The following is a 144179-nucleotide window of genomic DNA, read 5'->3' as shown; positions in this document are numbered from 1 at the left end:
AAGCCTAGTCTGTTAAGTAGTGTCTGTGCTTGCACACCAGGGTACTGATTTAGTTGCAACTGTAGGAGAAAAGTGCTGCAGGGGCTGAAAAGTTCAATCTTCTGTGGATTTACTGAATGAAAAGCCCTCAGATCATTTATCTCTGAAGATAAGCTACCTTGCATTCACTGTACACAAGGGAATGACAGGAATATTCATGTATTATTATGGTCCTAACCCATTTAATGTCTGTTTAAGAAAAATCGAAAAAAGAAAGCTTTTGGAAATTTGAGGGTATTAGATGAAACCTTCAGTCTACTTTTTTTCATTTACTCACTTCAAGCTTCAGGCATAAGGAGTTTGGGATGTTTTTATGGGATGATCACAGAGTTATTGAGGTTGATAGAGGCCAACCTCCTGATCAAAGCAAGGTTAGCTAGAGAAGGTTGCCAGGCCAAATTTTGAAGATCTCCAAGGATGGAGACTCCATATCCTTTCTGGGCAACCTTTGGTAAGTTTTTGACCAATGACAAAAAACTGACTTCATCTTCTTTATGTGCTATTTACCTCACTCACTGCACTGTGATTGTGATTAGATAGTTATGAGCTGCAACCACTGGATTCTGACCCCAATTGCTTGAAGACAAGCCTAAAAGCCCCTCAGAAGGAAAGACTGGATAGAAAAGAAACAGAATGCAGCTTCAGCCTTCAGGTCTTCCTCCTCTACAACTTCACTGTTGGGAAACTGTAAATACAACACATGGTCTTCCAAGATATGCATACTTGAAAAGAAAAGGCACCTTAGATTACTTGTGGAGGCTGTAGGCAACATGGGAAAGATGAGACTGGAGAAATAAGGCAGGCATTTTCCTGAGTATCTCCATGTAAAGAGGGACAATGCCAATAGGGTTCAGGAGAGGACCAGATCTGAACGCTCTAATGAAGTACTGCTGGTGGTCAATATGACAATAAGATAAATTACAAAGTGTGTAAAATAACATGACTTATGCATGAAGGACTTTCTCCATGAATAAGGACAGCAGGCATGAGCTTGCTATCACGTAATAGCTTTATTGCACCAAAGCTTGTTTTCCTTTTGTTACAAAACCAGACATGCTTTTACGTCTTCACTTGACTGTCTTTCCTCTAACACTGAGAAAAAAACAATCCACAGTCAATAAAGATCTGGCATCTCCTCAGGAAAGCATGGAGATAAATCTGTAGTGCAGTGGAATCTTACGCTGTTTAAATATATGTTCTGTCTCCAGGATTGTCAGATTAGATGCTTTCATAGCATTCAGTTGGCTGAATGCTTCCTTTTTTTTTTTTTTTTCACTTTATTTCTTTTTTTAATAAATACCCATATTTTCTCCAGGCTGCCAGATTATCTTCAGGCAGGTGCACATCATTGGTCTAAGCATTTTTTTCTCATTAGTAGCTCAACCTTTAGACTGATGTCTGGGGTCTCTGCCAAGTTTCCTTCTCTTCCACTTGTGATAAAAAGTCTGTCATTTAGATGTGGAGGATTCATTCTTCTTTTCGGCACTTCTGTGGTTCTTAATTTTTCCACAAGTTGAACATTTCAAAAAAAAAAAAATCAAAATAATTTGAAGTATTCTAAGAGTAAGGTAGGAAGGACATAATGTCTGTTGCTGGGACTGTAAGCTGAAGACATTGCGCCAAAAGGGTTTTTGCCCACAGTCCGTTTCTGCCAAGAACTCCTGGTTTGGGTGACTGTACTTGCTGTGGATTTGGGAAAAGCTCTGTGTTTTATGTAGCTCAAAACAGACAACGTGAGGAAATGTGATTCTCCAGGCATCAGTGCCTGGGTCATCATGAAAATGCATTTTGAAGCTCTCTGTGATAACTTATGGAGTTATTACTTCAGAAAAATAATGGAATAAAATTTTGGTTTTGTATACATTTGTCCATTCCCTGTAGAAAACAAAGAAAAACTAGAGGAAGATTGTGAACATCTCTTTGCTGGCCAGTATGTGTTGATTTTCATAATCATCAGCCATTCATACAGCCATCATCTGGTCTTTAATAATCACAAATAACTTTGAAAAGGCAACCTGATAGAAAAGCATTCTGGTCATCTGGCCCATGGTCTTAATTAAGAGACAGAGCTGAGATATCCTTAGATCATTCACGTCTGTTTTTTAGTTAAATGAAAACATTGAGTAGCTTAACCATATTTGTCTTCTTTTGGATCCCTGTTTCAAAATGATAGCTAAATACATCAAAACAAAATGTGAGAGTATGAGATATTCTTTACTGCAATTACACGTGGCAGCTATGTTGATTAATCATCTCAGTCTGGATGGTGGAGAGGTGAGATTATAAATTTAAACTGCCAGGGTCACATCTGTAACAAAGCCAGAATATAAGCCAAAAAGACTGGTGGGAAAGGGATAATATTTTAGCTGTCTCTATTTTGGAAAAGTTCATCAATGGTGAAATGCCGTAGGAGTTAAGAAAACATTTTATCTACTAAAACTGATTGAATGCTGTTTCTCTGCAGAGAGGAAATTCTTGCCTGTTGCTATTTTTCGTTTCTTCAGAAAATTTTTTTCTCCAGAGACTATACCAGAATTCAAGTCCTCCTGAACTATTGCTACCAGCCATAAGCTTGAATATTTTGTTTTATTTGTTAGGGAATAAACTTTGTATTTTGTCCCAGCTAGTTAAATTAGCTTTGCTTTTTGCACTGATTCCCCAAGCCCAACAGAAAACAAAATATCACCATTCATTTGTTAAAGAAAAAAAACATCAGAACTGGAAACTGGATTTCGGTGGATTTTTTAGCAAGAATGTCTAGCAAAAATAAAATAAAGGCAATTTCTTTTCATTCTCCCTATCCCTGGGCTGCTTTGCAGAAACTTTAGTTTAATGATTGTTTCAAGAACATCTGTTTTCATCATTGGTCCAGGATGAGCACCGTTACAAACCATACCTTGATTCCTCTTTTCTGTAACTATCCGTTACCCTTTGACAATTTGAAAGTTTCCATTTTCTTAAATTATGTTTTTGGAACATGGAATGATGGGTTTTCATTCTCTGAGTATACAGCAAAACCATGGCTTTTTAGGTCTTAAAATCAATGAAAAGAGGAGTGACAAGAATTGTGGCAGCTTCATCTCCCACTGCCTCCCAAGCCTTTGTTTTTCTCCTCCAACTCTTCTCCTTCACCAAAATAAGGAGTGTATGTCCTTGTTAGTCCCCACTCACTGTCTGGGACATTGCTTCTCTTTTCCCTTAGTGGAAGAAGCTCAGCTCCATCCCTCTGGTTCCGCCTCCTGCTAAGAAGCCTTGAGTCATCTTTGGTTTATCTCTAAACAGAACAAGAACTACATAAAGAATAATTTTTGCCCAGCTCTAAACTCAGTGAGCTTCTCCTAGTCTCTGTCCCTAAACATGTCATCTGTTTGTCTAAGGGCAGCAGAAATTTCAAACCCTTGTCATTGTTTTGTAATCATATGTTGGGGCCAATTGCACAAAAGTTTTTCTGGACTTCATAATTCTAGGGTAAAAAAGAGTAGATGCTGAGCAATGGCTCTGCTGCATCATCAATTCCTCTTTTACTATTTCCTTTTACTATTTCCTAAATTAAGAGGAGGCATTGACTTCTGTGATTTCACCCTAGAGATAACTAGAGGGAATTGCACACCAGGTGCCTCCATGGTAACTCCGTGTTGATTCTAAGATGATTCCACATTGATTCTAAGGTGGTTCCACACTTATTCTACAGCACAGTGATTCCGCATAGTGATTCTAAGGTGATTCTACATGACTCCAAAATGATTCTAAGCTGATTCTACTAAGGTGATTCCACGGAAGTCCTACGATGATTCCAAGGTATTTCTAAGGTCATTTCAAATTTATTCTAATCTCGTCCCTTGATCATTCAGAAGTTATTCTCACACCATTTCAAAGTGACTCCACAGTGATTCCACAGTGATTCTAAGGTGATTCCATGGATATTTGAAATTGATTCCATGTAAATCATAAGGTAATGGTTACCTGATTTTATGATGATTCAAAGGTAATTCAGTGGTGATTCTAATTTGATTGCAATTTGATACTAGTGTGATTTTAATTTAATTTCACAGTGATTCCACAGAGATTTTAAGGTGATTCCAGGGTGACTCTGAACTGATATTAACATGATTCCACAGTATTTCTAAGGTGATTCCTTGTGATTCTAATGGTGTCTCAAGACTTAACCAGCTCATCATGAATGACATGTCCCAGTGAGCAGCTTGTTTTCTAGATGCTTGTATTGGTGAGGGTTGGTGTGGGAGGGTTGACATTATCCTAAAGTAATAGTCTCAAAACACTCTATAAAACACTGAACTTTCCCAGATTACTAATCCCCCAGAAGAGACCAGATTGCATTGTCTTTTAGGGCCAGTTTATTCATAACCATGCCTAACCTAAAATTTTCTCCTCCTGTATATTGAAAGTAATAAAATTTTCTCACATTGTCCCTTGGTTCATCTTGTTGGTATAGATAAGGGCTACTTTGCAAAATTCTCTATGCCTAGGGCTTAGCATAATGAGCCACTAATCTTGTTTCTGGCCTCCAAGCAGTATTGAAATATAGACTGTTATTAATAACGATAGCACTTATATATTACTGTTGCTGAAATGGCAGCCCTTCCCACCTTGCTTGCAAATGCTGCAGGAGAGTATGTTGGCTGAATAGAGAATGAGTATGTCAGAAAAACAACGTTAACCACTCCAGCTATACCCAGGCTTTATTAAACACCTCTTCTTCGAACAATGGCAGTGCAGATTGCTGCATTAAATAATAAGTAAAAAAAGTAGTGATATTACATGTTGGAATCTTCATACCAAGGATGCAGCTCACAGAGCTGATATGAGTCAGGCAAGGCACTGTTCCGTCAAGTCTGATGAATCAGGGAATTAAATATGATGGCACTTCTGGTGTCTCATCATATTCTCTGCTTAGTAATTGAAAATGGTCCAAAGATCATCGATCCCAGGAACTGGGATGCACGTTATGGGCTGCTCAGCTGGGAATGCTGCCATGGCTTTGGCCGTATCACAGAACTGTAGAATCATGGAATCACAGAACCACAGAATCATAGGATTATAGAATGGTTTGTATTAGAAGGAACCTTTAAGATCCAACTCCATTGGTCACAAAAATGGCACTCTTCAGTGTTTCACCTTTACAGCAAGTTGAGAACTTTTGTCTCACAATAATTTTTCACATTATTTCACAAAATGACATTTAATCCAGAGATGCTGTGTTGAAACCTGTTGTTTTCAGTGGCATGGTAAAAGTGGAGAAATAGGGATTGTTTTGATTTCCTCATTCCATTTTGATGCTAAAATATAAGATTTTGCTTCAGTAAATGTAAAAGGGATCTGTTTTTACTTTCTCACTCTTTGATTTCACCTTAATTTTATGTTATAATCCCTTAAATTCTATATTTAAGTATTTGGCTATTATAGCAACAGTTCCTTGGACTATCTGAAAATTTGAAAGAAATCAAGTATAATTCATATCTTCTGCTAATAATACTGATTCCTTCACATCATACTGTTTCTGCAATCACTGATGTTTTTGATGTGGAGCTTTATTTTAAAGAAGCCATATAAGTTTTATTTTATTTTGTTTGGGTTTGCACTGTTTTTGTGGGTTTTTTTGCTACAAAAGCAATTTTCAAAACGGTAGTTTTTCCCATAGTGTCCAATTCCATCCAGCTTCCAGGGCAATAAGTTTGCCCACCGTGTAGCAACGGTTGCCTCTTTTTCAGCTGATTATAAGATCATAGAATCATCCAGGTTGGAAAGCATCTCTGAGATCATCAAGTTCAACCACCAGCTAATCACCACCAAACTACTAACCATGTCCCTCACTGCCACATCTCCACCTTGCTTGAACACCTCCAGGAACGATGACTTCACCAGCTCCCTGGACAGCATATCCCTGTGCCCAACCATAGTTTACTACAATAAATTTTTCCTAATATCCCACCTGAATCTCCCCTTGTGCTACTTAAAGCCATGACCTCCTAACCTGCTACTAGTAACGAGGGAGAAGAGACTGACTTCCACCTCACCACAACCTCCTTTCAGGGAGTTGTAGAGAGCTATAAAGTCTCCCCTGAGCCTCCTCCAGACTAAACAATCCCAGCTCCAGACTCCTCACAGCTTTGTTGCCCTTCTCTGGACATGCTTCAGGACCTCAATGTCTTTCTTCTTGTGACAGGTCCAAAACTGAACACAGTACTCAAAGTACTGCAACCTTCCCCTTGCATTGGAGTAAGTCCTCTGGCCTCCTTGCTGGAAAAATTAGACACTGCTTCTCACAATATCCAGAGAAGGCAGTTTTTGACTCCTTGTTTGATGTGATGGCAAACAGTGGCAGCAATCTGGATAATATTCATGTGAGCATGTGCAGGTGATCCAGAAATATCTTCAGAGAGGTGAACAACTTGGTTCTGCACAGCGTCTTCAAGAAGTTAGAGGATGATGGCAGTGTATCTACCTCAGTCTTATTCTCTCAGTGTTCATCTCATGCTATCTTTAGGTCCATAACAGTCCTAGTAATCAGAGAATCACAGAATCAAAGAATTGTTTGAGTTAAGAGGCCTTTAAAGGCCATCTAGTCCAACTCCCCTGCAGTGAACAGGAACACCTACATCTAGATCAGGTTGCTCAGATCCCATCCAGCCTGACCTTGAATGTGTCCAGGGACAGGGCATCCATCATCTCTCTGAGCAACCTGTTCCAATTCCTCACTACCCTTATTATAAAATTATTTTTTCTTATATTCAGTCTAAATCTTCTCTCTTTTAATTTGAAACTATTTCTCTTTTTCCTGTCGCAACAGACCCTTCTCATATCTATCTATCTATCTATATATATGAACATGTTTATATATTTATGTGTCTTCATTTAACTCTTAATATTCCTCATACACAGCACGCACAAAAACTCTGCAGTTTCATTCAAGAGCAGTGGTCTCTGGCCATCCTTCTGCCAAACAAAGCACTGCCAACATAATGCTGTTGTGACATGGCTTCAGCTTGAATGCTCTGACAAGTTTTTTGTTACTCCAGTTTTTGACTAACATATTTGTGTTTCTAAACACTTTCCTTGTTCTCACTTCTATTTCCACCTCTGTACTGCTGTTATCTATTATTACCAGGTTGCCACAGTAACCACATTCCTCAACACTCCTTATTTGTTCCATACCAATTGTTATATGGGCACTGTTTGTTCCCACTGTTGCCAAGATCTTGGTTGTTTTACTTGAAACTTCCAGCCCTATCTCCCCCCGTTCATCAGCAGTTTGGAAGCTCTTGGCTACATGTCATAGGTGAGAAAGGGGCACCTACTTCTGTAAGGCATTCACATTTCTCATTGGCAATGTTGTTATTTTCTGAGGCAGCTGATCCTTTGGCATCAGTGCCTGTGGAGTGCTCAGTTTCTCCATCTTTTAAGTATTAACACCCCGTAAGAAACAAGAAGACTCTCTTTAGCCATCAGTGCCTCACCTCTTTCCCTGGAATTGCATTGATTTGGATTTTTAGCAAAATTCTCACCCTATTGGCTTTGACCAGGCTGCAGGAGCATCTCCATATGCAGCACTGGGCAACCCCCAGATCCCATTAACCCATCTTTAAAACCTTTAAAAACGTTCTTGCAAGCTTTGCAAGGGGATCTCCTTTCTCTCTCTCTATGTTTTGCTGCCCTCTTCTGCACAGCTAGGAAATCTCTCACTGCTTTCAAATCAGAAAGCCCCTCTAAAAGAATCCCCCTGGATATTACAGTCACCCGCATGCATATGATGGGTCTTCCCTGATCGGAACATAGCAGCAGAGGCAGCAGCCAGGTACAAGGTGTTAGTGGAGACCAGGATTAACACTTCTGACAATGATGTGGGGGGAAAAAAAAACATCCAGTGAATGCTCTGCAGAAGAATCATCGAATCATAGGAGTTGGAAAGGACCACTGGAGATCATCAAGTCCAACAACATGCAGTAATGACCAGCTCCTGCAGCTTCACTGCAGTGAAAGGGACATTTTCCAATGCTCTATGTGTGCCCTGGGGGTACTGAAGATGTTTTCCTTCTTTTTCCTCCCATCTTGCTGTTTTCCCTGAATATTCCATAGCTCAAGTTGTGGCAGCGGGGAAGATGGGGACATTGCAGAGGATTTGAACTAAATGACCTTTGAAAATCCCTTCCAACTTAGACAATTCTATGATTCTATGTTGCAGGCATGGCAGCCACAGAGCTGCAATAAAAGCCAAGTACCTCTTCACCTGCATACCTATCCCATATTTGTGAGACACATAATGAGGCTTAGCCCCCATTTCAGATGTGACTGGAGAGATTTTATAGTGCTTTTACTGATGTGTTGAATGGCTTTTCTGCAGAGCAGAACAGAAACTTACTTTGGGTTGATAGAAACCGAGAACCGAGGGCCTGTACAGCTGCAACTGTGCCAAAGCATCAGGAATGGAGCAATTTCCTCCCATTAAAAGCCATCATAGGAAAAAGGAGACTGTGGCTGGTTTGAGTTGATTTTGTCCTTGAAAGGAAGGCAAATGGTTTCCGTTAACTCACTCCCTACAATCCAGCACTAGAACGTCACACAGTAATGCAGGAAACTGAGTAATCATGTCCCTTTCTTGATAGCTCTTGATTGGCACTGCTGTTGTACACGTTACTGAGCTGTCCGCTTGTTCTAGACACCGTGTGGCTTTCCCCACCTGAAGACAAACCAACAAAAACTTATATATTGCAATATGTGATTTATGTTCATCATTTTCTAGTGTCACTCTTTACTATTTTCTCCATGGAGCCAGGGTATAAAAACTCAGCATGATAACGCTTCATAGCAAAATAACAAATTAAATTCTTATATTAAATAGCATCCTCCTTCAGCAATATATCATATTAGTTTAAATTTTTTTGAAAGGCTGGCTTGACTAGAGAGCCAACAAAAATCTGTACATCTTCACACTCTGAAGGAGCGCCAACTAAACTAATAGCTGCTAACCTTAAGGTGTTCATCCAACCTCCATTAAGAAGATCAGACAAGCAGAGGTTGCTGTGCTACATGGGATATACTTCCACACACACAGAAAATGTTGGCAGAAAGCTCTGTCTAAAGCACAAGTGGAAGAATATCTAACAAACAAGAGATACATCCAAGACACAGATGATGGACAAGTTACCCACATGCTCAGTGCTCAGGGATGTGCTGCCCACAGGCTGGAGCAGTCAATGCCATGGAGAGGACATTACAGAGTCTGTGACCAGTTTGCAATCAGGAAAAGTCTGACTTCACTGAATATCCAAATTATTGAAAATCTTTTCCAAGAACATAGTCCTTTATGACAATGTTAATATCTGGAGTTCCTCGTGCTAAGCATTAAACTGGAAGGAACACATAAGCTGGCATCAGACAGCAGACAGAAAATAGACAAATGGCTGGGAAAAATACTGACTGTTTTGTTTTAAGTTCAGATACTAACACATTGAAATGTTGAGCAACAGCAGAATGGAATCAGCTCAGCCTGTAAAAGCAAAATAGGCCACATTATTTGAAAGCACTCTTAAAATAAGTTTTGATATTCACTTAATTATATCCCCATGGTTCAGTCAGGAAAACAAAACCTTGCCTTATTAATATCATTTCACATTTTTATGAAGATCTTTGATTGGGTTTAGTAGATGGTCTTAATGGGATCTGTCAAACAATAGGATAATCCTAATTTAAATGAAAAAGCTATCTTTCCCAGAAGCACATTTGTTTGATTAATGGCTCTTTCATTAAGGCACAAGCCTAGCAAGGCATTGAGTCGTGTGTTCAAAATATAATGGTTCACATGATTAACACAAAGTTAACATAGAAAGGTATAAGGTACTTAAGAAAAATCTCTTTATTCCCAAGAAGAAAAAGAAAGCTGTGATAGCAGTATTAATATTTACTGATGGTTCTGCAGCAGCTACCTCTGCACTCACTATGAATTATCATTTAAATTCTACAGCCCTCCAGTAACATGGAGGTCCAGGGAACTTAGGATAATAGATCATTTAGAGTAGGCTAAAAAATTCCACTGGAAGAAAATTCCTTAATATGTTTATCAAAATCATTCCTAGAATGAATAATTTCTACCAACACACTTAGAACTGGAGAATAATATCAATCAAATCAGTGAAAGCAGAAAGGCACATTTGTCAAAGCAATATTACCAGCAAAGAGGCGTATCATAGCAAAAATGCAGAAAACTGCACTTTTTCTTCTCAGAAAAGCCATAATTTGGCAAAGAACTTCAGTATGTGCCTGAACTATAATGTACATTATATTCAATGGAAGTGAAGCAGTGAGGTTATCATTCCCCGTAATGGTGTAACTTAATTTCCCCCATTTAGCAATTAACCTAGCATGGGAAAAATACCTTAGAAACTCAAAAATAAATATACCTTGGGAAGTGCTAATAAAGGTCTGATGTATAAGACGGTTGGCTATGATGTCCAAACTTCACAAATCTTGTACAACCACATACATTACTGATTCACTTGCAAACGAGCATGCTACAGATCTGCCAATATACCAGAGTGCCTCGGGCCTTTTGGAAACCCATTCTACATGAGAAACAAGAAAGTCCAGACTTCCTTTATTTATGATTTAAAGCAGAGTCTCTGGGGTTTTGTCAAGGTTGAGAAATGTTCATGCTACAAGGCATGTTGCAACCATCAACTAGCAGAGGTCAGGAGGAATATGTCCTTGCTGGTACATCTCTTGAGAGTAGGACTACCCATAGCATTTCAAGGCACGTGTGCTGGGCTATCTTAAAAAAGAACTCCTTGATCCAGGCTAGCAATTTCTCTGTCCCTGGTCACAAAGGACATCTTTATGAGGATCTCAAAGGATATTAGTTAGTTTGAGCCCTTGCATATTCCCCAGCCAGATGCAACAAGTTCAGAGTGTCTCAGAATTGAAGCTGAAGGATCATAGGCAAAGTAACACTGGAAATTGCAATTTGGTGGAGAAGACACCACAGCAAGGACGATTCTCAATAAAGCTGTGCTTTCATCTAGAAGTAGAGAAGTGAAGATTTGATCTGTATACAGTATTGCCCTTCATCTTATCGAGTCAGCCCTGGAGCAGCCTTATGAATATCAAGGGCATTATGCAGAGACCTCTGGACAGATCTCACTGGATATGTCTCTACCATCATATAACTCAACTTTCCAGTCACCTCCAGGGTCCTACCTCCTGATGATCCATAGATATGTAAACATCAGTTCACTCCCAGGCTATTTTGGAATAAACCAACCACTTCCTTCCACAACAATTGCCAGGTTTCACTTGGGTATTTTTACTCCAAAAATCTTGCTCTGTGGACAACATAGATGGGATTGCATTAGATTCAGCACTCTTAGCCTTACAGTGTGTTCAGATGGGGTCCCAGCTGGCTTTACACCCTCCACAGTACAGTGTGAACACTTCATTCTGCTCTAAAAGAAACAAGTCCTGATTACTGTGGAGAAGCAGTGGCCATAATGATGAGAAGGATGGAGAAAGCAGGAAAGGATGGCAGTAGATGCTTAAAAAATCACAGGAGAGTGGAATGAAATCCCCAGACTTAGCAAGACTTCTATGTTGAATTTATTATTGCCATCAATAGAGTACTGCTGAAGAGCACCATTCCCAGCTGCAGCCCAATTCTGTGGTCTGCCATCTCATCTCTCCTGCAGCAGTGTTGACAAATACAGCAAAAGTGAATTCCACAGGGCCACAATTTCTCTTAGTTACAGCTATGCTATGCTCAAGTGTGCCCCAGTAGACCTGTGTGAAGCTTTGACAGAGGAAATCTGGGCCCAGTCCTCAAGAGTTCATGAACCTTTCAGCAAAACTGGCTCCAGTTCCAAAAAACCCTGGGCTGATGTCCAAGAAAAACTCCAGCTCCGAGAACATCCTGCCTTGCCATAGCTCTTCTGCACCCATCCACCCAGCTCATGCCAGAGAATGCTAAACGTTCTCTCTGCCTTTTATTGCACACACAGAAGCAGTAATGGATCTTACTATCAGGAAAGCAAAAGGAAAGGCCAGGTGGCTGCTAAAGCCAGCCAGAAGGAGCCTCTCTCCTCTCTAATAGCTGGTATAACAAGAGGGTGTTAATTCATGCTAACTTACAGATGCATTCCCATGGAATTGGGCACTATACCCACATCTGTTCTCGCACTGAGTACTGAGGAAGAGGGAAGCAGAGGCTAACATGCTTTTCCTCCTGTTTTGCAAGCATTTGGCTTCTCATATTTGTTAACCTCTTCTGGGAAAGTGACTTTGAAACATACCATCTGAACCCAGGGAACCAAAAGTAGACAAAGGGATCTGATGATGTGTGCCCTTGCAGACAATAGCTTTGTGCAGGCATTGTTAGAATAGGCACAGTCAGCCCACAGCTACCAGGCTTCATCTGCTATCTACACAGATGGCTCATGTGTTATGTCCCTGGCACTGCAGCAGTACCAGGATTTCCTAGGTTTTCTGGCCCCCACATGCAGGAGGAGATAAGCAGAAAGGATAAGCAAGACCAACATCTCCAAGTGGCAGCTGGGATCTATCACGTACCCCATCATGCCACTCTGTGTTGTGTCATGCCCCTGGATTACTCTTGGAGCTGCTCGAGCTCTCCAGATATCATAGAATCATTAGAATCATTACAAGGTTGGAAAAGACCTCTAAGACCATCTAGTCCAGCCATCAACCCATCCTCACCATGTCCACTAAACCATGGCCTTCAATACCACATCTCTGTGTTTCTTGAACACCTCCAGGGACAGTGACTCCACCACTTCCCTGGGCAGCCTGATCCAATATCTCATCATACATTCTGAAAAATTTTCCTAAAATCCAACCTCACCACCCAAGTGTGAAATAGACACATTTTTCAACCTGCAGTGATATGAAGGGGTTGCCAGTCCTGTGTCAGGAGCAAGGCTCTTACCATTGTATGTAGATATTTTCAGGTATAGTCAGAAAGGCTTAGACAGGACTAGGCAAGCTTGCTGCTCTCATTTGCTCTGTATTTCTGTCTATCACATGCTCAATGAACAGAGAAAGCCTGCCCTTGATGTATGTACTAAGTGTGTAGGAGAGCACTAGAGCCACTTAGCACAACATCACTATTTTCTATACTACTGACATTGATTTTCCTTTCAGTCAACAAGTAATGGGGGAAAATCTCTGTTTCAGTCATTGTCAAGTCCAAGAATTTCCAATTCTACATGCAGAGAAGCTTGTTATCATCACTTTGCAAATTATAAAGGAAGCAAAAATCCTTCTGTGGATTTGACATACAATGCCAGCCCTCTGAGAAGCAGGTTCAGGTCTTCAAGTCACCTCTCATTTGCTCTACTGCTCTGAGAAAGTTGTTTAATCTCTCTATGTCCTTCAAGCGAGGATAATGCTGCTGACCCAGAAGCCTGTTGTAAGGAGAAAGGTCTTCGATTATCTTTAGTACCACACAAAACAAACCGAGAGAGAGTTTAAGGAGAGGAGAAAGGGATTACTTTCAGCTCTGCTTCTTAATTGCATAAAACTCTATTTGCAAGTAATTGGAGGAAAACACTCAGGTGTCTGTGAGTGGGGAAAGAGGAGAATTCCACTAATTTACATCTCGTTGTTGCTAACTGAGATAAATATGCTTTTCTCTTTCTTATCAAATTTCTATGAATGGTGGACAAATTGTGCAACATTGATCTTTCCTGAGTATGGATAGATGGTGTATGTGCTCAGCACTGACAGAACAAATGATTAATGAGATCTTCCTTAATGGTGATGCCTTTTTAGTCACAGTTATCACCTAACACTTTAAACTAATGGGTAGTTAAAGCCTGGAGGTTTCACCTATTTGTTTTATGAAAAAAAAACAAACATTACAACCTCCCTTGCAGGAAGTTCTGCTGCAAATTTACCCAGTAATGGAACTGGAAGAGGTTTGAGCCTCTCTACAGTCTTGATACAAAGGTCCAGAGGAGTCCACATAAATTGCAAGATGAAAAGTCCAGATTTGCATCCAAATAGAGTCCTCAGTACAGGAGAGACACAGACCTGTTGGAGCACATCCAGAGGAAAGCCAAAAAAAAAAAAAGATCCAATGTATGGAACATCTTCCCTACAAGAACAGGCTGAAAGCTGAAGCTGTTAAGCCTGGAAAAAAGAAAGCTCCAGGGAGACCTGAGAGTGGCCTCTCAGTATCTAATTAGGGGCTTTAAGAAAGAAGGGGACAGATTCTTTAGCAGGGTCTGTTGTGATAGGACAAAGGAAAATGGTTTCAAACTAAAAGAGGGGAGATTTAGATTGGATATAAGAAAAAAGTTTTCTATGGTAAGAGTGGTGAGACACTGGCACAGGTTGCCCAGACAGGTGGTGGATGCTCCATCCCTGGAGACATTAAAGTGCAGGCTGGATGGGGCTCTGAGAAAAGTGATCTAAATGTCGGTGTCTCTATTTATTGCAGGGGAGTTGAACAAGATGACCTTTAAGGATCCCTTCCAGCTCAAATGATTCTGACTCTAAGATCAGGCAAAGTGTGGTCCATTTGTTCACACTGCATGAGCAGGCACTTGGATTTCACATTCCTCCAGATTCATCCAACCAGACTTCAAAGAAGTGATGGAAGCTATGGTTCAGTTTCGGATTGACTGGTCCCACACTGAATGAGCATTGTAAACTGACCCTTGCTGATATCAGCTGGTTTGGGGTCAGGCTAGAATTTAGTGTGTATATATATATATATGCATACATATATATAACTATTTTTTTAAGAAGAGTCTTTCCAGTCACCTGGCACCATAATCAGCAGTCAAGATTAGGTCATCTGCATGTAGGTGTTGGCATACATTTGTATGCTAATGTGTCAGCTACCATAATAGTCAATGGACATTGTGGGCAGCATGCAATTGCTTCTACACAGGTCTTTAGTGCAATTTTAGTCACCTTATGCAATCCTACTTGGCTGCAATTACGGCTTCACATGGGCACAGCTCTCCTGTATGGCCCCTGCTCTCTCTACCATCCCCACAAAAATTGTTTGGATGCTAAATGGCAGTAGGAGCCTGTGACAACCAAATATTGCCACTCGTAAATAGTGCCAGCTCGGACCAGAAAATAATGCATTCTAAAGCAGAAACTTATGAGCTATTCATCCATAAAGAGGTAGGTCACTCAGAAGACCTCTGTTACTTCTGCCTGCCCCATAGATATTTTTGGCTGCTGTCAGGCATCCCGAATGACATGGAACATTTGTATTTGGCAAATGAACTCTACCTTTGTGCTATCATCTGCACTAGTGAAAAATTAACAGAGAAGAATTCCAAGAAGTAATCATAGCCAAAGTCAATATGAGTGACCTCATGAGGTATAATGTAGTGGGTAAAGAAATCCATCATTCTGAGTCAGTTATTGTTTCTTTTCTCTGAGCAGTATTCCTACTTGACTTCTTAAGCTAGCAAATCTGCATTAACTAGTAGCATGTCACTTAACTCTATTTATATTTATATATATCACCTCTCACATACTTTGCTGCACACAGTCTTAACTGCGCTCCTTGCCAATGAGGCATCCAGAGAAGCAGAACAACATTAAAGATCAGGAGAAAACAAAAGCAAGTCAATAATAACCTCAGTGGTAATTTCATGATGAGAAACACACTCGCGGTCTCATTTGTGCCTGGGAGCTCTCATTGTTCTTATTATGAATCCTCAGGCATGAAAAGTGGATGTGACTTCTAATTTAAATACAATTTGTATCACCCTCCAGAACTGAATCTTCCTGAAATTATTAAGCAGAGTTCCAACACTGCATTTTGAAGAGAGTTGCATGTTCTGAATAGTGTTGTGGCTACATAACTGAATGATGGAGACAAGCACCACTGGTAGAGAAATAGAACCCCTGTTAACCACATTTCATACAGTTCAGGTACCTACGTGTTAACATGAAGTGGGTCTGTGCTTATGGGAAAGAGAAGACAGAGAGTGCTGCCTAAGGTATCCTAGGAAGTCATCATAGTAGTAAGATTCTGACTTACAAAGGATCGAATGGATGCCAATGATATTGACATTTGGTGGGACATATAGCATAGATCATATCTTGTCCTGAATGCCTGAATATTTGGAGAAGAATGTGAAACCCACACAACGAGAAACAATGACACAGCAGCAGCAATGATGATTAGTCTCGGTACTTCAAAGAATAACAAAGTTTGCCTAATTGCTGCAGGTAATCAAAAGATATTTCTTTCTCTGTGAGTCCTTGACATTACATATGAAATCCTGCTACAGAGCTCATGTGGATCTTGGTACCCCTTAGACAAGACAGAACATTGTGGTATCTCTCCTACTTATTACTCACTAGAGAATCAACAAGGCACCAAATAGCCCTGTTCAAAGGATGCCTAGACCCTCAGGCATGGCACAAGATATGAATTGGAACAATCACTTTGTAAAGTTTTGACACTGGGATTGTGTAGTCTACAGAATAGGCTCAGGGGAGATCTTATCACTCTAAAACTGCATGAACGGAAGTTGTGTTGAGGCAGGGGTTGGCTTCTTCTCCTGTATAACAGTGATAAGATAAGAGAGAACCACCTCAAATTGCACCAGCGGAGGTTTAGGTTGGATGTTAGGAAGACTTTCTTCTCAAGAGGAGTGGTAATGCATTGGAACAGGCTGCCCAGGGAGGTGGTAGAGTCACTGTCCTGGGAGATTTTCAAGAAACATGGAGATGTGGCACTGAGGGACATAGTTTGTTGGGTATGATGGGGATGGGCTGATGATTGGACTAGATAATCTCAGTGGTCTTTTCTAATCCTAATGATTCTAAGCACCAGTGAGGGCAACCTAGAGTACTGTGTTCAGTTCTGGGCCTCTCACTACAAGAAAGACATCAATGTTCTGGAGCTTGTCCAGAAAAGGGCAACAAAGCTTGTGAGGGGTCTGGAGCACAAGTCTTATAGGGAGCGGCTGAGGGAACTGGGATTGTTTAGTCTGGACAAGAGGAGGCTCAGGGGACACTTTTTAGTTCTCTACAACTCCCTGAAAGGAGGTAATGGTGAGGTGAGGGTTGATCTTTTCTCCCACATAACTGGCAACGGGATAAAAGCGAATGGCCTCAAGTTGTGCCAGCCAAAATTCAAGTTGGATGTTTGGAAAAAGTTCTCCTCCAAAAGAGTGGTCAGGCACTGGAATGGGCTGCCTGGGGAGTTGGTGGAGTCACCATTCCATCAGATGGTCAAGAAACATTTAGATGTACTAAAGGACATGATTTAGTGGGGAAATATTGGTAGAAGTTGGATGGCTGGACTGAATGATCTTGGAGGTCTTTTCCAGCTTTGGTGATTCTACGATTCTGTGACTCTATGTTTCTATGATTTTAAGGTTAAAGCAGGAAAGAAATGTATTTATTTGAAGATAGACTATGATGTCAGATTGTGTTATTGTACAGGTGAACAAAAACCTTCCCTTATTGTAGCAATATATCAGATGTTTTTTATCACTTCTTCTCCCCCCGGGTGAAGTGAAATTTCCATCCACCACCTAAAGATGGATTCTCTACTGCTTATATTGCCTAAAGCAATTTGAGTGTCAAAGTTTCTGAAGTTTTATCCACATGCTACCTAGCCTCTGTCCCTTGATTAGAACAGCAGAGGTATGGCATGAAAGCTTCTAGGTCAGTTCAAATTAGTGATGCCCAGACTTGCTCACCTCCTCCTCAAGGGCATTTCCTTCCTGTTTCCTATCATTAGTGCTGCATTCATACCTGACTTAGCACATGCCTGACCTCAGGCTCCTTGTCTCTGCTACAGCTACCTGAAAACACATCTGTAAAACTCCTGAATGATACGATGATGTATGAATGCATATTTTTGATACATTTGATTTCTTTTCCAAAATAACTTCTATAGGAAAGTACAGACATGGGGACCAGGCACTATAGCTAAGGAGCTGTGTTCTGGAAAGGAATATGGGATTCTACAAAGGATTTTGAGATCAGAGCAATCTCCTTCAGCTAAATAAATCATTGTATGCATGAAGAATTAAGCAGAATTAAGGAAAGGTTTTAACCTCTGTGTACTGCAATCCCATATAGAGTTTTGGATCAAGTGGCTTGAAAAAAATATTTAAAAGCATGCATTAAACACTTAGTGTTCAAGAACTATGGAAATTGACTTAAGTGAAGATTTTGAGGAGCTGATCATAACAAGGATGGGGCTGATTTGATTCTTGCAGAGAAAAATATAGACATTATTGAGTTATATATATCATATATATATATATATATTTGTACATGAGAGAAAGAAGTAGCAATAAGCTGAGTTGTCAATTGGTTGAACATCTCCATATACTTTTTTCTCCTTTATGCCTACCTCTAGAATTTAGGAAAAATTATCTCTAGAAATATCAGCATGCTTTCACTGACAAATTAAAACAAAGGCTTTACTGTATTTTCACCAGCCAAACAGAACTGCTTAAAACACTACTCCGATCCTGGGGGAATGTTCAGAGATCTGAACTCTGATATGGAAGAAAATCCTGCAGAGCAGAAGAGTGATAGAGGTCTGAGATCCTTATGATGCCCCTGCCTGGGACTGAACACATGGTTTGCATAGTCTGCATCAAATAGCCATCAGTGACCCAAAAACTAGGTCTCTTCCATTCCCACCTGTGTGTTTTGATGGAGGTTAAGGTGACCTTGAGGGAATGCTGTCTGATAGGCATGAAATAAACATCTTGAAATCAGAAGGTTTAGTACTGCTGAATTTCTCTGTTTTAGAAGAAGATAGTTCTGAAGGCAAGAAACCTTACTGCTGAATTAGCCCCTTCCTCTGGAAATCACTTTGTCATATAAAATGAACATGAAATGACGAATTTCATGGCTGAGGTCATGACAAAATCCACTTTAATAAAAGGTAAATAGTGATTAGAATCATTATCTCCATCACATACAGAGGGAAATTGCAGCAAGGAAAGGGACTACCGAGAGCTCAGACAAGGGCATGAGCTGGAGCTCCAGGGGTTCATGGTTGGTGCTTCCTTTGAGTGCCTGTGCAACCCTTGGGGCCCAGAAGTGAATGGTACGTATGACATTTCCAAGAAAAAAACAAAAGTAGTTAAGAGCCTTTCATCAAAATGGCTCAAAAGGAGCAAAGGTCCAGGGTTTTGAGGTTTCAAATTTGCAAAAATTAAGTCTTCACAAATATAAATCCTTTTTATTTCTCACTCCCCTCTGATCCCCATCTCCTCCAGCTAATGACTTACCAAGACCCTATAAAGTTAAGTGAAACGCTATGCAGATTAACATGGGACAGTGCTAGGGGTACAGAGGTCAACCACTGAAGATTGATCTTTTATAAATGACAGTTCATTGCTTCAGTCGTGTACACTTTTGACAGTATAGAAAGGTGCCATAAGCACATTCTACTTCAGTTTCACCTACTACAACACTTGCAATAGGACTTCATATATCCAGAGCTGTGGGCACACACTAGGGTGTGAGGAGAGACAGAATATGTGCACCAGAGACATCTTCTGTCTGACAACAACCACATCCATGATGGTTTGATCACAGAATCATAGAATTCTTTGAGTTGGAAGGGACCTTTAAAGGTCATCTAGTCCAACTCCCCCACAAAGAAAGGGACATCTATCTGCAGTTGATTGAGTTGCTTAGAGCTCTGTCCAACCTGACCTAAAGCATTCCTCCCTATCTCTCCAAGTTATCCTGTTTGTGTTGGGGGCATCCAAGTCACAGCCACAGACCATATTATAGGAGATCAGGCAAATCTTGCTGAGAAAATTTCTTGTCTAGGCAAGAAATCATTAAGTTATTCATGAGAAATTTAGGAAGAAGCAACAAAATCTCTAGACACAGGCCAGTGGATACCTATTTGATATGCTCCTCCAGTTGGAGCACACCAGCATCTCTGAGACAGGACCATCTTTTCTTAACTCCTGCAGTTATGAGGCTCTGCAACGTGCTTTGATCCCTAGATGGACATCAAAAACTCTTACTTTCTTGAGGCTATATGGATATACTCCAAATTCCTCCAGTTTTGGAGGAAGTCCTCTCCTGCTGCAGCTGCATGGTGGCTTGTTGTCCATGGCCAACAGAATGCTCTTGAGGACAAAGTCCTCTCTGTTCCAGGGTAGCACAACAAGGACTTACCCAGTAAATAAATTCCAGTTCCCCTGCCTGCTCCTTCAGGTCCGGAGAGTCACAGCTATGCAATCTGCCACGTTGTACATCAGTCAGATAAAATTGCAGCATAATGTAGGGAACCTGATTTGGCAGGGAGGTTGGACTTGATGATCCCCAGAGGTCCCTTCCAGCCCCTACTATTCTGATTCTGTGAAAACTGCAGGGGAGTTGGACAAGATGACCTTTAAAGGTCCCTTCCAACTCAAATGATTCTATGACTCTATGGAAATAAGTGACCCAGGAGAGGAAGGGGAGATAAAGACATACTTGGTGCCTCTGTCCCCTTGTAGGCTAGGGATTTCTGAAAGTTGAGTGGGTACAATCAGGTGGAGATTTGTTTTTCTATGTTTTCTCCTACATAATATCCCCTGGCCGATGTGCAAACTTGGGCACTGGAATTAGATGGTCTTTGGACTGGAGACATATAGCAGCTTTTATATTCCCATTTACCATGTCCTCGTTTCTTCCATGCTGCAATGGCTGTCATGAAAAATGCTATTTCCATAGATGTAGGAGTGAACTGGGGTAAACCAAAGACAAATCTCGGGTTTCTGTCTCCAGATCTATAAGTCTCTGGTTCTGTCCTTCTCTGTAAGAGAGAAGTACTTGAATATGCAACAGAAGTTTAGATTGCTATTTCCAGTGCCCTCATCTCCATCACTGCTGGGAAATGCCTTATTTTTGCTAGCTGCTATTTTAATCCCTTTCAGAAAATTCTGAAGGAGAAGCCTCTCTACTAAGCCTGAGCAATATGTACCTACTATGTTTTCCTTTCTTATTCCTTACTCCTTCCCAGATGTGGTGGGCTGAACACATGGCCAGCACAAGGTCTCTGAGCAGTGCTAAAGTGCATGAATATTGTCCTCTCCACACTCTTACAGCACAGCTGAGCTTACCTCCCTTGCATGCCATTGTGCAGCTTCAACCACTCCAAAGGTAGAACTGTCATTCTGTATTTTTTATTTTTTTTAATTGCATCATAGATAGACTATTGGGGGTTATTCTGTATCAAAGATAGTTCATGTTTTCAGTGCAAAGTTTTAGCTGGTAATTGAAACTAGTTTTTAAAGGAAGGAAAGAAGAATACATTCCCTTCTACTCTGCAATAAGCCGGGAGTAGCAAGTTAGTAGAAAAATAAAATAGATACCAGGGTGGAAAGAGATGTTTCTTTACAGATTCCTGCAGGGGGGCTGGAACTGGATGATATTTAAAGCCCCTTTCATCTCAACCCTTTCTATGACTCTGTGATTCCCACTTTCCACTAAGAGAAGCGCAGGAACCCACACTGCTGGCTATCAGGAAATTGCCCATGGGTGGTGGATTTCCACACACTTCCATGTCTCACTTCTTGAGCACATCCAGCAAACCTGGCAACAACAGAGCCTTCTCAGCAAGCATTCCGTTTGCTGTTCATTAAACCCATCACCCAGCTGCTGTGTCTTTCTCCATCCCTTAAACACTCAGAGTCATAATCAAAAGTATGCATTAATAAAGCAAAGAAAGGAGCCTGTAGAATCAAAGAATTGTTTCAGTTGGAAAGGACCTTTAATGGCCATCTAGTCCAACTCCCCTGCAATAAACAGGGACACCTACAGCTACATCAGGGTGCTCACAGGTGTACATCAAGGGGTGTACCCTAAGAAATGTCACACCGTTTTCAGTGAGGTAAGCAATTGCATCCTGCATCAAACAGCAGCTCTTGCTGCAGGAGCAGGGAGTAGGAAACACAGATCCCAGGCACTGTGGGGGTGAGGCTTTGCCCTTCACTCCAGGTCCTTGAGTTCAGCCGCAAACAACGGCGAGTGCAAGGGTGGGCAGATCTGAACTGAAGTTTCACACGACCTTCCTCCCTGAACCAAATCTGCTGACGTCCACCCGGCCCCAGTCTGGGCACAAATCCAGAGCCTGCTTGTGAAAGTTTGTCCCCCTTCCAAACCACCCCAGCTGGAACCTCTGAGTTCCTGAACCTGCTGCTCCCGCAGCAAGAACAGCCCTGGGCTCCAGTCCACCTTCATGCAAACAGCCTCCGTCTGCACAGCTCCCCAATAATTACCCAAAAACTGCACCCACTACCTCTAAAGTAGGGGCACAGAGACAAAAAACAGCCTGGAAATTAGTCAGTAGCATTCTCAGTTTTTTTGCTGCCCTGTGTCATTATCACTGTGCTATCTCCATCCTTCTACCTCTTCCTTTACAAGTGTAGAAAACTGGACGTTTTAATGGAGAGACTGGAGAAAAGTGTTGTTAGCTGTATTTTTTTTCTTCTTTCCTTCCTTTTGCTTTTTCTTTTTCCTCTTTTTTTTTTTTTTTTCTTTTCCCTTTTCTTTTTTCCATTTTATTTTCTTTTCCATCTTCTTTGATGAGAGGGAATGGTCTTAAGTTGCACCAGAGGAGATTCAGGTTGGGTATTAGGAAAAATTTCTTCTCAAAAAGAGTGGTAACACATTGGAAAGAGCTGCCCAGAGAGCTGCTGGAGTCATTGTCCCAGGAGGTTTTCAAGAAATGTGGAAATGTGGCACTGAGGGATGTGTTACAGTGGGCAATATTGGTGGTAGGCAGACAGTTGGACTAGATGATCTTTTAGTGGCCTTTTCCAACCTGAATGATGCTATGATTCTTTTCCCTCTTCTTTTCCTTTTGCAAGGCTCATTTTCCAACTGAAATAAATAAGGAAATGATTCCTTTGAGAGGTGCTCTTATCTTTAAAAAGATGCCTGGATTTCCATATGAAGGGGTTGCCACTTGTTTCTTAGAGGTAATAAAACATGCCCCAGGAAATTCTGATCTACACTCAGCCACTGGTGAGAAAGTATTTATAAAAATAGGAAACATTGTAGGAAGAACTGGACAGACTCTGTATGAGGATTATCTCTAAACCAAATATGTTTTACAAATAAATAAAAGCAATAAAGGCCATTGCATCTAAACAGAGGTACAGACAAGCTGCTTTTGCAGTAAGAAAAGCAGTTGTTGTTGTTTTTATTCTTCAAAAAGATGAGAAAGAAAAGCTCAAACTCATAGACTAGCAGTCAACATGATTAAAGTAATATACAAACATGAAGCAGTCAAAATAGAAATGCAATTAGCATAGTGAAGAAAGAAAAAAACCCACTGAATTGCAGAATAACTTCACGAAATAGCATTTCAAATAGCAGTTTGGCCTCTCTCTAGTTAGAGGCTGGAAGGAAATGAGCTTAAAAAGCCCTGATAAGCGGATAACTGTATAATACCAATTCATTCCTCCCTCCAACACAGTTCCTTAATGGGATCCTTGAGCATTGGAGAGGGTTGGAGAAGTGGCTATCATCCCTCGGATAACAATTCAAATCCTCTTCTCAATGAGATGTCTAATCCCAGATCTGTTCTAAGGACAGCAGACCAAGAAAAGGGCTGCAGCAGCTGCCAAGCTGTGTTGTGTCCCTCCCTACACAAGAACATGTTGCCCAAAGAAGGTATGGATGTCGCATCACTGAAGGTGCTCTCAAGATCAGGTTGGATGGGGACCCCGGGCAACACAAACTGGTGGGTGGAAACCAAATAAAGGCAGGGGGTTGGAACTTGGTGGGTTTCAAGGTCCTTTCCAACCCAAGCCATTCTATGATTTCCTATGAGAAATGCAGTTTCTTGGACCACAGCTTTGTCCTTGGGAAGACTGATCCCAAGACTGAAGTCTGGTGGCTTCCTGAGTATCAGTGAGCAGAGGTAAAGAACATCACAGTGCAGAAGGTGACACAAGATAATTCCTATGCAAGTCCTCAAGTGGTTAAATTTCTTACATAGTTGCTCACATAAATAGTGAAAGCCTGGATATTTATAATCCCTATTCACCAAAAAACAGGAACAAGGAAAGTGGAAAAGTAATACTGACTCCATGTAACCCCTGAAGATTAGCCCTGGGAGAAGGAAAGGATTCAGACAACAGCTCTTTCCAGGTGCTCATCCATTGCAGAGCATCACAGCAGTAGTCCTTAAAGGGTGACATGGACATCAGGGATGTGAATGCAGGGCAGGTGGAAGGTGAACATGGCAACAATCACTATATGAACAAGGGGAGATGGAGTAAGAGCTTCAGATGGGTGGGTAGATAACAAGAGAAAAAGGAGAGCTAAAATATCTTACATAGGGAAAGCTCTGCAACTTAACAGCCTTTCCTTGGGATCTTATCAGTGCTAACAGGGGGGGCACTCCTGTCCACCAGGCTCTTAGCACTCTGATCTAGATGTAGGTGTCCCTGTTAATTGCAGGGAGGACCTGTAATGGACCAGCTGACTTTTAATGATTCTTTCCAATTCAAATGATTCTATGATTCATGGGGCCCAAATTCTCAAAGATTCGGAATTCAGATCACCATTTAGGGGTGGCCCATAAAGACATTCAGTTCTGAGGGATTTTCATAGCACATAGAAAAGAGATGGGTCATTTGGAAAGAAAATTAAAAAGTTGGCTCCCTGCTTGGCCTTGATTTTTCTAGTGCAGGCAGATTTTTGATTCAAGGGTTTTGGCTGTTGCTTATGCAGTAGAGGGATGAAAATCACAGAAAGGAGAGGGCAGGTAGGCACAGATCTACCCTGGATCCTAAATGCATCTTCTGAGTGGGTGACACATATACGATTCAGCAAAATGACAAGACATGCTAATTATCTGAAAAACTAATTTTACAGAAAATCCATTACATTTTTTTGGAAATAAGTAGCACCCTTATTTATGTGTTTCAAAAACAATCCGAGGTCAGTTGAAATTTTGCAGATGTCAAAATGAAACCTAGGGTTTAGATAATTCATTAATGATCAGCAATGTCGTATTTATCAGCCCATGGCCCCAGCAAGAAATGAACCAACAGAAGCATGTACTTATTCTATATTGTTGGAGCAGGCAGTGCTGGCACTCAGAGGCACTTCCAGCCAGATCCAGACACTGATAAATGCTGAGTTGGCCCTTAAAACTCAAGTGCCCAGCTTCAAAACCCACAAGAGAATTTGACATTTATAAATAATAATAACAGCAGCAGAAGCAGCAAAAACCTTGGCATCTTACCCTTGGCTTTCCGCTGTATTCCCAGCTTGCATTTCTCAGCCAGCATTCACTTTTTGATCATGTAACCTGAGAATATTGTATGTTAGAGGATCCCAGGAGCTGGATGTTTCACAGAAAACCTCAAATATTGCAAAACTAACCCCCAAAAATTGCATGGCTTGACAGCAGTGTTGTGCTTGACATCTTTATGAAGCAGGCTTATATGTATTTCTTTCACTTACCTAGGAAAATCTACTGAATATCTGTCCTTTCCAGCAACTAAGTGACTTTTAGACACATTCAGTTTTATGCTTTATTCAATTTATTCTTTTTTTTTTTCCCCCTGAAAAGGCAGAGTGAGGGAGAGAGTGGAATGGGAAAGCCAAAAATATCCTTGATTTTCATTTTCCAAAAATGGTGAGGGGGGAAAAAAAAAAATGTTTTGCTTGGTGGGTTAAGGCAAATGCCCCTTTCTGAAATAACAAAAAAAAAAAAACAAAGAAAAAAGCTATTTCCCATCCTAACAACCTTCTGGCACAGGGAAATATGATTTGATTGTGCAAGTTGAACATGTTGCAATGCACTTAGGACAAATGGAGAATCAGTCATATTCAGGACTGCAGATGCAGTTCTGTCCTCCATCCCCATATCCATCCCTTACTAAAATCCCCCTCCTCAGTTTCCCTGTGTGTACAAGACACTAAAAATAGCATCTCTCCTCCCAGAGGAAGCTCTGTGGAATAATTAACTAATGTTTGCAGAGTGTCAGCAAGCACTAATTACTATCATTACACTGGAGAGGAACAGTTGGGGTTTGCTTTGGTCCTAATGGTGCTTATTTTCCCAGGCTCAATGATCCACTGCATCAATGAGCCACTGATGGGGCTGTAAGTGACTCCCCAAGGTGATGCAACACATCCTGACAATACAAACACCAACAACTTAATTTAGCATTCCAGCAGCTTCCAGGACAGCAATGGTTCAGGCCTCCATGCTGAGGAAGAGCAAAATACTGTTATTCTCATTACTTAGGGCTGATAAGGAGCCCAGGTTGAGCTGCCCATCTCCCTTCACCATCTGATTTGTCTGAAGCTTTCTTTCAAACCTATGTAGGTTGCTCCAAAAGTAATGCCTCCTGTTTGTTTCCGTGGAAATACAACAGCTACAAAGAACACAATATTTGATAGAGAAAAGCACCAAATATTATTTTTCAACATAGCTGCCACCACTATCTGTACATTTTCACCAGCAATGAACAAGACTCTGAATGTTCATCTCATAAAATCTGCACCAGCAGAGGTGACCCACTATTTCACAGCTGTTATGACAGTGTAATTGATGAAATGCACCACACCACCTCACTGTACTCAGATCCACTGTTTGGTCTCCATAAACATTCATCAAATGTTGATGAATGTCAGCAAGTGCCATTTTTGCCACATGGAGGAATTCAATTCCACATCTTTGCTTCAGATGCACTTCCATGTCAGATGTCAGTTTACCAGACTGCCCCTCTTCTGCCATCTGTTGCATGGCAACAAAATGTAATATTATACTGGTGGGAAGATTTAACTTCTACTGCCATACCACTAACATCTGCCTCCAGAACTGTGGGCCAACATCATGAAATAGGAGGCATTACTTTTGGAGCAGCCCTCATATTTATCTGACCAGGAAAATATCAGCTACTCTGTCATTCTTTGGTTTTACAATAGGAGAAGCTGTCAGGTGCAAGTTCCACCAAAATTACAGAAGGATCCAAGGGCATGAAGTGATAATTATGTGACGTTATTTACGGCTAACTTCCTCATGTCCTTCGTATCTATCTTCTTATGATTGCATGTAATCCAAGTACTTATGTTGACTGCTAAAGCCAAGTCCTTATTAAGGAAAAGAATCTTAACACTTTCAGTACAACCTTTTGTTCTCTTTCTCTGTAAAGTAATTCTTTTGTTTGTTTGTTTAATGGAAAAACAACATTTTCATCTATTATGATTTTGCCAGTTCCTAATACCCAGTACAGATAACCATACAGATAACTTTGCCTGCTGTAGGGAATCTGCTTTAGTAGGCTGCTGATCTCTAAACTCAATGATCTCTGGAGGTCTCTTCCAACCCCTACAATCCTGTGATTCTGTGTGTGATAAGGAAATAAGGAAAAAGTTTTCTATGTTAAGGGTAGTGAGGCACTGGAAGAAGTTGCCCAGAGAGGTGGTGGATTCTCTGTCCTTGTAGTTATCAAGGTCAGTCTGGATGAGGCTCTGAGCATCCTGATGTAGCTGTAGGCATCCCTGTTCACTGCAGGGGAGTTGGACTACATGGCTTTTAAGGGTCCCTTCAAAATTAAATGATTCTATGATTCTATAATCATGGATGTGTGGTGGTGGTCCAGTGGGCACGAGGGGAGAAGAGGCAACCTGATACTGTGAGGCACCCACCAAGAGGGGGTGATGATCACCTCTCATGCTCTGTCCCCTGTTAGGGGAACAGGGGAAGACCCCAGCAGGATGGCAGCTGTGCAGTGCAATGTCTCAGCTTCACAGTAAAGCTGGAAGTGAATTGTTATGATCCATCTCCTGTTGCTTGTAAGCAAAATATTCTCCTTTCTCCTGTAAAGAATGCGTCTTCAAGAGCTAGACGGACTTGATTCTTCTGCTTACACCAAGGCCCCTACAATTAACAGGACTAAGCTTGAAGAAACGAGCCTGTGTTACCCCAAAGTGACATTAGATGTCACCCATGCACTGCATTCCCTGACTGTCCCACTGTCTTGGTCCCCACATTGGAAAGCTGCATCTAAACCGTTCCCAACTCACATCGGAAGTCTGACTTCAAGTGATTCAGATTGGGGTGGACATCAAGAGGTCATCATGTCCATGCACCCGGAATGGCCCTAACAGAGATTTGCTGACAGCCCAAGATCTGAAAACTCAATCTGGAAGCAGTGGGATGGGAGAGGGGTATCTCATGACCCCATGTCTTGGGATACAGCAGGAGGTAACCACGCAGAGCAAGGAACTGAGCTCACAGGATGATCCACAGCACAGGTATTTAACTCTCCATGCAGCCCATGATCCACGTCATCGAGCACTGCTCATGCTTAAGGAAGGGGAAATGGCTTCAAACTAAAATAGGGGAGATTTAGATTGGATATAAGGAAATGCTTTTTACAATAAGGGTAATAGGGCCACGGAACAGGTTGCCCTAAGAGGTGGATTCCCTGTCCCTGGAGATATTCAAGGGCAGGCTGGATGGGACTCTGAGCAACCTGATCGATCTGTAGGTGTCCCTGTTCATAGCAGGGGGTTGGACTAGGTGACCTTTGAAAGTCCCTTCCTACTCAGATGGTTCTATATATTTATGATACTCTGGAGGGAACTGAAGGGTTTTCAGACTGGTCCCAAGTGGGAGGTACACCTAATTCAGTATGAATCATGTACCTAATGCATATTTATGGTATCAGATGTGCTGTGCTAGGGAATAGGTCATTGGATGGGCCTGTGGCCAGCAATTACAAAGGGATCACCCTTACTTGTAAGGCAAGCGGGCTGCTCTGCAAAACCTGAGGACTGAGCAGCCTTGGGCTGAAAACCTCAGTGCTGTTGGGGTGCTGGGTGGAATGGGATGGGCATCCTCCTGGCACTGCAGAGGAGCAAAGGAGGGCAACCTCATGAAAGCCCATGGAAATCCCCTTCCACATTCCCAGCAGCGGTGTTTCCTCTCTCACAAGGGCATGCGTTGGTGGCAGGAGGAGGGAGGCACTTTGGGGAATGTGTTTACAGAGCTTCTGCCAAACCACAGGAAGTCCCAGCTCCTGGGGATGAAGAGCAGGAAGAGAAGGAAGAGGAAGAGGCCAAGGCTCTGTCAAATCCTCTCCACCACTGCTGGCAAACAAAACCCAGAGCACAGCACTGCTGTTATGCAAAGACATGAGAGGAATGGCTGAATCCTTCTCTCCTTGCTGTTTTATCTCATAGTAGCTCAGAGGATGAAGTCTGCCAGCAAAGAGAGATGAAAGCTTGTGGGAAGTTATTCTTCCATCCATAAGAAGGTGGCTTTGCTTGGACACCAGAGCTCCTGAATCTGGCAGCTGAGGGCAGACCTTTTGCAATAAGACACGACAGCTCACAGTCCAGAAAGCTGATCAGAGGGTGCTGAACACCCCTATGAAGTATTATGGAGTATCAAAGGGCTGTTGGGGCCAGGCACCATGGGGCTCTCCTCTACTGATAGCTCTCAAGCAGAATTTGGGCAGTAGACTCATGGCACAATGAGCTTTTCCTATTCCTCTTCACAGTACAGGGACTTGTGCTTGCAGCCCTGGGTGGCCTTGTTGAATTGCTGGCAAAGACCATGTGCTCATAATATCTAAAGAGAAGCACTTCTCTATGTTCACCAGAGTAGTACTCTGAATGGTTTCTCCCTGTTCTCATATTTGACTTACTCAGTGAGGACAGATACTCCACACCCTGATTTATCTGCTCACATCTGCAGGGGCACAGACAGGCAGAAAAACAACCCACCTACTGAAATATTGCCTCATACTTCTCAAAGCCATTAGGAACTGCAAATTAATCTGTAACAGAATGAATTTAAGAGCTAAAGAAAAATTTAACATCATTTTGCTGGACATGCTATTTCAGAATGAATAATACAGCTCTGTTTTAATAGCCATTAAACAGACAGACTCAATAAAAAAGCAAAGTCCCCAAGAGATTTCAGCTGACAACGAACATCCTACTGAATATAGGCAAGAATAAGAGTTACACTGACACTGCCACTGTGCTGAAGTCTATACAATTAGTAGTTCTCTGCACTTCTTTTTGGCAGTGGCTTTAGCAAATCCCAAATGTCCACAGTGACTTAAAAGTTGCTGGAACACCTCGCAGTCAAAAACTTTATGCAGGCTCTCATCTCCCGTGGTGTTCTTAATCATTAATTATCTGCATGTGATGCTGGTTCCCAGAATGGCCTCTCCTATTAGCTGAGCTATATTTAATCTCATTTCTTTTTGCAGACTTCTGTATCACGATGACCACTGTGATAACCCAGAGAGATTGGGTTTCTCCTGTTTAAGTTAAAAAAACCTATTCTTTAACACTTCTTTGAGGTGAGACTTTCCAGGTCTTGCTATCATTCTTTTCTGGACTTAGAGCATTAAACATTGTCTGCCAGGCTAGGCTACATGCTTGTTTATGCTTCCCAGTATGCTTTTTATTCCCTCCAGAAGAGAGTGGATTTCATGGCTTCCCTGAAAGCCATTTTCCAAACAGGCTGTTCTGTATCTGTGCAGTTGGATGATTTTGCCTCATTCCACCCTGCATGTCTCCTGACTACAGTTCACTCTGCTTTTCCTAGCCTAGTTCTCCACTGATCTGAAGCCACCCTACATCCCAGTTTCACAGGCACAGTCATGATGGGTTGACAGTTGGGCTGAATTGTGGAATCATAGAACATCCAAAGTTGAAAGGGACTCGCAAGGATCAAGTCAAACTCCTAATGATCTTAGAGGTCTTTTTCATCCCTAAAGTTTCTGACTTTATAATCCTCCAGTGCCATCTTCAGTTCTTCCTGACTCTTGTGCAGTTCAAAAAGCCTCCTCTGTAGTCATTCATCCACCCTGTAGAAGCATGCTAAATCTGCACCTTCCTCTCTTGGGGGCCACTTTAACAAGCATGAGTCATGTGCTTTAGATATTTGAGGAGAATATCAGTGATGAAAGCCTTGCTGGAGCCAAGACACGTGGCATCTGCTCCCTCCTTTCCAGAAAGACTCTCACAAAAAGAATTCAATGGCTCGAAAGTTTCTTCTGACAAGACACATTTTTGTGGTGCTTAATATATATTTGCAAAGAGGACATTTTGCTGCCTGTCCCAGCCCTTGCTTCTTCTTTCTAAGACTGTATGTGTCATGACATGTGGTTGCCCAAGGATGTGTTGGAGTCACCATTCCTGGAGGTGTTCAAGAAATGGGGAGATGTGGCACTGAGGGACATGGTTTAGTGGGCATGGTGAGGATGGATCAACAACTGGACTAGAAGATCTTAAAGGTCTTTTCCAACCTTACTGATGTGATGGTTCTATAATCCTACGTCTCCTGTATTTCACCTCTTAGTTCTGTTAATCCCATTTTACTGTGGTTGTATACTTTGTCTTAATGGCATTCGGTATCTTGATCTCTGATCCTCAGCATGAAACAACCCTGCTACTAGGAAACAAAGATCATTCAAAATCCTGTACGAACCTATGCTAAATTTTACCACCGCCTTCATTGAGTACTGGGGTCTCAGTCCATCAGACCCTAAGAAAACCTTAGGCACACAGGTAACACCAACTTCACTACTGGCTACATAGTTTTTGGCTCTGGCCCATAACATTGTCTAATCTAAATGTTTTCACTCATGGGTTAAAAAATTGATGCTTATCTCTTCCAGGGAAGTAGAACTGATAATTCGTTTCACACCTGTGAAATGGATTCACAGATGACAAACATTTTCCAAGTCTCAAAAGAAAAATACATGAGCCAAACAAGGGGGAATGGTTTCAAACTAAAATAGCAGAGATTCAGATTAGATATAAGAAGAAAGTGTTTTACAGTAAGGGTAGTGAAGCACTGGAACACATTGCCCAGAGAGGTGGAGGATGCCCCAACCCTGGAGACATTCAAGGTCAGGCTGGATGGATCTCGAAGCAACCTGATCTAGCTGTAGGTGTTCCTGTTCATTGCAGGGGAGTTGGAGTAGATGCCCTTTAAAGGTCCCTTCCAACTCAAACAATTCTATGAAAGCCTGGCCTCATGCTTCCTAGCCAGGCTCGTACCCCTGTTCTCCTGGGAGACCTGTTCTGAGCTGGCCTCGAGGGGATTTCAAACACGCTTGACTGAAGCACTGACATTTAAAAGCTGGCTCCCTAGGGCCCTTATATAACCAAAGAAGAGACAGAACATCACTCCTGGAGCTTCTTTAGGGATCTGTAAGATAGCAAGCACGAATGCCAGCTCCTCTGGTATTGTTTCTTTTTTTTTTCCTCCACTGCTTTGGGGCAAATTGCTCTCAGTCACGACAAGGAAAAATCAGAGCTTGCGTTCCACCCACTGCTCAACTCTTCTGCAGAGATAAAATTCACCCCAAAGCCAGTCCCTCGGTGCCAGAAAATGGAAGGGATCCAATGCAAACAGCAGGACAAATAAACCAGCCAGCACCAGCCCTCTCTGTCCATCCGCCTTCCCCGCAAAATGAGAAGTAAGCAACTCCCAGAGGTCTCTCCTGCTCTGAGCATGTCTTTGCAATTATAAATTATCCCAAGACTATCTCTGTCCCCAGCGCTGCTGTATTCACCTCCTCTGTGTTTGCTGAGGGGATTAATTGCTGTTGCATTGGCTGCACTGCAGAATAAAAGCTTGGGACACAGCAAATTCCTAATTACTACCATCATTCAGTGGTAGCAAGAGGTGATAAATTTAAAGCCAAATATGTGAAGAAACATTTTTTCTTTTAACAGTCTACAAATCTGCAATTAGCCAGCATGGAGCACTGCTGGGAAGGACATCAAGACAAATAGGACCAGCCACTCAAAAGACCCACAGGAAGAAGGGCTGAGTTGCATTGAATAGGATAGCAATGCCCAGGGCATCATCCAGATACTTCTTGCTTTTACCACATCCTAGCATGATGTCTGACAGTGCCTGGCTGCAGCATCCATCCTAACCCTGATACCTTCCTGTCCCATGCAGTCAGACTGTCTGTAATGTATAGCATATGGGCATCACCAAGATGAGAGAGGCTACAGTGGTGCCAGCTTATGGGATTCTACACTTGAAAGAGGACAATCCCTACATTCAACCTCCTTCTCCAATGTAATGCATGTTTCACATGAAGTGTGAAGGCAGTGATGCCAGAAAGGAGCTCAATAGAATCATCACAGATTCATCATTCTCCCTGATAGGGCAAGGGGAAATAGTTTCAAATTAAAATGGGTGACTTAGATTGGATATGAAAAAAGAATGTTTTATAGTAAGGGTAGTGAGGCACTGAAACATATTACCCAGAGATGTGGTGGATGCCCCAACCCTGGAGAAATTCAAGGTCAGGCTGGATGGGGCTCTGAGCACCCTGATCTAGCTATAGGTGTTCCTGTTCATTGCAGGGGAGCTGAACTAGATGGCCTTTAAAGGTCCCTTCAAATTCAAATGATTCTATGATTCTATAACCACCAACCATCAACAGAAAATCTTCTGGTTTGTAGAATTTACCCTCATCATCCTCATCCATGATGGGAACAAGCAGTAAATACATTTCTCACCATCTCCAGGCTGGAGCACAGTAAAGCTTCATGGGATTGCTGGAAGCTTCTGGACACCAGAATCTCTGTCATTCTGGTGCTATGGGACTGCCATGCACCCAGAAATGTGGACCCGGAGGCTCAGATGAGATACTAGAAGAGCTCCATGGCCCTGAGTGGGCCTGGGCTGGAAATCTGAGAAGCTTTCTCATGAGATTTCCCCTCTCCCTCCTGATTCTGTTTGAGCTGGAAACACCATGAGAATTGCTTTCCTCCTCACATTTCAGCAGTTTTGCTTCCGGGCCTGGGCTAAACAAGGAAGTGCAGAGGCGTGGGAACTGAAGGGAGACACAAACATATGAGTGCATGGGCTGAGCTGCTCCAAATCTCTGTACGCGATTCATTGCTTCCATCAGGGCAGTTCTGCCAAAGTAACTCCTCCATCTGGATGGTACCTTCAGATGGAGATGGCTTGGTCAGACTTCCCTGTAGGCCAAATTGCATTCAGACAACAAAGCAGTCCCAGAAATAGCTTCTCAAATTGTACCAGTGCCAAATGCTTTGTTCATACTCACATCCAGAATGCTGATGCATTTCAAAGACACATCAGCCCCATGGACTACAGAGCACTTGGGCATCAAGACCAAACCTCCAGAGAACCTCAGTCTTCTCATTGTCTACCATGGGACACAGTAAAAGGGCTTGATTTCTTGACTTAATATCTCAGAACCCCAAAACTACGGAGAATTTCATGTGACTGAAGTTAAGCTTCTAGTTGGAGAACCACAAACCATTGGCAGTTCAGGAAGGGGTTGACCTTATCTTCCAGAATCCAGATTATTTCACTATCATTTGTCTTCAGCACCCACAAACCAAACAAGGTGTGCTCACAACAGCACGTATGGTATGTAGGGATGAATAATGCTCCTCTCACCCCATATGTATGTCAGGATAAAGTTCAGCCATCACCACAGGCGAACGCATAATGTAGGTTTAGACCAAACACACAGTAACTCAAAGCTGCAAAGAATGAGGAAATGGCAAGGAGCTGTTCCCAACCCAACTGACTTGCAATTTAAGGCATTGCTCTTTCCCACAAGCTGCCACCAGATTGGCATGAAAATCTCTTTAGGATTAGGAGGATCTGTTCAGTAGCTCAAAGGTTAATTGGAGCAACACCAGAGTTACAAGCAGAAAGACGGGGACAACCTGTTCGTAGGACAAGAGGTAATGGTCTTAAGTTGTGTCAGGGAAGGTTCAGGTTGGATATTTGGAAACATTTCTTCTCAGAAAGAGTGGTAATGCATTGGAACAGGCTGGCCAGGTTAAGTGGTGAAGATACCATTCCTGGAGGTGTTCAAGAAAAGGGTAGATGTGGCACTGAAGGACATGGTTTAGTGGACATGGGAGTGCTGGGTTGGACTAGATGATCTTAGTGTTTTTTTCCAACCTTAATGATTCTGTGATTCTATGAACTTTTAGCATTAAGGTCATGGAGTTCCTGAGAACAACCCTCTGAAGCATTCACCAATATTTACTTACTGCTTTACTAATAGCTAATGTGATTTAAGGTATTTGAGATCTCTTAAGCTTTTCATAAGAAGCAAGTCTCTGCTTTATTTGAGGACTTCTAAATAGGAGATGGGTGTAGCAGCTTTCTAGCCCCACAGGCCCTGTCTCAGCACTGAGCACTCAAGGCCATCGGACTTTATGATTTCTTGGTAGGATCGGGCTCAGACCACGGGCAAAGCAGTTCAAGTGTATCTCAAGGACCTGTTTACTGTTTACAGAGATTCTGGGACAATTTCAATGCTAGCCAGAACAATGGCTTAAGAGTCATTGAGAGCAACTCTGAGAAGAAGGATTTAGAGGTTTTGGTTGATGAAATACTCAACAAGAGCTGGCAATGCATGCTTGCAGCCCGGAAGGCCAACTGTATCCTGGGTTGCATGAAGAAAATGTGACCAGCAGGTTGAAGGAGGTGATTCTGCCCCACTGCTCTGCTCTCATGATACCCCACCTGGAGTACTGTGTCCAGTTCTGGGACCCCCAACACAGGAAGGACACAGAGCTGTTGGGACAGGTCCAGAAGAGGGCCACGAAGATGATCAGAGGGCTGGAGCAGCTAACCTGTGTAGGCGGACTGAGAGAGATGGGCTCTTCAGCCTGGAGGAAAGGCTGGGGGCTGACCTCATAGCGACTTTCCATTATCTGAAGGGGACCTACAGGAAAAAGCTCAAGAGGGAGTTTTTAAAAGGGCAAGTAGGAACAGGACAAATGGAGATGGCTTTAAAGTGTAAGAGGGTGGATTTAGATTAGATATTAGGGAGAAATTCTTTACTGTGAAGGTGGTGAGACACTGAAACAGGATGCCCAATGGGGCTGTGGATGCCCCCTCCCTGGAAGCACTGAAGGGCAGGCTGGATGGGACTTTGAGCAACCTGGTCTAGACAGAGGTGTCCCTGCCTATAGCAGGGAGTTGGAACTAGGTGATCTTAAAGGTCCCATCTTAAATATTCTGTGATTCAATGATTCCATGATTCAAGATGTCACCTTTAATTTCATCTGAAAACCTGGCTGCCCTTATGTGCTGATCAGGACCAAGGGATCTCCACTCATTTGGGAGACAAAGGGAAATGGTGATCCTCTTTTCAGTGGTCTGTGGGGACAGGACAAGGGGAAATGGCCATAAAATGGAGAGTTGGAAGTTCTGTACCAATATGCAAAAGAACTTCATGGTGAGGATGATAGAGCACTGGAACGGGCTGCCCAGAGAGTTTGTGAAGTCTCCTTCTCTGAAGATATTCAAGACCCACCTGGACACCTACCTGTGCAACCTGATGTAGGGAGCCTACTCTGGCACCGCGGGTGGACTCAACGAGCTCTGGACATTCCTTCCAACACTTTCAATTCTGTGATTCTGTGATCCTATCAAATGCTTTTTGTTCAGTTTGTCGCATCTGATTTTGAGCCTGGTATTCAGGATTAGTACTGTTTGCAAAGCTGTATTCTCCTCCTGGACAATTCTGCTTATCACCTAACCAGGTTCTGTAGTCCTTCCTCTACAGCAAGCACTGTTTGCCTGCTTTGTACACTGATATTAGCTGCAAAGCTGGAGCTGCATCCCCAGAGGCATCTGCATGGTTTCTCTGTGTTCTTAACTCACACAAAGTCCAATGGTCCTCTTTGTCTGCCTGTTAGAAGAAGCAAGAGAGGTAGAGACAGAGCCATGAGCCATCCTGTGACTCTGATCTTTGCCAGTTCCCTCCAATCTGCCCTGCCGAAGGCATTTTTCCCCATCGCAGTCTGGCACATCTATTTCATATCTGTAATTCAGAGGATTGTCACATATCTTAGGGAATGAGAAACAGATTCCCACTGGGGAAGGCGGGTCCCAGAGCAGTGTGGTGTCAAAGCCATGTCCTTGAAGTTCAGAGGAGAAGGACCCAGCTGCTTATTAATGCTACTTCTCAGCTGGTGATTTCTAGGGATAACCTAACCAGGGAATTCTAGGGAAAACTTCAGAAAAAAATTTAGCAGTGCACTGTGAGAATTAAATCCCCAGCCTTCCAGCTCACAGGGAGGCAGTGCTGCTCATTGCAAAATAAACCACATATGCCACTGGACACAGATTCAAAACATGAGGAAACACACAGGAAAGTCTCTATGCCTTTCTAGCAAAATCATCTCTCTCTTTCATGGATTGGCATTAGAAACCTGGTCACACTCTCCTGTGCTGGGGTGGATTATATGATGTTTCCATGTCTACTTTTCAGCCTAATTTTTCCACAATTCAAGGGTTTCCTTACATTACTGATACTTTACCCCTCAGTACTTTTGTTAATTCAGAGATGCCTTGTCTTGAAGGACATGAAAGAGCAAGATGGAAGCACAAGGTAAGGCCACAGCTGCTCCTCCAGAAGACAAGTACATGCTCGGTGGCCACCTTGATCATATTTTGCACAGTCCTGCCAGTAATGGATTAGAAATGAATCAACAGGACAGTGCTTCACCTTTGCACTGCAAGGAAAAAGAATCAGGGATGAGGGTAAGTCATGACATCAGAACTGCATCACTCAGTGTGGTCAGTGTGTCATCACATTGTGCGATTGACCACTTGAGTCACACTAGTGGAACTCATCTTACTTAAATTTATACACCTAAAATGCATACTTGTATGCCTGGCCATGCAACTTCATCTTATTTTATAGCCTGTGATTCATCTGACCTCCCTCAGATACTGTTGTAGACTGAATCACGCTCTGATTCTTCTTATTTCTCTGCATCGGAAATAAAGAGAGCCAACAGTGACTAGCTTGTCTGAAGTCAGACAGTTCTCTGTCAGATGCTGAAATAAAAGCAAAGGAATCCCACTCTGGGCATTGTCATTTCTCCCTAATTGAAGGGCTTAAAACTTTCAAAGTAGGAGGACAATGACAGTTGGATTTGCGGTTGGGTTTTTCATGCCAACATTCAGAGATTGTTCCTCCCCTGCCAGCTTGCTCAGCTTAATTCATGGGAATGTCTAGAAACAGGAACCCCTGGAGCACAGCAAAAACGAGCCCAGCTCTGGCATCTGTGTGAGCAACTAGTTCGTTATTATTTGAGCAATCCTAGCATTGTGCAGCAAATACATGCACCAAAGGGGCTACAAAGAAAGATCCACATGCAAACCTCCATATGGAAGGTGGACTAGTGTATCTGCAGCACTCCAGGTGCAAGGGCATAATAGCCAGCAATGAGTTTGGGGCCTGTTCATAGTTTAGATTGTGTAAGAAATCAGCAGTGGTCATGGCACCAAGTTGTCAGAATTCAAGTAGTGTTTGGGCAATGCTCTCAGATACAGAGTTTGAATTTGGGGTGGTCCTGTGTGGAGTCAGGAGTTGGACTCGATGTTCCTTGTGGGTCCCTTCCAATTCAGGATATTCTATGACTTACGATTCTATGATTCTGTGATTCTGTGAGTAACGTGCAAATTCTGGAGGGGATAGAAGTTTGCTGGAAGTGAGAGTGATAGGAAAACCACATGAGTGGGTAAAATTATTCATCAGTCCACAAAGATTGGATTGGAGATGAGAGTTCCCACTTCCTTAGGAGATAGATCAGAGGAGGTTCTGGTTGGGTATTAGGAAAAATTTCTTCTCAGAAAGAGTGGTGAGGGACTGGGACAGGCTGCCCAGGGAAGTGGTGCAGCCGCCATTCCTGGAGGTGTTCAAGAAATTTGGAAATGTGGCACCTAGGGACATGCTTTAGTGGTATGGTAGTCATGTTTGATGGTTGGACTTGATGTTATTAGAGGTCTTTCCCAATTTTAAAGATTCTATAATTCTACAGATCACATATGACTAGATATTAGGGCATTATCCTTTCAGCTTCCTGCACTGAGAAGTGTTGCTTGCAGAGCAAGGAGAAAAGGAGAAGGCTTGGGCTGTGCCCACTGGCTGCACTCAGATCCCATGGGACTACAATAGAGCACTGGAGAAAAGTCTTATGGCAAGGTTGCATAGCAGCTGTCTGCAGAAATGAATCCAGGAGCAGCATCCTCCTGGGATGGGCCAGGAGGATCTTGTGTTGACTGACTGCCCTTCCTGAGTTTGGGAGGAAATTAATCTCCCACCGTTGGCTCCAGTTTATTTTTACATTGCAAGTTAGCCCAAAGGGGAAAAAAAAAAAATTATAAAAAAAATCTATTCCCTAAAAGGAATCACAAATTTCACAGCGAACTAAGGAGATTAGTCAAATCCCTGTGACTGTCAGCAGTTACGCTTAGGTCAAAGCCTGGCATAACTCAATCTCTGTGAGAATAGAGGAGTGGCTCAGGCTGCCCAGCTCTACAAGCCTCTCTGACAGGTCCTTTTTGCAGTATCTGGAGAGAAATATCCTTTTTGCTGCCCTGGAGAGGAGAGGCAGTCAGCCTGGCCCAGAGTGCAGACAGCAAAAGGGAACGTTATCTCTTGCAGATACCAGAGTGAGACCTTCCAAGCTGGGAAGCAGGAGGGGAACCAATTTCCCAGGCTAGGAGACATCAAAGGCTGTGTGAAACCTTCTGAAAATGCTCACCCTGAATTTCTCATGCCTGGTTGGGCATGTGGGATAACTCTCCATAGGGTCAGGGAAATGGAGAAAGTAAGAGCTGTTGGATTCTGATTCACCTCTTGCTCTAGGGGAGAAAAAGAAGAGAATTTAGTTCAATAGCTAAAATTAAATATGCCACCCATAGGTTTGATTTTGCACAGAAGCCAGCTCAGGTTAGGTAACTGAGGGCCCTTTTTGGATGAAAGGGCATTTCCATGCCCTGGCTAACACGTCTGTGCTGTTGGGCTCACAAGACATCAGCCTTTTGAACCATGCATCAGATTTCATCCTGGAGATCAGTAACGCTCAGGAGCTGTCATACCACTGCAATGCACATATCAAAGTGAGAGGTGCTGGAGAAGGTAACCAAGGACAATTTTTTTTTTTGATTGCTCTAAGGAGAAATAGGCCTTTCAGCTCACAAGCAATGATTTAAAAAGAACTGTAAACTTTTAGCTCCGAGGAAGGAGCTTCCTGATAGAAATTGAAGCAACAGTCTCCTCCCCTGTTATACGAACACAGACAGTATTGTTTTAAACTGTTTCATGAAGCCAAAATAGGATAGGAAAGCCCATGGTGCCTGCCTTCTACAGCAGAGAGGCCGGAGGCTTTTTGCAGTTGTTTCCCTTTCCCTGATAGAGTTGCTGGTGTGGTTTTGAGATTAAATCAGCATTTTCTGCAATTCTTAGCTCTCCTCACAGGGCAGCTTGGTCTCTAGACTGCCATTTGAACCATTCCAATCGTAGCAGCTCTGAGGTTTCCAAAATTATGAGTCAAGCACAGGGAAATCCTTACACTGATTTAGAAACAAGATTAAAAACAAAACATCAAAAGAAAAACCAAAGATGGGAACTTTCAAGTTGCTTCTGGTCTTCGAGCCTTTAATGTTGAGAGTGGAACAGTCCCACTGTGGTGTTTCTGGGCACCATCACATCTGCAATTCCAGATGTAGTTTCTATTCTACATTTTCAGACCTTGGTAGTCGCTCCTGACCCAGTGAGAGCTTTCCTGCAGGAAAAAGGAAAGACCAATGAAGATGGTTTCAGTGTTGCTGATGTCAAAGCACAGCGTGCATACAGAAAAAGACATTCAGGTCCTGTTTCTAATAGCAGACGTTGTGGAGGTCCTTGAAAGATCTCCTTGATCAGGTTCCCAGTGTGATTAGCACTACTACAGCAAGTGGGAGGATATTCCACTCCCTGAAAGTTTACATCTGTGAGGCAGAGCGCAAAAGGAAAAACATGGCCCTCACCTCTACAGGTGGAGAAAGCACATCCATAAGGATGGAGTAAGCTGAGGTCCACCAGCACTGGACTGTGGGATGGCCAGAACAACAGAGTTGGAGCATCAGAGCTGCACAACTGACTCAAACATGGGCATGCTCTGTCCACACCCAGAGCACCTCTTACTCCCAAGGGTCAGAGCAATGCAGCACCACATTCAACCAATAAAGCCAGTCAGACCTGTTCTGTCCAGCCCCAGAATATCTCTTCTCTTGGTCCCCTTGCAAGGTCAGGTTGCTCCGAGCTGCAGTTTTCAGCCCTGCACCTATAATTCCTGCAAAGAGGACACGAGCCCTGTTCTGTTTGACCAATTGATTCTACTTGTTTCTAGGAATGCTGTGAAAGTTCCTCACAAAGTGCACGGTTTTGGTTTTGTTTCTGCTGCAGAGACTCTTCCAGTCCAAAATGCCCATGATTCTATGATTAAAGCTTACTTTGATCTTTCTTCAAGGAGTGGGAACTTAGAGAAACGAGTGAGGAAGCTGCAATGGCCTGACCTTAGAGACAGAAATGCAAGAGTGGAAATGCTAGTGAGAAAAGCAAAACCTTCAAAATCTTTGCTGCAGATGGAGGAGCAGGATCAAAATCAAGGTTGTGCCTACTTGGAAGATCAGCCTACATCAAGGCTGACTGGTTCTGGGTCCGCAGAAATAGTCATAAAATGGCTTACAGGGAGGGAACCTGAAAGACCATCCAGTTCCATCCCCCTGTCATGGGCAGGGTTGTCAGCCACTAAATCAGGTTGCCCAGGATCTCATCCAACCTGACCTTGAATGCTTCCAGGGATGATGATGATGATGATAATAATAATAATAATAATAATAATAATAATACAATATTCTTTCTACCTCAAACTGCTACTATTTCCATAATACTGAGATGACCAAAAGCATGAGTTGGACTTTGCACCCCACAGGGTTCAGAGGTAACACGACCTTTTGCTTCTGATGATCTCACCAGTCTGATATTTGTCCTCATGCACTCCCCCACACTCCATTCCATCTCCCCCCTAACTAGAAACACACATTTCCAAGTACCATTTTCCAGACCACGTTGCAAAAGGTAAAGTGGGACAAACTTTTTCAGCACAGCTTTGACAGAACCTCCCTGCTCTTACCTGGCCCCATGTTGTCCCTGCCCCATCAGACTGTTCCAGCAATCTCCAGCTCCTCTGGAGTTCGCCTCTTTGTGGTGTTTGTTTCTTTGCCCTTCTTAAATAAACCACTGGCAGTTACTATGGCAACACGCCTCATTCTTTCTCCCTCCTCCCTAAAAAGTCTACTTCTATTTAACAGGCTTTTAAAAAGACTATTTATACTTTCTTTTGTTATCCTGCCCCTGCTCCCTTGCAGCCAGACAAGGGCAGGCAGGGAGAAGTGCGTGCACGAGCCGATGTTACTAATAGTGGCTATAAACACAAGAGCGAGCCACGGGGATCAAAGCTGTGACCTTCATCAAGAGACGTTCTGCATCTCAGATGAACAAAAAGAAAACCTGAGACGTGGCAAACGGTGAAGAGCAGCTGGATGGGGCCATCCCCACCTTCCACAAAAGGCCGCAAGTCTCCAGAAAAGCATCATGTGAAAAGCAGTCATGCTATCACTGCAGGCAGCTTCCACCTTTCATCCATCCTCGGTGTCAGACGTGCGTCTGCTCTGCTGGTAATTGGATAAAAAGAAGAGCCGTGCTCCTTTCTGTTTCCTGTGAGAAAGAAAGGCTGCCTTCTTCTCTTTGCTTTTTCATCTTAAATCTCAGGGCTATTAGCAAGTGTCAGGGCTTACTTCCTTAAGGCTCATTATATTATTTCAACGCGCAGATTGCAATTTATCTTAACCCTTAGCTAAAGCAGTAGGTGTCTGAATTTTTACCATGGCAGCTTTTCTCCTATTGTTTCTCCGGCATTTCTGCTAATGCAAAACAATGAGTCTGAAACAGTCTCCATTGAGAAGTTTCGCTTGCATCAGGCTGGTGCCAGAAACCACACGTTTTTTGGTCATCTTTAGGGTGTTCCAGGAAACATATTGTCAACGGAGCTCAATTTTTCAGTAGGAAAAGCAAGTAGAAGAAAGACTCCCCAGCCCTTCCCATCTTCCCTCCACATAAAGGTAGCTTTCAAGATCTCTTTATTGATGAAGCATGACCCCAAAGATCATTAATCCATTTCTTTTCTCGCTTGTGATTTCTGGACAGCACTAGACACTCCAGAAAGGGTTAAGATATCTAAAACTTCAGCCTCAATAAGCAGCTAGCAAAAGTGTCCTGTCCCCAGGGTAGGATCAGTGTATGAGAATTTGCTCAGATCATGTAATGTTTGTAACTTGATTTCCTGCCGGAAAGCTTCAGTGGGTGGAGTTTCTGCTGAACCAGACAGAACTAGAATTATTTCCTTCTCCAGATTGCTTCTGCATGTCCAGTCAAGCTCAACTGAATTAATAGCAACCGGCTCATTTCCCCCACACACCCCTTCCCATTCACTTTTTGCAGTGGAGGTGCGGGAAATATGTGATAATCTTTCTGCCTGAGGATGTGGGATGGTCCTGCAAACTTGGCCAAGTCCCCTTCTTTCTCTGCACCTCTTACCCAGGGCTTCTTGAATTCTGGAGAAAGGATGTCCTCATGACCAGCTTGCTGCCCTATTGATTTCCTACATGACCTTGGGAAAGTCATTTAACCTCTGCTCTGTAAAATGGAGAGGAAACCAGTGGGAGGCTTGGCCTCCCTGCTGCCAGCACCAGCATCAAAGTACGGCCCACCAGGACTGAAAGAAGGAATTTCTCCAGTTTAAGCTTTAAAAAGTCACTATCTTTTCCCTGGAACAGTGGTGGATTGCCACAGAGGTGCTTCTGCAAGAGAAATACAGCTCCCATGCTCCCAGCTGCAAACTGATGCATGTATCCCCTGCCTCCATCACTCCAGAAACCATGAGTTTCCTTTGTAACCATCATTGAGAACAAACAGGGCTCCTTTAGAAGGCCAGATGCTCCAGGTGCTCTATTTCTTATCAAAGTTCTGGACTTCACCTAACTTATTGCCAATGTGTTCTAAGCTGAACTACAGTAAAATGCTTTTGTCTGTATAAAGAGCATCCACAGAGGGATGAGCACATGCCTCGCCAAGTGAGATTCTACAGATCCTGTAGGAGAATTAAGAGCCAGGGCCAGCTTTCTATGCCAGGTAGAAACTAGTAGCTCCAGGACTCTGTTGGCTTTGAATGGTGCCAGGTCAAGTTATTTGGCATTCATCTGGTAACCCAGACACTTCACCATGAATGTTAAGAATCACAGAATATCCCAAGCTGGAAGGGATCCATAAGGATCATTGAGCCCAACTCCAGGCTCTACACAGGACCACCCAAAAATCAGACCATAAAATGAAGATGGACAAATTCCTTTCCCCCAGTCAGCATTCAGCAGCACATTTTGCAAACCTTTCCCAGTTACCCCAAACAAAAAAAAAAAAGCACTCTTTTTTTTTGTTGTTGTTTGTTTTTGGCTTTTTTTTTTTTTCACATGAGACCAAGCAAAAAACTCCTTCAAGGCACAGAGACATTTCTGAGCTCCATTTTTTCTCACCCTTTTCCAGTTGCTGTCTCCGTCAGCCTGGGGCACACCCTGCCCCTTCCACATTGATAGTATCGTGCCCTTAGGATGTGTCTGCTCTCCCAGGTAGAGCTTGTTACACAGAATAGTCCTTTCCGTAGGGGTGGCTAAATCTGGATGCTTGGGTGTGAGATAGAAAGTAGGCGCTGCTGCTTATCATACAAGGAAAATTATGCAAGCTTGTCCTTTCATAGGAAAAAGGAAAGGAAAAAGCTATTTTGATAGGCTGATAACTTCGGGCAGTGAGAAAGGCTCTTGCAGCATGTACCAAGTTTTCCAAGTGCCAGATGAAGTGGGTTACAGATGGAGCAACCAGCTGTCCCTCAATAACTTCCTTAAATCAAAGGATTTGATCAAATCAAAATGCTTCATCATCTGGAATTTAAAAAAGGACATAACTTGAAGACTATTGCATGTAGCATCAATAGATGGACTTCCACCAAGCTGTAGAACTCAGATTTTTATCTATTACTAATAATCCTTCCCTACCTCCTTTCTGATTGCTGGCTTGCTGGTGTGGGAATGCATGTGTATGGCTTAGTTTTTTTAATTGCAATCAATTTGCAGACCACCTTCAGACATGTTGGAGACCACCAGTAGAGCAGGGACCACATGGCTAGAAGCCCTGCCCTGGGAGACCCGTCCTGCCTTCCCTCATGTGATTAAAATACCATTCCACATTACAGTGTCTGCAAAGATTTAACCAAGTTCTCAGAACACATGAAAAACCCTGGATTATGCCATGTGCATCAGCAAGCAGGACTGAGCCTCAGCTGCATTGGATGGCAGCAAGGAGGCTATCTAGCCATGAGCAATGATCCCTGCATAGCATCTCCCATCTCTGCCACATGCAAATGCAACTTCTTAGTGCCTGGGCCTAGCTCTTTCTGTCCTGAAGCCTTCATCAGCTATTAATACCCACGGAATCTATGATGTATGCAAACAAGGTTTTGATGAGTGTGGGAAAAAGAAAAGCACTAACACATATGAGTGAACTTCAGTTTCACTCATATGCTGAATGCAATTCAATTAGTCAGTTCCTTCAAGTGAATTCCAAGTGTTGGTCCAGCTATTAAATGACTCTTCATGAACAGGTAAATGCTCAACTTTCAGCATCTCCTGAAGGAAAAGCCCATTTAATTTAAATGAAAACAAACCAGCACAATAACACCTAAATTTTAATCAGAACTTTTGCATATGTACACACACACATATATATTCCAGCTTTCTCAGCTCTCCCAGAAAGAAGTACTCAGCAGACACTGGGTCTGCTGCACAGCAAGCTAGAGAAACCCAGGTTGTATGTAATGCAGGTGAATATGATGTCTGTCTACTAACTGGAAACCTCATCCAGATGTGCAAATCCCAATGGAACACCATGTCTTAACTGTTCCACCAAAGGAGTAGAAAAGGACCTTGTGGACTTGGTGGAGAATTTGTTCACTTCAAACACTTAGTAGACAAGAAGGAGCAATCGGTGTTGAAACATTCAGACTGACATATCAGGAATCCATGTTTCACATCCTACCCTGGAGGAGTTGTTTCTCCTGTAACCTTTCCAAACTGGAATTATCATTTTTCTGCTGCTTTCCTCCAACACAGCAGCTATGAGAAGCATTCTCTGCAAGTGGCAAAAGACAGCAATTTTTTCCATCATTTATGTGTTACAGTGCCCCGATTCAGAGAAAGCTTTTGCATTCAGCTGAAATGGAAATGACTGAAGGGCCATGGAAAAAATGATTACAGAAACTCAAACAAAGCAGGTGCATGGGTGCTGTTACCATCCTTTCGGGAAACATGGTGGTTGCACGGACTCGATATGAGCAGGTGTTCAAGCTGTAATACAAGCACTGCCACAAACACACATTAAAACACAGCCAGGCTTTCCACTAACTCTAAGGCAGATACAGTCCTCTGGGATTAGCATCCACACAGAGGTTACAATCCTCCCACATTGCTTTTCAGTGCATTATGCTGGAAACTGTGCTCAAGGATGCTAACGTTCACAGGAGATTGTCGATATTTCTGCTGCAAATCCATTCAAATTCAGGAAATTACAGCTAACGTGAAGCCTATTTGATCCTCTTAAGGCAGTGACCTGATTGCAGAAACATTTCTCAGATTGTTTTTCTAAAATATGGAGAAGTAAGTTGGCTGAAGATGAATACAGGCTTGCCAAGAGACCTGAAGGTGTTCCTCATATCAATTTTTAATACCTCCATTTCCCCTTCAGCTTAGAGAGGACAAATGCTCACCTGCTAAGGAGCAGAAGCAAAACCCAATCCTTTGCCCAAGAAGTTGTGGATGCCCCATCCCCGGAGGCATTCAAGGCCAGGCTGGATGTGGCTCTGGGCAGCCTTGTCTGATGGCTGGCGACCCTGCACATAGCAGGGGGGTTGATCACTGTGGTCCTTTTCAACCCAGGCCATTCTATGACTCTACGATTGTATGAAAACCGGTATGAATTTTTACCCAGGGCCAAGCAGCTCATTCCCAGCAAGACTTCAGCCTCTTCCATGAAAGAAGGATCAAACTTTGACATTTGAGGGCATTTCTGAGATGTGCGGGAGGCTCGTGCTGCTGCTCCTTCTTCTTTCGCCAGCGCTCTCAAGCTGAGATTGCACTCGAGTGCTCGAATCTGCCATGTGACATTTCAAATGGTAAGGAAAGAACAGCCTGCCAAACAGCGCTCTCAGGTTCTCGACTAAATAAAAACAGATTACTGGCATTTGCTGCATTTGAAAGGAAGGCAAGCAGGCAGATCATATTCACAAACAGTAAAACAAACACATTCCCTTGGAGCCAAATGCAGTTCCCCCATCATGCCTGGGAAACCCCATGGAAGGAAAAAGGGTCACGCTGTTTCAGCAAGAAAGGATTTCACCAAAAATACCCAAGTAAAGCAGCTGCAAAGTTGTTTTTCTTTGTGCTGGATTTTGTTGTTGTTGTTGTTTCAGTTTTCTTTTTTTTTTTTTTTTAAAGAAAGCATTCACAAGTGGGTTTCTCGGTCAGTTCCAGCATCACCAGCACTAGCAGGAGTGCTGTGATCCCAGCATTGCCAAAAGACACGCTCTGAGTATTTTGCTAAAAAAGTTGATGTGAATAACAGATGATTTTCTCGCTTAGAAAATAAAACCCAAGCGTCAATAGCAAAGGAAGTAACAGTTTTGTTTCTGTTTTCAGTGAGGTTGTATTATAAGGTGTGAATTTGCTGGTGTCACATCAAGGTTAAGCTTATGCTATGCCTCTCCCATGCGAGGGGAAGGAAAGAGCTGGGTGTGCTGATGGATATCCCTTTTATCCAGCTGCCTACTTGCCAAAACCCAACATCCTCTGAAATTCATCAACAGGTTCCAAAGTTTTAGCACAGGAACCATTCTATATACTTATCCACATACACTGCAGTCGTGTAAGACTCATTGCAACAAGCAAGCTTGGGAAAACTGACTTTTGTTGCTAATTCTTTTGTGTGTGTTGCATTGAGAAATACTGAACCATTTCTTTCCTCTCATTCCTCTGGAAACATTCAGAATGCCAGATGAGACATTCTCAGGTTTTGCTTGGAGAACTTGTAGGTTGGCCCTGCTGACCCTTTTAACGCAACGTGCTCTTAGAAATGGAAAGCTGCTGGACAGTTCTGCTTTCTGTGTATCTGAGTACAACTTCTGAGAACTAACTGTCTGTCACCCCCCCCCCCCCCCAAAGAGGCCTATCGTACCAGGTGTACGGTCTCCCATGACACCGAGCCTCCTTCCTCGAACCTTCTTCCTCGAACCTTCTTCCCCTTAGCTCTCCCCGCCCCTATACGGCATAACTGTGCCCACTTCATAGCCACGCACCCATACACCATAGCCCCGCCCACTTCTTAGCCCCGCCCACTTCTTAGCCACGCCCCTTTGGTAAAGTCCCTCTATCTCTCCTCCTCCCCTTTCTCCTCATTGGCTCCGCCGCTGCCACGTGACCTCAAGCGGGGGCGAGGCTCTTTGGGGGCGGGGCCTGCGGCGCGCGCGCGCGGCTCAGGACCAGCGAGAGAAGGAGCGGCGGCGAAGCGATACCGGCGGCGGCTGCATGTGCGGGTGCGGAGCGGAGTGCACGGCGCGGGGCCGAGCGGGGAGGCGCGGCCGGAGCTGGAACCGGGCGAGCAGCAGGTCGGTACGCACCGAGAAACGAGGGGAATTGGGGGTGGTGGCCGGGCACGTGGGGCCGCCCGCGCAACAATGCCGGAGGTTGGGGGGGGGGGAGGACGGACCGCGTGTTGCCGTCGCTCCACGCGGAGCGGGGCCGTACGCGGCACGATCGTGGCAGGGGAAGCGCTGAGCGAGGCGATGTCGCCCGCACGGCGCAGTCGTGGCAGGGGGAGGCCGCCCGCGGGGCGATCGCGACGAGCGGGGGCGGCCACGCAGGGACGCAGCGCTCCGCTGTCACGGCGGGGAGTGGGCGCTGCGTTCTGCGGTGCGTCCGGAAACGGTGCCGGGGGATTTGCGTGGTGCTTTGCAGCGTGGGGGGGTCCGGCACGGAGTGGCACGGTGCGGTTACCTCGGGAAGGGGGGGCAAACGGGGGTCAGGGACGGCGTTGCGTTGTGGAGTAACCGTGGAGGGTGTAAGGGGAGTCCTGCGTGGTGTTTCACGGGAGGTTAAAGGGGAGTCTTGCGTTGTGCGGTAGGGGGTCATGCACGGTTTGTGGCCGTGGGGGGAGGTAGCGTAACGCTGCACGGTGCTGTAACCGTGGGTGTGGTTTTGGGGGGGGTCGTGCGTCTGTTGCACGGTGCAATAATCCTAAGGGAGGAATAACACAGCATTGCACAGTGCAGTAATAACGGGAGGGGTGCAAGGGGGTCCAGCACTGCGTTTCAGGGTGCAGTAACCCTGGGGGCGGGGGGTAAAGTGGGTGATGTGCTGCATTGCACGGTGTAGCAACGATGAGGAGGTACAAGGGGGTCATGTGTGGCTTTGTGGTAGCCGTGGGGGTCGGGTATGATATTGTAACACTGCTGGGGGATAGAGAGGATCACGCACTGATCGTGAAAGCAGCTGGAGTTTCATGCACGATGCTGTCTCAGTGCAGCAGCCCCAAGGAGGCCACGTGCAGGGTTGCAGACTACAGCCACTCATCCTAATGGGGCTGTGCGTGGTGCTGTGCACCAGCAAGGCAGCTCCACACAGAACTCGATGTCGCAAGGGACAAGTATAATCTCCCTTGTAAGTCCTGATTTTGGCTCTTTGCATAAAACAGCATCCATTGGATTGGATGTGTGGGGTTGCAGTGTCTTTCTCCACCCTACATAAGGTGGATAAGTGACTGGGATTGCTAATAGCAGCAATGAGCTGGAATCTGGCACGTTGGCGCTGCTGCCAGTTTCTAGTTAATTCGGTTACAGCTTCGTCTTCCTGCTCACGGGAGCTGAAACATAAATGGGGCATCTGGAGCTGTCAGGTTGGCTCTTTGTGCAAGCCCAGCATCCTTCGTGCTGAAGGAGGATCAGCAACCAAGCAGCGCCTTAAAGAAGTCCTGTTATTTATTGATAGCAATGGGGAAGGAGTGTTTTGGGCAAAGGTGTAGGGGATGGTAGATACGGATCTCCCTACCCAGTGTTTGTATTCTGCAGTTATAATCTTTCCTAATGCTGGGGGTCAGATCATTGCTAACAGTGCACGATGAAAAGCTGCGGGTGGATTTAAAGCTGGGGGAGCTGTACACTGTACACCCATACACCCACCAGCATTGAGCACTGATACCTGTATACAGCCAGGAGGTTAATCTCGTGTTATCACTAGGCTTCAGAGTTAACCATCCAGGTGCACGCAAAGGGTGTTGCAACATCAGCAAAGCTGCATTTCGGGGATGTCAGGTGCCAGCAGCCGCCATCAGATTTGGCACTTGGGCAGGTGAAGGAAGTGACTTTTACCCTTTGGTGAATGCTTTGCACTGGAATCTGCTCCCTCTGGAAGGCGATACTCGTGTTTGCACGGGGCTGAAAATAGTTGTGTCACCAGAGCCCTGTTGGCTCTGCTTGCAAAAGCTGAAACCTTCTGTAGGACCACAGAGTGGCTGGGGTTGGAAGGGACCTCAGGAGGTTTTCTGGTGGGTTGCACCCTTCTTTCATTATTGCTCTTTTAGTTTCATTTTTATGTGTATCTCGATAACTGGAAATCACACGCTGGTTTCCAGGCAGTTCCTGATCATAGAACCAGTAAGATTGGACAGGACCGTTAAGGTCATATCCAGCTCTCTGCCCATCACCACTGTGCTCACTCATAGAATCATTGAGGAGGAAAAGACCACTGAGATCATATAATCCAACTCAATCTATCACCACTGTGCCCACTAACCCAGGTTCCTCAGTGCCACATCTGTCTGATGAGCAGCATCCTTCAGGATCAGTCTGCAAAGTGCATTTCTTTGATTTGAAAGTACAAGTGCCTATAAAAACATTGAGGGGAAAAAAAACACCACACATTTAGCCCCATTTCCAGCTTAATCATCCCCTGCAGATGATGGAAATCAGTACCTTGAGGTCTAGCAACACTTGATATCAAAATAGCCAGCAGTAAACATTGGCTCCTATCAATAACTTTAATTACAGTTTGGGTTTTGTCTTAAATAGCTGCACGCTGTCACACTATAGGGAAATCCAAGGTTAGCATCTGGATGGATGTGTTTTTATAGCCTAAGTGAAAAAAAATAGGATTTCTGCTCCTATTTTTTCCTATACTGTGCTGTTGTGGAAGAAAGCAACCAACTCTGGGGCTGGAAGCATCGGGTTTCTGTGCACTGCATGAGGCCGTCCCACCTTTGGGACATCCTCATCTGCATCCTGAATGGAAACAATAAGTTCACTGCTTAAATGCTTATTTTTTTTTTCTAATTTTATCCCCAATGGATGGAGGCGAGCAGCACCCGTCGCTCCATTGCAGTCCCATTTTTATGTGGTTACACCACTTTGCGAACATGAGAAGGGCCTGGATTCCTATGGCAAAGAGCCCTTAAAATTTCAACAGCCCTACCTATAAATCTATAAATATATTCAGCGTGAAAGGCAATCTGCCTTAAAAAAAAAAAAAGCACAACTCATGCTCTTTTTTTAGTCCAACTGCATCTGCCTGACTTGAGTGCAATGCAATGCAATGCGTCTCCAGAGCGGAGCGCTGATTTATATGGACAAAAAATCATCATTGCGGAGTGAAAGACTGGGATTTGTCAGCGGGGGTGGGAGGCGGGGGGCAGCTTTTGCAGAGGGACTTTTACTGATGGTTTGGTGCTGGTGGAAGTGCGGCACTGGTGGGTGATGCACTCGGAGCCCTTTGGGTGCGGAATGATGCATTGGGTGAAAATTAAAGCGAAAAAAAAATGGTAACGCAGGGAGATCCATCTCTCCAAGCAGGAGCTGGGTGTTGTCCCTGTGTCTCCAGTGCAAAGCACACGGGGTCACCTTGCAGAGTAAAAGCCGGGGACCGCCGGCCGGGTGGGGAAGTGCTGCGTGTGCACTTCTCGGGGCTGCGCGGGAGCTGCAGACAGCTCCTCACGTGACCGTCTGCATTTCAGATGATCACTGGACCACTTTGCCAGCAGCCTCCTGCAGCTCGTCGGCTGCAAGAGAGCTTCTTTCTTCCTTCCCCTCCCCTTTCCCCACCATGCCCCCCCCACCCCAAATGCCTGATTTCCAAACAGGAGGGACGGACGGCTTTGACGGAGGCTGGCTGCAGCTGCACACAGCTTTGCATCCAAATGGTTTCCTGGAAGGGGAGTTGTTTTATCTTAAAAAATAATTTTTCCTCTCTTGTCTCCACGCTGTTTGAATGTCAGGTTTCATTTCCCATGACATGGGTGGGGGGAAGGAAGGGTCAAATGCCTTTCATGCATGGGTCTCCCCGCTGTGCTATCACGCCCAGTCAATGGCAAATGTGTCCCCTCTCATCTCTGTGATAGTTCCTGGCGATTTCCTCTTTACGTCACTGCTGTTAATAAGATGTTTAACTTGGGAGCTGGCAGCACTGCCGCGTTATCGTGTTGCAGAGGGGAGGGGATCAAGTGCCCAGGCAGCCTGGTGTTGGGGAAGAACAGATCGAGGCAGCCTTTGGGGTGGGGGAGAGCTGGGTGTGGAGCTCTTCACCTTTTCTACATCTCATATTTTTAATTATTGTTATTTTTCCTTTAAGTACTCAGGGAAGCAACTCAATCCCTGCACCTGCTGCATTGCTGGAGTCAAGAACTTGACTGCGTTCATCTCCCTCGTGAGGGATGTGGTTCATTTGGCATAGAATCATAGACCCATTACGGCTGAGAAGACCATCATCTAGTCCAGCCATCAACCCATCCGCACTAAACTATGCCCCTCGGTGCCACATCCATCCTTTTCTTGAGCACCACCAGGGACAGTGTGTCCACCACTTCCCCAGGCAGCCTATTCCATGATGCACGGTGATGCTGGGTTGACCACTGGACTAAATGATCGTAGTGGTCTTTTCCAACCTTGATGTTTCTACAGTTTTTAAGTGGTTTCTATCTACTTGCCCAAATATAGGCTCTTCTTTCCTCTGCCCCTCTCCCCCCCTTTTTGCCTTGCAATGCATTGCATGAGTATATTTGATGACTTTTTTTAGCATTATCACCTGCAGAGCCAGAGCCACCCCAAGCTCCCAGCTTGGATGTCCCTTGCATGTTGCTGTTTAATGATAGAGTTAAAGAGTCTCTGTAGATGTGTCTGGACAGAAATAAAATCCCTCCTGGCTGTGGTTTGCAAGGCCGGCTTGTTGGGAGCGGGTGAGTTGGTCAATAAGTGCTTCCAGTGACACCCTTGGGACTTCTGCACCAAAATGGAAACAGTGGCGTCCTTCAGCCTTTCTCTCCTCACCACGCCGTTTCCTTCCCTGCTCTGACCTGCTGCTCAAACCCTCTCCTTTCTGCTGTGTTTTTCCATAACTCTTTAGAGCATGGCAGCAATGAGAAGAAAGCCAGCACAGGGCCGCAGTGCTGATGCTATCAGCCTCCATTGCTTTTGGCTTTTTGGGATGTGGCAGCTGCAAAGCTCAGCATTGCTTGCACATAGCTCAACCCTTCCAATTTGGGGCTTGAGGGTCTGAAGACCCACCTCAAATGCCTGCACCTCGTATCACAGACTGGCTTAGGTTGGAAGGACCCCATCCAACATGGCCTTGAGTGCATTCAGGGATGGGGCATCCACAACTTCTAGCTCTAGTTAGGGGTTCTGACAAATAGAAGCTTAATTCCTCCACTGGATTGCTCTCTGAGTTCTCCCAGTCTGTACACATATCTGGGATTCCACAACCAAAGTACTGCACCTTGCACTTGGCTTTGTTAAATCTCATTATGTTCACGTGTGCCCATATTCAGACCTATCCAGATCCCTCTGAATGGGCATCCTTTCCTTCTGTGGTGTCAACTGCACTGCTCAGCTTTGTGTTATCAGCAGATTTGCTGAGGGTGCACTTGTTGCCATCATCTGTGCCATTGATAAAGATGGTAAAGAGTACTGATCCCAAGACAGATCCCTGTGGGATGCTGCTCATCGCCAGCCTCTGCCTGGACACAGAGTCTCTGACCTCTTCCAGAGTTCCTTCTGGTCACCCTAGTGGGTTAACTGAGATACCCCAATGCAGGTAGTGAGTTGAGAAGGTCCCCATAACTCGAAATGAGCAATGGGGTGAGTGATGAGGCAATAGGATTTGGCAAGAACAACCTCTGCTCCAGTGATGGCATCTTCTAGGGCTTCCAGTGTTCAAGCAGAACCTACCACTAGCTCAGGCTTCATACTAGTGATTTCGCACAGAAATCTATTTTATTATTATTTCTTAGGAAGAACAAAATGTTTGCTAGCAAATAGCTGGAGGAGGGCCATGTGATGAGTTGAGTGTGCATGCAGAACAGGTCTCACCTTGCTGGTGGGTTTTTGGTGGGTTGCAGTCAAAGCTCTGTTTTCAATCCAGGAAAGCAACATGGATGCAGTTTTCAGCTCTCTTGGACTTAAAGAAAGTTTTGCATCCAAGCTATGCAAGCTCACATTTAATTGCTGGGTACAGGAGTTAATTTTTCTTGCTTCTGCTGTGCAAAGCAGCCCTTCCCATGCAGGAACAAGGGAAAATTCAGATGAGAGTCAGGGTGATCCCGACTCAGCACATGTCCCCGATCTGGGCAGCCACCAGGGGCCCCTTTATGTGAACGGGGTCAGCAGCTGGGAAATTGCAGAACAAAGTGCCTCCATGGTAATTCCCAGCTGCCATTAAAGCGGCTTTAAAATAAATTCCCTCTGAGAGCAATTCCAAGTATTTGAGGTTTTGAACTTTTCCGGAGAGGACTTTGGGAGCTGCTGTGCTGCACCCTGGCACTACAGGGAAGGGACTCAGGGGAATTGGTTTGATCATCTCAGCTTCTAGAAAATGCTTTTTAATGTATATGCCATTACTTATAATGTATATACCTGTTATTTATATGTATACATAGTGATTTTTGCTTAGCAGTTGCTTGTGCAATGCAAGAAAGCGCTGCTGGAAGCACAGTTTGCATTAAACTTGGGTACTCAATAAGCATTGCAGGTGTTGCCCTTGGGGCTTGATGGCCCTCACCATGCCACCTTACCTGTCCCCACTTGTCCCCGTGGGCTGGGTGCCCCTCTGCTGTACGTTCCTGAGCCAGCACTGCTTGGTAACGTGGGCACAACAGAAAAATAAACTCTGCAGTGAGCTTTGCTCTCCCAGAGCCCCTGAAGCTTGCTTAACAAAAAAAAAAAAAAGCTTTGGAGCAATGCAGTCTTTTTTTTTTTCTTTTTTTTTTTTTTTTTCTCATGCTCATGAAAATTCTCATACCAAAGCTGTAACCTCTGCTGCCCCGATTTCATTTTTTTTTTTAAGGTGGAGTTTGGGGGCATTTGAGGGGAGGTTTATCCAGCCTTTGCATCCCCCCTTTCACATCCCATCAGTGCTGGTAGCAGGGTTCTGTCCACGCTCACACCTCTGTGTCCCCATAGTCTTTGCCTTGTGTGTGTGTGCTCAGAGCTGGCTGGGGATGCACTGAGCCTGTATGGGTTCAAACCATGCTGGAAACCCAATTGCAGTGGTATTTTTTACCCTTCACCCAGCTCAAACCAATTTTATTCAATTCTTTGTGGACTCCTTTTTCATTCTTTCACTTAACTGTTCTTCACTTTGGCAGCTTTTAAATTAATGATTGTGTTTATAGTTTATTATTATTGTGCATCGGGGGGGGGAGAAATGCATCTCCTTAAAGACAGAACGGGGAAATGGGAGAAAACTTCAGATTGCATGGGATAAGAGCTCAGTGGGTGCAGTCCTTGCTCTTGGCCAGGTCCAGACTCCCATCCCCAATTCATATCCATCAGACCACACACTGAGCTCTCTCCTTTCTCCCTCCCAAACTAATCCCTCCAGCCCCTTAGGCTTTGTTGTTGTTGTTGTTGCTCCTCTCTGAATTCCTTCTCATTTACAGGCTCGCTGCCAGCATACAACACGCTATAAAAAGGGGACTTGTTCTTCAGGCTCCCCTCTGGTACAGAACATTCACACGAATAGCAACCCAAGTCGGCCCCACTCCCCCCTGCTAGTACTGAAATGTTGGTAGGGTGCTTGGAGGAGCAGGGCTGCTGTCTTAAGAGAAGCCAAGTCGAATTTCATGGAGTCCAAATCCAGTCAGCAGTTAAGCTCCCCTCCTCCTCTTGTCAGCTGGAAAAACAGAGCCATGCCTTTATTTTATTTTTTTTTTTTATCCCTTCTCAATCCCTATGCAGTTTCCCCAAGAGGATGCATAGGCAGGCGCATTGCAGTGGATTTATAGAATCATAGGATTAAAAAGTTTGAGGTGGAAGGGACCCTGAAAGATTATTTAGTCCAACTCCCCTGCAGTGATCAGGGGCATGTACAGCTAGAATTTGCTTTGGGCAGGTATGACCATTGGGCACAGCTCCCCTGACAGCTTCCTTCTTCAAACTATGAACCTGTTTGCCTACAGCAAATCCTCTGGACACTTGCTGCTTGTGAAGTGTTCTTGCTTTTAACTTGAAGAATTCAGTTGTGGATGACTTGGACCCATTTGTTCTTGTGCCTGCATTGGCTTTTAGAATCACAGAATGGCTTGGCTTGAATCGACCTCAAGGACCATCTAGTTCCAACCACCATGCTCCAGTATTTACTGTTTCCTGAGTCTGCCAGCCTAAATAATGCCAGTGTTCATGGTCTGAGTGTGGCTGAGAAAGGTTTTGCTATTTTGGGAGCTCTGTGCTCATTTGTAGGGGCATTGAGATGCTCATCCCTGTATGAACCATGCAGAGCTCTTGCTGAGCTGCTCTTTTCTCAAAGCTTTCCCAGTACTGCACCATCTAGACCTGCAGAAGAACACTTTGCCATCAGCTGATATCATTACCACCCTATTTTGCAGTGCAAAAAGCCTTTTTGGCAGAAGAGGTTTTTCTTAATGCAGCCTTACTAACACCCTTCCCTTTCCCTCCAGCTTGCAACCTTGGGTAGCAACACCACAGCTTGCTGCTGGCCATGCTAATCTCGTGCTAATCTGCCCTGATTGTGTGAAGCAGAAGTTTCCTGTATGTGGCTGAGCCAGGTGCTTTGCTCAAAGTTGATGTTTATTTATGACATTTAAGTTCATCAAAACAAAGTGCACGTGTGTCTGTCGTACTGGTCCCTTCCAGGTGCATGGGGCTATCTATGATTTGAAATGATTTGGTCGAAACCCCACTGAGTGGGCTTGAGGCTCTGTGCATAAAACCTTGCAAAACTCAGGTGATGGTTGGGTACTTGCTCAAATGTAGGAATCTGCTTTCACCTTGGGGGTGATAAATTGTCACTTTGGTGTCTCATTTCCCCCACTCTTTCTTTTGAATAGCTTTGTCATGGATTTTGTCAAGGAAAGTCATGCTTGACCAATCTGGTGGCCTTTTATGATGGAGTGATGGTGTCGGTGGACAAGGGAAAGGCGACCGATGTCATTTACCTGGACTTGAGCAAGGCCTTTGACATGGTCCCCCATCACATCCTTATCTCCAAATTGGAGGGGTGTGGATTTGATGGGTGGACCATTCGATGGATAAGAAACTGGTTGAAAGGCCGCAGACAGAGGGTGGTCATCAATGGCTCCATGTCCAGGTGGAGGCTGGTAACGAGCGGCGTCCCCCAGGGGTCTGTCTTGGGACCAGTGCTCTTTAACATCTTTATCAATGACACTGATGGCGGAATTGAGTGCACCCTCAGCAAGTTTGCTGATGACACCAAGCTGAGTGGTGTGGTTGACACGGTTGAAGGACGGGATGCCATTCAGAGGTACCTCGAGAGGCTGGAAAGGTGGGCCCGGGTGAACCTGATGAGGTTCAACACGGCAAAGTGCAGAGTTTTGCACTTGGGCTGGTGGAATCCCAGGCATCCCTACAGACTGGAAGGAGCGGTCCTTGAGAGCAGCCCTGTGGAGAAGGACCTGGGGGTCTTGATAGATGAAAAGCTTAACATGAGCCAGCAGTGTGCCCTTGCAGCTCAGAAAGCAAATGGTATCCTGGGCTCCATCAAAAGAGGGGTGGCCAGCAGGGACAGGGAGGTGATTGTTCCCCTCTACTCTGCTCTTGTGAGGCCCCATCTGGAGTACTGCGTCCAGGTCTGGAGCCCCCAGTACAAGAAAGACGGGGGGCTGTTGGAGAGGGTCCAGAGGAGGGCCACAAAGATGATCCAGGGACTGGAGCACCTCCCCTATGAGGACGGGCTGAGGGAGCTGGGCTTGTTCAGCCTGGAGAAAAGAAGGCTGCGGGGTGACCTCATTGCAGCCTTTCAGTACCTAAAGGGACCCTACAGAGGGGAGGGAAATCAACTCTTTGAAAGGGTGAGTGACAGCAGGACAAGGGGAAATGGTTTTAAGTTGAGGGAAGGGAGATTTAGGTTGGACGTCAGGGGGAAATTCTTTACGGAGAGAGTGGTGAGGTGCTGGTACAGGCTGCCCAGAGAGGTTGTGGATGCCCCAAGCCTGGAAGTGTTCAAGGCCAGATTGGATGGGGCCCTGTGCAGCCTGATCTAGCATTAGGTGGGGAGGTTGGTGGCCCTGCCTGTGGCAGGGGGGTTGGAGATTCATGATCCTTGAAGTCCCTTCCAACCCTGGCCATTCTGTGATTCTTGGTGCCTTTTTGCTCTTTCCTAGGAGACTGTGCTCCTTCCTGGAGATGCTGAGATCTCGTCATGGTCTGGATGCTCTCGTTGGCAGGTGGAACTTAGTTGGTACCTTTGATGCAGAGAAAGATGCTCTAGGTGTCCAACTGACCTGGTCTGTTGGACATCACCAGCCAGATCTTACGCTTTCTCCAAGTTTTCATGGAATAGAATCATAGAATGGCTTAGGTTAGAAGGAACCATTAGAGATCATCATGTTTTCCTTTACTTAGAAGCTGATTTCTGTGGGAATTTCATCCTTAAGCTGAACTACATCAGCATGTGCCCGTTTGCAATAGTTTTATATTCCACTGCAGCGTTCTTAATGCTGTGTTGTCGTTAAACCACGTGTAAATTGGCATCATTGAGGAGGAGCTGGGCTCTGCGGTTATTAGCAGGATTATTCTTGGCTCTCCATTTACCAGCCAAGCTGCTCTGCTGTAATAACACAATTCCCAGCTCCTCACCGCTGTCGGGTGCCAACCTGACGCTGAGGATCAGCAACACATTCCTGGGAGCAAACCAGCAAAACCCATTGCTTCGCTCCACATCAAGTGGTTTTCCACCCTGAGCTTCTCTTCTCCATGCCATGTGGTTTTGTATGTTACATCGGGCATTAAATCTCCAACCCAAATCCTTAATAAGCAGCCCGCAGGCTCCTTCGCAGCCCAGGTCTCCCATTGTGCATTGTGTCCTCCTCACTGGTTTTCCTTTATTTTGTGGCATTGTGTTTTCTGGCCACCTAAATCACCCTCCACTGCTTCCAGCACTTGTTGTGGGTGCAGGTGAGCATTTTCTGCCTGCAGTTGCTCTTCCTCTTCTCTCCCCATTTCCTTGATTTGAAGACAGGGGTGCATGTTTTGCAACCTTCCGCTCCTGTTGTTCATTTCTGAGAAACAAAGGGGAAGGAACCACAAGCAGCAAAGAGCCCGAGGTTTGGGGACTGGTTGTTTGTTTGTCAAGACTAGAAATGTAGGAGATGAGAGGAGATTCTCAGCAAAAGAGAACCTCAGTTACATTCAGGCTTGGGCACATCAGAACTAAGGGCAGTATAAAGGACTAATGAAGTGGCAAAGGATGGATGGAGCATGGCCACAGTAGCTGGAATGGGAGGATTTCATTGAATCATAGACTCTTTGAGGTGGTAACTCCACCACATCCCTGGGCAGCCTGTTCCAATTCTTCACCGCTCTTTCTGAGAAGAAATTTTTCCTAATATCCAATCTGAACCTCCCCTGAAACAACTTGAGGCTATCCCCTCTCATCCTGTCACTGTTAACTGGGAGAAGAGGCTGACCCCCACCTTGCCACAACCTCCTTTCAGGGAGCTATAGAGAGCATTGAGGTCTCCCCTAAGCCTCCTCCAGACTAAACAATCCCTATTCCGTCAGCCAGTCCCCGTAAGACTTGTGCTCCAGACCCATCACCAGCTTTGTTGCCCATCTTTGGACATGTTTCCTCATGATATGGTTTTCATGGAGGTGTTACCATTGCATCTCAAGTTGTTTTGCACCATATTTTTGCAACCCCCTGATTGGCCTCGTTTGCACAGTGTTGCCCATCTTGGTGGCATTGTGGCATCACCTGCAGTGGGTTTGGTTGTGGTTGGCCATAAAGCAGTCCCAGGGGTGCCAGTGCTGGCAAGGAAACTCAGGCCAGCTGCAAGATGCTTGGGAGAGGAAATAAGATGTTGAAGCACAAGATATTCTGAGGTCCAGAAAGGATAGAAATAGGTTTTATTAGAGCATCTTGAGGGCTGCTTAAGATCTTTTTCCTTGGACGTAGCAATTTACCAGATGAAAGAAAATGTCTTCAAGCAGGCATCTAGACAACTTGGACAATCTGTTTTGGAGTTTGCAGTCACGTTTGGGGCAGCAGGGAGTGTTGCTCGCCATGTTTATAGCTGGGCAAAGCAGAGCGGCGTCCTTCAGGGAATACAACAGTGCTTATGAAATGGCTTCCACAGGAGTGATTTCCACATCTTGTCTCTGTTTCAATGTGCATCGCTGATAATTTTCTCAGGTGCTGATACAGAGCAGAAGCTGTATTTCTGCTCACAGGAATTGTCTTTGCGCAAAGCAATGAGCATGCAGTTTTCTCTTTTCTTTTTTCCCCTCCTTCCTACTGGGGAGGCATGGGCATGTAATTACCACCAGCTGTAATCCAGCATGACCAACTGTCTTTCTGGCAAATGCAAACACAGTAGGAGCCAAAGGCTATTGCATGCCCCAAATAAAGTGATTACGGCCCCCAAGCAGTTTGCAAAGTATCCAGGATCAACTTAATGCCGTTTTCTCAAACCCAGAAGTCTTGTTTTGATGGCGTTGGCTGATACATTTGTGGGTTTTTTTCTTGGTTTCTTTGCTAAGCCACCTGCCCATTGGCACTGGCTGCATCTCGATGTACACCTGCAGCTGCCAACAGCAAAACATGTGGCTGCTGTTAGTGAGCCTCCTGCAGATTGTGCTCTGTTCAGGGCTTTCTTGCTAAAATTATTCCTGGCTTTAATTGAAACCAGGGGTGGGCAAAGGAATGTAGCACTGGCTGGCACATGGCTTTGTCCAATGCTTTGACCATCTGATGGAAGGATGGAGACACCAGCATCATGCAAGGAGCCTGGATGAGCCATCCTGGAGGACCAGTAAGATGATGAAGGGCCTGGAGCATTTCTTTTACTAGGAAAAGCTGAGACACCTAGGACTGTTCACCTGGAGTAGACAGAGAATGGATCTTACCAATGCTTATCAGTATATAATGGGTAAGAGTCAATCGGAGTGGGCCAGATTCATGTGAGGGATATGACAGGACAAGTGGCAGCAGGCACAAAGTGGAACACAGGAAGTGCCATATGAACAAGGGGAACGTGCAGCCTACTCTATGGAACCTGCTTTAGCAAGGGGATTGGATTAGATGTGGTCCCAGAGGTCCCTTCCAACCCCTATGACTGATTTCGTGACCCCACTGTGCTTCTCCTCCAGCTCTCAGCTTAGATTTACAATGAAACCCAAAGGATTTAACTTTCTAGCCCTGAGCAAACACAGCTTGAAGTGATGCAAATGCATGACCTGACCCAAATCTCAGGAACAGGTAAGTATTGCTTCATGCAGAGCTGGCTGCCTCCTTTGCCCCACTGTGAAAAACTTTGCTTTTTTGTCATTCTCCCCAGTGCTTTTGACAGAGGAGAGTGTGCTATAGAATCATCAAGGTTGGAAAAGACCACTAAGATCATCTAGTCCAACTGTCAGTAGCCCAACCAGCAGTTGAGCTCAGCTTTACTGACTGTTCATTTGAAATGCTGTTGGTTGTCACCCAGCTGGAGAGGCACTGCTGCTCTTACTTTGCACTGATGCAAATGATCGCTGCTTTGCACCAATCTGAAATGCTGCAGCTCAAACCCAGCTCTGTTCCAAGCAGAAGGTTTGGGGAAGGTGGGGAGGAGATATATGGTGAGAAAAGCTTTGCCAGTGTCATGCAGTTTAATGATAGAATCATAGAACTATTAGGGTTGGAAAGACCAATAAGATGCAACCATCAACCCATGCCTGTGACCACTCTAGACCTTTTCTTAATGCCTTCAAGGATGGGTGTCAGCATTTGTAATGTGACAGGCATCCATCCTGCCCCCCCTCCCCTGTTCTGGCTGCCAGCATCCCCATACTGCTGCCAGCAAGGAGTAATTGGGTTTCACAACCTTTCCAGGCTCCCACAAGATTACTGGAGGGAGAGGAATGTGCCAGAGAAAATACCCCCAACTGCTGTTAAAAGGCATGACTTTCTCTACTCCTTCCCTCCCTTTGTCACCCTGGGGTGCCTTTGCCCTCCTGGCCTCCCCTTCATGTGCAAATAATTGCAGATGTGATAAGCAGGAGCTGTATGGCTTTCCTATGAAAGAGCTTGTTGCTTTTCCTCACCGTGCTCCTGGGACAGAGCTCAGCCACTTGATATCAGAACAAAAAATCTCATGGCTGTCCAGGACACACCCTTTGCACAAGGCAGTAATGCCTCTTAAATAATGAGCCTGCTATATTCTTATTCTGTCTGGGTGAAGAGTGTGTCAGCCAGTTGCAGCATCTGTAACATGTTTTCCAGGAGGGTCCAGGTAGCACTGGAGTCTCAATCAAATCTATTTCACCCAATCCTTTGAGTCCCTGAATTTATTTCTCAGTGCTTGGAGATGAAACATCAGATGAAGGAAGCACCCCTACACATCTTGGGAAATAAAGTCATTGAATCATTAAGGTTGGAAAAGACCACTAAGATCATCTAGTCCAACCGTCAACCCATCCCCATGTCCACTAACCATGTCTCTTGGTTGGTTGCTGGGCAGGAAGGTTGGGAAATCTCCCTCCTTGATCCTCCTGCTCCTAGAAAGTATGAAATCCTTAGCAGGCAAGGTTAATTTAAGCCATTTGGATCCGTTCTTTGTTTCCAGTGATGCCTTGAAGTGAGAGCATTGCTTGGAGAGATGTGGTCCTGGGTGGTGGGGATAGTGGTTGGTTTGCTGTTGAATTATCGCTTCCTGATTGATGTGACACTAGGAATGCTGAAAGTGGGAATAACTGATGTTCTCTGCTGCTCTTTTTTTGGGGCACCACGACCCCAGTCATTTTTTGCCTCCAGCAAGAAGAGCTCCTACAAATTCTCTGCAGAAAATCTCACTGCATTTGGTATGCCAGGGATGGTGTCTTTGCAGTGCACTTGCCTTGGTTTCTCTCCCAGGCTAATTACAAGCCACTTGGACTCTCTCAGGCGGCTTTGGCAGGTGCTCTGCTTTTCTAGCTCCAGCACCGGGGAGCCCCAGCCACAGCCGTCAAGTCTTTCCCCAGCTATTAGAAAACGTCTTCCGTTGCTGGAATCTGGGAAGTGAAAGGGACCTACACAAATAAACTTCTCAAGGGCAGGGAGTCAAAATATCCCTGGGCACGTTTGGTGGAAAAAAGTTAACCAGCTTGAAGCCTTGGACTTGCTGCTGACCCAAACTTGTTGACAAAATATGGTGTTATTAATTAGAGTTGCAGGCAAATAGCCTGAGGATATTTAGCAGAAGGTTGCCCATCACAGTGGCTGAGACCTCCCTGGGCAGCATCGTGAGAGCAGATCTGACCCTGCTCTGTGGAGAGCTCTGCAGAAAGCTGAATGAAATCTCTTCAGGATGTATTTGCTTGCCAAGCTGCCCTGAAAGCCAAGGCTACTGTGCAGTGCTCACATGGAGAGGATGATGCAGCAGACCATGCTTTCTTGTTCTCTCTCTGGTCTTCTTCCAGCCACAAACTTCGTCTTTCAAGAACATAATGCCTTTGGACATGTACCTAGGGACTTGGCCAATGCTATGGGTTTGAGTTTTATTGCTAAGGATAACGTGTGGAGGGGTCTCAGCTTCCCACAATGGCTGTGGGAGCATGGAGGTTCATGGATAGTGGAGCTACAGCAGGAGGAAACCTAAAGTCAGATTTCTTTTCTCAAATTTAGTCCTACCCATAGCATCATCACCTGGGCAGAAGCAATAGCTTCACTGTGAAGTGAAGCGCATGGTCCTAAACCTCACCCCAATTAGAACTGCATGGTTTTGGAGATGCTCACCATCCTGTTCCACCAGCTAGATGATTAATTTTGTATCACAGCAAAGCGACTGTGGCTCTTTTGGGTGCATTCACAGCATTTCATCTGTAGAGCAGGAGCCGTCTGTTCCTATAGTGGCTGGCAAGTTGATTCACAGGATGTCACTGCAGCGAACAGCCCATCTGCTTGCTTCCCTCAGCTTGAAAAGCAAGCAGAAAGCAGTGCTGGCGCTGGCCCAGAACAGAAGCTATGGGATTCCTCCTCAACAGCGTGACAGCAAATGCTTGTCTCACACAGGGCTGGTGCTGGGAGGCTCTCGCCTGCCGAGCCAGCAGCAAAGCCCATCCTGTTTCAGGAAGAACTTGCCTTGGGCTGCCAGAATTCCTGCGCCTAAGTGAGTAAGTGTGCTGGAAAACACCTTTGGTACATGCCGGGGTGGTGGAAATAGGGCTGCCAGTGGACAAATGTGCTCATGCACATGGCACCATGCTTTGAAGAGATGGGTTGCACCTGAAAGAGGGGCTGTGTAGTTCCCTCAGTCTCATTGAAAGGCTGAGATCATCTCCAAGGTAATGCCAGGCACATTTAGATTGTGCCCCATGTGGGTGAAGTGTGCTCCTTGAGGTCCCTGGAGCCTCCCAACTGAAATCCCGTTGCTTGGAATATGTAGTTTTTTTGTTTTTCTTCCTTAATTCAAGTTATGCTGTGCTAACCAGCAAGTGGGAGCAAGATGCCTGATCGTTCCTCTTGTGCAGCCTCTTGGCATGGTCTTGCCCACAGTGAGACCACTGCAGGAATGTGGAGCAGCCCAACAGTTCTTTGCGGAGCAGTGATGGCAAGCAGCCCACGTTGCACAAGTGGGGTTTTCCCATCAGACTCTCCAGCTGCTATAAATAACAGGAAACACTTTGTCATCTCTGCTCTGGAGAAGGTCAGGAGCTGGATTCTGTGGTCTTTGGAGTTGTAATGAGGATGGAGATGTCTGCAGAAGTATCATGGGACAGCCTGCTTGAGGCCATTTGATTCCTTGGACAAAGAAGTCTTGAGCACCGGGCTTTGATAAAATTGCTTTAGCCACCCTAGTGAAATTAACTTATCCTTCTCCTCATTCCAAGAATCACAGAATGGATTGGGTTGGAAGGAACCCTAAAGATCATCCAGTTTCAACTCCCCTGCTGTAGACAGGGTTGCCAGCAGCTAGATCAGACTGTCCATCAAGGAAGCTGGTTCCTCCTGAATCATCCCTGAGTCTAATGGACAAATCCTTTGACTCCTGGGTACCTGTATCCTCAAAATGGCATTTGTCTTAGGCATGTCTTGCTGGAGAGCACTGTCTATAAATGCATTGATGCCACAGTAAGGCTCTTATCAAAGCTCTGCTTCTTTCCAGTTGCCATTCTCTCTATGCTCATGGATGGTACTTTGTAGGGATGTGTCCTACACTCCTTCTGAAGTTAGAGAGACAAAGAGAGACTTCCAGAATTTGTTTTTTCCTTTCTCTGTATATTACTTAGAGAAAGAATAAAATGCAAAAATAGTGTTTGTCCATGTCTAGCTCCTGTGGAATCAAGTCACACACACATTTTCTGGCTAGTGGTAGTGATGGATCTCTTTTTGGACTGCATTATTTCCCACTGGGCATCACCAGCGTCTTTCCTCATGCTTCTCCCTGCACACTCAAAGAGTTTGCTGAGACATCTCAGCAGCTTTCTCTGCTTGTGGATTGCTGGGTGGAGAGCTGTGCAGGGAGGAGGCAGACGTCTGCTGCCTCTCCCTTTTCCCCAGCAGCTGCAGGAATGCTTTGATGTTTTCTCTTCCAGCCCCAAGCACCCAGGACCAGGATTAACCACCAGTCAGACCCCTCCACCACCTCCAAATAAATCTCCAGAACACAGACAAGGCCTGCTTAGAGGGGTCCTGGCATTCCCTGCTTGCAGGATAAGAGTTAAAAATAATTTCTTCCCTTGCACCTGCTCCTCCAAAGCCAAATCTGAGTTTTATTTTTACAGCTCAGATTTCCTGGTGATTGTTTCCACTGACGGATGAGGCATAGGAACAGGGAAGAATAAAAAAATCACACGTCTCAGTGGCACAAAGAGGATAGGCAGCATGGAAAGTCCTCATGCTACGTGTGGGTTGGAGGGAGCCTTTCCTCTCCTTACAACTACGTTTCAAATCTGAGGCAGAAATGATGGTCCTTAGTAAAAATGCATGATTTTGCCCCATTTTGCACTTTTCTTTCAAGGGGTGAACAATTGCAGATGGAACTGGGTGTTTTTGGGAGTGTTATTTCTGCTTGTAAGTAGTTTCCTGGGTCTGAGTTATCATGTGCAGATCCATGAAGCTTGACTCCAGTTAACTGGTTTCAATGAGGCTGATTTTTATTTTTTTAAGTATCTATCTGTTTATGTTTCATAAGCTTATTTTAAAACGCATATATACAAGAGCAGGCTTATTTGTAAGGCAAAATAGCTTGCTATGTCCTTACCTGACTGGAGTGTCAGGGAAGCAGCTTTTTTTATTTTTTACAAGCATAGTTTAAAATAAAATGCTGTTTTGTTGCACCCCAGTGAATCTGCCCAAGAGGAGGTCAGGGCAAGGTCTTGTTTTCTGACTGTAAAAAACTCTTGCTTGTTTACAGAGCATCTTCTTGCCAGCCATCATTTTAGGTCAATCTGTTAATGACAGCTATAGGTAAAAAAACTCATTTCCATCCTCTAGAGTGTTGGCATGCCTGCACTGCTCAAATCCCAAACCAACACAGCTTCCCAGAATAAAGCACTTGGGTATTTTCCATCTGCAGAGCTGGATCCGCTGCATGACCCATTCAGTTGAGGTCTTGGCAGACTTTCTAGCTCCAAATCCCCAAGGTAAATTCATCAGAAAGCCTTTTCGGGGTGATGGATGTTATTTCCCTGTTAGTCCTTCTGGGTAAACCCTCACTGTCTGCATCCAAGGAGCTTTTCTACTAAGAACAGGGTGAGGAGGAGATAGAAGAGGAAGAGGATGCCCATGACCAAGGGAGGATTTTCTTCTTTGTTGTCTTAACCATTTGTATGGACAGGAAGGTGGGAAGCACCTTATGTGGTGCAGAAAAGTTTCAGGTGCATGTAAGTATGGTGAGGTATTAAGTATGAACCTTAACAACTGGACAGAACAGGCAAAGAGAGCCCCAAGGAGTAAAATCAACCACTAATTCACACGAAAGCAAAGTGAAGCATGTAAAATTCATCTCATACAAGGGAGGAAAAGCCTGTAAATGTTCATATGCCTACGCTGAGATTTTTTTTGCCTCTAGCAAGCTTCCATGAAGCATATGATCATATTGGGTATGAAGATGAAAACCTAGGAGGTAGGAACACGAGCAGCCACCATTTATTTATACCCAAGGAAATAGCTGAAGCAGACATAGAATGAAGGACTTTTTTTTTGATCCAGCAAAGCTGTAAAACCAAAGCCCTGACCACTGGTGGTTATTTAAAGACTTCCTGCGATGGGAAGGTGCTTGGCCTATGTTCAGGCTGGGTGACTGCTCTCTGCAAAGCCAAATAAACAGAGACCACTTGAACTTTCCACCTTGTGGGCTCAGCCTCATCCCTTGCTACAAACAAGGCTCCTGTGCATTTCACATGGGCTTTGCTGATGGGATCTGAGGTGACCACCATGCTGTGGGGTGCTTTTCCCTTCTCCCAGAGGAGGAGTTTGGTGCTGCCATCCGAGTGCTTCTGGAAGGGAGAAGCTAGGCAGGAAGGTCTGTGTCTCCAGGATGGGCTGGGATGCCCTGCATGTGGTCTGCGTCCTCAAATGACTGTGGGCACGGCAACGAGACAGGAAATTATATCCTTTAATGCTAGACGTGTAGTTTAGATGCTAATTTCCCAAGAGGAGCACAGTTGAGATGTTTCCGAGTAGCTGGGACCAGGAATCTTATCCACCCATCATGGACCTACTGGAGCGAGTCCAACAAGTGGCCATGAAAATGGTGGGACTGGAACACATCAGCTACCAAGAAAGAGAGAGCTGGGGTTGTTAAGCCTAGAGAAGAGGCTCAGGGGGATCTTAACAATGCCCAAAATGGGAGATACAAAGAAGACAGAGATACAAAGTGCCCAGTGTTAGGTGCCCAAGAGACACAAACTGGAGCCCAGGAGATTTCCCCTGAATATCAGGGAGCTCTCCTGTGCTGTGCACGTAACAGAGCAGTGGCACAGGTTGCCCAGAGAGGTTACTGTACCCAGAGAGGCTGTTGGCTCTCCTCTTTGAAGATCTCCAAAAGCCATCTGGATATCCTCTGCTGTATATGTCTCTGCTTGAGCAAGAATTGGACCAGAGTGACCCAGAGGTCCCTGCCAACCTCAACTGTACTGTGACATGAATTGTGAAACATCAGGCACTCACCTATATGTATTTCCATACTATTAGGATTTATTTAACATGCTGCATGCCTCTCCCTGCTTCTGGAGCCTTGGAGACCCAAGACATTTTGACAACCCACATAAACCTGTATGGGGTGCACCTCCACGATGGTTCCCCGCTGCCAGCAGCAGCCCTGTGGCCTGGGAATTTTTGCAAGACTTGGCAGTGGGGCTGTTGTGGAATTATTTCACACAGGACCCAAAAATACTGTCGTCAGGGTAGCGTTGGTCGGTTCAAACACAGGGTCAGGTCCCCAAGAAGTCGAGACTGTTGATGGACAAACTTAAGCGTATTCAAATGTTTCGTCTGATTTTCTTGGATTGCAAAGTTTCCAAGGGAGCCAAAAAGCTTGCTTCTCTTCTTGTTTGCTTTGCAGACCAGCGAGACAGCTGGGTTCAGTGAAATTAGGAAGCTCAAGTTCTTGTAGCAGAGGGGGCAACTGGAAAAGCTCAGATGTCTGTTTCAAAGTCCATACAATCAGTCCAAGATGTCATGCCTCAGTCTGCTGCCCTGTCTCTGCTCCCTGCCTGCATTCAACATCAGTGCTGATGTTTCAGGCGTGAGGCAGCCCCGACATTGAAATCCTGGCTGGAAATCTCTCTGAATGTGTAGCAAAGCAAGGAATCTGGAGGGGTTTCTCTCAATAAAGGTCGAGTTGGGAACACGCAGGCGTTTCTGAGCTCCTGTGTGCCAGAGCTGAGTTTGGATGAAAGCACGGGAGATACTGGGTGCGACCAGAGCATGGTTTTAAACTGTGAATGAACTCTGAAATAATAGCAAACTTGAAACAAGCCTGTGTTTTGGGCCAGGCTGGCCATGAATCAGTTTTGGAAAAATGAAAGATGAAACTTTCTGACTTCAGCTGAAGTTACGAACTTATAAACTCCCAATTATCCAATTAACTGGAGGCAAGCCAGAGAAAAACATTTTTCGAGGCGAGCATATGGGGTGGCTTCCTGAAAGTGAACTCAGTCAAAAAGGCATGATTTGGAGACAAGAAGTTGCACCTTAAAATCTGGTGTTTTAAAAAATGGGTTAATCCTCCGTGCAGTTAGCTTGCTATGGGTTCCTGAGCTCCTCTGTCCCGTTGCTCTTTGCTAAAAGGTATGGGAACAATAAAACACACAGAAAAGTTGAGAAGATATCTCTTTTTAAGCCCGTCTGACTGGTGGCTTAAATGAGGGCCAGTAGGGCAGCCTACAGCTTGATCTTGTTTTTTTTTTCGTTGCACACTTACGGAGTGCAAAATATTAATTTCTATTTTATAAATTTCTGTGTAGTCCCCAAAACTGTTTTCTGACATATACTCTGATTTTATTCATAGTTCCTGACTATGGGAGGTTTCCAAGAAAAGAGTAGATGTGGCACTGAAGGACATAGTTTGGTGGGCATGATGGGATGGGTTGACAGTTGGACTGGATGATCTTAGTGGTCTTTTCCAATCTCACTTATTCTCCACGAATGAGATTGGTGGGATGGAACTGGAATTGGTACAAGGACAAACTTGGTGATGGTCTCCTTCTGTGCTTCTTTGACCATCTTAGTTTTCAAAGAGGGGCATTGTGCACACAGCTTGGCAGCAGATCTTCCCATGAGCTGTTGGAAGTGCTGTCAGAAAATTTTTTGAGTTCTGTTTGCTTTAGTCAACTGGACAGGTCAAGGATGGGTTTTATTGGTTCCTGGGTATCAAAGGGCTGCACCTCTCATAACCGTCTGCTGGGAATTGCCCTCATTCTTGCAAGCTGGGAGGATTGCCAGGGTGTGCTGTAGGTGAGGAGATGGTGTCACCGTGCCACTGCTGGTGGCCCTGGTGTCTGTCCCCTCTCTGTGTTTCCAGTGCTGAAGGGTATGCTTTGCAACAGGGTGGTCATTTGAAATAGCATTTGGGGACCTTAGAAAAATCAATTTGCAAAAACCTTGACTCGCTTTGGGTTGAGTCCAGGTGCAAAGCACAGCCTGCATTGACAAGAGCTGGAGATCCAAAGTCCCCAAAGTCTTTTTGGTGTCATTGCTGGGCAGAGCTAATGCAGCCCATGGGTAATGCTTGGGAGAACTCATTCTACTGTGTTTCTAGTAAATGTTTGCTCAGACCTCGCTAATGTCTGTAGAGAGGATGTGTTCCATCTCATTGAGAGTGCCATTTGCAGTAGATTTGGAAATTGAATGAGGAGGGTTCTTTTCAAGCAGCTGATAAGATTGCTGGGGAGCAAGCAGTTGAGTTTCATGTCATGCTGGTGTCTTCAATTAGCACTCATTTAGCATCCCTTGGCTGCTTGTCCCTACCTCATGCTGCCCACTGTGCTGTGCCAGAGTGATTGCAGATGGGCTGGGATTGGCTTCAGCTGAAAATAATGCTTTTTCATATTCTGCTCCCCAAGGTAAGATCAAGCTCCTGGGTGCAGTTGCTCAGAAGGGAGCAACCAGCAAGAGCTCAATAAGAAGTTCTAGGTTCTGCAGGGGTGGAGGAAACCCCCGGTTTTGCTGTCAGCTTTTCATTGTTCTCATGCTGATGGGCTGAACCAAGCTAGGATTTCAGCTGACTTTTTGCTGAAGCAGATGAGCCCCGTGTGCTGTAGCTAATAGGACATCTTTGGTAGCCCTCATCTCCCCCCACCCAGGCTGGACTGCAGGGACAACCCATCTCTGGGCTGGTTTTATTCTTAGCTCTCATGTGCCAAGTCTGCAGGATACTTTTGCCAAGTAGCAAGACGTCCTTTCTGCTGGCTGCTCTAAGTATTCTGTGCATAACTCCTGTAGGGCAAAGTAATGTGCTTTTTTTGCTGAGATAGTTAAAATTGTATGGATTTCAACATAGAGCCAGGTATATTAATAGGCATGCCCTCATTTAGTTGCACTGAGTTTGTAAGGGAGGAACTGAACAGCATTAAGCACTGGGTATTTCTGCATGGTCCCCGGAGATTTCCCAGTGTTATATATTTTCTGTTTGCTGTAGCTGAGCTCTTTAGGAAGCAGAAGGAAACAGAGGTGGAGAGAAATGCAGGTGCAATAGGGAGAATTGGGAACAGCTGTGTGTCCACCAGCCCGAAACCATGTCGTGTGTCCTTCTAACCCCAAAGCAGAGAAACCACTCCCAATGACTTCTGCTTTCCTAAGGAGGAAGGGGTGATGGGGATGCCCAGCCCAGCCTACCACAGGGTGTGTGCCAAAATGCATTGAAGCGAACCTGAAAATAAATATTTGCTATTTTCATCATCATGACTGACGAATTTACACTCACAGCTTAATTGATGCAAGCCGGGGAAGCTCATTCTCTTTCAGCCTGGTTAGAGCCTGCTCCAGCACAGCAAGAGTGGCCGGGAAGTGCCACCCACGCCGAGGTGTCAAGATGTCACTGAAACGATGGGGAGCGGAGCAGCTTGCGTGTCTCCAGTCCATCAAAACCTCCCCCGCGGGGCTGGGAAGGATGCAGAGCACACATGAAACACGGAGTCCTGCCTGGCCTGTCCCTGACAGATCCGGCTGTAGGAGCTGAGGAAGGTTTCCTGCTGAGCAGGGTGGGGAGGTTTTGCATCTCAGCCTTGATTTAATTTTCAGGTGATAGAAGTGTTTGCTTCCCTGCCCGGCACGTCTGAGCAGCCAGCACGTCCAAACACTTCCCTTTCTTTAGGGAATTTGCATTTCCCTGTAAACAGCACCAGGTTTATGCAAATATCCTAACGAAAGAAAGCCAAAGCATGCTCGTGATTGTTGGGCAATTCTGGAGAAATCAGATGCTCTCTCATAAACCACATACTGCCATCCATGGGCTCCTGTAGCCTTAAAATCTCTGTGTGATGATCACTTCACCTCCGTGTAGTCCTAAAAGTCTGGAAAAGTGCAGTGTCCTGCTGCTGGGTTTGCTTTCCTTTGGTGCACCATTCCTATGGGCTGTGTGTTGTGGTTTAACCCAACAGATGCCTGAGCACCACACAGTTGTTCTCTCCCTTTCCCTCTTCCCAGTGAGATGGGGGAGAGAATCAGAGAAAAGAGAAGTAGAACTCATGGGTCGAGTTAATTCTAAGATAGAGAAAAGGAAAAGGATAATGGTAACAATTATGTATATATATAAATGTATGTAATAAGTGATGCACAAGCAATTGCTCACCACCTCCCAACCAATGCTCAGCTAGCTCCCCCAGCAGCAGAAGAGAGGGTGATAACCTTCAAAACTCCTTCCACATGATGTCATATGGTATGGAATACCCCTTTGGCCTTCATAATAAAGGATTTGGCTCAGTGCAACACTGCTTAGCAGCAACCATAAACATCAGTGTGTTATCAGCACTGTTTTTCCCCTAGAATCAAAACACAGCATCATCCCAGGCAGTCTGAAGAAAATTCCATCCCAAGTGAAACTAAGACAGTGTGGCATCCCCACTTGTTGCGGTGTTCACATGATGCTCTGTAGCATCCGCTTTGTTGCTGTAGGCAAAGAGTTTCTCAGCTGTAAATCTTTAATCTCTTCTTTCCTCCTCTTCCTGCCGTTCCCTTGAAGACGTCATACTTCTTCAGTGCTCTCCAAAATCACCTGGACACAGTCCATTGCAGCCAGCTGTGCAGTGCTACACAACATCCTCCTTGCTTTCTCTGCCTGGACGGGAAGTTGGTGGACAGCAGCATCCTGTAGAGTTTCTGGTGTCTCCTATTCAGAGCAGGCTTTTTTTGTTTATGTGAATAATTCGCTGGCTTTTATGAAGGCCAGGCTGGATGAGGCCCTGGGCAGCCTGATCTAGTGCTTGATCTAGCAGTTGGCAACTCTGCCCACAGCAGGAGGGTTAGATCTGGATGATGTTTGTGGTCCCTTCCAACCCAAGCCCTTCTGTGATTCAGTGATGAGGGCACTGCTCATGCTGGGTGCTGGTCTTGGAGGCTTTCAACATCATGCAGTCCCAATGAACGTGGCTGGTTGATGATCTGAGAGGTTGGTTGCCCTGTCCATGAGTGCTTACGTCTCCATGTGTTTGGTGATGATTACACGTAGCTCAGCAGAACATCATCTTTCTGGAGCACCATCTCCTTTTTTGCTCAGGCTATTTCTTCCAAAGCAATCCTTGATCCTGCCACCTCCTTCCAGTTTCATTCCCCATCTCCCTGGTGGATAGGACGTCAAGGACAGCTGTGACTTTCATCATTTTGTTCACTTTGATCTTTTATTTAAAAGAAAACCACCTTTATTTGCACTGCAAGCTCTGATGGGTAGGGGAGGCTGGCACAGCATCTCTCAATGCTGGGCTTTTGCGCAAGAGTAGCTGCGGGTCAGAACAAAGCCCTGCTGGGTTTTGTCCCTGCTCATCAGAAACCAGCAGGTCAGAGGCACTCACAAGCCCCACTTTTATCCCCAGAGCTTTGTCTTCATGCTGTGTTTGCAGAGCAATGTCCCAGAATGACCGAGGAGCTCTTGCTGTGGCTTTTTGCTAGAGCTAAGGCTTCTGGATGGGCTTTTCAGAGGAAAACTCTGTTATTTGTTCTCCACATGATGTGGGCTTAAGATCCCAAAGCATAAACCACACATCAGCAGTGGAAGGGCTGCTAAGAGGAGCAGTTTCTGCTGAGTGGTGGCAACAGTCAAGGCTGGTGAGGATGAGGAGGAGCTATCCCAGGGTTTTACACGCAGCATCATCCTCATGGGCTGGTGGTTGTTTTGAAGATTGCTTTGGTGCACAGCAGGAGGGAGAGGACTCGTATTGCCAGCAGCCAGAAGCCTGTCTCAGTGCATGTCAGCCTGCCTGGCAGCCTTTCAGTATCTAAAGGGGTGCTATAAGAAAGAAGGGGAGAGATTCTTCAGGAGGGTCTGTTGAAATAAAACAAGGGGAAATGGGCTGAAACTAAAAGAGAGAAGATTTAAATTGTAAATAAAGTTTTTTAATATAAGGGTGGGGAGGCACTGGAACAGGTTGCCCAGAGAGGTGGTGGATGCCCTGTCCTTTAAGACATTCATAGTCAGGTTGTACAGGAGTCTGAACAACCTAGTGGAGCTGTAGATGTCCCTGTTCATTGCAGAGGAGTTGGACAAGACGACCTTTAATGGTCCCTTCCAATACAAACGGTTTTGTGTTCATGGGGAGAAACATGTAGACCCAACCCTGGAGAACATCCTGGATTGCAAACATTTGGGAGGACAACCACCAAGAGCACATGCTCTGGATGATGGAAGTAACTTAAAGATGAGGTAGGAACTATGAACTCTCTCTCAACCTGGTGCCAGTAGGGGCTGCTTTTCTTTAGTGTCTGACTTCTCTGAGCAGTCTGGCTTGGTGCCACCGGAGAATATCTCTCCATAGAACTTATCACAAAACACTCCGGCAGAGCATGTTTTCCCGTGTTTTCCATATTGCCATCCTCAACATATCACAGGACAGCGTGTACTTTGAACACTGCCCGCAGATCGAAATCCACCTGTTGAGTAGGTTGAGTTCCCGTTTTCATCAACAAACGTCCATCAAAGCCACCGACAGCTGTTTGGAGGTTGTGCAAGACTTGCTGCTGATGCAAAAAAGACAACCAGTGCCCTTTTGTTCAGGGCTGCTCTGCTGTCACTGGCTTCCCAAAACAGTAGGACCAAGTGGTGAGAGGCGCATACACAGCAGGGTCCCACCGCCAAGCAGGGACATGTGAATCATAGAATCATTAAGGTTGGACAGACCAGTGATATCATCTAGTCCAACTGGTGACCTATCACCACCATGGCCATTAAACCATGTCCCTGAGTATAATATCTCCACATTTCTTGAACACCTCCATGGACAGTGACTCCACCACCTCCCTGGGTGGCCTGTTGCAATGCATTACCACTCTTTCTGAGAAGAAATTTTTCCTAATATCCAACCTGAACCTCACCTGGAAAAACTTAAGGCCATTACCTTTGATTGTTCTCTGATTCCTGCTCTTCCCCATAGGGACAGTAGCTGCCCGTGTTTCTTATGCTTCCCCAGTAAGGGGCATTACTCCCCTCATGTCTTGCCCTTCAGGCACCTGCCACAAGTATTAAACTTGTACAAAACACTGCAAGAAACCAAAAGAACAGAGGTGAGATGTTCAGCCACGCTGGGTATTTGGAGTTGTAGAGACACCAGGGTTGAGGTGCTCAAGGAAGATGGCTTGCACCAGAGTGGGCTTGTGCCTCTACATGTATTGGGGGCAGGAATGATGCTTCAGATTTTATCTTTCCACAGATTCTTTTGGGTGAGGCAGGAAGCTTGGAAATGTCTCCTCATTTGAACTTTTCTGTCACCAAAAAAATCCCTGAAGGAAGTGAGGGGACCCAGCACCCCATATTTCAAGCTCGCTATGGAACTTGGGGATCCGCCATCTCCAAATAGCCAACTGTTTACCCTCCCCAAAAAAACACTGCATATTTGGGAGGCAGCCAGCCTTCAGCATGCAATTACCATTCCCTGCAGAGCTGGCCTCTTCCCCCTCACACCACCTCTTTTTTTTCCTTCTTTCCCTTCACATCCAAGCCAGGAAAAGCCTCTGACGTTGGCTCCACAGCCACAAGCTGGTGGGGGAAGGCAGCAGAGGGGATATCCCAGATCATAAAATGAAGTCCACACTGCCTGTAAGTTAACCCACTGCTGGGCATGGGGTGGGGGCTGGATCGTTTTCCCCCAAATACTGAATGTTTGATGCCTGTTTTGCATTTTTCAGGATCTTCACCCACTTGCTGAATCTCTTAGGGTGCAAGCAAGAGTTGAGGTACAAAAAAAAGTTGTCAGCACACACCCCAAATTTGGATTGCTTGGGGGTTGGGGAGAAACATGAAAACAGCAGTAAAGGGCTGTCTGGAGCATCTTGTTTCATCTCCAGGGCTGTAGGTGCCTCTCTTCAAAGAATAGAGCTGCAAATAAAAGATAAAAAGGAGTCGATCATGTTACCCCGGCCTCGGGTGCATTCCCTGCTTGCACAATGCCGGGAGGACTGTGCTTTTGTTATCTGTCTGTCTGTCTGTCTGCCTAGCTATCTGATCTTCCCCATTCCTCCTTCTTTCCCCACCTCCCATGCTTGCCAGTCTCCACCCTGACACCGTGCCAGCATCCTTGTTCCTTTCCTAAATACCACCAAACTCCTTCAAGTCTGATTAGGGCTATGATATAAGGAGCCATACAGTTCTTTTCTCTGAGTTTAGGTGTGAGCTGCTGTTCGCCATGTGCTATAAAGGAGGTGGAGGAGATGCAGGAACTCCTCAGCCCCTCTCTCCATCCCAGCACTCGGAGCAGGATATGCCGATGGCTGCCTGTAGCTCTGCCCCCCAACACTGCTCCTGCAGTGTTTCTTGTTTTTGTCTCTCTCCTCCTGGACCTTTCCTGTCAAATTCCTGTTTCCTTCCGCGTGGATGTGGCTGGAGGAAATCTCAGGGCGATCGCTTTCCTCCATCTGGCTCCACTTCTTCTCCGTGTCTTGGGGCACAGGGGTGGTGGTGGGTCCCTTGTAGACCTCAGTGTGATCAAGGGTGTACATGGCAGTGATGGACTGGTGCAAAACTCCTACATGAGAGTGATTCAGAAACTTGCATTCAGTTTTCATGGTGTCAGGATGAAAATGCTCTTGGTGCAGCTGGAGTTGGGAACAGAAAAATAAAGACTCGGTCGTAAGGGAAATGGACTGGCATCATCTTGCTGCTTGGGATGAAGCCAGGAGAGTAGCTGAGCAAATGTAGCACAGACGGGGTGTTTTGTTAAGTTTTTGTGAAGGTGAACTTTGAACGTGAGATGTGCGCACTCAGGAGATATATTTATGTAAGGGTAAGATACGTATCGTCTGGGTGAGTAAGGCCCTTTGTTTCAAGTGCTGCTGCTAAAACCCATGCGGAGCAACAATTTGGCTCTGCAGAGCTTCCTCTTCCTTTGCTTAGGGAGTTGCTGTGTTTAGGAAAACCTGACTTCAGCAGCTGCATCCACTAACACCAACGTAACACCAGCCAGTCTAGCAGTCTGGCATCTGCGTGCCTGTCCAGTCCCTGTTATTAACTGCATCAAGGAAGACCTGATCTCAGTTTTTCACCACAGTACCAGAAGGACAAGTAGCCCCATCCCTGTCATTGCTGGTCCATCCCCATATGGCTTTAATAAGGCCAACATATACTTAATGGACCAATCACACTGCAAATAAATAATTAGGAAGAGAGCCCAGTGCTCCCCTCTGCTCCAGAATGGCCCCAAGTTGCACCAGGAGGTGTTTAGATTGGATATAAGCAAGAATTTATTCAGAGAGAGAGTTGTCAGTTATTGAAACAGGATGCCCAGGTGGAGTCATCATCTCTGGAGATATTCAGAAGACATGTGGACATGGCACCAAGGGACATGGTTCAGTGATGGGACTCAGTAGGTCAGATTGATGGCTGGACTTGATGATCTTGAAGATCTTTTGTAACCAAGATGATTCTCTTACTGCATCCTCACCACACAAGAGTATGCTCACTCTGGATCCTCACTGGGCTCTCGGTTACAAAGCATACATGCTTAGATTTCTACAAAAGGACATCCCCATGGTAAATTGGAGCTGTGGGATAATTTCCAGATCATGGCTTCACTGGAGGACTTGCTCCAGGCTTATGCTGCCCCTAAACCAAGGCACTTCTTTGTGTCTCAGCTTTCCAGGCCACCCGTCCCTAGGTTTTTTAGCACAGAAGGCAGCACAGGGCTCTTTCCTGCACCTTGATGTGCACCAAGGTCCAGCCATGGTCATCACATGCTTGCAGGACTCTCACACCCAGCAGTGTATCATGATATGTAACCCAAACAGCAAATTGCAATGGCTTAAGAACACAAAACCTCCAGAATGCATGGAGATTTGGGGGGGGGACAAAACACCCATTGGGACAAGCTAAAGTCCATGTGTGCATACAAAGGTAAAGTTTTCAGCACCAACTGGGGCAAAATGAAATTCTCTTGTGCTGTCAGCCAAGCTGAGCTGCAGGATGAGGGCAGCTGGGGCCATGTGGCACATCTCCAGTGCTTGTCCCTTGCTGTGCAGTGGCTGGGTGCTAGGGAAGAATGGCCCCATCAAGTGCCACCATGGCAGTGATGGGCTGTTGTCATTCCCTTGTTGTCCTCTTTCAACCCAGCAACATCCCTTCCTATATCAGAGCCAAACTGCAGATATTAGGGTCACAACATTGTGTGCATTGTGGGGAAATGGTCCCCATCCCTCCCTGTGCTCTGGTATGGCAGGCTTGTGGTGGCAGTGGGGATAAAACGGAGTATCCAGCTCTTTTACTTGCCCCCACTAGATTTCTTTCATTGGGCTTCACCCCAATGAGTTTGAGACAGAAAGACCAGCACTGTATCACTACAGATCTTTGTCCAGGACTTGCTTATTGCATATAGAATCATTTGAGTTGGAAGGGACCCTTAAAGGTTGTCTAGTTCCAACACCCCAGCAATGAAGAGGGACATCTGCAGCTAGGTGCAGCTATATCTCTGTGCTTCATCCTGCTTCCCTGTAGCTCTGCAGTCTGAAGGATATTTACTCACTTGGCAGGTTATTAATATTAGCCGAAATACCCTTGTCTGCATTGTTCTGCCATACTTAATATGGTAATCAACATTGCAGCCTGTATAGCTAGGGATGATTTGTGATTGAAAATCCATTAGGAATTTATGGGCTTTGGGCTGAATTGCCAGGACGTGCAGTTGCCAAAATACTTGAAATGCTTCCACTGGAAATGAGACCTTGTGGGAAATGAGTACTTGCTTTTCTCATACACAGTCAGTTCCCATTGAATCTCCATTGCTGGCAGCTAGTACACCCAAGGCAATAAAAACACATGTAATACTCAGGGCACCAGTGGAGCACTAACCTTGTGTCAGATGATGATGGATAACAGACTTCAGTTCCTGACACACAGTGCAGAGTTGGTGCTCACAGCAGCTCAGCATCCCACAGCATTGTTTCGGTGGCTGGCTTTAATCTGTGCATGAGGCACTTGCTTCTTTTTGCTCTGCATTGCAAATCAATGGTTGGACTAAATGATCTTAGTGGTCGTTTCCAACTTTAATGATTCTATAATTCCTTCAAACACACCTTGTTGGAGAAGGGTGAAATCTCCTTGCCAGCTTGGAAAACCCCACATGGAGGATCAGGCATGGAGAGATGGACAAGGATGGTTTGGGGTTATTGCTAGTCTGAAAATCCTCCCCATGTTACCCACAGATAGGAAGGGACATCTGCAGGCAAGAGAAATGCTGCAGAATTGAGGGAGATGGTTTAGTGGGCATGAGTGATGGGTTGATGGTTGGACTAAAGTTGGTCTTTTCCAACTTAAATGATTCCATGATTCTATAATACCATGCAGATACAATGGGAGAAAAGCACAGATTTGTCTTGCAAGGATACAGTCTAAGGAAATTTTCACTTTCTGAATCTCTTTTAGCAGGCACCTGTGGCTGTCTCCCATTCCTGAAGGGGATTTCATCTCTTTTAACTTAAAGCATATGGAGAAGAAGGGAAAAATCTTGCTGGAGAAGATAAATGCCAGACAGTTTTTCTTGGAAAGCATTCACTTGATGGGTTGCTGGTTTGTCTGAAGTCAGTTCTGAGCAAAAATCCCAGCTTCTGTGATCTGGGCAGTAGGTGGTGAGCTGCATGGGGGAGGGGAGGATCTGCAAAACCCACTCGAAGCATCCCATTCATCCCTATGGCTCCAGTATGTCATCAAACACAATTTTAGCAAAGCTTTGCAGGAAGCACCAGCTGCTCTGCACCGATCACTGCAGTCTGTATCATTCTGAGTCCAGTCTGGCTTTGAATTCCACAAAGGAGCAGGGCTTAGCATCACTCAGGCGAAGATCACCTTGAGGAACAGCAGAGCTGGCTTCATCCCATCTCCTCCTTTTTTTTTATGGGAAGAAAAAGTTAGGAGTGAAACGATGGGATTGACGTTGATAGAATTGAAGTGGTCCCGATGGTGCTGCCAATTCCCAGCTAAGAAGAATGGCTGGAAAAATGAATTGGCTCTGAAAATACCATAGAATCGTAGAATCATTAAGGTTGGAAAAGACTGCTAAGATGATCTAGTCCAACCATCAACCCATTGTCACCATGCCCACTAAACCATGTAATAAGGAGTAATCGTCCTTCAAACCCTGTATACAATGTGGTGTGGATGCCATCGTTCCCATCCTCATATCCCGCCTCCACCTTCTTCATGATCCCTTGCCCAGGAAAACAGGGTTTGATGGGACCATGGTGCCAAAATCCCTTTGGTTTGTGCCTTTTTCCAGCTCCCATCCCCTTCTAATCTCCTTTCCATAAACCCATCCACATGGGGCTGGGCTCTGTGCTGCACACTGGGGCAGCGCCAGGGCTGGCACGTGCTGTGAATAATAAATAATTAGCACACGAACATTGGGAAAGTCCATAATTTTCACAGCCAACTTGGGCACGTTTCCATTGGAAAGCTTCCCCATGCTACTTCAGCTGCTCCGTGGTTTTGGTTTTTGGTGATTTGTTTTTTTTCCCACTTTTTCTGTTTCTGCTCATTCCTTGGGTACCACTTGCAAAACAAACCTGGCAGAGCAAGTGGAACGGCTAGAAATGATGCTTGGGAAGTGTGATGAGCTGCTCAGTGCGTGGCCCCTTTCCTAGCCCCTCTTTCTCTCTTTACATCAGAGCCTTTTCAGTAAAAGACAACGTAGGGGGAATTTTCCAGGCAATGGATGGGAGGAGACAAGAGGGGATGCGTATTCTCCCAGCTCAGGTTACTTATGTACTTATGTTCTATTTTGAGGCTCCGGCCACGCGGCGCTAAGCAGCCACTGACCCAGGGAAGGGACGAGCTTCAAAACAAGAGTCTGATGGGTGACAGTCTGGGGAAATGGTAGGTTTCCCTCAACAGAAAGCAGGGCTCACAGCATCATCATGTTCACCAGTTCAGTGTTGACTGGAGGCGTGTCCATGGGGGAAATCTTATTTTTTCTATTCCTTCTATCTTAATCTTCATGGCCAGAATGAAATTTAATGCTGAACATTCTGAATATGCTGTTCATACCCACCTTTGGATGTATCTTTGCACAATGGGAGGTCAGCATGTTCCAGAACCTGTGTCCTGAGCAAACCCAGTGGCTTCCTTCTTCCCATCACTTTCATTGTTATGTGGTCTGACAGTGATAAGGAAAGGGGAAATGGCTTTAAAAACTAGAAGGTAATTCACATTAGAATTTAGGAAGAAATTCTTTACTCATAAGGTGGTGAGGCACTGGAATAGGCTGTGCAGAGAAGCTGTGGGGGGTTTGGAGATTCATGATCCTTGAGGTCCCTTCCAACCCTGGCAATTCTGTGATTCTGTGATTCTGTGTGTGCCCCATCCCTGGAGGCGTTCAGGGCCAGGTTGGACGAGGCCCTCGGCAGTCTGATCTGGTGGGTGGCAGCCCTGCCTGTGTCAGGGGTTTGGAACTAGATGATCTTTCAGATCCTTTCCAGCCTAAGCCATTCTATGATCATGAAGGCAAAGACGTGTCCCGGCTGTGGGGTACTTTATAGGGAGCAATATGCTGGCAACACTGGGGATGCAGATGAGCAGTCAGAGTGAGCAAGGGAGCATCCATCCCCAAGAGCTGCAAAACCACATGCATGCCACCCCCCTCCTCCACCAGTTCCCCTGAAAAAAAGCTCATTTGCAGGCGGCTTAGGTGGCCTAAGAGCATTAGAGATGCATTTGGTTGACATTAGCTGCTCGAGTAACTCCGGGAGCATGTGGCTGATTAGGGGCAGGCTCAGCTCGTTGCGCACGGTAGAAATATTGCTGGAACGCTCCGGTAAGGTCTGGAGGGACAGGATGGGTGAGAATTGGGTTGCTGCCCCAACACGTCACCCCTATGGGGTGTCTGCGAGCTTCCCTTGGGTGCTGCTGGGTGATTACGAAAATGCTGGGCTGAATTGCATTAAAAAAATGCAGATGGATGCAGAAGGATTAGGGTGAACACGTGCCAGCCGGCAGAGGAGCATCAGGACCACCAGTGCTTCACCACCTCAGCCCCCCCATTCTCCTCCTTGCACACTGCGTGTCATCCAGATGTCAGTGCTGAGGTTTAGGGTGCTCAGTGGGGATGCGTTGAAGGGCTGTAGGTCATCCCTTGGATGGAAATGGAGTTTTGTCTCTCTATTCCTGTCCTGATTTCAGGAGGAGCCCTCATACCAGCATCCTATCAACTGGGATGTGCAGAGCAGTTCCAAGGCACCATCCCAGGGCTTTTCTTTGGAGGTATTCTCATCGGAACTGCCCTGACTGCTATGTTTTGCTTTTCCTCCCTTTGCAGCCTCGCTCTCCACCGGGATTTATGGAGGTGCTGAGAAGCAGCTTTGAGCTCTGCAGCCCCCGGACACCTCGCCTCGCCCGGCATCCCTACCTTCGGATTTAACCATTCAAGGCTCCCGTGCATGGATTGCCCGAGCCAGGCACCGCTGCCGGCCGCCGCCGCCCCGTAGGCTCCCGGCCCCCCTTGCCACCCCCAAGTACTCCACATACCCCGATGGGGTAACGTGACGGGGCCACCACCGTGCCACCAACCATCCCCATATGCAGAGGCCTTTCTAGAGCGCAGCACCGGAGGCGACAGCCGCTCGCCATTGCACACGCCAAGGACACCGACACTACAACAAAGGGATTTTTTTTTTTTTTTCCGTAATTATTATTATTATTATTATCATTAATATTATTATTACTGTTTGGCTTTCACCCCGGGGGCTTGCGGTGTGTCGAGGAAGCCAGCGCGCTCCCAGGAGCTGGGGTTATTTGCACAACGTTTGTACATTGAGTTCTCCATTCTTTTCTGTTTGTTCGTTTTTTTTTTTTAAGTGCAGAGAGGGGTGTTGGTTTTTCTTTTCCCCTCCGCACCACTCTTTTCTTGGGTTTTTCCATCATCAGCATCATCCTTCTCTCATCCCACCATGGCCCGGATGAATCGCCCTGCACCAGTGGAGGTCTGCTACAAAAACATGAGGTTCCTCATCACCCACAATCCCACGAACGCCACGCTGAGCACCTTCTTGGAGGTAAGAAGCAGAGATCATGGTTTATATTTGGGGGCTAAAAGCTAAGCCAGAAATGGTTCATTGGAATGGAATGGGAAGGCCTTGTTCCATTGGGCAGTGCAATGGAGTATCCTATTGCTACTAAGCCCTGCTGGCATCCCATCCATGGTCCATATCACCATATCTGCTTCTTGGGGCAGGACATTTGGAGGACTCTGAGTATAGGGTTTGTCAACCCTATTGCATCCCCTACCAGCTCCCTGAAACACTGGATAAATGCAACCTCCCCTGCATCTTCCAGCATATCAGTAAAGGACTTCTCACCCCAAATAGTTCCAAAGCTACCTCTGAAAAACTCTATAGACACAAAGAAAAAAGCATAAGCACCACGGTGTTGCAGCAGAGAGACAGTGGGGAAAACCACCCCGTGCTCCCGTATACCACCACACTGGTGGCAAAATTCACCTTCCCTCCAGATCTGCAGGTTTTTTTGGCTGAGCATATACGGATTTTTAGTCATTTGGAAGTCTCGTGCAGGGAGGGGATCAATGGGATCATCCAAGCCCCCAGCCTGCCACAAGCACGCACAGGGATGATCTCACTCGGCGCCCAGCCGGGGCTGATACACTGCACGTAATCCAGGGGCAATCCATGCCTCGGGTGATAAGCCCAGCTGGAAACAGCCCAAGTCCCGGCGTGCCTGCAGCACGTTCAACTAATTAACTCATGGGGTACAGCAGCAAAACACCTTCATCAGTCAAAGAGAAGCCTCAAGCAAATGCTCGGTGAATTCATGGGGAGTGCGCCAAGCACTCACTCATCTCCGTGCACTTCTGCAGGGGGAGTTGAATCCTCACTGAACACCCAATCATTTCTCCATTGGAGGATTTGTTGCTTTGGAGGACTTGTCCCCGTTTCGGGGATTTTTCTTTGGCACATCCGTTACAGCTCAGCATCATGCTGTTGGTTTTGCTCTTGGGCCCCTGGGTGCTGATTTTTTTTTTCAGCCTGGAGTTGGACTCCATAATCTTTATGGGTTCCTTCAAACTCAGGATATTCTATGGTTCTAAGCTTTGGCTGCTTAAATGGGGAATATGATGTGCTTTTGAATACCTCCAAGGCTTTAAAATGAAATGATTCCACTGATGCTCCAGATAAAAAAAGCTCATGCCTATGTGGAGGTTTGGTGCTCTAGGATTTAATATTTAATTGGGAATTGTTGCAGTTTTTCCTTCCTAGCCCATACAGACCACGGGGATTTTTACTTGGGCATCCAGGGTCTGGGCATGATGCAGTTTTTGGGAGTGTATGAGTCCATGTGGTAGAATCATTAAGGTTGGAAAAAAACACTAAGATCATCTAGTCCAACCATCCACTCATCACCACCATGCCCCACTAAACCATATCCCTCCCTGCCATATCTGTCCTTTAACACCTCCAGGGAAGGCCCACCTCCATGAGCAACATGTCAATATAGGGCTTGGCCATGTTGAGGATAACCAGGGTACAACCCAGCAAGATTTTCCCATACCTGCTCATCATAAGACCTCTCCTTCCCTCTCCAGGATCTGAAGAAGTATGGTGCCACCACAGTTGTGCGAGTGTGCGAAGTGACCTATGACAAGACCCCTCTAGAGAAGGATGGCATCACTGTCATGGTAGGTGAACAGCACCCCATCCATGCCTCCTACCCATCCCATGGGTGCAAAAAGAAACACTGCTCCATGATGGGACACAGAGAAGCTTGGGGTCCCCACATTCTTGGAGGGCAGCACTGGGATATGATGTTTTATGTAGACATGTATTGCTCCAGGTGAGCATTCAGCTTTTTGCACATCCCAAAATGGATGTTTTATGGACAATTTGGCTCAAATGTGTTTTAGGGCATGGAGAGGAGAAACTGGGGATGGCACCAAGATCCTGACACCTCTCTACTACCCAATCCCTTGTGAGACAGAAGGCTGCTCAGTCAGCACATTCTTGTCGTGGTGTGAGCAGCATCTCTGCTTCATGTCCAGGCACCCACGTGATTCGATCAGAGGGACTTAAAGATAACGAGGCTCCTGCTGGGAACGCTGGAAGTAGCTGGTCTCTGTCCAGGACAGATAGGAGATGACGGAGGAGATGTATGTGGGTTTGGGGTAGTTGCAGCCTTTCCACGGCACTGCAGAAGCCTTTGGAAGATTTTTGTGTTGTCTGAGCTGCAGGCTCCCTGCCGTGCAGCCAGAGCTTCCCACTTAGCTACTGTTGCTCAAATAGGATTCCTGCAGCAAACCTTCCCACGCAGCCAGCAAAGGGAGTGTTTTAACAAGTGGGGAATTCTTTCCAAAATAAACGAAATATCACAGGCTTTCCTTGGTCGACAGAGGGAAAAAGCTACAAATAGAAGGAGAAATTCAGCTTGCTTTGAACCAGCATGCAGCGCATGCTTCCCAAAGCTGGGGCAAAACTGAGCAACAAACTCCATCCCTGGGGTCTGCTTAGCATCCCTTGTACAGCGTCGCTCATGCTTGCCCGGGAGCTTGAAGGCAGGGCTTGAAAGCCAGCTTTGGCCTCAGGCAGAGGCAGGCAAACTCCCTGCTTCCCCAGCGTCAGGCTGAAATTGGGCTGGTGCTTTAAAAAAAGAAAGCATTGCCCACGCACTCGAAACTGTGACTCATGCAGCCGAGCCCGCAGCTGCCTGTGCTGCTCTGCGCTGGGGTTTGGAAGCACCCAGGGAATGAGAGCCCTTGATCCCACATGGAAGATATCCATCGTTCCCGTTACCCTCAGCATTATCTTATCTAAGGGGTATTAAAAAAGCAGGGCGGCTTTTTTTGCTCTTTTACTGGGGAATCAAAGGGAGAGAGCAGTGAGGAGAAGAAAAAAAAAAAAAAGCGAGGATGCTGAGCTGGCACAGCTTGGTCTTTATCTCAGGTGATAAATAATTGGAGATGATGTCAGGTGTGATTGCTGTGCTGGGGAATTGGCACAACTGGTGTTAGGTGAGCTGAGAGCCCCGTGGGGCAGAAAGTGAGTAATTGGATAAAGGCAGCAAGCTTTTAGAAAAGTCCTTGTATGGGGTAGGCATGCTTCTGATGGGCTCCAGCCTTTCCACTGCTGAAACTCCACAGGGAGTTTCTAGGAAGGGTCTGGAAAGTCTGGCAGTGCTGAGAGCACATGGGGAACTGCATGGTGTGGGATGGTTGAGAGTTCTTTTTATATGAGATGTATCCTGGATGTATGTATATCATAGATATCATACAATCATTCAGGTTGGAAAGAACCTCTAAGATCATCTATTCTAACCATCAGTATAGATAAGTCCTAGATGAAAGACATATCTTATATAGAGAGCAAGATCAGGTTGGATATTAGGAAAAAATTCTCAGAAAGAGTAGTGAGGTGTTTGAACAGGGGCTACCATCCCAGGAGGTTTTCAGGAAAAGAGTAGATGTGGCACTGAGGGACATGGTTTAGTGGGCATGATGATGATGGGTTGATGGTTGAACTAAAGGATGTTAGTGGTCCTTTCCAGTCTTTACAATTCTGTGATTCTATGATACATATCTTAGATACAGAAACTCAGCCTGGAGGACTCCAGATAGAAATAGGGTAAAAGGCAGAATTCAATCTACACAGGAACTGTGCCCTACCTATACATCCTATATCTGGGATATTACCTGTCTTTGTAAGATATATCCCATATAGAAAGATGCCTGCATCTTAGATCTATGATAACTTATAGCATATTGGATATCTGTCTATATTTTCAACATAGAGAGATCTATATCATATTTATCTGTGGATAGATATATCTGTGCATATATAGAGTGACATCTCTACGTTATATACCAAATATATCCATATATATAGAATCATTAAGATTGGAAAAGACCACTAAGATAAACCTACCCAACTGTCATCCCATCACATACTGACTAAGTATCCTGACCTTTTCTTTGAGGAATAGGTTCAAACTGGTCCTGTGCTGGACATCCTCCTTGGTTCCAGCATTAGAATACCCTGAAGCCCAGCATGCTCATTTCCTCTCAAAGCCTGATGGACATTGCATCACTTGTTCAAATCCCAAAGTGAAGTGAAGCTTAGTGGCTTTTTTGCCATCTTACACCAAGGATGACTCTAACACAGCAGCTCAGTGACTCAGCCTGTAGCCACGAGGATTCTGGCCCTATGCTTCTCACCTGTCAGATTTCACTGCATTTCATCCCAGTTATGCTTTCCTGCCCATTGCTGTCTCACATGCCACATTCCTCCTGCCAAATCCCCCATTTTGGAAGAGAAATCTCCATACTGAGAGAAATGTGCAGTGTCAACTGCCTGATGTTGCCCATAGGGAGGGGAGGGACTGTCCCTTCCCCAAAATACTGTAGAGGAGGAGGGGAATGCTTTTCTCCCCTGCAAAGTGGCTTTGTGCTTGTGGCACTGGATTGGGAGCTGATGAGAGGAAGGATAGGGCTTGTGGCTAACCAGAGCTCAGCATAGTCAACCAAATGGCCACTGCCAAACCTGAGTGTGTTGGAATGAAATCCCAGATGAGTCTGGAGGCAGACAATGGCCTCTGAAGGCAAGAGGACATGGGGACAGGACCATGTTGGAGGTCATGGAGGTACTTGCAAAGGATGAGCCTCTTCCTAGGAGACAGGAGGATCATGGACTTGGCATCATTCAACCCAAACCCTGAGCCAAAGGATTTGTTCTCACCTTACTGCACCGTGAGCTCAATTCCAAGAATAAGCACCCACCAAAAGGCATCTCCTCAAGATAAAAATAACCCTATATAATTTTCAGCAAGGGATCTGACAGTGTTTCTCTCTCTTCTCATCCCTCTCCCATCCCTGCAGGATTGGCCGTTTGATGATGGAGCACCTCCTCCCAGCAAGATAGTAGAAGATTGGCTCAACTTACTGAAGACAAAGTTCTGCGAAGACCCCGGCTGCTGCGTGGCCGTGCACTGTGTGGCCGGCTTGGGGCGGTGAGTTGCAGTCTGGCACAAAATGGGAAACAGCCACTTCTTTCCCCTCCCCCTCTTAGCAGGGTTTTGCAGTAGTGAGGATGTTAGTGGGATTAGGCATTGATGTACTCCTCTCTGAGCACATACTTGCTAAATTCTGGGTACCAGGGGGTATACCAGCAAATACTCAGTGCCTAGTAGTGCATTTGCTTTTGTAATCTTATTGCAGTCCTCTCACTGAAAACAGGAGCTGCTGCTTAGCCTTGCAGAAGGTCAGGGCTGTGCTCTGTTTGGATATTTGTATCTGCTTGTACAATTTGCCTCCAAAATCCTTCTGCTCATAAAAGCTCAGCTACCAGCGCTGTCCTGTAGTTTTTACCTGTGGGATCAGCCACTCTTTGGGGCCACACTTGCAGCCTAATCTCAAGAAATAACAAAATTAAATCCTAGTACTGGTGTCTGCCCAACTGCCCTGTGGTCCCCAACCTGGGATGGAATGTGAGTGCCCAGATTGGAGGCTGCATGGTTTGGAGTTGAACATTGCTGCTGTTGCCTTTCAGCGCTCCCGTCCTCGTTGCCCTGGCTTTGATTGAGAGTGGGATGAAGTATGAAGATGCCATCCAGTTCATCCGACAGTAAGTGCCCTGGCAAGCAGCGTTTCAACACAGGGGCAGAATCACAGAGTGGTTTGGTTGGGGTTGGAAGGGACCTCTGGATCCATCTGGTCCAGCCTCTGCTCAATCAGGGACACCCAGAGCGGGTTGTCCTAAACCATATCCTGGAAGCTCCTGAAGATGTCCAAGGAGAGACACTGTAAGGCGGGGAGAAGGCAGCCCTGAGTATCAGAGCTGTAAAAGGCTCAATGCCCATCACAGTCCTTGGAGGATGCACACAGCTTCAGCCTCCAAAATCCGTTATTTGCTCCAGGCAGGGATTTTCACACCACGATGGCTGGGTTTGGGTTGGTGTTCTCCTGCTGTGTTGCTGACTGCACCAACCCCTCTGTTATCCTTCCTTGCAGAAAGCGCAGAGGAGCCATCAACAGCAAGCAGCTGACCTACTTGGAAAAATACCGACCAAAGCAGAGACTCCGGTTTAAGGACCCTCATAACCACAAGAACAAATGCTGCATCATGTAACCTCAATGACCTCTTGCCAAAATTTGTGCACACAGACACCCGGGCACTCGCACACATCTCCCCTGTCTCTTCCCAGCCCCGTGCACCCCCACGCACTGCCCCGTTCGTGGACCCCACTGCTGGGGGCTGGAGAGGGGGGGGACACGGAGCATCGCCAACGTGTCCCGGCACCTGCAACGCACTTGCCTTGCTGAATCCCCAAGAAAGGATGTTCAGTCTAGCTGCAGCCCCAGAGAGGGAAGGCAGTGCTGCCCTTTTACTATTGACATTAGCAGGCAAGGAGTTCATGTGCTGGTTCTTTTGTCGCCTTCCTTCTCTTCTTCCTTTTCCCCTTCCTTTCCTGTTGCACTGAGATCAAGTCCGGCACAAGGAGAGTGCACACAGGGGCACTTGTTTTGGGGGTGATACAGGTAGGGCTGTGCCAGCCATGGAGGGGTGGGGAGCAGGAAAGCTGGAGTACCCACAGAAAAAACCCTTTCCCACCTTCTTCCCCCCAAAAAGGGCTGCAGCAGTGAGTATGGAAATGAGGATGACTCAGTGACCTCGGGAGGAAAGATGGTGATGGCAAGGAGGGGAAAGGGGCTCATAGCATGGTGGTCGTGGGAACGGCTGAGCTAAGTGCCCCCGAGAGCTGTCCCCTTTCTCCTGCCCCCTCTCCATCACCATCTCCCTATGGGGTTTGCAGGGGGCTCACTGCCCCTCCAGGCCCTGCAGGTATACAACAAAGGCATCAGAAAATTTGGGGATGATGGCAGGGCTTTGAGGTACCCAGCTTTCAGGGGTGCATGGTCAACACTGGGTCCCGCCAAGTGCTGGATGCTCTTATTTATGGCTTCCAAACTCAATGCACGGAGTGATGGTTTCTCTTCCACCATGTCCCCTCTGCTGAGCTTGCAGTGATGCAGTGGGACTGAGCTCATGCTCAGCATCTTTGCCGTTGCATCCCCAAGCCACAGCGCAAACCCAAGTTCTGACTGTGATGCCCAGTGAACACAAAGTGCATTTTGGGGCATGTCCACGTCCTCCACCACTATGTTTGCTAGCCATGGGGCTGGGAGCTTTCCTATGGGTTTTTGGGTGCTCCTGGCAAGAGCACATCACCAAATTTTGCACCTGCCTTTCCTCCCTTTCTGTTGGCATCTGCAATGTACGTGACACCTGGCACCCCAGAACCTCACCAGTATGTGCCATGGGGTGGATACAGAGCAGCCCCTGAGCCAGGACGGGAAACATCTCTCAACTTTCTGCCTTTGAATGCTTGGAGCAGTGGGCACGTAGGGGGCACAGGTGTGTTTTTTCTTTCGATGAGGGTAAGAAGAAATTTGCTAATTAAAGGAAAAAAGAAAAAAACCTGTTTGTCTTCCGCACGTCCTCTGGCCTTTATTTCTCCCATTGCTGCCCTGTAGAGTCCAGGAGGTGACTTTCAGCCCTCCGGACTGATCCCCAGCACTATCACCAGGACATTCAGGTGGCCCAAGTAATGTCCCATATATCATAGAATCATAGAATGGCCTGGGTTGAAAAGGACCACAGTGATCATCTAGTTTCAACCCCCCTGCTGTGTGCAGGGTCACTCATATCCTGTGGGCTCACTGTCATGTACCCCTCAGCTGCAGTCACAGATGTTTGGGCAAGGTGAGCTAGTCACCCAGCATCTGTGGTTTGGGGTTGCCCAACTTGAGATGCCTTCAGTGCTCTGTGTTGGGTGTCTCCAGAGCTTTGTGTGCCTTCTGATTATCCAGAAACAGTTCGGAGGGCTCATTTCTTGGGGTAAATGTTGAGGAAGTTGAGCTGAGGATGAGCTTGGAACCCTTTCCAAAGAGCTAGACCCACTGTATATTAGAGACGACCACCTCAGGGGTAATTTATGGTACCAAGCCAGGTGGACCTGTTATACCAAGCTATTATAACTGCCCAAGATCCCTTGAGTTTCTGCTGCCCCATTTTAGGCTGTTGGTTCCCATGTTTCACGGAGAAGGCAGTGGTGGCTGTAGGGTCTGCTCTGTTGGGAAGGGTGATAAATCAGGCTAATTAATCCTGTATTAAAGCAATCTCTCTGGGTGGGTCATCGTTTCCTTCCTGCCCCATCATGTCCTGCTGCTAAAATAGGTGCTGTAGCTGCTGCTTCGTCCACAGAGGTTTTGGGAGGTGACTTGGCATTGTGACTGAGACAGCCCCAATTCCTCTTAGAGACCTATGGAGGGTTTAGGATAAAGTGATGGGAACCACAATCGACGTATTTCTGTCCTGACAAACAGGAGAAATGCTGTAAGTCTAAGCTTGTTTTGGGGTCACTATGGGACGGGCTTTGCAGTGCTTCTTCACTTCATGTAGCATCAACCCAACCACCTTAAAAATAGAGAACTCCTCATGTAAGAGCAGTCCTTGACCTGAAAAAATCCATGTGGCCAAATTTTGAGCACCTCTGGCTGACAGAGCAGTGTCTTGATGTCTTTCAGTTTCATGAATCACTGCAGAAGAAACCATGCTGCTTTAATTGCCCTATTTCTTTTCCTTTTTTTCTTTTTTTTTCTTTTTTTTCTCTCTAATGGATGTTTCCTCCTGTCATGGACCTTTCTGTCACCTCCCATGTGCTGCTCTGTGGACAGGTCACCTCAGCAGCTCAGGAGCTGCCAACCTTGCACAGAGGGTTTAACTCAATCTGAGGTTTCTCTGTGTTGGACTGCCAAATATTTGAAATTTTTTTAATAGAGACTTGAGCTCCTTTCTCCAGTCCCTCAACGTTTCAGCCTATGGTCAATTACTGAAATGCAGCAGGGTGGGGAAATTGAGGATATCCCAACTGGGTTAGAAATCTCAAGCCAATTCCTAAATGTAAATCTTGGGATGGTAATAAGGAAGTCTGGAGCTCAGTAGAAACAGAGCACCTGAGCAAGTCCTGAGTGACCAAGGGCTTGTAGCTTGGCTGATTGTGCAGTCTCTTCTTTATTCTAATTCCTGTTTCATCTCAGATGCCACAACATGTTGAAAGAAGAGATGTAAAAAATCTACATTTGCCAATTTTGTCATGGCTCCAGTTGTCTTCATTGGGTCTTGCAGAAGTCATAGAGAATGGACACCTCCATGGCTTTGGCTGTGAACAAACCACCTAATCCCACCCTTACCTGCAGAAGCAAAGGCACAAACTGGGTTTCATCCCTCCTATCCCTATCCATCTCCTTCCCCTCCTCCATGGAAAACCTCCATCATTCCATCAGTAAGTCATGACTGAGCATCACATGGGGGATAAATCTGAGCAGCAATTTGTGATCATGTCCTCTTGTGGTGTTACAGGTGTGGCCTCTCTGCATTTTGGCTTTGCATGCCCCTTGCGTTCTCCATGTTTGCCAGTCTGATGATGGAATGCACGGTGGGAGCAGTGGTTGAAAGGAGAACACCAAGGCCATCACAAATTCTTTATTTAAGAAAGGTCTGGTGGCAGACTTTGCATTTGCAAATATCTATTATGGGTCTTGGAGTAAGGCTGACACTGTGGTGCTTGAGCTGAGAGCTTCAGATGAAGATGTTTATGAGCAACAGATTTTCCAAGGATGCATAGTGATTGTCTACAATAGAACGAGTCAATTTATTTTATTCTGTTTTTCTTGAGTTCGTTTCTTTTTGTTATTAGTCCCAGTGGAGAAGTGCACAGGGAGATTCGTGACTTCCACCCAGTTTCCAGGGTCTTATATCTCATTTGCTTCCATCAGGCTGGGTAGGCAGGGTTTGGTGGATGGGTTTGGATGGGATGCTGTCTGGTGGGAGAGAAACACAGCCAGTTTCTTTGCATAATGGGGGTCATGGGGGGCTGCAGTCCCCTTTGCAGACTGTATCAGACACATTGATGGGGAGGGAGACGTTTCTCCACGCTCAGCTTCCCTTCAGATGATGATCTCCAGATGAACTCTCGACTTCCCAGCTGTTTCTTTCTGTGCAACAAAGAGCTGCATATTTTCCTTTTTAACTCTGTGGGCAATCATAGTAGAATGTAGATTAAGCCCAGATGACTTTTTTTTTTTTTTTTTTTTTTTTTTTTCCCAGTCTGAGCCATTGCTTAAGTTATTATACCCGTTGCTTTTTGTATCAGACAGCATCACTTTGAATATGCAGATGAGGTATAGGATCTTGACACTTTATAACCTTTTTAAAAAGAAATTTCTCTGTTTACTTATGTCTCGTGTAAAAAGGAAAAGAAAAAAAAAAATGTATGCCTTTTAGTAATCACTTTTTTTTCCTTTTTTTTTTTTTTTTTTTTTTTTTTTTTTTTGAGTTTCATGAAATTACAGTGGTTTCACTCCGGCAGCAGCAAAATAAAAAGTGTTCACTCTTTTGTACATCCATGTGTGCTGCAATGCTGCTAAAGGGGAAGGCAGAAAAATGGGAGAAGGCAGAGGCAAGGGTTAATGGAGAGGTGCACAGGGAGGGCACATTGGAGTCCCCTGGACTAATCTCTGTCCCATCCAGCACCGTCACTTCATGGTCCATCTTCAAACCTCATTTAGAAGATGTTACGCAGTTCTTCTGTATTGACAACCAAGCCAGGCAGCCTCACATAGATGCTGTGATCTCAGTGTCCCACCACAGCAGGGTTAGGAGGTGGCAGCCTTACCAGAGAGTCCAACTATCCCATCTCCTTCAGTCCAAGCAGGATTTCTCCAGAGGAAGCTCTGGCAATGAGGAGACCCTGGAGCAGCAGTCTTGCCTACACTGAAGAAGCTAATTACATCCCTTGGCAGCCAAAGTGTGTCACAGCTTTTAGATATCCACCGTCATCAAATAATTGATGTAAGCAAAGCCCACATGCAGTTTGAGTTCATCTGTGCAGTGGGCAGCCCTTGTAGCAGAAATACCTGGATCAAGTATGACTGGCCTCTCTGAGCTCTGGCATAAAGCATCAGTGGAAGAAACCAGCTCCTAAATAACTATTATCCACCAGTATGAATACAACTGGGATGCCTGGGTTAGGAACCTGGGTGGGGACTGTGGCTGGTTTTACCCTCCCTTGCTGGTTCTCCTATTAAAGCCAGAAGGACAGCTAAGTCTACTGGGTGAGAGCAGCTATTGCTACTGAGGTCTTGGGGCAGCAAGTTGACCTCAGTCAACTACCTATGAAGTGGACTGGTTTACCTACTGGGTGGACTGGTCAGCCAGCACACCAGCAAGGAGACAGGCTGGATATTTGGGCAGGAAATGTCTGTTGGCAAGAGGTGGACTTCTGCAGGGAGGATGTGGTGTCCCAGCTTTTGGAGGACTTCAAGAACAGGGCTGTTTTGTCCCATCCAAGTTCAGGATGGGAGTATGACCTCTGCAGTGTGAATTTTATCCCAAACCACATTAATGCTCTGGGGTCAGCTGTGGTCCAGCCTAACTCCTCTCCAAGCTTAGGACCAACATAACAAATGTAAACTGCTGAGACAGCTGAGTCAGGCAAGATATAGGGCACTCTGAGACATGATGGATACCCTAGCCTTTCTGCAGGAACTGGAATGTGTTTTCTATGGGAAAATATCTTCCCTTGCGTGGGAGAGGGGTAAGGCTGAAATGGCCAGAACTCATAATGTTTTCTGCAGGATGGGCCCATATAGCCAGAATTCTCTGAAGAACCAATCACTGTAACGTATCAGCTGAGCTGCCTGATAGGTGGGATTTAGGGAATCATCACAGCTCATCAGAACCAACGCATCTGGGAATAGTTTTGACCCTCTCCAATGAATGCTGTGCTCTGCAAAGGTCTTTGAAGGGAAAATATTCAACTGACTCGATGCTGGGTTAGGGCAGAGAGCACAAGCCAGCAGATTGGTGCATGGGAAGATGCTACAAGATTTCTGCAGGGTAGGTACTGGGATTACTTAAGAGTGTAATCAGTTTTCCTTACACTTCCCCTGCTACGCTGATGGTTCAACATTAAACTTAATGATGCAGAGCCCATTTGTCCATCTTTCTACCTGAAGACTTTGAATCTGATGACTGATTATAATCACAAAAGCTCCCAACACCATCACATTCCTACAGGGCTGAAGACAGCAGCAGATAAAGGAACAACCTAAGCAGTATGTCCTACACAGGGGAGATATTACACATATCTCACCCATGTGAGATCTGCTCAGTGCTTCATTACAATCAGGGACCACCCATGAGGAACAAAACTAAGCTTTGCTCATGAAACCAGTGGGGTTTCCCACTCTGCCTCCCATGACCAGGGCAAGAAAACTAGACACTCCATGGAGACCAAGAAGCAGAAGCTTACAAGAACAGACCAGTAAGTAAGGCTAATTACTCAGGAGCTAATTGTGTTAGGTCCTGAGTAATTAACTACAGAGGGTCAGGTGGGGTAAGCAGGGGTAAGCGCTCTCTACCCACTAAGTCTAAAACTTCCCCTCACATCTTTAGTTTAAAACCATTTCCCCTTGTCCTATCACTACCCATTTAAAAAGTTCATTTCCCTCCTGTTTACAAAATCCCTTAAAATATTGAAGGGCCATAATGAAGTCTTCACAGAGCCTTTTCCAGACTGAACAAGCCCAACTCCCTCAACATTTCTTCATACAAGAGGTGCCGCAGACCTCTGATCATCATCATGGACCTCTTCTGGACCCACTCCAACAGCATCACATCTTTCTTGTTCTGAAGGCCCCAGTGCTCCACATGGGGTCCTGAGATCTCTTTCCAACTCACAGCATGGTCTGCAATGCACCAGTCCCCTCTTAGTGATGGGGGTGAGCAAAGTGGGTTACCTATGAGAGTTACCATAACCGCATACCTCAGAGCCTTCAGTCATGCCACCACCAAAATTAATGAGATCCACCCAGCTCAAGGTTAGCGTCCATCATGTGAACTCATGATTCTTTTCACTTAGCAGTTATGAAGTCAAGAGTGAATATAGGAGATCCGGGAGGGATCAGTCTCATGCTGACATGGACACTTCTTTCAGAGCTTCACCATCACAGTGGGGCACCAGACATCCATGCTGGACACCCATGCTGGAGACATGCAAAGCCTTACAAAGCCAGCTCTCTGCATAGACACAGAGGAAGAAGTTGCAGAGGTGTCACCAAAGCCTGGACCAGCCATGAAACAGTGCTGTAACAGACAACACTACTTTGTCTTGGGCATGACACATCTCTCCTTGTCCCTATCAAGCTACTTGGGATCTGCCCTTTTGCAATATCTCTATCTGTGGGAGAGGAATTCATGCTGTCTGAAAGGGGCCCTCCAGCTTCTGCCTATGCCTGGAGGGCGATGCCCCATCAGGGACAGGCTGTGTGTGGTGGGAGGCTGCAAAGGTGAAGGTCTGACATCGCTTCATGTCTGGGTAACCTTGTGGTGCACAAGGTACAGGAGGATGGGAGGTGCTGTCCCACTTGCACTGTGGTATCTGGAAACTCCCATGCTCCAAAGTATAAAAATGTAGGGCAGAGCTTGGGCTGGGAGGAAAATTAAAATGTTCCCAACAAACGCAGCTGAAAAGTCAACCGAGGAATTAGGTGCTATTTGGCAAAGGTGCAGGAACTCCAGTTGTCGAAGGTGGGTTTTGTCCTGGGATGTTTCCCTGAAAACACAATAAGGAAAGGAAGGAGAAATCCCGTGCACACAGGACACCAGCCCCATAGTTCAGAAGGGGGTTCTGCAAATCAAGGAGTTATGCTGCTGCATGTGAGGTGCTCACCATGAAGCAGGACCTCAGAGCAGAACTCGATTTAACTATCAGGTAGAGAAAGTATTTGAGTGTCAGGAAGGGAAGAGGCTTGCACAGAGCCTGGAAAGGGCTGAGTCACTTGCTGCAACATCCAAGGAGAGAGTGCATCTGCCAAACAGCCACCTGGATCTTTGTCAGAGCATCCTTAAAATAAAGAAAGAAAGAAAGAAAAGTAAAGAGAAGAAAAGAATATTGGTTGAACTGACAGCCTCTCCTGCATGCCAACGTGCTACGTGTGCTGCACACAGCTAGGGAGTTCCCTGCTGTGGAAAATGCCCATCCCTGGCTGCAGGTGCTGGTTTCTCTTGCAACACCTCCCTGGGGCTCATGGAGCAAAGGAGGCTGCGTGGCTCTCCCACAGGAGCAGCCTCCAGGGATGTGTCATGACCAAGCTGGGTCTCAGTCCAAGGACTGGAGGTGGAAGATGATTAGAGAGTGCCAGCTGGGTGCTGGGAGAAGCCAGGGCTGCCTCCGCCTTGCGCAGATAACTGTGACACTGGAAGCACTGCTGACTTCAGCCTGAGGTTGATTCAGCCATGTCTGGATATCAGGCGGAGACAGGAAGAAGTGAAGAATTTAAATGAACAAACGACACTGGGTCATTGTGCAGCATTCAGTCAGCCATGGGGGACAGACAAGGAGAGCAATTTCATAGAAGCATAGAATATCCCCAGTTGGAAGGGACACACAACAATTATCGAGTCCAACTCCTGACTACACACAGGAACTCCCAAAATCCAATACCTATGTCTCAGAGCTTTGTTCTTGAACTCTGCCAGCTCAGGGCCATGCCCACTGCCCTGGGGAGCCCGACACCCTCTGGTGAAGAACCTTTTCCCTTTTTCATAGAAGAGGTGCTCCAGCCCTCTGATCATCTTCATGGCCCTCCTCTGAACCCTCTCCAAAATCTCCACATCTTTCCCATGTTGGGATCCCCAGACCTGGAGGCAGAACTCCAGGCGGTGCCTTACAAGGATAGAGAAGAGATGGAGAGTCACCTCCCTCTGCCTGCTGGCCACCTCTTCTGATGGAACCCAGGATACTGTTGGCCTTCTGGACTGCAAGTGTACACTGCTGGCTCATGTTAAGTTTGTCATCTACTAGCCCCTGTCCTGGGACTCTTTCTGGGTTTCATGTTTTCCCTGTGTATTAGGAGTGGGGAGACATCACAGTTTTTTAGTACAGAGCCATACATCCCACAGCAGCCCAGCAGCAAAACCCACTGCAACACCTGCAGCCAAATGACCCAGCCAAGAAGTTGGGTTGAGTATTATGGTTGTAGCTCCTCAGCCTCTGACAGCTGCACTCTCCATTCCACGAGGGTTTCAGTATAAAACCCTGAGCAACCTGGTCTAAACTGCATAGCTGACCCTGCTTTGAGCAGCAGGTTGGACTGGAAACTTCCAGAGGTCCCTTCCAGCCTGTGTTACTCTGTGGTCCCATGAGGATCTCAACAGAGTAAAGGATATCTGGCTGCTCATACAATGCAAAGCTGGGTTGCTGAAAGAGTTTCCAGAGAAATACTCCTCTTGGAGCATGCACATTTGGATGCTGACGCTGTCTCTTCCAGCTCCATATGTCAGGGTCAACATGTCCATAGCAGTAAAAGGAACTATGACCAGTCTGCAATGCTCTGCACCCAGACAATTTACTGTTAATCATGAAAACGCATCTAATTTCCTTTTTTGTACAACGTGGTCCATGAAATGACTTTATCAAGCCCAGAAAGCTGTGTCTGGCATTCCTGTGGACAGGAATGCAGTTTTTGTGTAAACTTGTCACGGCAGTCAGCACTGTCCAAAGTATGGGCACTCATTCAGTGAGCTGCAGCAACCTGGTTGCATGGCCAAGTCCTAAAACTCTTACTGTTAGCTTGAACATCCTCTATGAAGAGTGGAAACCAAACCAAAATGTTGTACCCAATCTCAGGCACCATCTAAAGCAGTTGAATCTCTTCCCTGCATGCACCTCTTACTCAACCTGTAATCTGTTTTCTACAGAGATCTTTTAATCCTAAAATGCAGATTTTCCAAATTCAAAGCTCTGCAAAGAGATGTTTCTGTCTCCATCAGCTGTCACCACAGAATCCATTATGCCTTCAATGAAGCTGAGCTTCAGCCCATCACATTTCAATCCCTCCATCAATCACCACGGTTCTCTTCCCCATAGATATAACTTTTCCAGCTGGCTGGTTTGAACTCTGAATACAAATGATCAATCCCTGTGGCTGTGTCTCCTCGTTCACATCATTCCACCCTTTTTAATCCCTTCCCAGCTCCATCAGAAGCAATTGGGGTTTTATTTCCAGCACACTGGTGGAGAATACTGCATAGCTTTGGATTTTCCTCAGACAAAACAGATCCATTCACTAATGATTCCACATTGATCATCTTTTCTTGAGTTTTGTCAGTTAGCCAACTCTTAGCTCATATAACATATGCTCTATTGATGCTGTGTGGTGCTTTTTCCCCCCACTGGAATGTCACTTTGTATAAATCAAATATTTCACAAGCATGTTGCACATGCAGTTATGTTTATGAACCAATCCTATGATCTAGAAGAACAAAATCAAGTTAGTCCAACAAGACCTTTTTTCCATAAAATCACTTTGGCACTTTTTATATTGCTGTTCTCTATGTTTTTATTAATCAGATTCTAGATCAGACTGTTATTATTAACAATCAGACTGTTGTTATTATCCTGACATCACTCCTAGGCATGTCTGGCCCATAAAGGCAGTTGAGCTATTCAGCAGGCTTAGCACCACATTCGTATGGATACTGAAGACTGAGAAGATCTGGCGTGTATACTGAAGTCTTTACATCTTACAAGGAACTGAAGACCAGCAAACTTCACAGTTTCCATACGGATCCTCCTATTGCTTCAACTCAGTTCTGCTTGGGACTGTTTGGCAAGGATCTGCTCCCACTTTATTCCATTTGTGCAGCTTCCTCCACAATATGGGCTTGAATTCCTGTTCTGTTGGGTCTCCCAGAAATACCCAATCAATCAAATCCTCAATCAAATTCCCATGAATCTCAAGCAGAAGAGGTCTCAAGTTTTGAACTCAAGACCAAGCCAGATCCTAGTCATGGTATCATAGAATGGCTTGAGCTGGAAGGGACCTCAAATTTTACCAACTTCAAACCCCCTTGCCACAGGCAGGGTTGACATCCACTTGATCAAGTACTAGATCAGATTGCTCAGGGCCCCATCCAACTCCATCCATTCTGGCCTTGAACACCTCCAGGGACAGAGTATCCACAATCTCTCTGGGCAGCCTGTTCCAGCACCTCACCACTCCCTAGGTGAAAAATGTCTCTCCTGACATATAATTTACCCTTCTTTGGTTTTGTCATGGTTTTGGTTTTTGCTTATTTGACTTTCAGTATTCAACATCAAAACATCGTGTACTGGAAGTGTTAATATTCTAACTCCACGTACCTATCCCTATACATTGCGGAAGTCACGGGATCTGACCCTTCCGGGGGGGGCGGTCTCTTACTGCCTGGCAGTGGGTGCTGGAGGGTGCTTTCCTAGCCGTTCCAAGCTTTTTCAGGTTTGACTCGGTCTCGGGAACTCTCTCTCATATCTTATTTCATTCATTAGTCTCAATTTCAATTAGATTGTATTATATTGTATTATTTTGTATTCCGATATCATAGTTAGTAAAATAAGTTTACCTCCATAGATTGTTGCCGCTGTTTCTTTCCTTTTCCCCCTTCCTTCCCATTTTGTGGGCCCAGGTGGGGGGTGGGGAGGGCAGGGGCATACTGCCCCCTGTCACGGGCATAAACTGATCCAGTTAATTCCGTGACAGATTTTGGTGGAGAATGCGGGCATAGCTGCCTTTTGTTTTTGGTTTTTGCTTTTTGGCTCTTAGAACGAATCTCGCTCTCTGCTCTTAGAGAGCTTCGTTAGGGAGCATTATCAGTAGTTCAGGTTTTGTGCTGGGAAACTTGACCTTGAAAGACCAGGCGTACTGCCAGTATTCTGGGATATTTGTAAACTTTGAGCACTGCTTAGTCTGGGTAGTGCCTTTTTTTCCTTTCCCCCCCCCCCCTCTTGTTAGTTTCAATTCATTAACCCTTTTTGAGCAGAAACCAGCGATGAACCCACTCTTTTTCGTGGAAACGCTGAGTAAGGGATTAAAAGCTATGGTGTTTCTCGCGACCTACTGGCGAATCATCAATGTCATCTTTACTTGTTGTGGAATGGTGTACGTATATAACTACATACGGGCACTGACGGAGACGCCTGTATGGTACCTATCTTGGTACCTATATGCAATGTTTAATACGAATTTTGACACTTGCATCCCGGATGGAATGACTAATTTCACAAGCAACTACATCCCAGATGGAATAGCTAATTTTACAAACCACACGATGTTCAAACCAGTTTCCAGGTTTTCCTTTTGGTTTATCAGACGCTTTTCCAATGCTGAGTTAACTCTCATGCTTGTGGTCGTAATATTACTCTCCCTGAATGTATTCCAATACAGGAATAGTAAGCAGAAGGAGTCTCCTCCAGAACCAGAGAATGCTGACTGGCAGGGAATATGGAGAGGTTTAGGAAAAATCTTAGAAGCATGGGGACCCGCAATGTCATGGGATTTCACTCTTGAGCACCTGTGGGATCCCCAGAAACTTAGCCAGTATTTGGAACAGGGGCAGTGCGGCTCAGGTAAATCTAAGGAGGTACAACTTATTTGGGGTTTGGCTTGTGCTTACCGTGCCATATATAATACTGTTTTGGAGAGAGAGAGTTTCCGAGCTGAGGTTCAAGCCAAAGGGAAAGTCAAATCTGATCAATTACAGGAGACACCAGTAACAATATCAGTTGCCCCTGTGGAGGGCAAGAAATGGAAACGAGTGTCCTCGCGTCTAGAACGGAAAAAAGAAGAAGAGGAGGAGGAGGAGGTGGAGGAAGATCCAGGTGAGGGGCCCTCCTCGAAACCACCAACATCAAGAAAGGCAAAAGGAAAAACTAAGAGACATGCAGAAGAGAGTGATGAAGAGGAAGTTTCTATTACTACTCGTCGGCCTCTGAAGATGACTGAAATCCAAGGCTCAAGAAAGGAATTTATACGGCGCCCAAATGAAGCTATCGTTTCCTGGTTAGTTCGCTGTTGGGACGACGGGGCCAGTAGCTTGTCTCTAGATGGTAACGAAGCTCGCCAATTAGGAGCCATTGCCAGAGATCCAGCTATTGACAGAGGAATTAGTCGATGTCTGGATGGGGCTGCCTCCCTCTGGGAACGAGTATTAACAGCCGTGAAGGAGAGGTACCCCTTCAAAAGTGGCTTGAAGCCTGTGACGAAAAGATGGGATACAGTTGAACAGGGTATCCAGTATTTGAGGGAAATAGCCGTGGTGGAAATGTTGTATGACCCAAACTGTGTTTTTAACGACCCACAAGGCCATGACCCTGAGAGAGTGAGAACAACGCGTGAAATGTGGCAGCAACTCACATCAACAGCACCAGCCAGATACGCCTCTGCACTATTGGCAGCATCGGACAGATACCAGGACCAACAGAGAAGCCCCTTAGTTTATGAATTGATTCTTATGCTCCAAAGCTATGAACAACAGCTACCCCCAACTCGCGCCGCCATCGCCGCCATCTCACAAATGACGGAGCAACTGAATGAAATGCGAGAGCAAGTGTCTTCACTGATGAATCGTGACAAACCTGTAGAAGTATCAGAAACGCTTGATGAAGATCAGAATAGTCAAAAGAGTCTACTGAAGGAGCTGATGAAACTAATACGGATTGAACTAACTAAAGACGATGAACCCTCCTTCTCAGGTGCAAAATCAAAAATCTCAGCTGTTAGAGGCAAACGCTCTCCAGCTCCAGGAAGGAATCCTACATCGCGACTTGCCTTGTGGCGTTACTTACGTGACCATGGAGAAGACATGAGGAAGTGGCACGACCAAGCTACTCATGTACTACGAGCACGGGTGAGAGAATTACAAAGCAGATCAACTGCCAGTGCAGTTGCTCCGGTTACCACAGGTAATGAATAGAGGGGCCCTGCCCTCAGTCAGGGGGGGGAAAGGGATAATAGAGTTTATTGGACTGTGTGGATCCGATGGCCTGGCACATCAGAACCACTGAAATATAAGGCATTGGTGGATACTGGTGCACAGTGCACTCTGATGCCCTCGACTTATGAAGGGACAGAATCAATCCATATTTCTGGAGTGACTGGGGGCTCTCAAGAATTGACTGTGTTGGAGGCCGAGATAAGCCTCACTGGTAGGAACTGGCAAAAGCACCCTATTGTGACTGGTCCAGGGGCTCCATGTATACTTGGTATTGATTACCTCAGAAGGGGGCATTTCAAGGATCCTAAGGGGTATCGATGGGCCTTTGGAATAGCTGCTATAGACACAAACAACATTAAGCAGCTGTCTGTTTTGCCTGGCCTGTCAGAAGATCCGTCTGTTGTGGGGTTGCTACAAGTAAAAGAGCAACAGGTACCAATTGCTACAAAAACGGTGCACAGACGGCAGTACCGCACCAACAGGGATTCCTTGCTCCCCATTCATAAGTTGATTCGTCAACTAGAGAGTCAGGGAGTGATCAGCAAAACTCACTCGCCTTTTAACAGCCCCATATGGCCAGTGCGTAAAGCCAGCGGAGAATGGAGGCTGACGGTGGACTATCGTGGCCTGAATGAGGTCACACCCCCACTGAGTGCTGCTGTGCCGGACATGTTAGAACTCCAGTATGAACTGGAATCAAAAGCAGCCAAATGGTATGCCACCATTGACATTGCTAATGCCTTTTTCTCCATTCCTTTGGCCAAAGAATGTAGGCCACAGTTCGCTTTCACCTGGAGGGGTGTTCAGTATACTTGGAACCGTTTGCCCCAGGGGTGGAAACACAGCCCAACCATTTGCCACGGGTTGATCCAAACTGCATTAGAACAGGGCAGTGCCCCTGAGCACTTGCAGTACATTGATGATATCGTTGTGTGGGGTGATACAGCAGAAGAAGTCTTCACAAAAGGAGAGCGAATAATCCAGATTCTTCTGCGTGCTGGTTTTGCTGTTAAGCGGAGCAAAGTGAAAGGACCTGCTCAGGAGATTCAGTTCCTAGGTATAAAGTGGCAAGATGGCCGTCGTCACATCCCGACAGATGTGATCAACAAAATCACCGCTATGTCTCCACCCACTAGTAAGAAAGAGACACAATCTTTTTTGGGTGTAGTGGGCTTTTGGAGAATGCATGTTCCAAACTATAGCTTCATTGTAAGCCCCCTTTATCATGTGACGCGAATGAAGAATGAGTTTACATGGGGCCCTGAGCAGCAGCAGGCTTTTGAACAGATTAAACAGGAGATAGCCCGTGCCGTGGCCTTAGGGCCAGTACGGACAGGGCAGGATATAAAGAACATCCTCTACACTGCTGCTGGAGAGAAAGGTCCCACTTGGAGTTTGTGGCAGAGAGCCTCAGGAGAGACCCGAGGCCGACCCCTGGGATTCTGGAGTCGGGCCTACAAGGGGTCGGAAGAGGGCTACACTCCAACTGAGAAGGAGATCTTAGCTGCGTACGAGGGGGTTCGGGCTGCTTCTGAAGTGGTCGGTACTGAAACACAGCTCCTTCTAGCACCTCGACTACCAGTGTTGAACTGGATGTTTAAAGGAAAGGTTCCCCCTACCCATCACGCAACTGATGCCACTTGGAGTAAGTGGATTGCGTTGATTACGCAAAGAGCGCGGATGGGGAACCTCAGCCGTCCAGGAATCCTAGAGGTCATCATGGACTGGCCTGAGGGTAAAAAGTTTGGAACACCAGCAGAAGAAGTATCACGAGCTAAAGAGGCCCCACCATACAACGAATTACCAGAAAATGAAAGAAAGTATGCCCTGTTCACTGATGGATCGTGTCGTATTGTGGGAAAGCATCGCAGATGGAAATCTGCTGTGTGGAGCCCCACACGACAAGTTGCAGAGGCCACTGAAGGGAAAGGAGAATCAAGCCAATTTGCAGAGGTAAAGGCTGTCCAACTGGCCTTGGATGTGGCTGAACGGGAGAGGTGGCCAATGCTTTATCTTTACACTGACTCGTGGATGGTGGCAAATGCTTTGTGGGGGTGGTTACAGCAGTGGGAGCAAAATAACTGGCAAAGAAGGGGTAAACCTATTTGGGCTGCTGAACTGTGGAAAGATATTGCTGCCCGAACAAAGAATATGGTCGTGAAGGTGCGCCATGTAGATGCTCATGTGCCCAAAAGACGGGCTACTGAAGAACAGCAAAATAACCACCAGGTGGACCGAGCTGCCAAAATTGAGGTGGCTCAGATAGACCTGGACTGGCAGAACAAGGGTGAATTATTTCTAGCTCGGTGGGCTCATGAGACCTCGGGCCATCAGGGGAGAGATGCAACATATAAGTGGGCTAGAGACCGAGGGGTGGACTTAACTGTGGATGCTATTGCACAGGTTATTCATGACTGTGAAACATGTGCTATAATCAAACAAGCCAAGAAGATGAAACCACTCTGGGAGGAAGGGCGATGGCAAAAGTATAAATATGGGGAGGCATGGCAGGTTGATTATATCACCTTGCCACGATCCCGCAGTGGTAAGTGTTATGTGCTTACCATGGTAGAGGCGACCACTGGGTGGCTTGAAACATATGCAGTACCCCATGCTACCGCCCGAAACACCATATTAGGTCTTGAGAAACAAGTCCTTTGGCGACATGGCACCCCAGAAAGAATTGAGTCAGATAATGGGACTCATTTCAAAAATTCTCTTGTAAATACTTGGGCCAAAGATCATGGCATTGAGTGGATTTACCATATTCCCTATCATGCACCAGCTTCTGGTAAAATCGAACGATACAATGGGTTGTTAAAAACAATGCTGAAAGCAATGGGTGGCGGAACATTTAAGCACTGGGAGAAGCATTTGGCAGAAGCCACCTGGTTAGTCAATACCAGAGGATCTATCAATCGTGATGGTCCTACCCAATCCAGCTCTCTACATACCGTAGAGGGAGATAAGGTCCCTGTTGTACACGTAAAGAGCATGTTGGGAAAAGCAGTTTGGGTTCTTCCAGCTTCTGGAAAGGGCAGACCTCTCCGCGGTACTGTTTTTGCCCAGGGACCTGGATCCACTTGGTGGGTAATGCAGGAAAATGGGGATGTTCAATGTGTACCACAAGGAAATTTGATGTTGGGGGAGTGCAGACAGTAATTCCATGTATATAGACGTGTGCGTGTGATGCATTTGTAATCATTTTGTTTGTTTGCATATGTGTGTATATATATATATATATTAAGCGTGATGTAGTGATGTAGAATAAGGGGTGGAATGTCATGGTTTTGGTTTTTGCTTATTTGACTTTCAGTATTCAACATCAAAACATTGTGTACTGGAAGTGTTAATGTTCTAACTCTACGTACCTATCCCTATACATTGCGGAAGTCACGGGATCTGACCCTTCCGGGGGGGGCGGTCTCTTACTGCCTGGCAGTGGGTGCTGGAGGGTGCTTTCCTAGCCGTTCCAAGCTTTTTCAGGTTTGACTCGGTCTCGGGAACTCTCTCTCATATCTTATTTCATTCATTAGTCTCAATTTCAATTAGATTGTATTATATTGTATTATTTTGTATTCCGATATCATAGTTAGTAAAATAAGTTTACCTCCATAGATTGTTGCCGCTGTTTCTTTCCTTTTCCCCCTTCCTTCCCATTTTGTGGGCCCAGGTGGGGGGTGGGGAGGGCAGGGGCATACTGCCCCCTGTCACGGGCATAAACTGATCCAGTTAATTCCGTGACAGGTTTAAAACTTTCCTACTTATCCTATCACTATTTATTCATCTAAAAAGTTGGTTTCCCTCCTGTTTATAAAGTCTCTTAAAATACTGGAAGGTCGCAATGAGGTCTCCTCACAGTGTTCTCTTCTCCAGGCTGAACAAGTCTAGCTCCCTTAGCCTGCCTTCATAGGAGAGGTGCTCCAGACCTCTGATCATCTTCATGAGCCTCCTCTGAACCCTTTCCAAAAGCTCCATATCTTCCCTGTGTTGTGGGCCCCAGACCCAGAAACCATGCTCCAGATGGGGCCTTGCAAGGGAAGAGTAGAGCGGGAAGATTCTCTCTCTTTCTCTGCTGGCCACCCCTCTTCTGATGAAACCCAGGATAAAGTTGGCCTTCTCAGCTGCAAGTGCACACTGCTGGCTCATGTTAAGTTTTTCATCTAACAGAAGCTGTAAGTCTTTCTCAGCAGGGCTACTCTTGAGTTCTTCTTACAGTCTCTGTACATACCTAGGATTACTCTGACCCAAATGCAAAACCATGTACTTTGCTTTGTTGAACCTCAGTATGTTCATGAGGGTCCACCTCTCGAGTTTATCAAGATCCCTCTGGAAGGCAGCCCACATTCTGCTGCATCAACTGCACTGCTCAGCTTGGTGTCATCAACAAACTTGCTAGGGGTGCTCTTGATCCTATCATCTGTGTCATTGATAAAGATCTTAAAGAGTAGCCATCACTACAGACCCCTGGGGGACACTGCTCTTCACCTCTGTCTCAACCTGAGCATTCACCTAACCCTACCTTCTCTTCTGCTCCAGAAAATGCTAAAAAACAATAAAACCATCAGCTAGCACAAAAAGCCAGCTGCCAACCCATGCTCTCAGCATGCCGCCAGGGTGAGAATCAACGTCCTTAAGGACACAGCCTTGAACAAAAGCCAGGGAATTAAACCAAAACAAGTTCCTCTGCAGTCTGACCTTTTATTGTCCATATGGAGCTGCCAAACCAAACTGTGCAGCAGGTCCTTCCCGCTTCTTGCAAGCTCATCCAATATTCCTCCCACCAAGGCTCACTGGGACTCATCCCCAGCTGTGTCAGTGGGACTTCCCTGGTGTTAGGAAGACAGTGGGGGGAAGAAGACAATGAAGGGATCCTGGGTCCAGCACAGGCTGCCCTCAGACAGTAGCCATGGACAGTTGCTTCCTCTGATTCCGTTTGGGAGGGGAGTTTAAGGGAGAGGTTGAGTGAAGGCTGGGATCTGTAATTCTTGGAGAGTGGGATGGAGAGGAATGGTGAAAGAAGATGCAGCATTCAGAGAGGACCAGAGTAAACACAGTGGGTTTAAATAATTTTCTCCCCTGCAGGGTCTGTTTGGGTGACAGACAAAAAAAAAATTCAAAAAGGTCCCCCTTTGAATATCTGGTACCAGCTGCCAAAAGAAAAGCTTAGCTCTGGGCTGTGCTCACCCCTGCATAGCCTGCCTTGCTTTTGCTGCCCTTCATTTTTTCTCCACTGCCCCACTCAGCTTGCGAGCTCCTGAGGACACGAACTTGAGCTTGAACAGTCAGGAGTCCATTGCCTGGAGGTGGCAAGCCCTGCTCTCCCTGCCTGCAAGCACGCAGCCAGAGCTTATCCACATCAGTCAGAGCTGGCTGCCTCTAATTAGCAGCGGGTGATAAATCTGGGGGGGAGATGACAACCCAGTGAGATGAATCCAAGCATCCAGCCTTTTCAATTCTCTTCTGCTCATCACACATGGCCGGGTTTACCCAGTCCTGTAATGTCCTGAGTCAATAAGCCACCCCATCAGATGGGGGACAAATTCAGTGGTCCCATGTGCAGTACCATCTGAGGGGATAACTGAATTAGGAGTTTGTTTTGTGTCCTCCCATGGGAAAATAGAGGCTGTCCCAGCTTTGTTTTCCCACTGTCAGTGGAGGGAGATGCCACGAGGTCTCTCCTGTTAGACAACGGATGGGCTCAGCCATGTTGTCCAATGTGGACATGCAATGCCAAGCTGGCCTGAGATCTTACACAGAAGACCAACCACTTTGTCTTGGTAGACAGCTTGGATGAAGAATCACCTGGTTTTATGGTCTCTTTCATCACTGCTGTCTCTTCCTGTAAAAAGGCTCTTGCAAACACAACATATATTTACAGAGAATGTGAACAGCCAAAAGAGCTGACTCCAACCTTGCACCCTTCTATAATCCTTTGTTCAGCCCAGCACCCAGTAGACCTGGATGACATCTTGTCTAACATCTTGTTCCTAAAGCTGCAGTCACACCTTACAACCCATTTTTGCTCCCAGTCCACTCCAATATTCCCTGCCACAATACACCTGTGTTCCCCTCACTTGCTCGGAGCTGAGTCCAACCACCTCACATCTTAAAGAGTCACAGCATGACCACTGCACACTTCCAGCCAGGAGGTGGAATTGCTGCTGGCGTGCAATCAGGGGCAGAGGAAGAGCTTTGGCCAAGCAGACAGGGTGGAGTGGACCAGCACTACCCTTCCAGCCCTCTCTGGCCTCTCCCAGATGAAGGAGCTCCACCCCAGCTAATGTGGAGGCCTGGCTCAGTGTTCAGGGCTCAGAACTCTTTTTTTTTTTTTTTTTTTTTTTTGCCAATGGTTTCAGTTCCCAGATCCTGCCAAGGACAAGAAGGGTCCCTCAGTGCAATGGTCCCCAAGGGCAGTGGTTGGTTTTCCCCTTCAAATCTGGAGGGAACATAGTTTTCTTGAGGGCTCTTCAGCTCAGCGTCATTTGGGTTGAAACTGCCCAGGATGATTCACATAAATCTTTTTTCTTTAGGAAAACAAGGAAAGAAGCTGGAGTGTGGTGTAAAAGCAGCTTCTTGTGCCAAATGCTGGGTTTGCTAAACCTTCCCTGGTCGTTTGCAACCCAACTCTGCAATCAGAGCTTTTGAGAGGCTATAAAACATCACTGGGACTGGCATGGCTTTGGGGACCACCACCTTCAGCAGTGGTGAAGACCAGCATCTGCTCTGCAGACCTCCATAAACTGCTCAAACAAAGCCCATCCCTGCTGCTGTCCCCTGCTGTGAATTCATCACCACCACAGACAAAGGGGACTCACAGCCATTTCTCACCCATAAGCAAAGTATGCACCTCACCAGGGAGTTTCTTCCAACAGTCTTGAGTACTTTGGTTTATGGTACATTTCCCATTGCACCAGTCTTTATTGCAGGAAAAATAAAAAATGAGAGAGAATTTAGGAAATGCAGCCATAGGGTATGAGCTTACAGGGGGACAAGTAGTGGAGTTGGGAGAAAAGGAGGACCAACAGTTGGCCAGCAGTATCCTGGGCTGCATCAAAAGAGAGGTGGCCAGCAGGGGGAGGTGATTTTTCCCCTCTGCTCTGTCCTTGTGAGGCCCCATCTGGAGTACTGCATCCAGGCATGGGACCTAGTTAAAGAAAGGATGTGGAGTTGTTGGAGTGAGTCCAGAGGAAGTCCATGAAGATCAGAGAGCTAGAGCACCTCTCCTATGAAGAAAGGCTGAGGGAGTTGGGCCAGCAAGACTTCATTGCAGCCTTCCAGTACTTGAAGGGAGCTTATGAGCAAGAGGGGAACTGACTTTTTAAGTTGTCTGACAGTGACAGGACAAGGGAGAATGGCTTTAAACTAAAAGAGGGGAGATTTAGGTTAGAGAAGGAAATGCCCTCTGGGCACAGCTGTGCAGAGAAGTTGTGGATGCCCCATCCCTGGAGGCATTCAAGGCCAGGATGGATGGGGCCCTGGGCAGCCTGGTCTGGTGGGCAGGGCAGTTGGAACTAGATGATCTTTGAGGTCCCTTCCAACTTAAGCCATTATACAATATGATTCTATGACCTCACATGGAACTGGGCATCACAGTGAAACCCAGGGTTTCACAGTTATGCCTTGCTCCATTTGGAGACTGGACTGGAGGCTTGTGGAGACATTTCAAATCCTTCCAGCAACCTGGAGAGGGAAAAATAATCATTAGCTGGAGCAGGAGGCAGCAGGTGAGGATACAGATGCAGAGCTGGTGAAGCCTGGGTATTTAAGCTGTAGCTCTGCCTCAGCTGCTCATCTGCCAGCAAATGGTTTCTTCTCCTTTGGAGTAGCCCAATTCCTGATTCTGGGCAGAAGCTGCCTCTTAGCTGTGTTGGAGGACAGCAGTAGACCTGTGACACAAGGTATAAGTGGGAAAACTGCCCATGCAGCTATCATTCCCCTAGCCATGCATGGTGCATCAATGCCCTCTTCAGGAACCATGAAGGTACCGTCACACATTGCAGGGACAGGACTGCACACTGCAGGCACCAAAAACACCTGGGAGCAGGTTTTTGTAGCTCTAGTTGGTGTGGCCTGTCTTTGGGCAGACCCTACAATATATGCAAAAGGCCAACCTCATCATCTATGAGATGATCCAAGTGAGTGGAAAGCACATCATCAAAGTTAACAGCATTCCTATGTTAGATTGTTTTTAAAGGAAAGTGATAGAATCAATTGTAGGCTAATTAAACACACTAATCAGCCACAGATGAGACTATCATCTTCTGCTGTCATGAAATGAGAGAGCTGTAAAACAGGCCCATCCATTGGAGTGGGAGGAAGAGCAACTCAAGGTTTGCCCTGCTCCTGCACAACAGACCCAGCCCAACCCATCTGCAAGAACAAAACACACATTGCAAAAAAAAAATGTTTTCTGCTAGTATGAGATGAAATATTTCTGCAGTTTATTCTTCTGCAAGTGCACCTCAATGACAGTTGCAGTCAGTATGGTGTCTGGAGTTAAATCCAGCTGGTGATTGGTGTCCCCCAGGGGTAGATATTGGGCCTGTCCTGTTTATTGGATGAGGGCATTGAGTGCACCCTCAGTAAGCTTGCAGATGACACCAAATTGGGAGGTAGTGTTGATCTGCTTGAGGGTGGGAAGGCTGAAGCCAGTGGGATGAAGTTCAACAAGACCAAGTGCTGGGTCCTGCACTTTGGCCACCACAACCCCAGGCAATGATACGGGCTTGGGTCAGAGTGGCAGGAAAGACGGATGTGTTGTCAACAATTGGCTGGGTAGCCAAGAAGGCCAATGGCATCCTGGCTTGTATCAGAAATAGTGTTGCCAGTAGGAGCAGGAAGGTGATTGTCCCCCAGTACTCAGTTCTGCTGCAGCCACACCTTAAGTGATGTGTTCAGTTTTGGGCCTCTCATTACAAGAAAGACATCAAGGCCATGGAGCATGTTCAGAGAAGGGCAATGAAGCTGGTGAGGGGTCTGGAGCACAAATCTTATGAGCAGTGGCTGAAAGAACTGGGATTGTTTAGTCTGGAGAAGAGGAGGCTTGAGGGAGACCTTACAGATCTCTGCAACTCCCTGAAAGGAGGTTGTGGTGAAGAGAAGTTTGGCCTCTTCTCCCACATAATCAGTGGTAGGACTAACGGGAAAGACCTCCGGTTGTGCCAGGGGAGGTTCAGGTTGAATATCAGGAAAAATTTCTTCTCCAAAATAGTGGCCACATGCTGGAACAGGCTGCCCAGGGAGGTGGTTGAAATCTGATGTGGTTGCTTATTAGACTAGTACTGGACTAGGGAGGAGACTAACAAAGAGCAGCATTTGAATAGCTGTTTCAAGTCTGTTCTCTATGGTTAAACAATAGAAAAGGTTGTGTCTTGTGTGCTACACCAATTACTCTTTGAATTCACCAGATTTGCATTCCCTATTTTCTTGAACTAAGGTAACACTTACAAGCCAAGTCTCTGCCTTGACAGATTGCTTAAATCTCTTGGCCTCAGTAGCACTTAATTGCAACTTGTACAGTTTTCTGAATTTGAGGACCTTGGATTTTTTTTTATTATAAAGATAACATGTCCATGTCATTGCCAAAATAAGCGTCATGAAGTCATATTGCTAGTTAGCACAATGCTCTTCATCACTTTTTTCTCTCTTAAGTAGTGAAATAGTAACTGACAAGGTGATTTTACATGTTTTTATCTTTTGGGTGTGTGTGTAGCAATGCTGATTTCTATCTGACCCGTATGAAGGACTTTCAATTTGGACTCTGAGCTTGGAGGGCTCACATCTCTTTTTAATTTAAATTTTTGGGGTATCTATCTTGCTGCAAGGCAATCATGGGATTTTCTCATTTCTAACAGATGAAGAAAGACTGCTGAGAAACTCAAAAGTGAGTGAAAATGCTGGTGATTAACACAATCACTTTTCCGCAAGGCAACTTCATCTCTGAGTGAGGATGGTAGAGCAGTTGCCAGTAAGCTATGCTGATGCCTTTTATTAAGCAAGACTTACGATGCCTCAGCCTGGAGGCCAGCTGGTATTTCAGATGAGAAATGAGAAGGGTAATTTCTTTCAAAGAATTCAAGATCTGAAATGTGAGCTTAGTGGGCTACATCCCATTTGGCATCCACTTGCCCACCTGGTAATACATAAAGACACCAGGACACCATTAATAGAAAACCAGGTGCCCAGACAATCTGTGGGCCAAACAATTGCTGCTGAAGGCCAAGCCATCTCTCCAAGGCATGTGTGCCCAAGTAGATCAAGCATGTCTGGCTTAGATGGACTCCATCATTGAATCTACTAATGCAAAATGTCTTATGTCCATACTGTTAGTGCCTCTGTCAATTGGGAATGCTGTCAAACCTGTACACTTTTTGGAAATACGCTTGGAAGAGTGTAGAGTTCATGAGCCAAGAGGGGATGGACCAGACGATCTCCAGAGTTCCCTTCCAACTCTTATGATTCTGCAATTCTGAGACTTTTAACAGCTGAACAACCCATTCTCCACCCAGGCAACTACTGGCACTGTTTAATTTATTAGGAAAGATGCAGCCAAAAAACTGTTGCCCAAATCCTTTGTAGGAAACAAGCTAATGTCTTCTCAGTCCAGTAGTTCAGTGATGGAATGATGGTTGGAGGAGGATGTTGGGGAGCTCACTGAGAATTGTTCCTTCCAGCCAACAGCTCACACAAGGCCATTCTTCACTGGAAGGAAGAGATGATTTTGCAGCTCCAGCATGGAGGTGATGCTAAGGCTGTACATCATTCCCCAGGGTTGTCAGTCCTTCTCATTTGCTATTTAAAAAACACAGCATTCAGATTTGGAGAAGGTCGTCAGCTGTCCATTGATCTTCTTGCACTTAATCTAGTCCTCCAGCAGGCACTGGCTCCCTTCTGCAAGATTTTTCTTATTTTTAGGAAAGGAAAAGGGGCTCTAACATCTCCTCTCTCCCAGGAAAGGGTGCTTTACCATCCTTGTCCACACCACTGAACTCATTTTTTCTTCAAAATAAGTTGGGGCACATCTGAGCTACAGCTCTTGGTAAATCCCAGTCCATGCCAGGGGACTGTGCTGGTCCCAGAACTATTCAGGATGCACACTAAGAATTTACCAGGGTGGATAGCCAAATTCCAGTGCTCAAGTCTGTTCCTACACACTGCTTATTTACCTAATGTATAAGGAACTAGAGCCTGCTAGAGAGAGGATGCTGAGTCTTCTCGCTACAACAGATGATTGGGGTCAGCCTCTTCTGCCAGGTAACAAGCAATAAGATGAGAGGTAATGGCCTCAAGTTGTGCTAGGGGAGGTTCAGGTTGGGTATTGGGAAACGTTTCTTCTCAGAAAGAGTGGCAAGGCATTGAAACAGGCTGCCCAGGGAGGTGGTGGAGTCACCATTCCTGGAGGTGTTCAAAAAGTGTGTAGATGTGGCACTTGGCTTTTGTTCCCTGCAGATTTTTATTCACCTGGGGGATCAAACTTACATTCAGAGTGTTCACTTCTTTTTCCTTGCTCTTGCACTCCCTCTGCCGTTCCAAATGATCTGTTAAAATAGAGAAATGCTGGAGCCAGAGATAAGCAAATGTATAGGGTGCTTTTGTATAACAGAAAATGAAACAGCTCACTCAAACTGGAGCTTACCTGAAAAGGGATGTAGAACACAACCTGTCCTGAATCCATTTCATGTCTAAGACAGCAGTATGGTTTGGGGCTGGTACAGCCAGAGCTGTATCAGGCTGCGGACACCTGCACATCTGCCTTTGTTATCATTTTAGCTAAGTCATTCTGGATACTGAGAGAAGTTCAGATGAGCCTTTGGAAATAAGCGTCAAGGTATAGAAAGTAAAGCTGTCAGCTCCCTTTCACTACTGCACCCATACACCAGATCAATAGCATGCAGAGTTGGAAAAAAACAAAGCTCCTGCAGATAAAGACAAAAAACCTTTTGGCTATGCCTGGTACAGTCCTGCATTTGCAGGTCAGGACAATCAGACCCATTTCCCAGTCCTAATGGATGCACCATCAAGGCTAGCATTTTTCCTGTTCAGCTTGCCCCTTGAGGTGCTTCAGGATTATGAGGACACTCCACACAGCATCAACCTCCAGTGTCTTCTGCCACAGTGATCCCAGATTAAGGTGGAGTAGTTACCAGTGGCCAGATAGGGTAAGACATGATGACCAGGCTAGGAAAGGCAGGAGGCAGTCCCCCACTCCTCCATTTATCCTTTTGCAGCCCAGAGCTGCTGTCTCCTGCTCCTTTTTCCTCTCCACAGTCCTTTAGAGTGGACTTCTTGGATCTACCACCATGTTGGGCACACACCCCATGAAAACAGGCCCAAAATACAAAGCCTCATGGTTCTGCTTTGGAGGCAAGTTCTTTGGGCCAGAAGAAACATAACTCACAGAGGCCCAGTTAACCTTTCCCCTAACCACTTTGCCTTTCAAAGCCAAGAAGATGAGAACTAATGGGGCTGCTGGGAAGCAAGGGAGAGCAGAGAATTGCAATATGTGTCCTTTTGAAGGTCCCAAAAGGAAAAGGTCTCTGACAAGGAGTTTATTTTCATTAAAAATGACAGGTCCAGCTCAACCAGTCAAATAAACAAAGCAAGTAGAAGAGAAAGTGCAAAAGGTCCTGAGTTATTTATAAAGGGCTTTTAAGTATATTAGGCCTAACACCAAGATAAATCAATCCTGCTAGGATTCCAGAGGCATATCACATGTGGCTCTAAGCTGTTGTCAGCCAGATATATTTAGCGACCTGATATCTTCCAAATCCTCTCTGCTTTTTCCCTAGGGAATCCCCTTTGAAAATTAATGCACTGAAACCAAGCACAAGTTCCTGTGCTCAATCCCATACCGATCAGCTCAAATCTTTCAGAAGCACTCAAATCCTTGCCATAGCATTCAACAGACATTTTGCTGCCCAGTGCCTTACAGAATGGCAGAGGATCCTCTTCGAGACCAGGATTGCTCAGTCCAACCTGCAATAACATTTTTTGTGTTTAATTTGGAGGGTCTTAAACTTCTGATACTGTGAACTCAATTTCAAATGAATCCGCAGGATTACTTTGCAGCTGGCCATAAGGAAGATGAAAATGTTTGGGGTCATGTGGGTCTGGTTCACATGACTGACTGAAGACCCCTGTCATGGTTTTAGGCCAATTAGACCCATAACTCAATCAAATGTAACATGAGTGATTTGTGAAAAGGACGATAGGAATTGACTCTGTTTCCTTTGGTCTCTGGGTTGTTGGGCTCTGGGAAACAAGGCAAGCTGGAAAGCCAGAGGAGAAAGGGAGCAGAAAGAAAAAACATTCAAAACATGGATTCCTTCAGTTTGAGAGCTGAACTTAAATGTTGTAGAGCACCTAGAAAAAAATAAAGGATCTCATCCTACTGGGGCACATAAATATCACATATTAGCTGGCAATCAGCTTCGTGTGTTCAGATGCTGGCCCCCTCTCTATATCTTCAAGGTATCCCAAAGTATCTCAAAATGTACCAGATCTTTAGGTAATTGGACTGTACTCTATTGTTACAACTGGGAGATTAGCGCTGTTAGGATGGTATTTTATAGGCACCCATCTCTGAAGATCTAAGCTACAGAAAGGACTCCACAAGAAAGGGATGTGCAGAAAGAAATCCCTCCCTAGTGGCAGTCAGCCCTTAAATGAGGTCTAAGAGAGGTGCAGCCAGCCACACCTTCCAGTCACATAGGTGAATTGCCTTCACCTGTGCTCCCACGGCTGACTCAGTCTTCTCCCCAGGTGATCAATCAGTGGTTTAGGCCATGACTCAATGGTTCCCATACATCTATACATCCCAGGAACTTGAGGACAGCTTGGGTGACACTTATCCCATGGAGTGCCTTGCATTACGTCACTTGAGATAGTCTCATTTCTAAGTAATGACTTTAATTCATAGAATCATAGAAACATTAAAGATGGAAAAGACCACTAAGATGATCTCGTCCAACAATAAACCCATCAGTTCGTCCCACTCTTGTGTCCAAAGGATGCCACAACAGGGAAAAGGACTTTTAGAGTAGAGGAACTGTGTCGTGGAGCAGTGTTCAGATGGATGCCCAACTTTGGGACGCCAGTTTCCCTACCAAATATCATCTGCTTGTGCACCTCTGCTTGTGCAATCTAGACAGCTGGATTTGGTTTTTCAGAAAGGATGCAGGTTAGGGCTTTTGTCTTTATGATGAGCTCAGACATAACTGACTGGGAAAGCAAAGAGGTTTTTTTCATCATTGCAAGGTCAATATCGTAGAAAATGTTTTAAAAAAGGAGTGGAGAATCATAAAATCATAGAATCATTAGGGTTGGAAAAGATCATAAGATCATCTAGTCCAAACACCAACTCATCACCACCATGCCCAACTAAACCATGTCCCTCAGTGCCACATCTAACCTTTTCTTGAGATGGGAGGGAGAAAAGGAAATACTTGATTTGGGAAACACAATTGGAATCCTTCAGATTTACTTTTTGATGCCAAATGCCTCAAACGCTTTCAATTTATTGAAATCAACTCCAGTTTAGTAACACCCAGTAACTGCTTAATTGGCTTTAACTAATTGACAACATACAACCCAGGAGTACCAGCTTGTGACTCCCTGCCTTTCTGACATGTCTGTGGGAATTGTCTGTAGGAACAATTACTCAGCAGGAAGGCAAGCTTTGCAAAATCAAGTTTTACTATGAGAAAAAGCTGTGGTTTTATTCAAGTAATTCTATTTTTTGTGTGTGTTTGTTTGTTTGATTTGTTTTTTTCTTCCCTGAAAGCTCAAATGAAATGTCTGGGTTTGGGTTAGTTTAGTGCCAGACATCTGCTTTTAACTAAGTGCCATGATACACTCCCTGCTTTAGACAGACAAGAAGCAGATGAAAGCATTGAGGAGATTGAGAAAAATTAAAATTTAGCCATTAAGTCTTAAATAAGGACTTCAGTTGCCTTTTGCTATCATAGATAAGAAATGACACTACCTTTTCCAGAGTGGCACTCAGCATACCTAGCAGCCATCTTCAAGACAATTGCTACCCAAATTTTGCTAACCCCATAGACTCAAATACTTCTTATAAAAGACAGGGGTCTGGCCTCCACTGCCAATCACTTTTCTTTTTTCCTCCATCCCTGCACTTAGCATCTTGCAGCTTGATGCTCTGAGTGTTTCTGAAGAGGAAACCAGGTTGGAAAATACTGAGGACCGGATTGATGTATCCTTGAATCATTCAGATCAGCACTGCTGGGCTAGCACCATCAATAATCAGCATTGCTCTGATCAGCTGTAAAATCACAGGCAGGTCTATTCATCCTGGAGCTGCTCAGAATTGGTTAATTCATGGAAACTTACAGCAGATGGCGGTGCCAGCCCATCTCCAGCTTCATTTCTTCAGAAACTGCAGAGGCAAGCTCTGTAGCATTCCTGAATTGTCAGGGATTTTCTGCTGTTGTTTTTTTTATGTGCGCTAGTTTCTGATGCCTTGGCCATGCAAATGTCCCAGTGCAATGGTCCATGGTTAGGCGGACCTTCTTGGGCACTATATGCTCACTTTTCCTAATATTCTGGGAGAAATGAGAAAAGAGGGGAGAAGAGTGGAATGGAGCACCATTAATTTATCTGGGACAAGGAACACTTTATAGGTGAAAAGCACAGCTGGATATAAGGACTCATGGTGTGGCACTGGAAGATGCCAGGAGCAAGATGAGGACTCAGCAGCCAACAAAATACTGTCCTGCCTCTTAACGTTGATAGATCACAAAATCATAGAATTATTTGAGTTGGAATGGACCCTTAAAGGTCATATAATGACCTCATTGCAGCATTTCAGTACCTAAAGGGACCCTACAGAGGGGAGGGGAATCAACTCTTTGAAAGGGTAGATAACAGCAGAACTAGGGGAAATGGTTTTAAGTTGAGGGAGGGGAGATTTAGGTTGGACGTCAGGGGGAAGTTCTTTACAGAGAGAGTGGTGAGGTGCTGGAACAGGCTGCCCAGAGAGGTTGTGGATGCCCTGTCCATCCCTGGAGGTGTTCAAGGCCAGGTTGGATGGGGCCCTGGGCAGCCTGGTCTAGTATTAAATGGGGAGGTTGGTGGTCCTGCATGTGGCAGGGGGGTTGGAGATTCATGATCCTTGAGGTCCCTTCCAACCCTGGCCATTCTGTGATTCTGTGATAATCTAACTTCCCTGCAATGATCAGGGACATCTACAGCTAGATCAGGGAGCTGAGAGTCCTGTCTAGCCTGACCACGAATATCTCCATGGATGAGGCATCTCTCTGGGCAACCTGTGCCACTCCCTCACTACCTTTATTGTAAAGAAAGCTTTTTCTTATACCCAATCTAAATATTCCTCACCTTAATGGAAAATCAATGAAATCAGATTGCACAGGCCTCTGATCTCTGGTTTTTGCCCCCATATGCTGTGGTAACAATCTTCTAGTGATGTAAAACAAATGTTGTTGCCTTTGAGTCTTTTGGAGCTCCTACGAGCCCATCTCTGGGAATCCAGCTGCAGGCACCACAGTCTGCCTGCTATGAACATTTCCATCACCCTGATGTACATCCCCACTGAACCCAAAACCTGTCAGGGAGCTGCCTAGTTAACAGCAATTGAATTTACAGAGCTTGTTCCTGAACGGGAAGCATATCTGATCACAGAGGAGTCTGGCCTCTCTTCTACCCAAAGGCTTTGGATGGAGGGGGCTGGATTGAAGAAACCAGTCTAGCCCCACTGGGACATGTCTTTTGACACTTCCCACATCAGTAATAACCACCTGCTCTATAGCCAAGTGGGTTAAAAGCTCTGCTTGCAGCCAGCAGAAATTTTAATCCCTCATTTGCCCCTGCAAGCAACAGCCTGGTCTCAGGAGAATTCTGCATCAGAAAGAAAATATGTGCTAACATTAACATGTGCAAAGGTTTAGACCAGGCTGTCAAACAAACCCCAATCACTCATTGTTTAGCAGTTATGGAACCAAGCTATATAAATCAGAGCACACTGGGAATTCATCCACCTTTCTCTTCCGGAAAGCCTCAAGGAATTTAGGAGTGATGTGCTTAGTGACTCTGCTGATCCCTGCAGCCAGCCTGGCTTTTTGCAGGAGGTACCAATCCTCTGCATGATGGGATGAGCACAATCTGACATGGGGAAGGGATGAGGAAAGGACCACAGAGGGCTGGATGCAGGTGGCTTGGAGGTAAGTACTTGCCCAAGGACACGTCTAACCCTATCTTGAATAGGGCAGGTAATGAAATGGTTTCCTTGTTCTCAGAACTGCCAAATAAATTGACTGTAAAGAAAAGAAAAGAAAAAAAAAAAAGAAGCTGTGTTTTTCACAGAAAATCAGAAAGAGTGGAGCAGATTCAATTTGATGCTTGATGGTTGGACTAGATGATCTTAGTGGGCTTTTCCAACCTTAATTATGCTATGATCCTATGATTCTTGTTGCTTGGCCAGTCTGTAGGCAAGTCATTTATATCTCTTTGACAGTCTACATCTCTGTTTTGTTCTCATACAACACAACCACACAACTTTCCACCACAACATTTACCCCCACTATTGCAGAAGTCTACCTATCCTGCTCAAATGCTGCACTGTGCATGTTGCTCAGAGCCTTACCTGGTCAAACTCTGAATATCTCTAAGGCTGGAAATTCTGCAGGCTGTCTGGAAATCTATCTCAGTTCTTAACCACTCTCAGGGTAAATTTTTCCAATATTTCTAGTTGGAAATTGTATTGACATTTGGGCCTGTTGCTTCTTATACCTTTGAGAAGAGCTTGACTACAGCTTTTTCTAAGTAAGTCACCTCTAGGCTGTGGAAGCAAGTGGTTGGATCCTCCTTTCCTCTCATCTTCAAAGCCAACCCGGCTCCCTAAGCAGCTCCACACGTGGGCTCCAGCCCCACAAAAATCTTGTTGGCCTCTGTCCTGCAAGATCACCAAACTTAACATAGTACCCCAGCAGCAGAGGTGAATAATCAGTTCCCCTGACTTGCTGGCTACATCTTTGCTAATAGAGTCCACAACTGGGTTAGTGCAAGGATGCATTGCTGGCTCATATCTGTGTTGAACTGCTGCATTTTGCAAAAGTCAGTGTTTACTGAAGCAGAGATTTGTAGTTTCTTCTGCTATGGGATTTCCGTATTAGCCATACTCAAATAAAATTGCATACCAACTCCCTTTCTCTCCAGTTTTGACCACAAATTCACTGTCGGACCTCAGAAGCTCCTCTCAATCAGATTTTCATTGTAATTGTTATTTTCCAATGGAAAGACTCAGTTTCCAATAAAACAGGATTTATTGATGGGAAAAAAAAAATAGTCATCAGAAAGCATTCCAGTCTGTTCTAGACAAATTTACCTCAAAAGATACACAGAAGACTTTCCTTAAATTTGGGAAAGGATCTGAGTTTTCAGTTTGTACCCAGAAAACATCTTTCTGATGTAGAAACATGGCACAAAAGCTTTGTGTTTGATGATTTTATTATGTTTGTCTTTATTTGATTAAGAGAGTTAGAATTGTCCTTTTGTAGTTTTGATGAAAAACATCTTCTGGAGTCAAAAGCACTTTTATTGAAATCTCTAAATTCTTCAGAGCAATGAAAGGAGTTTGAATCCTTACTAAAGACTTCCTTCTTCCCAGTGTTTTTTATTCACTGGATAAAGATAGGCTAAAACAATCAGAAACGACTGGTATAGACTTAAAAATTTCAGTGGTTAAAACACAATTTTTCCATCTGTGTTCCACATAACTTCCTTCCTTCTCAATCTCTCCAGTTCAGCCCAAACAGCCTCAGGTGGCAGACAAAGCCAGTCTTTGTCTTCAATAAACTTTTCAGAATTTTGGAAATAAAATATTCTGACGTGCATGGATGGTTCCTTGGATCACCACCTACATGTAGATCTGCTGTTCATCATGGTCTTGGACAGAGCTCCTGTCAGCAGTTATGTCTTGTGCAACTGTATTCCTACATCAAACTTTTGTGCTCTGAATTCCCATGAAAGGTTGTCATTCCTTGCTTTCCTCAACAGCTCACATGCAGAATCATAAAATCGTTAAGACTGGAAGGACACTAAGATCATCCAGTCCAACCATCAACCCATCAAGAAGAAACATCCCTCTTTGAAGAAGGTCTGATGGTTAGGAATAAACCAAAGCTGACAGCCCATATTGCCTTTAGAGTTGTTCATAGTTCTTTTCTAAGGAGGACAGTCATGAAACTCAAAGATGTGAAGCTCTTTTGGGCATGAGTTTATGACAATTTTTTTTTTTTTTTTTTTTTTTTTTTTTTGTATGGCAGACACCTGCTATTTAGTCCAAAGTGGTCAGAAAGCTAAAAGGAAAGAGTTCAACTTGAGGCTACTTGAGCAATTACTGGCAAAAACACCTTTTTTGTTGAAGCTTCTTATGTGTTTAGTCCTCGGAAAAACAGATTGCCTGAGAAAAACACAAAAAGCACGTGAGAATCATTTGACTTTTGAAAGACAATAAATGAGAAAACAACATGCGTTTCATTTGGCACATGTCCACATTCAGATCCCAATGCAATGTGTGCAGAAACATTGACATTTCAGAGGTGGAGATCTTTAAATTAGAGACCAGCAAGGACAAAGCATGGCATGCAAGGACAAAGCATGGCATGCATGGCAAAAAAAAAAAAAGAGAATGATTTCTGATGGCTGATCATATTGGAACCCAATATGTACTCAAAGGAAAGTAAGGAAAAGGGGCTGATGCCAACAAAAGAAAGATCTTTTCATCTACGTGATGTGTGCAGTAAACCTGTGGAGCTTGTCACAGGGTGTCATGGAGGCCAACTGTATGAATGGGTTCACACAGAATTTTTTCAAAACCCTGGAGAGTTTCAATAGGACAACTCAGCTCAGCAGTCTGGCTTCAAGAATGTTGCTGTAAGCATCTGTGTTTCATTCAGGCAGTCTCCAAACATCTGCTCCACTGGATAAGGCAGCAGATGCACAAAGATGCACTGACAGAGTTGTTTATTGCCCAGCGTGGCAAGGAAAGTCTGGGGGTTAATGAGATAATCTCTTACTTCACAGGATGTGGAGGGCAGATTTTCAGCTGCTGTAAATCAGTCTAGCTTCCTATGTTTCCATGAGGCCCTGGAGATTTACCTTTGCCAGTGACCTGGCCCTGTTTGTCTGTTCTAGACACAATAGGACAATAGTTTCCAGCATGCCCTCAAGAGTTCCCCTTGCATTCAAAGCCTCCTAGAAAAGCTCTTCAGACTTTGTGGGAGTGCACAGAGGAGTTTCCCCATGTCTCTTTGGCCTTTTAATCATAGGATCATTAAGGCTGGAAAAGCCCACTAAGATCATCTAGTCCAACCACCAACCCATCCCCACCATGCCCCTCAGTGTAACATCTACCCTGTTCTTGAATGCCTCCAGGGATGGTGAATCCACCACATCCCTGGGCAGCCTGTTACAGTGCCTCACCACTCTTTCTAAGAAATTTCTCCTAATATCCAGCCTGACTCTCATGGAACTCTCTCTGCAGTACTGTGTCCACACGAGCAGTTCAGATGTCCTTCATCAGTAGCCAAACATGGGGGTCAGTCAAGGAGTAAGCCAATGGACATCCCTCCAGAGCTGAGCCATTCCTATTGCTCTCTTCTCCCTCGTTTATGAGTCTTTTCCTCTCCCTTCAGAACTACCTTCAGCAGCAGAACAGTTAGTTCAGGAGCTTTTCACTACAGCATGGACTTTATTTAGCATAAACAATGCTCATTTCTTGGAATTCATCAGATATTTGACCTTTAAATAACTGGGGAAAGGTGTACAATATGTCAGCTAAACTGTGATAACGCAAGCCAACAACAAAAAAAAAGCAAACCATTCTCTCTCCAGCAGAAAAAAAAAAAATCACGCATACTCAGCACAATAGGGGCAGCTATTTGGCAGCCCATAGCCCTTCCCATGGGACCACTCTTATCCGTTCCTAAAGGAACTGCCACCATCACATTACATTATCAAGTTCCTTTCCCTGTAGGTCGCTAAACAAACTGTTCTAATACCCATCAGATGGACTGATCCCAACTGCTCAGAAGATGGATGGCTGTATCACAGATCAGTATCAGATCCTGACGTAACAATGAAGAGTTTTTCCTCCCCCAGTTCCCAGTCTTTATGATATTCTGTTTCACAAGAGTAATTGTTAGCAATCCTCAGCAAACAGCTCAGAGGCTGAAAATGACATCTAGAGATGAGATCTGCTCCTGCTCCGAAGGATTTACACCAGCTGGCTGAGTAGGCAAATAGAGAAAAATGTTGCCTCCAAGTTACATTGGTGAGGCTGGGTGGTTCCTGGGGTGGTGGCAGCCCATAGAGAACAGGTGATTTCAGCCTTTTCTCTGTTGGGTTGATTACAATGGACCCCCTGCAGAGATAACATCCAAGATCTTTGATATGAGGAGCCTGGGATTTATTGTCCTCTGAAACCAAAATATCATGTTGCTGCTAAAGGTTGTACTTTCCACCAAGCAGTAGCAGGGCAGTGTGAAGAGGATGCTATGAAAATGTTCTGTGCAGCTCTAGGTGTCAAGGCTGTATTTTTCCTTGTGACAATGCAGTTTACCTGTGTTCCAAGGTAAAACTGATCGTCTGGCCCTTGTCGTGTGTTATAAGCAAAAAGTCAATGAACCTTAACTGGAATTGTTAACTTCCCAGCAAGATTCATGTTAGACTTCCTCCTTCAGTTAATCAGCTGCAGCCTATCCATCAGCCTCACAGGGGTCTGCCAGGGATCTCTCCTACAGAGGACAGCCAAAGGTCTGTCTCCATCAGTCTGCTGGCCAGAGCCAGTGCTTACCTAGTAAAGTGAGTATGAATAGGGATGAACTGCAGTAAAACCTCTCCAAAATATTCCTACTTCAGTCAGAAGGGCTGTATTTCTCACTGGTAAAATGCACTGTATTTGTTCTAGCATAGGAATCATTTTCGGCATTCATAATATCTCATGTCATGGAGATCTGCATTGAGCTATACGCTTGGTGAGTAAGAAGCTGCAGCCAGAACCACTACAAATATGAATCTCTTCATACTATTTCCATAAGCACAAGCCTCCCAGCCCTTGATTTGGAAATTGCATTGGTGTTATGCATTTTTTTGTGCTGCCAAAAGCCATCAAGCAAGTGTGCATGGTGTGGCTCATTCACGCAGTCTCTCATTGTAGGGAGCCCCAGAACTATCCTGGTGTGGCAGGTTACAATTCCTCGTTCTGGGCAGATCTTCTTTCCTTATCTAATGTCCTTTGTCTTTCTACAGTTTTTTGCCAGCATCTGATACTGTAAGCTGTGAAACATGCTGGATGCTCTCATAAAGCTGGAGAGGGCATAGCAAGAGACTTGTGGTATTGACCACATCTGGGACCAAGACTGTTGCACACACAGCACTCATCATACTTATTTTGGCCTACATCTTGATATCCAGGAAGGTTTTCTAGGTATCTCATCTGCACAGAGATCGTTGTGCATTGCTTGGGTACATGAGCCAAAGAGACCCCATTGGCATTGCAGGATAATGCTGCTAGAGGATGCTATAAAGCATCACAGCTACATGAAATATAGTAGTAAATGTCTACCACAAGCCCATAGTCTACCCTCTTTTGAATTTCAGCTTTTCTTCTCTCCAGACTAGTGAACTCAGGAGTTGGACTCGATCCGTATAGGTCCCTTCCAACTTGGGATATTCTATGATTCTATGAATCTCACCCCACCTGGCCACACACACCAGCCTACAGAGCCCAAACACAGATATCAATGGCACACACATTATAAAAACTACTCATCCTACACACCTGGATACTTATGCAGCAAGATGAGACTATTCCATGAGCACAAGTAACAGAGACATATTTGGGAGCTAAACATCCTGTAGTTCAGAAGGGACTGCCAAAAGAAAAATTTCCTCCTTTGATTCAGATTCTACAGGCTTTTAGCAGCTGGAGACATCCCATGGTCTTGCTGCTGTTTATTACTCTTCCCTCCTTACTCCCCCCTGAGACAGATGCATCTCTGAGTAGTACAGGCCAGGGATCACCACCCCTTGTTCCCAGTGAAAACTCTGAAGACCACTGTTTTGTGATCATAGAGGCTTTCACTCCCATTCTGATTCCTCTGACAGAATGTAATTTCCAATGCGTGCTCCCGAGTCCTCATCAATCCGTAGAAGTGGACTGCACTGGGTTAAGCCAGTGGGGATTACTCAGGTTCCCTGGGACTTAATTCATTTCTCTGCCTTAACATTCTCTTCATGACATGCTTTTGCCAACCCTGAGGTTGCCCAGGAAAGTGGTGCAATCACCTCCCCTTGGTAGATGGGGATGGTTTAGTAGGCATGGTGGTGATGGGTTGACAATTAGACTAGATGATCCTCATGGTCTTTTCCAATCTTAATGATTCTATGATTCCATCTCTTGGGTCCTGCTGCAACCCAGACCATCTTCCCAAACACAAACCCCTGTAGCACCCCCTTTTCTGCAACACCAAAGAGGGAAAGCCCTCCCTTGCAGACAGATTCCAGATCTGCTGACAAAGCTGGGAGGCTCCAAGCACATATCTCTTCACCCTTCTGCACTTCAGCAACTACCAGGAATCAACTCCTGTCCCACATCAGCCACCAGCATGGGCATCAGCTCCCCTGAAGGAAATGCATACACGGTGCTGAGGGATATTATTGCACTGACAGCTGGATTTACACTTTCTCCATCTGGACCAGACGTCACTTTTCACAGCTCATTGCTCTGCTTTGTGTCCAGAACTGCTTCCCCCTCCCTCTTCTCCCTTTATGTATAGATATTTTATTGCAAACACTCTGACTTTTTACGACCGGATTTTTCACGCTCTAGCCCACTTCCCCCATCCATTCTGTTGTCACTTTTACCGTTAGCTGCTCCTGGATAAAAATAACAAGAAGGGCTGGGTTTTGTGAGATGGCCTCCATGCTTATGGGAACCTACAGAGAACAAGGAGAAAATGATATTAAATAACAAGGCTACCTGTCAGGAGGAGCGGCTAATAATAATAATACACGGGGTGAAGAGACTGGTGTGTTGTAACTTACTATTTAAATGAAATGCTGATCCACTCTTATTTAAGGTCCTATCTTAGGCAGAGAGCAACTGGTGTTCATCACGAAGTCCATCCCAATCTGAAATGGGAGCAAGCAGATGCTGTTTTAATTCCCCATCCAAATAATCCCTAATTCCACACTTAATGCAAATAATGCTGGTTTCCATCCGTCACTGAATATCTAGAAAGGCACTCTTGTTTACAGATGTTCATGAGACTCACAGGAGATCAGCCAAGAAGATCTGACTGAGATAATCAAGGTAATGGATTAAGATAATCAAGGTAATGGCCTCAAGTTGTGCCAGGGTAGGTTCTGGTTGGATATTAGGAAATATTTCTTCTCAGAAAGAGTGGTGAGGATGCCCAGGGCAGTGATGGAGTCATTGTTTCTGGAGATTTTCAAGAAACAGGTAGATGTGGCACTTAGGGACATAGTTTAGTGGGCATGGTGATGGTGGGTCAACAGGTGGACTAGATGATTTTAAAGGTTTCTTTCAACCTTAATGATTCGATGATTCTATGATCCTGCTCTTATCCTGAGCCCATCAGTCATTGCCTCTACGCCAGCACCCTTGGCTGTGCAGATCACTACTTCTGGAATCACACTGGAACATCATCTCTCATACAGGTAAACTGTTGGCACAGCTCTTGACATGACTTTGGCCCGGGACAGCTAAAACCCTCCTAAATGACTTCCCAGCATAAAAATCAGGAGTTATTACCACGCTTTTCCCACCAGGCAACTTGCATGCAGACACCTCATTTTGGACATAAGGAGAGTTTATTAGTACTGATGCACCTAGATCATTACCCTTAAGCTCAAGGTAGCAAGAAATTCACTGTCACTGGTGAATGTGCTGTTATAGGTGGCCAATGTCAATGAGTTGTTATTGCAGCTGGTCCCCTTCCGGACTGAACATTACTCATATTGTACAGCCTTGTAGGACTGTTCCTTATGGGACAAGAAGTCAGTTTTACAGCCAAGAACCTTGCTAATGTTCTTGTTTACTTACAAAAAAGCCACCATAACTTATCCTTCACAGCAGTTCCCACCTGCAGAACTGCTCTCTGCTGGCCTCTCTCCCCATCTTCCTGCTTGTCTTCCTTGCACAAAGCTGCTCTCTTGGTTTCTCTTTCAGTAGATTGCCATTTTCTGATAAAAAGGAAGAGAACTCTGTATAAAATGACTTGGGTATCACTGCTTCAGCAACACCATGAGCAAAATCCATTTCATTTCACTGCAGGCACCCGACAGTTAAGCATTAAATCTGGGCCCATAATTTAAGCTCCTTCTCTTGATCGTATCTAAACAAATCATCTCATGCATATTGTAGCTGAGACTGAAAAAAAAAAAAATCCTATGAATATGGAAGGTTCTCTTTTAAACCTGTGAATATTGGCTAGATAACACGGGCTATGGTAAGTTAAGGCTTTTTTGGCACAGAATTCACTTCCTTGCAGAGAAGGAAAGACTTAATTTAGGTACTACAATTTTTTTCTTGAAAACAATGCTTAGAAATAACTGTTCAGCATTTGTCACAAGCGTGGAAGGTTCTGTAGCAGTTCATGAACACACGAATGATGCAGATGATGCAGCAGTTCAGCTCCGTGTATAAGTCTTCTGTTTATATTTCACACTAATCAAAGATAGTAAAGTTGCATATTTTTTTTCTTTCACATGAATTACACTGAGAGCATCAAAGGCAGAATGACACAAGTGTGATTCTAATTGGCAGGAAAGCATGGCTTCCAAGTTGACAGGAAAAGATTTTCCTGTCCAAATTGGATTCATAGCAATATATGCGTATTTTTTAGTTTCCTGGAAAGTGGAATATTTCCAAACATGGTGCACAGCCAATGGAACTGGCATTTTATCAGCTCCACCAGCAGCAATACAACAGACACTGATACCAGCTGCATTACACTGCCGCAGGCAGCACCCAAGTTCCCTTGCTCATGGGGTTAATCACTGTGTGAACTCACCCAGGGCTTGAAAAATGGCAGGTTCAAGAGTTCCTGGCCTGTAATCCTGGCCAGGTTTCACTGAAGTTTAACTTGTATTCAGTTAAACTGCTTTAAGCCCACATTTATTTCAAAGAATGTCATGTTTGCTGAAGTAGCACTTTCCCATGGCCCTTATATTTTAGAAAAGACAGGACAATAATCTGAATAATTCCAATTGCAACAGTTGGTCTTTCATATGCATATCCTTGATTTTACATGGGCAACTGTGCAACCTTCCTACCCAAGCAAAGGTCAAGTGCACATTATATATCCTCATATCTAATAAAAGTATCTCATGTCAGAGATAGCCTGGAAACAGGAGATAAAGACACAGATTTAAAATATCTTCAGCCCAGTTGGTTCAGCTTCATCTTTCACCTTCAAGGTTCAAAGAACATCAGCAGTTCTCAGGTAAACAAAATAAAGCATTACTGACACTGGGAATTCACTTTAGGTTTAAATATAAACAAATCCAGGCATGTTGATGTAAAGAAATGTGGAGGTAAGATAATCCAAAATATTTACTCTGCTCTGTAGGAAGCCCACACAAAACCCATTTCATTATGAGACGTGCTCTAGTTCTGTTCTCCATTTTTCAGCCATCAATTAGACGGAGCTACCCAGGGCCACATCTGATCTTTTTGCTTTTCTCCTTCATGATGTGTTTCGGACAAAATTAACAAACAAATGTCAAGAGCTTTTTACAAAGTGTCTTTGCAAATGTATATGGAGGCAGTGGAATTTTCTTGCAATAACAGTCTTATGGCTGGAGTTGTTTAAATGTAGACAAGGCACTTGAGAATGAAGCAGGGAGAGTCCTGTTCTGCTCCTGCTGGGGCATGTGGACAGGATGACCTAACGAGCCTTTCCCATCTGCCACCCCTATGGTTCTCTGAGAAATCGAATCCCAGGAGACCCAGGGCCTGATCCTGAGAGGTGAACCCAGAGGACTAGACTTCACCCTACTTAGACTTACTATAAATAAGCTTGTGTCAGACCCAGTTCCTGGCATTTGCCTTTTTCTCAGTCCTTTCAGTCAGCCCCTCTTGGCATTTAACAATGTGGTTTTTCCAATGAAATACGGATTGCTTTCACTTCCACATTTTTCCCAGCTGTCTGACTCCGAAATGTGAGCTGACTTGGTTAAATCTGAGGTGCCAACACTAGAGAGATGGGCAAAGATTAAAAAAAATAATAATAAATCCCACTTCAAATTATGCAAATATTTGTGCAAAGGAAAAAAATGAATCTGCCTCTGCCATGCCTACCCTCCTGCTGAGTTTATAGTAAGGATGCCAACAATGAAGTTTCTGGCAAGAAACCTGGGGTAAAGAGGACACATTAAGAGAATTCTTAAAAATCTTTCAGGAGGGTTAATTTTAATTGCAAAACTCATCTTCTAAATGTCATTAATCTCATCAAAGATCAAAGACATTGCTGGGTAATCTGTGTATCCTACAAAAAGTTAACCAGACATGAAACTGTCACTAACAGAAATATTTACTACAACCAGATGAAAAATAATATCCAATAATTTCTACAATCAAAAAAACCTTCATGCCATAGGGGAGAAATTGAAAACAGAAGAGGAGACTAGAATCCTGAAATGTGTTGTGTAACTGAATTACATTCTCAGTCTTCCTTTCAGTTTTTTTTGTATGTGCCTTCCAGTCTGGGGAAAGTGTTTGGCAATATTTTAGAGCTAGCAACAATTGTGTGTGGGCAACTATTCGTTTGAATGGAATCATCCATTTTCCATCAAACTTGGAGTTTACAGTAGAACTTCCAATTTTTTCACATAATGAGTTTTAGCCAGAGAAATGCCCTTGAACAGACACTTCAGTCAATATAATGGAAGTTAGTAATTAAGGTCTAAAGAGACTTGCTGATAATTTGGAAATTATTTGCATTCAGATTTCAAACACGGACAAAACTGGAAATCATGGTCACTGTCCATAGAGATGACAGATGGACACAGCAAACATCTGCACAGAAGGGGCAGTTGAACTACGTGTGGATCACAAGATGACCAAATTGAATGAATAGAAGGCAGACCTCATGTCCTGGCAGATTATAAAGATCTGGAGACGTTTCTGATTCTCTGTAACCTTCTCAGCATGGATTGATTGATGTCCATTTTGAACGACTCACTTTATACAATCAAAGAGAAGACAACAAAGATGTCCTCCATGTCTTGGTGTGCCTGTGTACAGTATCCTCCATTCAAGAACTGTGTCTAGAAGGCTGAGTTGTTCTTGATGGAAAATATTACCAGGTCCACAGTCAATTCTCTCACTACTTTATGATTGGACTGTGCCCTGACCTTCCAAAGAGCCTGAATCCGTTTTGAGAGTTGGCAATTCATTACTGAGATCATTTGTGGAAAAGAAGAAAAAAAAAAAAAGAAAAAAAAAGAATCAGCAATATTGAGAAACACATCTGTGGAAAAGCTGAGACTGCGCTGGGGAATGAAAACAGCATGGTCTCCTAGTGACCTGGTGAGTAGGCACAGCAACAGGTCACTGGTCATTGAGCTCAGGGATGACAGGAGCAGGCTGCAGAAAGATCCCACCAGCACAGACATCGAAGCAGGCTATCACAGGGAAACTACAGTGCTACCCAGCACAGCCTAACTAAGATGTGGTGGAGCTGACGTCCACAATGGCAATGACACAAGTCATGTCTTCAGTCCATTCCATGCAATGTCCTTCACAAAGGTACCAATTCCAAGAGGTAGAAACTAATATCTACTTAACTAAGCCCTGAGAGAAGCAGATGAACAGGCAGCAAGAGTAGAAGGAATTAGGGCTACTTGTGCTTTCTGGATTCATTCTTCTGCACCCATTTATCTTGCCATGAATGGAGACTACGCCTCTTCAAAGGAAAACTGTGCTCCTACCTCAGCAAGTGGCAAAATGCCCAGCAATTTCAATGACGGCAGAACAAAGCCTTGTGAGAAAAGGGCAAAGAAGAAGGGGAGCAAATTCACTGTTGCCATAAATGTGCCTGCATGCTGGCTTTCTATCTGCAGAGGCTTTGCATGAGCTCATCCCATCCCATCACCACAAGCCGGCATCTGGGTGGTCAGGGCAGCGTTCAGTGCATGCTGAATGTATATCAATAAGCCTCTGAGCATCAGAGCTCTGCTGTGCTCCCAGGGGAGGTCCCCTGTGCTAAGATCTCCCATGTTAGGTAGTGCTCAGGAGATGTGCACAGACTGTGCCAACCCAATGCCAGAACCAGGAGACAAATGAGGGAATTCAGGCATGGGGCTGGGAGCTTCCCAGCATTGCTGTGCAGCATCATCTTTCAAGGTTTGCTCATTCTCTATTGATCTCAGAGCCTGTGCATGCTGCTCTCTTGTAAGACAGCATTACAACGTGCTGCTGACAACACACAAAGAAAAGTGAGTGCTGGAGGTGTGGGATTTGGATATTAGTTCAACACACTACTTTGCTCTGATGTCCAGTTGCCTAGGTGAGGGAACAGAGCCCAGGCTCCAAGGTAAGCCTTCCAAGAGAGGATGCTGGAGTCTCCAGCTCTGGACAGTTCACTTGATGAAACATCCTGAATTGTACTAATCACTGATAAGGTTGCATCTTGTGTGCACTTCTTAATTTTGGCCACTCACTACAAGAAAGACACTGAAACCCTGGAGTGTGTCCAAGGAAGGGCAGTGAAGCTGTGAAAGGTCTGGGGCACAAATCTTATGAGAAGCAGCTGAGGGAACTGGGACTGCGTAGTCTGGAGAAGGCTCAGGGGAGACCTTATCAGTGGAGGTAGGGTTTGGCCTCTTCTCCCAGGTAACAGTGATAGGACGAGAGGTAATGGCCTCAAGTTGTTCCAGGGGACGTTAGGAAAGATTTCTTTTTAGAATGAGTGATAATGCATTGGACTCACCATCCCTGTAGGTGATAGGAGTAGATATGGCACTGGGGGACATGGTTTAGTGGGCATGGTGGGGGTGGATCAATAATTGAACCAGATGATCTTAAAGGTCTTTTCCAACATTAATGATTCTATGATTCCACAAAAATCCTGCTCTGCTCAGCAGCCTTCACGCTAATCAGCAGAGAAACATGGCAAGAACCAAGTAGACATGCACTCATTCTACTTTGGCAGGAGTTTATCAGCCCAGCTTGGCCTGCTGGCTTGTTAGCACCACATGCTACTCCAGTGTATGGGAGGACGTGGTCTGTAAATCTCAGCTGACACATAATGATAATTACTCTTCATTTTCCTTCCTCCTCAGCTAAGTACGTATTTAGCCTGGTGGCACTGAAATGGTTTCCCATCCTGTGTAGTTGCAAACCTGGAAATCATACAGAAAAAAAATAGCACACAATAGTCTCCAATAGACTTGGAGATATAACTGTATCCTTGGTGACGTATGAATCTTTTTTTTTTTTTATTTTCCTCTGGTGTTTGACAGCCGTTGAGGGGAAAGAGGAAGAAATATTTTTTTTAAGTGGAAAGAGCAAGACAGGTGCAACATGAGTTCTTGTTTTACTGAGATGTAGCTGTCAGGAGAAGTTGTAGGGTATTGAATTCTCTGGCATTTCTCTCCAGCTCTCTTGTATAAATAAAATAAGTCTGAACCATCAAGCAAAGGCTTTGTGTCCTAGGGAACTTTGCGTTTCTTTAGAGTACTCTTCACAGGGAAGGAATGCAGCTCCAGAGCTGGACAATTTGCTTTATACCATCCTTCTGGTTGACGTGACTGTGGATAAACAAAGTAACTCTGGAGCCAATAGTGAAAAAAGGGCAAATTCTTCTTTGAACAGTTGCACCACTAACTCATCTGCTCTGAGGCCTCCTGCCCAACTTCTATCCAGCTTACCAGTGGAAAATGGAAAAGACGATGAAAAGGCCACAGAGACCTAGCTCATCACCAACAGTCACAAGACTCCCACTCCATTGTTCTCAACAGGGCAGAAAAATCCCAAGACAATTGTACTTTAGGCCAGCTCTCGTCATCCCTCACCATGCAAAGTGACAGATCTATATGATGTGGCTGTGGGACCAGATGTGGAGGCTAAGAATAGTAACACTATACTGAATAATGAACGAATGTTGTGTTTTCTTATGGATTTGTCTGAGAGGAATGGAAAAGAATTACATAGTTTGTATTCCATCACCATCCTCCTGATTGAGCGGCCTAAAATGTGGTACACTGAGATTTCTAGATTAAAAAATACAAAGTTAGCTGCTCCCATTAAGTTTAACACCTCAGTGTATCAACAACTCAATGTATTAATTTGATATCAACACATCCCCTTCACCAATAAGCATTCAGACATGTTCTTTCTATATATGTCTTCTTGGCATTTGAGAGCCATTTTTTAACTAATTCCTACATGGCCTTACTGCAATGGTGGAACCTCCATTCATGCCCTGATCATCATGTTTGTTACAGGTTTCTTGGTCCTAGAAGGCTACATTTGAATGTTATGCCCACATCTATTCTCAAAAAGAATGATATGAAGAGAGGAGTGAGTGGACAGACTGCCTGTCTACATCTGAGCCCATAGTCAGCATATCCTCAGTGCTATTGCATCTACATTTGATGTAGATGTCTCTACGGTGTCAGCTCCTTCAACATGGAGGATGAGATGAGAAAAAAGATAATCGCATCCTTTTTTTCCACTCAAAGAAAGCTTTCCTTGACTCCATCCAAAATGCTTTTGTTCCCCAAGCTATGTGTACACCAGTGTGTCTGGACACATCAGACATCCCATGGGACTAGCAGGAGAACAAGCTGGGTGAGTCAGCATCCTGCCTCCACAAGTGGACGCCCAAGTAAGAACATAGGCTGAGGAAAAATACATAACAATATTTCCTTAAAACACTTCTCAGCATTCAACAGCCTGTGGGCTGGGAATTTTCCAGGTAAGAAGAAGGATTTCTGCACGTGAAATTTTCTTACAGCTTTTTCCAATTTGTTTATGAGCTTTCAGGTCTACAACATCCTGCAGCCAGGGGATCTCCACAGCTTTATGATGATATGTGAACAACCACTTCTTTTTGCTTGTTTTCCTCTTGTCCTGTGGTATCTTCTTCTGATGTCCCCCAGTTCTTACATGACAGAGTTTGTGAAGTTTCATCCCCGTTCTCCTTTTCTGTGCTACTTGGGAGTAATATTGCCATATTCATTGCCCCTCATTCTTTGCTTTCCAGCCTAAGAAGTCCTAAAATTTGGCAACATTGGCACTTCTTGCCCCATCCCTGGAGGTGTTCAAGGCCAGGTTGGATGGGGCCCTGGGCAGCCTGATCTAGTGGGTGGCAACCCTGCCCGTGGCAGGGAGGTTGGAACTAGATGATTTTTAAGCTCCCTTCCAACGCAAGCCATTCTGTGATTCTATGATTCTTTCCAGAGAAGGTCAGCAGAGGGAGCTGATGGTCCAAGCCCTTTCAGCAGCTCGTCTCTCTGTGCGTTTCAGCTTCTAACAGTCTAAATATAAAACAATGCCCATTGTTTCTCCCAGCTGCGAGTCTGCAAGATTCAAGAGAATACAATCAAATATCCAATTAAGGCAATGTACTCAAAAGGAAGAATAGCAGTACTTAAGGGAATGCTTTATGTTGAACAAAGGCAAATTTCAGGGCTTGTCATAAAAACAAGAGAATGAGATAGGCAAGACCAAAAAACCTGATTCAGAACGAGCCTTCGATCACTGCATATTTTGGGGAAGTTTGGATTAAGCTGAAAAATCAAAGAATGAAACTGCAGACAGGGATGCAATAGAGTTGAAAATGGGATGTAATGGGGTTGGGAACAAGGATGCATGGGGGTTGAGGAAGGGGATATCATGGATTTGGAGATGGGGATGTCATGGGATTAGGCACAAGGATGCTATGGATTGGGGGTGGGATGCAATGAGGTTGAAAACAAGGATGGAATGTCTTGCCTTGAATATCAGATTATGAGGACCTGCAGGAAGACATCTTGTCTTCTGATTGAAACTCCTTTTAATTCTTGGAGAGGTTGTCTGAACTGGGAGTATTCCTTGCATTGGTGGTTAGAGAAAACTCCAGCTGACATGACCTGGACTTTACAACATTTTATCTTTGCCACATATTCAGCTAAGAGAAAAAAAAATTAATCTAAAATTACCTCAGTTTCTTGTGTATTCCCCAGATTCTAGGGCATGTTTTACCTACAGTTTTTCTTCACTGTGAGCAAACTTTGTCCTAGGATGTACATCAGCTGGAGTACTGCATCCACATGTGGATCCCTCAGTACAGGAAAGACGTGGACCTGCTGGAGCACATCCAGAGGAGGGCCACAAAAATGATTCAAGAAATGGATCCTCCGAGGACAGGCTGAGAGAGCTGGGGCTGTTCACCCTGGAGAAGGGAGACCAGAAAGTGATCTTTCAGTATGTAAGGGGGGCTGTAATAAAGAAGGGGACAGACTCTTTAGCAAGAGCTGTTCTGACAGGACAAGGGCAAATGGTTTCAAACTAAAAGAGGGCAAATTTAGATTGGATATAAGGGAAAAGATAGTGAGGCAATGGAATAGGTTATCTAGAGAGGTGGTGGAGACATTCAAAGTCAGTCTGGACTCAGCAACCTGATCTAACTGTAGGTGTTTCTATTCATTGCAGGGAAGTTGGACTGGTCTTTAGGGTACCTTCCAACTCAAACAATTGTATGATTCTGTGAGTCTACAACCCAGCATCTGGTGGAGATTGCCCCATGAGATGAGATTTTCATAGGGTCTACCATGAGATTCAGAGCACAGAAAGCATTGGCTGCAAGTCCTGAGCTCCCCCCGTGTCCCCAGGCTGAGCCCTGGGCTCTGCAGGAAGCAGCACACAGGAGGAGACCCAGGGCCTGACAGCTTCCAGTCCTCCGGAAACTTCAGGGAAATGAAAAAAAAAAAAAAAAAAAAGTCTGCTTTGGGTCTGCTTTGGAGCCAAACCAGCTCATAAAGAAAAAGAAGAAATAATAAAAATTAAAAAAAAAATAGAAATAAAAAATCCTTGATGACATTTCCCGCTAACCGGAAAGCCTGCTTTCTTTTCCAGCAAACTCTCACTCCCCCATCACCTCTGGTTCTGGCGTTCCCCAAGATGCACGTGCTTTGGCTGGGTTTTATTTAATCCTCAGCACTGAGGAGCCTCGCTTCTTGTTTCTGGCAGCTGGATTCCACCACTGGGTAATTCTGTGGCTAAACTGTTTAAATAATGTTAATGGCTTTACAAATTCACTTTCAAAACAGCCCGAAGTGTAAAGCCAGCACAGCTGAAGCAGCATGCTGGAGCTTAGGCATGTTTAGATAAGAGTGGGTGCAGTGTAAGCTGTCAGAGTGCTCCATGCAAACTATTCACAAGCCAAGAACCAGGGACTTCTGCCTATTAGATACACCTCCTGCACTGCAATGGAGTAGGTGCTTACTGCAGCAGGGCAGGGTTTGATAGCCAGCACAACTTGGAGGTTTTGGAGTTTTGTGTGTTTGTTTTTCTTGGCAGCATGCTCCCACTCTGTGACAGGTGCCACTGAAGAAAACAATAGCATCTCCATAGGTATTTTCTTCAGGTTTTTGAAACAGCAGTAAGAAAATTCTATGATTCTACGATTCTATGAAAAGGAAAAGAAAAAAGAAAAGGAAAAAAGAAAAAGGAAAAAGGAAAAAGGAAAAAGGAAAAAGGGAAAGGGAAAGGGAAAGGGAAAGGGAAAGGGAAAGGGAAAGGGAAAGGGAAAGGGAAAGGGAAAAGGGAAAGGGAAAGGGAAAGGGAAAGGGAAAGGGAAAGGGAAAGGGAAAGGGAAAGGGAAAGGGAAAGGGAAAGGGAAAGGGAAAGGGAAAGGGAAAGGGAAAGGGAAAGGGAAAGGGAAAGGGAAAGGGAAAGGGAAAGGGAAAGGGAAAGGGAAAGGGAAAGGGAAAGGGAAAAAAAAAAGAGAGAGACGGAGAGGGAGATGGAGAGGGAGAGGGAGGGAGGGAAAAGGAAAAGGAAAAGGAAAAGGAAAAGGAAAAGGAAAAGGAAAAGGAAAAGGAAAAGGAAAAGGAAAAGGAAAAGGAAAAGGAAAAGGAAAAGGAAAAGGAAAAGGAAAAGGAAAAGGAAAAGGAAAAGGAAAAAGGAAAAGGAAAAAGGAAAAGGGAAAGGGAAAGGGAAAGGGAAAGGGAAAGGGAAAGGGAAAGGAAAGGAAAAGGAAAAGGAAAAGGAAAAGGAAAAGGAAAAGGAAAAGGAAAAGGAAAAGGAAAAGGAAAAGGAAAAGGAAAAGGAAAAGGAAAAGGAAAAGGAAAAGGAAAAGGAAAAGGAAAAGGAAAAGGAAAAGGAAAAGGAAAAGGAAAAGGAAAAGGAAAAGGAAAAGGAAAAGGAAAAGGAAAAGGAAAAGGAAAAGAAGAAGAAAAAGAAAAAGAAAAAGAAAAAGAAAAAGAAAAAGAAAAAGAAAAAGAAAAAGAAAAAGAAAAAGAAAAAGAAGAAAAAGAAAAAGAAAAAGAAAAAGAAGAAAAAGAAAAAGAAAAAGAAAAAGAAAAAGAAAAAGAAAAAGAAAAAGAAAAAGAAAAAGAAAAAGAAAAAGAAAAAGAAAAAAAAAGAAAAAGAAAAAGAAAAGGAAATGAAAATATGAGACTTCACAGAGGATACTGATTGTATGGCAAAACTTCAAGGTTTAGCATGGGGTGAATATGTGTTCCTTTATTTGAAGCAATAATGGCAGTTGTCTGGAGCTATGCCATACCCTTAGCTCTTAGCCAGGATCTGCTCTAGCTAAAGATGAGGTTGAGAAATGCTGCTGGAGGGCAAGACTTGGCTACCCCAAATCTGTATTTCCACACCCAGACCCTTTCTGGATTGAACAGAGAAAGCTATCAGAGAACATCAGAGCTCTCTGTGCGTAACTGTATTTGCACATCTACGACTCTCTGGTGCCTGCATAGGCTTTGTGTCCACCATGCAGGTCATGCTGTCATCATGGTAGTCATAACAGTATTGCTCGGGATTATCTGTGCCTCTCAGCAGCCCAGATTTCACAAGGGTCACACTGCTTTCACGTAATTGCAGTTGTGCTCAATAATCTCCCTTGGACAAATTAAAATAGGGTCAGGAGATGCTTGTGCTTTGATTTACATCAGGATAAATCAACTGTTCTGCCCCAGTGGTTGTCTGTGTACCAGCGAAGGAAAAGTGAGATAAGGTCAGTACAGACCTACAGAGATTTAATGTGTGTCAGCATAGCACAACTCAGCATTACGTGTTTAGGAAACCAAACAAATTCAAAAGAAAAATTAAGTGCGTATTTCAGCAATGTGGATGATAAACCACTGAAACAAGCCAGTACGGGAAGGGGTGGATTCAGTACTTTGTGATGTCTTCAAATCAAATGGTTTCTCCCAGAATTGTTTTGGGCAATTTAGTGAGCAATGATGTAAAACCTTGAGGCTGCTGAAGCCAGAAAGCCTGCCAGTGACTTTGAAGGTTTACAGCCTGGCTTTAGTCTTGATGAATGAGAAGGATCAAACAGGAAACAGGATTTGGAAAGGGACAATTTTTGGTCAGCACAGAAGGAAAACCAGTCATATGATATAGTGGTGTTTGTGGGGATTGCATAGTAGATGTTGGCCAATGAAGGATTTGAGGCCATGAGGTCAGGGCTGGATGAAATGGGATCTCAAAGATGATGTGTATATAAATGACAGGAAGGAAACAGAAAGCATCCATTCCTAGTGCTGTTCCACGTGGTAGTTTGTGCCTGGCCCAGCAGTGACCTGGGACATGTCTAGCCCATGGTGATGGACCTACGACAACATGTTGCCTGAGGTGGTCCTAGCCCGTAACCCCCAGATGTCATGGCAAATCATCTTCAATGTATGAACCAGTCAGTTTATCCAGCTTCTCCAGTCTAAACACAGCCCTGCCTTCCCAAAGACAAGTGCCACTTTTTCACATTTGGACAGTGGGCACAGGTATGCTAAAGCAACCCTAGAACCTCAGCTTCAAGTGCTGTATCATCCATTACCATGGACAACCTAAGCCACAAATATCATCAGTGTTGACAAATAGTTTCCTCCAGGCTAGACAGAAGGTCTCTGACAGCTTCCCACAGGAGAAAGTTGAGGATGCCCCAACCACAAAGCATTAGACCTCACATTCCAGAGCATCATAATAGGATTATGGGATCACTCTGGCTGGAAAGGACCTCGAAGCAGGCTCAGCTGTGGGTATCAACACAGATTGCTAAGGGCTGAATCCAGTTTTCTCTCCCAGGATGGAGACTGGACAACAAGGAGTGTTAGAGTCACACTGTCCAAAGCATAAGATGAATGAAGGAGCAGGATTATGATTGCTGAAGCCAGACACAGCCTGCCAGCCTTCCTTCAGCTCATTCCAGGAGCCATAGATCTCATCTAGGGGGTGCAAGAGGTTTGCTCTTCCCCCATCCTCATTCTTCATCTTCTTGCAGACTCCCCCAAGCCACAGGAGCCCAAAAGCCCCTTGTGTTGCTCCAGCTCTCTTGCATGAGTGCCCTGTAGTCATTCCCCAGCTCGCTGCCCTGCCGTGATTCATGGCTCCTCTCTTGCTCTTCCTTATATGGGAACTTTGCATTTTCTCACATTTCCTGCACTGGGAAAGACAAGGCTGAAAAGTGCCTTTTTATATTCTCTGCTGCCAGTCCCTTGCCTAGAGACAGTTCACATCCCACTGTGCCCCACAACACCCCTCATGCAGGAATAGTTCTTTAAGGTCTCCCCATCCCACACCATATCCTGCCACCTGGGCCATCATAGATGCTGCCAAAATCCACCAGCAAGTGCCCCTTCCTCATGTAGTGAATCATGGCCATTCCCATGTCCCCCACAAATGGCACACACACTAGACAATGCACCCTGCTACCTAAGACATGGACATGGGACTGTCGTTAGCAGCTTCTTTCAACAGAGTCATCCACAGAATAAGAATTTCCAAATAACAGAAAGGTTGAGGCTAGAATTGACATCTAGGTCCATCTGGTTCAATTTCAACTCCCAGAGCAGGGTGCCCATCCATCCAAGTGGCTTTTGGAGATCTCCAAGAAGAAGAACCCACAGGCTTTCTGGGCAATATTATGGCTATATTTTAATTACATTCTCTCTTCAAGTATTGAAGGGAACACTACTGAACCCTGAGAAATGTGGCAGCTTATTTTCTCTTTCTCCAACCTATTTTCCAGGTGGCTGAGAGACTGTAAAGTCAAAGCAGGAAGGAACGTGGGAAGAGATGGACAGATGCCCATTTCCTTATGAAACCAAGCTAAAAATAGGGTGAGATTGGCCCTTGGAAGCCACACGGTTCATCCTTTTGTGCTGATGTGGGACCACTTCTACGAAAGCAATTGCGACACGAACTATTTTAAGCCCACTCCAGTTTCTCCCACAGTAAGCATGCTGGATTTGCCCCCACTGCCTTGCTTCTTTGTGTGATGGGCCATCAACAATCTGCAGGGCATTTCCCCATCCCTTCACAGCAGCTGCCTGCACTCGCAAGATTTCACAGAAGTCACAGAATCACAGAATCACAGAATCACAGAATGACCTGGGTTGGAGGGGACCTCAAGGATCATGTAGTTCCAACCCCCCTGCCTAGCAGGGCCACCAAACATACACCTTTACTAGATCAGGTTGCCCAGAGCCTCGTCCAACCTGGTCTTGAACACCTCCAAGGACGGGGCATCCACAACATCCCTGGGCAGCCTGTTCCAGGACCTAACCACCCTCCTAGTAAAAAACTTCCCCCTAACATCCAACCTAAATCTTCCCTCTTTTAACTTAAAACCATTTCCCCGTGTCCTGCTATTATCAGCCCTTATGAAGAGTTTACTCCCCTCCTGGGAGTAAGTTCCCTTCAGATATTGAAAGGCTGCAATGAGGTCGCCCCGCAACCTTCTCTTCTCCAGGCTGAACAAACCCAACTCCCTCAGCCTGTCCTCATAGGGGAGGTGCTCCAGCCCCCTGATCATCTTCGTGGCCCTCCTCTGGACCCTTTCCAAAATCTCCATGTCTTTTTTGTACTGAGGGCTCCACACCTGAACACAGTACTCCAGATGGGGCCTCACAAGAGCAGAGTAGAGAGGGACAATCACCTCCCTATCCCTGCTGACCACCCCTCTCCTGATGGAGCCCAGGATCCCATTTGCTTTCCGGGCTGCCAGAGCGCACTGCTGGCTCATGATAAGTTTCTCATCTATCAGGACCCCTAGGTCTTTCTCTGCCGAGCTGCTCTCAAGGACAACTCCCCCCAGCCTGTACAGGTGCCTGGGGTTCTTCCGGCCCAAGTGCAAAACCTTGCACTTTGCCTTATTGAACCTCATTAGGTTCACCCGAGCCCAGCTTTCCAGCCTGTCAAGGTCCCTCTGAATGGCCTCCATTCCCTCCACCGTATCGACTGCACCACTCAGCTTGGTGTCATCAGCAAACTTGCTGAGGGTGCACTCCATTCCCTCATCGATGTCATTAATAAAGATGTTAAAGAGCACCGGTCCCAAGACAGACCCTTGAGGGACACCGCTCGTTACCGGCCTCCACCTGGACATAGAGCCATTGACCACCACCCTCTGTCTGCGGCCTTTCAACCAATTGCTTATCCATCTAGTTGTCCACCCGTCAAATCCACTTCCCTCCAGTTTGGAGATGAGGATGTGATGGGGGACCATGTCAAAGGCCTTGCTCAGGTCCAGGTAAATGACATCAGTTGCCTTCCCTTCGTCCACCAATGCCGTCACTCCATCATAGAAGGCCACAAGATTAGTTAAGCATGACCTTCCCCTGGTGAAGCCATGCTGGCTATCTAGGATCACGTGCTCGTTCTTTATGTGATCAAGCATATTGTCCAGGAGGATCTGTTCCATAATCTTCCCAGGCACGGAGGTGAGACTCACCGGCCTGTAGTTACCCGGGTCCTCCCTGCTCCCCTTCTTGTAAATGGGAGTGACGTGACCCTTCCTCCAATCGTCCGGGACCTCACCTGACAGCCACGACTTCTCAAATATGATGGAGAGCGGCTCGGCAACCACCTCAGCCAGCTCCTTCAGGACCCTGGGATGCACGCCATCTGGCCCCATAGACTTATACTCATTCAGTCTAAGGAGGCACTCTCGGACTTGCTCAACCCTTACAGTGGGGAGGGATTTACCTCCTTGGTCCCCACATAGAGGTATGGGGGTGCAAGACTTAGGGACATGAAAAAGACTAGAATCCTGGCCACCAGTGAAGACCGAGGTGAAGAACTCATTCAGCACCTCAGCTTTCTCTTCATCTGTTGAAGCCATTTCTCCTTTTAAATTTACCAAAGTAGGTACGCCCGTTTTGGCCTGTCTCTTCTGGCCAATGTACCTGTAGAAGGTTTTCTTATTGTTTTTCACGTCCCTGGCCAAGTTCAGTTCTGCCTGCGCCTTGGCTTTCCTGATCCCACGTCTGCAAGTCCGGACGGCATCCCTGTATTCTTCCCAGGTGACACAGCCTTGTTTCCAGAGCTTGTACACCCCTTTCTTCACCCTCAGTTCTCTTAGCAGGTCCTTGCTGAGCCATGCCGGTTTTCTACCTCTCCTGCCCACTTTCTTAATCAGGGGAATGGAGACCTCTTGTGCTGCCAGGAGGGCATCCTTGAAGAGCAGCCAGCTCTCCTCAACGTCCTTATCTTTGAGGGCAGCGCGCCAGG

At 45.4% G+C, this 144179-nt stretch overlaps 1 protein-coding gene and 3 long non-coding RNA genes across 4 annotated transcripts; 2 read left to right on the top strand and 2 right to left on the bottom strand.

The window, feature by feature from the left end:
* Window positions 1-40458: 40458 nt before the first annotated feature.
* LOC116227784 (uncharacterized) lies at window positions 40459-48441 on the bottom strand. Its single transcript, XR_004166652.2, has 3 exons — window positions 48207-48441; window positions 46961-47126; window positions 40459-40614 (listed from the first exon to the last, which is right to left on the bottom strand). It is a non-coding gene; the product is annotated as an uncharacterized LOC116227784 (long non-coding RNA).
* A 12-nt stretch (window positions 48442-48453) lies between these two features.
* Window positions 48454-91491, top strand: PTP4A3 (protein tyrosine phosphatase 4A3). Its single transcript, XM_031591284.2, has 6 exons — window positions 48454-48636; window positions 82888-83623; window positions 85168-85260; window positions 88447-88577; window positions 89117-89191; window positions 89578-91491. The coding sequence occupies exons 2-6, from the start codon at window positions 83519-83521 to the stop codon at window positions 89693-89695; spliced, it is 522 nt and encodes a 173-aa protein (XP_031447144.1). The 5' UTR covers window positions 48454-48636; window positions 82888-83518; the 3' UTR covers window positions 89696-91491.
* Window positions 91492-111035: 19544 nt separating this feature from the next.
* On the top strand, window positions 111036-123637 carry LOC116227782 (uncharacterized). Its single transcript, XR_004166651.2, has 3 exons — window positions 111036-111171; window positions 120550-120645; window positions 122749-123637. It is a non-coding gene; the product is annotated as an uncharacterized LOC116227782 (long non-coding RNA).
* A 3269-nt stretch (window positions 123638-126906) lies between these two features.
* Window positions 126907-128882, bottom strand: LOC149918742 (uncharacterized). Its single transcript, XR_016465384.1, has 3 exons — window positions 128593-128882; window positions 127532-127618; window positions 126907-127423 (listed from the first exon to the last, which is right to left on the bottom strand). It is a non-coding gene; the product is annotated as an uncharacterized LOC149918742 (long non-coding RNA).
* Between the last annotated feature and the right edge of the window lie 15297 nt (window positions 128883-144179).

The sequence above is a fragment of the Phasianus colchicus genome, chromosome 3, assembly GCF_987193195.1.
Source record: "Phasianus colchicus chromosome 3, bPhaCol1.hap1.1, whole genome shotgun sequence".
NCBI lineage: Eukaryota > Metazoa > Chordata > Aves > Galliformes > Phasianidae > Phasianus > Phasianus colchicus.
Note: the sequence above shows the minus strand (reverse complement) of the source record. Positions and strands in the feature narration are given on the sequence as shown.

Bases quoted from the DNA above. Each gene is read 5' to 3' on its own strand.
- PTP4A3 (XM_031591284.2), top strand. From the start codon at position 83,519: ATGGCCCGGATGAATCGCCCTGCACCAGTGGAGGTCTGCTACAAAAAC. The intron at 83,624-85,167 runs GTAAGAAGCAGA...TTCCCTCTCCAG, and splicing joins CGCTGAGCACCTTCTTGGAG to GATCTGAAGAAGTATGGTGC. The intron at 88,578-89,116 runs GTGAGTTGCAGT...GTTGCCTTTCAG, and splicing joins TGTGTGGCCGGCTTGGGGCG to CGCTCCCGTCCTCGTTGCCC.